The sequence below is a fragment of the Anopheles cruzii genome, chromosome 2 (genome assembly GCF_943734635.1).
Source record: "Anopheles cruzii chromosome 2, idAnoCruzAS_RS32_06, whole genome shotgun sequence".
Classification (NCBI taxonomy): domain Eukaryota; kingdom Metazoa; phylum Arthropoda; class Insecta; order Diptera; family Culicidae; genus Anopheles; species Anopheles cruzii.
Window position 1 is genome coordinate 39,096,417 of NC_069144.1, and position 118,381 is coordinate 39,214,797.

The 118,381-nt window shown below is 48.6% G+C and overlaps 5 protein-coding genes and 1 non-coding gene across 11 annotated transcripts in view; 4 read left to right on the forward strand and 2 right to left on the reverse strand.

The window, feature by feature from the left end:
* Positions 1-13,211: 13,211 nt before the first annotated feature.
* On the forward strand, positions 13,212-52,244 carry LOC128277909 (kazrin). The gene is made up of 14 exons (XM_053016513.1): positions 13,212-13,281; positions 20,481-20,645; positions 25,955-26,435; positions 26,516-26,734; positions 26,836-27,324; positions 27,386-27,526; positions 27,598-27,685; positions 27,748-28,314; positions 28,395-28,558; positions 28,634-28,795; positions 28,883-29,027; positions 40,446-40,566; positions 51,057-51,080; positions 51,816-52,244. Exons 2-14 carry the CDS (start codon positions 20,529-20,531, stop codon positions 52,242-52,244), a joined length of 3,147 nt encoding a protein of 1,048 aa, XP_052872473.1. The 5' UTR covers positions 13,212-13,281; positions 20,481-20,528.
* Positions 52,245-55,340: 3,096 nt separating this feature from the next.
* Positions 55,341-75,221, forward strand: LOC128268365 (protein spinster). 5 transcript variants are annotated; one of them, XM_053005429.1, is made up of 8 exons: positions 55,341-56,415; positions 68,970-69,327; positions 69,393-69,719; positions 69,832-70,093; positions 72,304-72,402; positions 72,469-72,793; positions 72,981-73,415; positions 73,865-75,221. In XM_053005429.1, the coding sequence occupies exons 1-7, from the start codon at positions 56,025-56,027 to the stop codon at positions 73,133-73,135; spliced, it is 1,917 nt and encodes a 638-aa protein (XP_052861389.1). In that variant the 5' UTR covers positions 55,341-56,024; the 3' UTR covers positions 73,136-73,415; positions 73,865-75,221. The 5 variants fall into 5 exon arrangements, with proteins under 5 accessions (XP_052861389.1, XP_052861388.1, XP_052861390.1 ...); XM_053005428.1 differs by lacking the exon at positions 69,832-70,093 and adding an exon at positions 70,422-70,683; XM_053005430.1 differs by lacking the exon at positions 69,832-70,093 and adding an exon at positions 70,422-70,683 and having other exon boundaries at positions 73,868-75,221.
* A 534-nt stretch (positions 75,222-75,755) lies between these two features.
* Positions 75,756-77,520, forward strand: LOC128278134 (sugar transporter SWEET1-like). 2 transcript variants are annotated; one of them, XM_053016801.1, is made up of 4 exons: positions 75,756-75,829; positions 75,906-76,641; positions 76,713-76,832; positions 76,904-77,520. In XM_053016801.1, exons 2-4 carry the CDS (start codon positions 76,186-76,188, stop codon positions 77,012-77,014), a joined length of 687 nt encoding a protein of 228 aa, XP_052872761.1. In that variant the 5' UTR covers positions 75,756-75,829; positions 75,906-76,185; the 3' UTR covers positions 77,015-77,520. The 2 variants fall into 2 exon arrangements, with proteins under 2 accessions (XP_052872761.1, XP_052872762.1); XM_053016802.1 differs by having other exon boundaries at positions 75,756-75,767.
* LOC128279043 (peptidoglycan-recognition protein SC2-like) lies at positions 77,187-78,771 on the forward strand. Its single transcript, XM_053017764.1, is given in 3 exon segments — positions 77,187-77,201; positions 78,227-78,605; positions 78,608-78,771. Coding segments are annotated over 3 exon segments (558 nt in total).
* Positions 78,772-80,897: 2,126 nt separating this feature from the next.
* The window catches only part of LOC128268410 (serine/threonine-protein kinase mig-15), a 39,190-nt gene continuing 1,706 nt past the window's right edge, over positions 80,898-118,381 (reverse strand). Inside the window, exons 2-18 of the mRNA XM_053005488.1 lie at positions 110,780-110,845; positions 99,348-99,792; positions 99,028-99,270; positions 98,835-98,946; positions 98,538-98,754; positions 98,224-98,466; positions 97,165-97,185; positions 95,248-95,654; positions 93,828-94,074; positions 90,549-91,574; positions 88,329-88,457; positions 85,046-85,750; positions 84,819-84,974; positions 84,577-84,747; positions 84,354-84,503; positions 84,064-84,273; positions 80,898-83,982 (exon numbers count right to left, since the gene is read on the reverse strand). Coding sequence (XP_052861448.1) covers positions 83,809-83,982; positions 84,064-84,273; positions 84,354-84,503; positions 84,577-84,747; positions 84,819-84,974; positions 85,046-85,750; positions 88,329-88,457; positions 90,549-91,574; positions 93,828-94,074; positions 95,248-95,654; positions 97,165-97,185; positions 98,224-98,466; positions 98,538-98,754; positions 98,835-98,946; positions 99,028-99,270; positions 99,348-99,792; positions 110,780-110,845 — 4,722 coding nt within the window. The 3' untranslated portion in view covers positions 80,898-83,808. The remainder of the gene's footprint in view (positions 83,983-84,063; positions 84,274-84,353; positions 84,504-84,576; positions 84,748-84,818; positions 84,975-85,045; positions 85,751-88,328; positions 88,458-90,548; positions 91,575-93,827; positions 94,075-95,247; positions 95,655-97,164; positions 97,186-98,223; positions 98,467-98,537; positions 98,755-98,834; positions 98,947-99,027; positions 99,271-99,347; positions 99,793-110,779; positions 110,846-118,381) is intronic.
* Positions 101,549-101,621, reverse strand: Trnav-aac (transfer RNA valine (anticodon AAC)). The gene has a single exon. It is a non-coding gene; the product is annotated as a tRNA-Val (tRNA).

A 118,381-nucleotide genomic window follows, 5' to 3' on the forward strand; every position in this document is an offset into this window, starting at 1 on the left:
CTGCGAAGCTGACTTCATCGCATTCGATGCAGCAGAATTTACGGCTTCCTTCTGGCGAGGTGAATCGAGTTAAAAAACCGGAAGGCAAAAAATACTTCGTTGCGACTCGGACAACTTTTGCAAGTGAGTTTACATGTTTGCATCTGCGAAAATTGGCTTCCAGCAATTACTCAAGCGGGTCGCCTGAGCTCGCATTTACGCAGGAACTTTTTGAGTTCTGTGCACTTTATGACGTCCATCTGTGATGGTCACCGGGAGTCGTTACAACGATGCAAGTAGTGAGTAGCGTTGCGAGTCACTGAAAATTAATACCACGTCTGGCGGACACACATACGCTTCGATCGATAGAGTAGAGCTCTTTCGAAATGACCACCGCCGACGACTGCGGCAACGCGTACGCAGAAGCATAGGTTCCGTTTCAACATATCCATTTCACTGCGTCAACCACACCGACCGTCCGACCAGAGTCTTATCTGAGTGTGCCAGTGTTGCTCGTGTCATATCTGTTCACAGGTGATAATGGAGACCGTTTGCCGAGCAGACAGATAATTTGCTTTGAACCATCCGCACACACCGCAGCTCTCCGGTCACCGGATATTTGTATTCCAATTTCTGGCCCGGATCGCCCGGCCGGGCAGGATTGGCCATTGTGCCTGTCACAATCGCTCTGTGGCCTGGCAACGCTTTCTTTCCGGGGTGTCTTGAGATTCTAGCGGGACACACACGGGAGGATGAAGTGATTTGCCTCCATTGACATCGGCACTCCATTATTGCCCTTCGCATTGGATGTGGCATTTATCCATCAAACAGACGGGCGTCCTGAATTGGGCGGCACCAGTAGCAGCACCAAGCCGGCCGGACCGACATTAAGAGATGGCGCAAAAGTACAACAGTGAGTGACCAGAAGGTGATTAAATGTCGGCTGACTTGCCGCAATGGAATGGAATGTCAACTGGGCCTCCACGTCCGTTTTGAGTCACGTTTCACTCTCCTCCAGCATTACGCCCGCATCATGACGACGATGGCCATGGCGACGACGATGGTGATACTGATGGTGGTCATGGTCCCGATTACGACGTGGTCTCGTAAATCTGCCTTCAATTCGCTCGTTATAGCGGTGACTGTGGCGTAATGCGTCTTACTTCTCTAGCTTTTTTTATTTGCGCTCAAGTCGAAACCTAAAATACACAGGCACAAGTGAAAGAGGATAAAATTTCTGCTCAACACACAGAACACACCGGACGGACGGCGGGGCGTTTTTGCGTGGCGAGTTCTAGACCAAAGCAGGCGAGGCGAGGCGAGTTCTTAGCCGGCAATGCATTTCTTGACTGTGTTGTGAGGCAAACGAAACCCCCAACATAAAGAGTGGTGGGCCCTCAATCAACGGTGGCCGTCGTCTGGCTTTTGAGGGCCAGTTTCGAGGCGTACGTCCACCCGGAATTGGTCCATAAACGAGCAGCTGGGCCTCACGCGTAATCAATCTCGCGGACGTCTCGTCCCAGCAGCCGAGGACTTAGCCGAGCTCCATAATCGCGGATCGCGGTAATTTAATTTGATTACAGTACAATGCGTGGCTGCCACCAGAACATAATGCTGTTTGAGAAAAGAAAAGGAACTGTGGAGACGGTAGCGTCGCCCAATTGAGAGCGACATCGACCTGTTGAGGGCGATGTACCAAGCGGCTCAGCTCAGCGACTTGCCGCAAATTAGTCTGCCCCGAGAGAGTGTGTTTCTTGCACGTCTTCGGTGGCAAATAATTGATTCGTGGTTCGTTCCTGGCACTGGTTGGCACTGATTCAACAGTGGTCTACGACACCTTCGAGAGGTTGAACTTGTTTAAATCGTTTTGGAGCCGTCTGGGGGGCGTTGAAGTTTTCCAAAGTATATACACAGCTTTCTCCTCCGTTTCCGATCATTCCGACCTCGTTTTGACGGCGCTTTTATGCTGATTGGAAATCGAGTACTTCGATTAGTTCTTCCCATTCAGTTCGGCCATCGATCTATTTGCGCTACTTTGCAAGCATAACTTTCGGCCAGCGGGGTGAGATTAATACATTTCCAAACTACTCCAAGACCCCGCTTCGTCTCTGTGCCCAAACCATAGACCGGGATGAAGCCCCGGGCTTCTTACGTAACGCCCGGCTCTGGGATGTTGGAAACCAAGTCACGTTCGCGGTTCGTTAGGTCCGTAGCCAACAGCCAACCACCGGTTCCATTACGAACCGCCGCCTGTCTTCAGGATTCTCGATATCCTTTACGATTGGAAATAGATCCCCCCCTCAAGTACACGTGCGTTATCACAAACGAGCACATTGTTGAGCCGCACGCCGTAAGTTGCCTCACCGTTGTCTCGGTTTAATCAAAAACAGATAAGCCTTCTATTTGCCGTGTGTGTAATCGATGAAAACTATCCAAATGAGCTGCTGGCTGGCAGATTTACAGACATACGCAACCTGTTCCAATTGTATTCCATACAGTACACTCACTGTAGTAACTGAAGCGAATCCTTACCGTGTGCCGATCGCAGTCGCAAGTGTGCACCCTTTTGCCGCAATGCAACCCCCAGACATGGCGCTCTCATATGGCGCTGTGTCTTATCGATTTTCGTGCCAGACCAGACCGACGGCAGTGGACTTGTGGGCAAAGATCAAACGTCCCTAGCAAGTGTGTGTACTTGATATGTCGCCACCAACAACTGCCGCTCGTGCCGTTGCTAATGGCGTTTTATATCGTCAAATCTCTGCCAAGGATCCTCCCCAAGACGTAACACGTCTACGCCCAGCTGCGTAGTTTGTATCCTCTCACCCGTGTCCTGTAGCATTTTTGGCGCAAGGCAAAAAAAACCCTCAATCAAAACCTGAGCAACACTGAGGTGAACTAGAATATTCAATTATCCTTTCCGGGTGGCGAACATCCATCATCCGGTCGCCGTTAGCCGTCGAAAAAATGCGACTCCAGTAACGCCATTACCGGCCGAAGGACGAACAGGTACTCGAAGGCGGCGGCGCGCAGGTAAGCCACAAGCCCAAGCAAATGAAGTGTGCGGGATTCCTTTTTCGTACCGTTTTTGCGCCCGTCTCTACGGTCCGAGATTTCTTAAGCTTCCCCAAAATGGACGATTCGCTTGGGTGGCAGCGAAATTGGGCGAAACGCCCAACGATAGCAGCAGCGGCAAAGAATGTGTTTTATGTTTGCTTTTGGCCCGGCGCTCCAAAAAAACGGAATCATACTTCCAATGCGCATTTGGCAGGCTAATAAATGTCCACTTCGGGATCATTCGTATCGACATTATCGGGAGGTGCAGTCAGCAATGGCTTTCTCTAGTGATTGCTATTCATTTGCCGTATAATTTATTGGATTTTTATTTACTCGAGTTGGGTGCCAAAAGTGCAGTTGTTGCGACTTTGTCACCGCACGGATACAGTGCAAAACTGCCAAAACTGCCATCTCCACCAAAGAGCGCTCACCGAACCTTCTCAATAGCCGTGACGGTATTTAATTTATTTTCATTATTTATGAATTACGAGCGCCCGACTGCCGGACGTGCCGTGCCGTCCGTGCACACTCCGACCGAATAGTGATTAGTTTTCCAATTAAATGAACCAAACGAGCTGCCGCCGGCCCGTTATGCAAACGCAACGAGTGATGTGCTGCCACGGGAACGCACGCGGCCGCCTTTCCCAGACGCCACTCCTGGCGGACGATTATTTACCGACTTTTTCGATTACCGAACCCGGCTACCAACCGGACCGAACGGGAGCGTTTGACAAATAGCGAATGCATAATTTCGTTGACGAACCACGCTGCCGTTCGGTGCCGGTGTGTTTTAGAGGATGCAAAACTTTGACCACACCGTGGACCGTCGCTTTCGGTGCTTCCGAGTCGGGAACCGAGAAGCTTATTGGCCTGTGGAAGTCTCCTCGCTTCGGCGGTAAACGACTCGGAACTGTGAACGTTTTGCACTCCAAAAGGGTACTTCCAAAAGTGGCTAGAAAATGATAGAGCATAGAGCGGGAGCATATTAAGCATGGAAATCTTCTGGCGAAACAAAGTGAACTCTTAATTGAAAATTAAAAACAGGAAATTCAACGCAATGTTTTAGGCATTGCCACAATGCATAAAACAACATCAACATAACTAACGAATTATGATGATTGCGAAAAGATGGTTTCGTGAAAACTCAAACTATTCAACCATCATTCAACCAAATTTATATACTTTCACATACACCAATTTATGGACATCCCTCTGCTGGGCTTTCGAAGGACTTTCGAAACTACCCTCATTGTTATCCTTCACAACAGCAGCAGCAACACACCGTCTTGCACCCGGTGTCCCGGTGGCGTAGACGACGACGATGTTGCAGCTAATGCTCCACATCGCTTCTCGCATGTACGCCGAACACCTTGCGAAATACCTTTCCTGCGTCCGGTGGGCCGTGAGTGGGGGCTTATGTCGACAACCACCGTTGGCAAACCCGTTGGCTAATGGCTTCCACGTGTGCTTCGTAGCTGCGGTCGGTCATTCTTCCCCTCACAGGCAAAGCCACAGCTCTTTAGCAGTGACGAGTTAATGCTGGAAGCATAGAGAAATATAAATTTATGCGCACGACCGCCAAGGTGTGGAATAAGCAGCCATTTCCGGTGCAGTGACCATGCGTGAAGCGTCCAAGCGGGGGGTGGGGCGAGTCACATACGGCACAATTACATTATGATTGTACCGTTAGATAATTGTCCCAAGTTATGGACCGTTCTGGTGGCGTCACATGGTGCACCACCGATCTACACCCCTGGAGGAAGTCGTACCGACAAGCCGGAGAATTATGGACCTCTTGAGGACCTCGTGAGTTGGGGCTAGGGTTTTTGTGAGTATGTGTTAATATTGCGCCAGCTTTACACCGTTTCAGTTCGGCTTCAAAAAACGCGCCGCCGCATGATAAGCTGCATTAAAAAGGGTGCTAAAATATATTCGTTTACAAATGAAACGAGAGCAACAAAGATAGGTTTAAACCTTAACACGCTTTTTCTGCTATGGGAACATCTTGGGCATTCCCAGAATGCCGTTTGGAATCACAAAAAGTGGGTCAAGTGTAAAAGGAACAGTTTATCTCTATTTCATTCTTTCGGTTATTTTTTCGCTCTGGGAATCCTCGCCACAGCGGCCCAAAAGGCCGCTCCGCTGCAGTGGAAGATTAATATCTTTTTTCATTTATGAATAGTTTTATGCTGCAGAATGATTCATTAAAACATTCATTTATAGCTTTTTGGTTCCTGGCAAAAAACCAACTGCATCTTGCTTCCAACGGCCAACGGCAACATTCATTATACGTTTCGAGGGTTTGCAGCAGCAAGAGTAGCGCGAAAATAATCGTAATTGCAGCTTAACTTGCAACAAAAAAAATGTTGACGTTTTGGACACTCGTTCAACCGAATGGCGCTTGCCACTCCGGCTACGGACGAGTGAAAAGCGGAAAGGATAAACTAAATTCGTCCTTTCAATTCATCCGCTCCGGGCCGTCAGACACACAAAATGGATCAACGTCAAGCGGACTCGTATGAAACATTCATTCTTACATCACCGCGAGCGAACGATGCATCAATATGTATAGCCAGCGAGTGTAAAACCGAAAGCAGATCTCCGTGTTGGGTAAGGCAAACGGACGGATTGGACGCCGAGGAAGCTTGGTCGGCCAATGAATTCCATCACTTCGTGACTGACAGCTTCGTGAGATAGAATGTTGGTGAAATCAAAAGGAGCAAAATTCATGATTTTAGCTCGTGGTTCGATTGAGTGCTTCCTGTGCTCGCACTCCTCCTCGTGTGTGAACGGCACACACGAGGAATACATTCGAGCATTTCAGTTAAAATTTGAATAATTTCTTGTTTCATTTCATATTCATTTTATAACTCTTCGGAGGACAAATTTCTCCGACAAGCGGCCTACAACGGAACTCCGATTCCGAATGTCCCAGCTTCCGAGCTTACCAGCAGTAATTAAACCCGGCTTCTTGTTTATGTGCAGCAACGCAGAAGTTTAATTTCATTATACAAATATTGTCTGCACGGCGCGCTGAGTGATGCCCGGTTGGTACCCAGGATTAACGATCCGTTCCGGTGGTGTGCAACAATTTTTGCGGCGTCGCACGGGAAAAGCGGATCCACGCGAACGAGGTGTGGTTCGGTTTCAGGTTTTCCACCTCCACTCCGGGTCTCAGGGTGGCAGGATGATGCCGAAAGGGCACGACCATCCGTGGGTTGTTGGCAGCAATAACCAAGCTTACCGTTTCGCCCCAGGCTCACCTGCCGCACACAGTGGGCCGCTGCCGAAGGCCGTGGAACAACCAGCCAGCTAACGCTAACGAAAGCGGATGAAAAGGATACCAAAAGTAAAGTAATCGTCGGTCGAATTTCGTTGCCTTGTTTTGCACCTGTCCTGTCAGCATCCGATGGAGGCGCCTAGCATTGCACTCCACTTGTTCAGGTTACTGATTTTTACAGAAACTCCACCAAGTTTTAGAAAACATTCAAACTTATCGACAACTTAAAAGTACTAATAATTTTGCCCATTAGATTTTGTCCATTACACATAACGACACAATCTTACCGTGCGGCCAGTTGTCACAGATTTCAACCGATCCGGCTTGGGCCGGGCTTTGCAAATGGACTTTACCGGGAAAACGTACCCGTTCCGGTGCTCCGGAAATGGAAGACAGTCCTTCGCTAACGCCAAAAACGGGAAAAGGCAACACCAGCTCCTAATGGGGAGCCTTTGTGTGCGAATTGAAACTGACAGCAAGCACTCCGGGCAAGACGTTCGGGTTGCGGAGAGTCGAAGGACGTCCGATGTCATTCGATTTCATGTACCACCCACAGAAAGCAAACGCCGTTTTTATACTGTACAAAGCAATGTTCCTTCGGTTGTAATATTTCTTTACTGTTTTCTTTTCCTTCGATATCCTTCCCTTACACAACTTGCGCGCCTCAGCATCGAGTGCTGGCGTTAGGTGGGGCACACATTTTTCACTACGACCTAATTTGCGGCCTTGTTGTTTCGTTCCGTCTTTCGAATCCTCGGCATCGTTTGCTTGTGCGCTGGACGGTGCAAGCATCAGCTGGTAGCGAATCGACCGTAGCGGCCCCTTGGCCACAGCCGCACTGTGAACGAGCTGCAAAGAGAGCCCACGGCGACAGGCGAAACAACCCACCGACGAGATTATTTTTCCATTAATTGAACCCAGGTGTTTTTTATTAGTTATGGATTTTCACCGGCCGCGCCCAGCTCTATCCGAGCGCTGGTTTTCCGGGGGCTCACTCGCAGGAAAACATCCTTGCCAACGGTGCCCCATATATCTGCGGTGCTGGGTGGATGCGATACGGACACCGACCACTAAAGTGTATCGTTGTTCGAGATTTATGTTTGCACCTTCGGGGATTTACATCGATTCTGGTTCGAGAGCGGGAAAGTTTAGTAAAAAAGCGAGCTCAGTAGTGTTATTTCATCCGATTACGTATGGGCCGCTGGACCCGGCAGCTTTTTGATTGGTCGTTTGTGCCAATGCAAAAATAGAGTAATAAATTTCAATTTTTGCTCTTAAAATATTAAAAACACTTTCGGAAGTTTTTATAACCCGTTAGGAACTTATTTCAATGTAAATTTATAGCTATTATAACAATCAAAGACACACGAACTGTCTGCGGTGTTCTTATCATACGGTTACATTCAACGCAATATTGGGACTAATTCGCCGGCTTCTATTGCACGGATGGCTAAATTACTTCGTCGAAATGGTGTTTTACTGAATAGGAGAGCCTTCCAAAATTAACGTTGGTTTCAGGTGAACTGTCGGAACATCGGAAGGAAAGATCTACACTCGTCGACGTTCGGCCTGACAATCGGCTTTAAGTTTCTTTTCGGTTCTTATTTATAGTCGATTCTGCGGCTTAGTGTAGCGCAAAGGACTTCTTATCTTTGCAGGAATTGGAAAGGATCGTCGGGTTGAGATGCATCTTACTTATTCATGCATCATGCACTGATTGTCCGTGTCCGTGTACCGTTCTTATCTTCCGTGTACCTGAAACTTTTTATGATCCATTTCCGGTTGTCAGATGTTTCAACCATCCATCAACCATCTACCAATTGCTTTACTTTTCAAGCTTAAAAATGACGATAAACTGGGCTTCACATATCAAGACACTTCACCTAAATGGATTCTAAATTATGTATTCCAAGCTTAAATGTTTGTTGTCATGAAAGTCTATTAATGGTCTGCTTCGTAGAAAACTAGGTGTCAGTAATTGCTACACCCACCGCCTCGAAATATTGCATCGAAGGCTGTGTTAAAAAATGAACCGTTTTCATTGTCTTGATACAAACAACGTGTACACAAACTTTTCATCTATCTGCGGTCTGTCTTACCCAATCACAACCGCATTGTCTCACACCGCAACAAACCCGAGCGCTAACGGGATACACTTCGAAGCAGCTGGATTTGAAGGGCCCTCAAAGTGTGCTTGAAAAAACTTTGTGCTCTAGCATTACACAAACATTCCTTTCGGAAGGACAAAACGGAAACAGAAGTCTTGCGGTTTTTCTGTAGCTCTACGGAATGCTTTTCGAAGGCTTCTGGTTTTGTCGCGCTTCAAATGTCTCGGGCAATGGAGTAAAAAAGCGTACTTGATGATTGACGTAAAGAGTTTCAATCTTAAAATATCTTCGCCACAGACGGACGAGTTACGGAGTGTCGGAATGCATTTTACTCTCCTTTCTGCTGTTAATTTACTTGGCCCATTGTAAATTGAAGAAAATTGCATTTGAGCTAATTTATTAAACTTTCGAAGAATAACATTATCCCCAGCAATGCCCGAAGCTATTAACGCTTTTGAGGCCATCACGTTGCAAAGATCTGCTAGATATTAGTATGTAGACGAGTAGCAACGCACGCCGACGTACAATGTAAAACACACCTAATTTGGAAACTCAAATGAACGAGCGTCATGGAATAGAAATGTCCCACTGTCTTTGCCAGTGACGCCGTAGATCAGTATCTGGTATTTGACATTCCGTTAGCTCTAGCATTCCAATCACGGACATTTCGTTGTCTTCGGTGGAATAACGACATTTAAGTGGTATTTCAAATTCACCAACGCACCCAGCACACTTCGTGGAAACAAACCGTGACCTTTGCCGATGCTTTCCAAGGCTCATTACCAGGACACTGCCAGCTGCTATGCTCTGGGAGACGATGCCAACGGGTCGGGTCAGGCTGTACTAAAACGACGCACCCGCCAGCTGGTGCGCAAGGGTAATGAACGAACGTGGGCTGTGTCCTTGCGTAAATGGCTCCTTGTGTAAATGGCGTAATGAGATGAACAAATTACGCCAAGATGGGACCGTTGAAACAACACATTTGCGTATCGCGTTACATAAGTGAGACCCGACAACCTCGAAGACCTTGAACTCGCTTTTCTTTTTGCAATGTTTCACTTCGATACCTCCTTTTTATCCTTTAAGTGAATATGCATAGTTCAACGAAGCATTCGAATATATGTATGCACGATAAAAAAGCCAAGAACGAGACACAACGAGAATGGTATTAACGCTGCTCCAAAGAATAGGAGCATATCTTCAAACCATTAAACTTTAAACACCTTCTCGACTGAAAATTAGTGATTCCGCGCGGCCGAACTTACCAAACGAAGAAGTACCGAAAGCCAACACACAAACCAAGTGGCCAGACCAACCGGGTGGGCTGGGCGCTTTATGTATGCCATTTATGGTGAGGCGTACCATTAGCACGTAGCCACAATGCCCCCGGCAACGCAACGGCAAACGGCGTTCGCCCATGGCGGGGGGCCACTTTTCGCCTTTCCAGGAAAGTTTTCCGAAAATAGTCGGTCTAGCTCCGTGCCTTCCGACCAGGCTTACCTCCGTACTTACGAGCGGAATTGCGCGTTCCAATGATGGTAAATTTAAACGTTACACCTTCTACCCGATAGATGCTTTCCGGGCGCGAGTGCAGTTTATGCTGGCGCAACTTTCTGAGGCGAGTTTTCTACGGACCGAAACGTGAAATGGGTCCTCACCCGCGAGGGGTTTGACGCGACCGCGGAAAGCATCGCGGAAGTGGCAACTTATGGTGGCATGGCAATTTTGCGTTGAAACGTCAAAAGTTTGTCACTAGTTTAACAACCGTTGGCCATATTTGTTTCCTTTATAGCTCCGGATCATATCCGCTGATTGGAGGGTTTCCGCGAATGTTGTTCGTTATTGTTTGCAATGGGTTTGAATCGCGTAGCGTCTTGACCTTCATGACGAAACCTCTCTAAAAAATTCAATTGAATGAATAAAAGAGAGTAAACGCAGCATCAGCCAAACACGTCGCAGAACTCGAATATTCCAAAATTAATCAAAACTTGCGCTTGAAGTTACGTGTTCTGCCAAAAATACCCGCTCCCTATCTGGCGCTGAAGGCTTTCATAGTGTGCTAAAACTCGTGTTAATACACATTTTTCCTACGAAGCTCGGCTGCTCGGCGGCAACAAGCTTCTCCCACGTCCCCACTCAACGGTCTCGTTTATGTGCTCTGATTATATCGTAATGGCCGCCCGACAGCTTCCAGGCCGAGGCTCTTCATTTAACGAGCGCTGGTTCCTGTTTTACCACGAATGAACAAGAGAATGTACTTCCATAAGTCCATTTAATATGCGGTAGCACATGTGTGCTGGGCGACTACGAATTCCAGTTCACGTTTACTACTACCACTACTACTACTAACACTGCTGCCACGGCAGAGCCAGTGCCTTAGATTAACATCCGTATTAACATCCTTAATTATCCGTCCCCGTTCGCCTACGCGGGAGGCTGGCTGGTGACGCGGTGTGTTAGTATTAGTACGGGTTGTTGTGGTTTCGACGTAATTCAGAACAATCCGCGATTATGGCTCTACCATCAAAGTTCGATTGGTTCGTTCGTGCTATTTTTAACGTTGTTATCCTCTCTGTAGTAAGGCGGTGAAAGAAACTAGATACAATAATTTAAGTTCTTTTTTCACCAGTTATGACCGTAAATGGTTGGACAATGGTTGGACTTCAAAACTCGAAACTCCCAAAATGGAACGTTTCGAAGTAGAAGACCAAAACCGCAAATGGTTAGAATCAAATAAAATCGCAACACATTTTACTGAAGATTGAATTTGGAAGCACAAACTCTTCAAACCTCTGTTGGTCTCTTGTTATCTGTTATCTTTGCTGAGGAATACCTTTACAAGGAATATATTTTTAATCACCTCGAGAGACATAAAAAAGCGAGTAGCAAGACCGCTTCCGTTCAGTTTCTTCATATTTTTCAAATGAAGTTAAAAACCATAAAATGGAGGCGAATCCAAAATCAACGTCCTTCCGGTCGGTCCACGAACCGTGATGTCCCCAACCAGCTTCGGAAGCGTTCTCGAGAAAGCTCTCCGAACTAAGTGATAACGATTTCGGTTGAACAACATCAACAAAAACCGAACCTAATGCGCCCAAATTGGGTCAAACGTCATTTACCGGGCTGTAGGGAATGGGCGAAAAGCTTTCAGAAAAAGATTTTAAAATCATTTCGCTCCGCTTAACGCTTGCAGATAAATGGACTGCGCTCTGTGGCGCGCAGACCTGTCCGCCTGTCGTCCGAGCCGAGGCATCCGTGTTTTGTTGGGAAAAATAAAACTTTGGATAAGCAGCCGCGAGTTCCTTGTGCAAAAGAAATCCTATCTTACGCGAACCGGATTCCAGTTACCAACGGCCTGGAAATGTTTCCCGTCTCGCTTTCTTCCTCGCTCTCTTCGTATACCCCAAGATGGAATCCACGTGGGGATGCTCGATAAGGAAAAGGAAAATGGGACAGAGGCAATAAAATTCGCTTCCCATTTGCCACGGCCAAACGATTCGAGCCGCTGGGAGTATTGCGTCAGAGCGCTCACCCAGAATGGATCAATAGTGAGCCGATCCACTTCGATCCGTCTAGGGCTGCCTGTGGCTTCCGGGGGCGACCCTGACGAGAGAGAGATAATAAAATAAAATTTATTTGCGCCAGACGTTCGAGGACGTCCGGGGTCGTCCTTGGTAAAGCTCGTCGCAGATCCTCGAGGTTGGCATGGCTTCTTCTTAGCCTGCTTTTAGATGGAGTAGAGGTTTTTTTTTCCATCGCCAACCGGCCTGTTACTGCCATTGAACAACGTCATTTGCGGACAGTTGTAATTATGGCCGGAGCGAATGAAACTATTTTTCTCTCTCTTAAGCGGAGGAGCTCAAAATAAGGATCCTTGTACGGCCTTCGGTTGGCTTCCTTTTTTTACTTGTGCCGAAGGACCCCTTCGTCGATTCACTGTCGCCATGTTGCAGTCGACCTCATTAGATAAAAAAACAAAAGCACTCTCGCAGCAGTCTTTGCCATTTCAGAGATTTATGTCATAGTTTGCCATGCATTGGTTGGAACTTTCTATCGCATCGTATACGTCTATTAGTATGGGATTGTTTCGAACAGTTTCGATTGCTTGGCAGCAACAAATATCGCCCCCGGAGTTCGTTATCTAGATGATGGAAACGGTACCAAACAAATTGGCACAACAATCCTTCCCGGTCCGGGCATCCTGCCGAACGACCAGTGACTTCTTTCGCAGCGGTTGCGCAATTGGCGATAGGACCGCAATTGGCAGTACACGAAGCATAAGTCTTCATCGCTGTGGGGTCCCGCAGTAGGGCACCTCGGAACATATTGCAGCCGTTGGCAGTAATCACGTTTGCATGCTCTCGAGGAAGCTGTCTGGTAGCATCACGTCTATTAATCTAATGTCTTCTCGTACATGCACTGAACCTCTGGTTGTCTAGAGTAATGTCAAAATATCGTTAGAACATTTTTCACCAAGTTTCAATCGATGTTCCAAGTTTTTCCATTCAAATTTCCACACATTTCGGCGTTAATATTTTCTTCAAGAATTCAATCTAACTTTTGGTCTCTCTCTCTCTCTATCTCTCATACGGTATACTTTTTCCAGATAACTTCTGCTCGCGGGCCGCCTGCAGCAAATCGATTCCCGTTTCCTGAGTGACGTCAGTGCAAAGTTCTGCCGTTTGAAAATGATGAAGTGAATCACAGAGAACGGTTCCGGAAGCATAGTTTTATAAAGTGCACAGCAAAGCGAAAGAAGCGAAAGAAGCCGATTTCCAATCATAATCAATAGCTCGTGTTTTCGTAGTACCAAACGAAGTCCATTACTTTGCCTGGTTCTGCTTCGCGAGTTCATAGGTGAGTGTCGACGCTTTGCAGTCGTGTCTTGTCCGTTTCAGCCGTTTCTTCGGTTGGCTCGAAGCTGGAATTGGCAATCGCGTCGAAACGAGGAAACCGGTAGCCCATAATTAGCAACTTCGTGCTCCAGTGGTGCGAATTTTCATCGACCAGTAATTGAAGTGCTTCCCAACAACTTTCTGCTTCTGACCGCGCAAAACACTCGGAAGTTTACGCTGCCCGTAACAACCGACGACGACTGTTCGATTTCCATTTGCACTATTTTACTGCCCAACTGGCCAAAGTTTTCCCGCGGGGATCAGCGGAGTTATCATTCCGGTTGTGGTGAAGATGTGAAGTGAACACAAGTGTTGTTGGTGCTACGTGGTGCAGAGTGCTTCACCGGTCGAACCGACAATAAGCAACGTCAGCGTGAAGCGAAAACTTTTCAGCCATCTATTGGTCTATCTTACCTACGCGTTCCCATTGCTTACGGTGGCACTGGAAACTGTTAAATAGTAACGCCCCACAGTCAAGCGTCAGCAGCAAAGCCAGCCGCGTACGGGGCCGAGGAAGATTGATCGCACCGGAAAAGTTAAACCTTTTAAGCTCATCTCGTAAGTGTCTCCGAATGCCCTCCGGCGGCCAGTACGATTCCATTCCATCCCGGTCGCCCAGCAAACCTGCATAGTACGGTCGAGATTCCTACACGACCTACATTTTCACAATCGTTCGGTGCCAAAGGTGCGGTGAACAAGGATATTTGACGCGTGGACCGTGGAAAAGTCGTAGCGCAGGTTTTAGGATTCTTCTCCCCAGACACACACCACAACCGTTCGATGCTGGGGGAGTTTCACCGGATGTTTGAGAAGGTTTTTAGTTTTTGATCCTACCACCTGCCTGCCTGGCCTAGTCGTTCCGTAACGTTGTTGCTCTCCTCCGTTGCTTTGTCTCGTGTATCTTCCTTTTTCATCTTCCATCTTCTTATCCCCGTGCTCCTCTGGTGCGATCTGGTTTTGCTCTGCCGGTCCACGCTTCTTGGGCAAACTATCGAGTCGACTATCGGGTACGGTAAGGTTCTCTCTTTGACCCGCTCGATAATAGTGCCTAGACGGCCCACGGCCCAAATACTGCTCCGATTGGCGACTTCCATTTCGAATTGCAATTTCGGAAGTCGAAAGAAGTTAAATAAGTGTGACGGTTGCCGGGTAACTCACGTTCCGTCTCGGATCTCGGACCAGTCTTTAATCCTAGTCGTCAGTCTGACCCGTTGGCGCTTGGAATGGAGAACTTTCCGGTGACCCACTTTGGGGGCCCAATTACCTAACCGTCCCGGCAACTGGTTGCTCCGACAGGATGAAGTTTTCATTAATTAGTCGTTTAGTGGAAGAAGTTTGTCTTTCTACTATTCATTTAGAGTCCCCTAACCTGATTTTCCGTTCATTATCTTAATTCAATATTGCTAAATTGTTTCCTTTTTCCGTATGTTTAATGTTTCTTTTTGTATTTTAATCTTTTATTTCAATATCGAACAAAATTGGAACGTAAAACGAGGGAAAAGATGTTGTGATCAAAACGGAAGCTGCACAACATCTGGACCATTTTGGAACAAAAGATCATAAATTTTCGTACCAATCATTCCCCTATCATCTCAATGTTAATTCTATTTGTGATGAACTTACTCTACTGCTCCATATTCTACTCATTTACTTCCGCTCATTGGTAGATGTGTGCAACTCATTTCGATTTTCTAACATTAATCCCATCAATCATCTTCCATTACGCTTCACAATTCGATTTCTAGCTGTTTCGGCCTTTTTTTAGTGATATTTTAGACCGCATTGTGCTTTCGATCCATTCCGATAGACCTGTTACTGCAATGCTCTGCGGAATTAGCTGCACTGTTGCCCGCTGGCCTGCACCGAACGGTGCCCCAGGGGGGAAACAGTGCTTCTAATGTCGTTGTTACTGCTTAATGTTTCGGCTTTGGCTAAATTATCGTACGGTAGAGATTCAGTATCAAAATTTAACTTCCAATTAGCTCTTAATTTTCTAAATTTAAACGCCCCATCCCCGTTCACATTCACCCGATTCCCGGTTCCGTTCACAACTCATTCCGATCCTGTGTTTGCGATCGGGTAACAAACACACATACACAACCATACACGATTCACGATACAACGCGCCAAACACGCAACAACGGTTCGCCATACTGGGAAATGGAAAATCAATAGTCGTACCCAACAGTGGCCTAAGCCGTAACCACTGGCGTCGGCGGCGCCATTTCCCGATGAGTTCTAAAGTGAAACCGTTTCGCCGACCGTTCAGATGAAACACATTCCGTCGTGAAAAAACAACCGTTAATCTGGACCAGAAAGACCTTCCGTGAACTCTCGAAAATGGTGAAAGCTGTCGGGTTGGTTCCGAACTTTCCCCGGCTTCCGGTGGCTTCCGGTCACTCACCAACGGGCGGGATTATTTCGGTGATTTGGTGTGCACGCTAAGCACCCGTGCGGTTCTCGTGCCCGTGGAACGCAACAGATTTATAAGCAAATGTCCGGTTCGGCCACCTGGATCGTCGATTATTAAGATTTATCGGAAAAGTTGCCGTAAGCTGCCTAGGTCGGTTTCATTTTCTTGTAGATTTATTTTTTGTACCTTCTGTTTTTGTATAGCTTTCCGGTTGGGCGAGTTAGAGGTTCGGTGGCCTGGTTGTAACCCCGTGACCGTTCCATAGGTTCCGAAGCAACGTGATTAGAAATTCGTCCCCGTCCGCCTGATTGGCTCGATGGAAGACCACAAAAGGTGAAGATTCCACATCAAATGCGCGTTTGTTCCAACCGCAGGAAGAGAAAAGGGACATTACTTCGATACTTTCGTTGACAGGGGAGAACGGGGAAAACTGTTTGGCTTGGCCGGAAAAGGGCTCACGTGGGACAAACAAACCCACCTGTTGTTGTTTCACCGAAAGTGCGAATTTTCCTGGAAATTTCATTCACTTCTTTCGAAGTTCTTCCGAAGCCTTCGCTCCCCCGAAGAAGTCTGCCTCCAATGCCTTGTGGTCACACGGCGAAAGGCTGCCTTTGGAAGAAAAACCCGTAAGCGTGTCCTCTTCGGTTCACGTCTTGCGACAACATTCGAGTCGGGGCCGTGCGAGATCCGTCTGTGTGCACCCAATGTTTACACTTTCAGTACGCCCTCGGGCGGACCTTGGGTTTGGTTGGGAATTGCGTTAGCGTCAGCGTGCAAACACGAACCTTTTCCATCGCCACCACTCGCCACCGTTTCACGGCGAACCCCCAAACGGCATTGTTTTTCTTCGTGAGACGTGGGGAGGAACGGGCGACTCGCTTGTGTCCGTGGGCCACGGTGGCAGGGTTGCTGAGGGCGAGTTCGAATTGATCAGATTTATATCGATCCCTCGAACCGATACGATACGTCATGCGGATGTGGATGCTTTATGGGAACAAGCTGTAGCCGCCATCCGGGCCGTGTAATGGAAACTGCCATCGGATATCTTTATCATTAGGAAAATAAATCCTAACAAAATGGTGCTACGCTGTGACGCATTTGAACATCAACCAACGTTCCCGAAATTGTCAACGACTTATTATAACTATTTTTTATCATTCCTTCATGAGCTGGTCTTAGCATCTTTACTACAAAGCAGAACTCGACTTCTTGGTACCATAAGCAGCATGAGTAATAGAAGACGAAGCAACGTTGACAGTTTTTAAGCTAGTTCAAGAATAATGTGATCCTTTTGAAAATCATTCCCAATACGCTAAGGGAATAGATGAAAAGAGTTCGAAGTAATTATAGTTATATCAGATTCTTGGATGCGAGATCATTGTGATAAGACTTTCTTCAGCTCAACAATGTTGTAAATAGACGCCAGGACAGCGCAAAGCACTTCACAGTTCAATTCATCTGAACAATCCCAATTTTAACCACTTTTCACCTCATCCATTTTTCACCTTTTCCACAAACCATTATTGTTGCCCTCCCATTCATTGCTGCATTATGTTGCACAGACCCAAATTACTCACCTCTACCGATCCACGGCGACTTCCGACCGCGTCCTGAGGGCCGCTCTGAAGTTGTTCCGTATCAGGATGCCGCTTACGCATTCGGCGCACGAAAGTCCAATAAATGTTCAACCAGCTTGCCATCCCCGGCGGTAGACCCGGAGACACTTGACCCAACACCAAGTCCTGTGGTCGGTTTGATCGACCGCCTGCGTGCCGACGACCCGGAAAGGCACAAATTCCTCTACCGAAAAATCGATTTTGCCTCTGTCAACGCGAACCCAACACGAGTGGTTAATGTAATTATTTTACCATAATATCTTCACTTCACTGCACACCGGGAACCCGCACGGGCCCGCGTTTAAGCTTCGATTGTCCTGCCGCCAGCAGCCGCGCCACCGATCCCGAAGCGATCCTGATTTATGAACCCCATTCTTCAGCCATTATCCTTGCCATTGCTGGACGGGCTCCCCCCACCTCTAGGTGCTGGTGGGTCCTTTGACTAGCGTCTGATTCCTGCCTCGGTAGCCTCCTCGGTATAAATCATTCATGCTGCGCTTCAAGCGGCCCAAAATCGGCGTCCAAGGACCCGCGACCCGGGATTTTCGATGTAAAGTGAGCGAAGATTGCGGGCGCACGGTGCGGCCTTTCGTCCTAGACTTTTACCATCAATCTTCGGTTAGGCTGTGCCCGGTAATGGACGCCAGGCGTTGGGTGATGGGAGGTTGGTTCCTTCAACAGAGATTCAGTGTAAGAGGAAAAAAACATTCCAACGTAACCATCCCAATGAACGTCCGGCCCGATCCCTCCGAAACGTCAAAAACGACGGTTTCCTGCTGCGCTGGGGGAAATGGAGTCCCTTTTTCATTTGTTCCATATTTTTGGTCCTGTTTTTCATCGAATGTTTCACCCACCCCAGTGCAACAAGAAGATGTCCATTGTGCCGTGGCCCACACACACACACACACATATGTGCGCCCACGTGCCCTTACACAGTTTTGAAGAATTTATGCCGTTAAAATCCATCGGTCCTTTGCGGTCGCGTTCGGGCAGCGAGAAAGCCGATTTGTTGCCATGCTCTTGAAGGGTACGCAGGGAATGTTTGCGAAAAGCCAGCCATTCATCATGCCATGGAATGCACCCCATTGTGGGGTTTCTCCTTTCTCGGTGGACCCGGGTGCAATATGCCGCTATCGATCTTAATGTTCGACGTTCCATTCCTTTCGGCTGGGGCAGTGTTGGTAATTTTCATTGCTAAACTAGACCTCTCATAAGGCTCACATATTGTGTTTTCCTTCTTTTAGCATTAGAAGTTGTGTTGTCGTTTACAAGTACGCCGTAAGAAAAGTGTTTTAAAGCTAAAAAAATGTTGACGTTCGGATTGCGTTCGTACTTTGCCAATTTGAACGATTCTTTAAGTAAGGAGTAATCAGCTTAAATTATTAGATTTACTCACTCATTTGCTTATTAAAAACTGTCAAAATTAAAATCAAACCTACACCGGCAATAGAACTGATGAGCCAGGCCCCAAGGCAAATCTTTTCCACCGTAAGATTGAGTTATGAGCCTCATAAAATCGCTCCTCAGCAAACTATGTCCGGCCACAAGCCCGTCTACTTTGTGCGAAAATATTCTCACCGTCGCGCAGGCGACTGCATTTCGATGCAATCGGTTGCCTGCCCCAGGAGCAATAAATTACTTGCCTAGCGAACAAAATTCCGTAAATTAAAACTCCGTGCAGCAGCGGTTCGAGGAAAACGGCGGCCCCGACCGGCACCCGTTCCCATAAATCCGTTCCGATCCAATCTGCGTCGTCTGCGCGCGAAAGGAACGAGTGGAAAACTAATAAAAATTCCCGCCGCATTTTTCACTCGTTCGCCGAACCCGTAGATTATGCTCTCAGCGAACGACCGTCGTCGAGAACACGGCGGACGAACGGACGCTGCATTCGTCCGAAACCTAATTAGAATCGATCCAGCCTAGCCTGGTTCGGGGAAATTCACCAAGCTGGATTCCTTGTGAACGCGATGCACTTGTGTGTGTGTGCCAGTGTGGAATTGTAGGACTTTTGCCCAATCTCCGGGTACCGGAATGTCCGAAACACAGGCTTGTCTTTATTTCCTGCTTCGCCATCAGTCGCGCGCAGGAAGCGATAGGCTGGTTGAAGTTTGAGCAGCGCCCGGAAGTGCCATTTCCAAGGCCCTGATGCGTCGCCCAAAGCGACCCCATTTCGATCATAATGCTTCGCGCAACAGTTTGAAGCAGAGCCTCGGAGTCTCGTTTCCCGCAGGAGGTCCTTATTGAGCTTCTCGTCCTTTTCCGCGCTGGCTCGAATCGATTGTTCGCCGAAAGAAGCAACAATACACAACGACAATGGTTACAACCGGAAGGCTGCGAGTTTGCTTTGCCAACTTTTCCGTTTCCTTTTATGCTCGAGTAAAAGTTATACCGTTTACGAGTCACAGACTCCAATCGCAGCCCTGAGAGATGCGCAACGTAGGATTTTTGCCGTGTGTGTGTGCCTTACCATTCACACAAACAACACACACACGGAGAAGAAGCACGGCTCTTATGAAACCTTTTCAGTTTCGCTTGCCGTGTAACGCTTTTGTTGGGTGGTGGAAACATTTTACGGAAAACCTCTTAAAGCTTACACTTTTTTTAGGTTTCTCCGAACGGAAAACACCATTACGGAACAAATCGGTTCCCATCGGTCTCGCTCGAGCACCTGTCAGCTCCTGTTCACACTCAACTCTCAAACTATACACTCGTCACGCACCCTGATTAAAGTTTTCATGACTTGACTCCCCACCTCGGTTGACCAGATTTCTTTGTGCATTTGCACGGAATTATTGAACTCTTTGAGTTTCCTAATTGTCCAACTATTTATTCGTCTCTTTCTAGTGGAATGACTCATTATGTTCGTCTTATTATTGTTTCTTCTGTCTACTTTCTTTTCGTTTTTGTTGTCTTTCGGTCGATTTTGGCTTTCGGTGGCACGTTCGTGAATGCCGCTTACAGATATAGTGATTTCCATAAATAGTCAAACAAGCTGTCGGCGTTGGCGGCGCTGTTCGGCGATTCACAACCCTCGAGCCCGCTTGATAAGTTCTGACCAACTAATTTCGCTCTTCCTCCCTCCCTTCCTCTCTCTCTCCCTGTCGCTCTTGGTACCCCATTCTCTCAATGTAGACTGCCATCAACGATGACACAGTGAACTCCTTCCTGCGCCTAGTTGGAATGCAGCTGAACGGTACGGCCGGAACCGTCACGATGGCCGCCGCCTCAGAACCGCCCGAGCCGCCACCAAGGAACCCCGATAAAATCAACGCGTCCCTCAAGCAGCTGGCAGAATCGGTAGGTACCACTCGTAAACACACGTGTAATACTATCCCTACCTTATTGGTCCTAAAGGTTCTTTAGTATCGGCCTGCGGTTAAAAGAAGCTCTCATCAAGTTTAAACTGTGTGTAATTACAAACGGTGTATCGCACGCGAAGATGAATTTTGTGGGAAACTTTGCTAGAAAACCCTGGATCTAGCAGGGAATATGAAGCAATGGACAGAAAGTCGAAATTTTCGTTTAGGCAAGTCAAACTCTGATCTGGAAAATGTATATCAGAAAACATTTCTTTTGAGCCTACCATTTTTTTCCATCAAATCTGTCCTGCGATTAAGCTCATTGATGTATTCCAACGCGCCACAGCTTTAACTTCAATGAACTGTCACAACTACTTCGTAACATCACGTCAAAAATGTATGCTCTTTGGTTCACCACATTAAACTAGACACATTTATTGTCCCATCAATCAATTTGCTGATGGTTTTCGATTGAAAAGATCAATTTGATCCCATCCGTAAGCGCTGTGAAGCTCGCAGGATGTTCGTCAGCAAAAACTGTGACATCATCCTCGCGCAATCAATCAGATTAGTTGAGTCCAATATTGGAATCGAATCTGCAACTAACCTCTCACGAAATTATGCTCCGTGCCACGCGAAAGGCGCACTTCAAAAGTCGTTTGCGCATCTTCCGCCTGCAAAGACACCCCTAATCGAATGTGTGTCTCAATCGATTGAAACCCTCACCGTGGGACCAAACCGTGCCAAACTAATTCCCATCGCATTGCTCCTTCCCCGCCCGGTGGTTCATCGAAACCGTGCGCCACCAGGAGGAGCAACGTCATCAACATCATCATTATGATGCCATCGACTAGCATCGTCACTAGATTCCGGGCCGATGCTTGCCATGACGCACGCCTGAATGTGCCTTCGGAAAGGAATCGCTCACCAAGCGTGCGCTGCAATCGTGTGTCCTTGCAGCAGCGCCCGGGCCAGGAGCCAGCGATATGTTCGAATCGCGAGTGCTCCGTTTCTTTTTTCTTCACACAACCGAACTCTGTGCTGTCTGTGCCTCGAACCATAACGCCATGGGCCGTGGCGCTTGCGGGAGAACTGCGGCAAAATGCAATTACATCCATTAGCGACCTTCGAAACGCCAGCGGGTATCTTCCGCTTCGTCAATCCCGAGGCTTGTTCAGTAGATGAGTCAACTTAAGGATTAACGTTCCGCTTCGGTGCATTTGATTTTCATCGATTTCTTCACCCTATTTAACAATAATGGTTCCACGAGGGGGGCACGAGATATTAAGTGGACTTTTTTTTTATACGAAGTGCTCCACTTTAATTCGTGAAGTTTTCGACAACGATATTTTGGAAAATTGGGCATTTAAATTGCCTCACAATTGATAAGTGGATGGAGATTTTGGTGTTATCATCTTATCTAAACGCGCTGCGTACGTTAACAAACTAACTTCCAAAAGTGAGCCTAAAAGAATAATATTCTAATCAACTTCGAAGGCCAAACGCTAATTTCTGTTTCCAAACTTTATTCCAGAAAAGCTTGATGGAAAGTTTACAAATAGAATGAAAATATTTACTTTATATTTCCCGGGCTGGTTTCACGCCGTAAGACCGTACCGTACTTTAGTTCGAACACAAAGCTGTTGAGTGTTCACCGTACACAGTCCATCGGGTAGCTGTTGGCTGCCCAACAACCATGTAAATGACTCAATAAACAACCTTGTTTCCAACGTTCCAACTACTTCAACACCACTTTAACGCGATGAGCAGCAATGAACCTGGACCCGCAAATGGTCTCGTTAGAGCGAACGGTTTCATTTGCAGCCGTTTGATCATTACGCCATCGTCCATTCGTCCTACCACCCCGGTGTCATCTCCTTAACATCGGCCGGAGCCTACACAAACCCGCCAATCGAACACGCAGCCACCGAGCAATTAATGCTAATCAGGAACCGTTATTTGTTGCGCTTATCGTACGGCCGATCGTGGCCGAAAGACCAATAGTTGTGGCTGTGTTTGCTATGTGCTGCCGCAAGTGTCCCCCCATTCGCGTCATAGCACCCACTGTTCTCGCCCAATCGGCGGAACCCATTAACCTGCAAACGGAGCAAACTCAACCGACTTTCAAATCCGCGCCAAAGTCAGCGCCACCGCGCGGAAGCGCACACAAACCACTAGAAACCTGCTGTGGACGGCCTGTTATCCTGGAAAAGCGCTCGGGACGGTATCGGAACGGGTTTTTTTTTTCTCACTCTCACTCATTAAATTTCCATTCGTTCCAATCTCGTCGGGGCAGGTCGAGATTTCGCAACCCATTTCGCTGCGGACTTCCGGCGGGCGCGCGATTCGGGCTTAAATCGGGTTTCGCGTGTTTTCCGAGGAGGAAATTGGTTTGCGAATTACGGTGGACGCCCCCTTGCGCACCCTCAACCCCCGTGTGGCCGCTCACAATCAGCTAACTTCAATTGATAAAATTTACATATAAATTAAACTGCTGTCACAGTCTCTCGACGGACGGACGGGCGGGTTTTTCGCGGCCTGCACCGTCACCGTCAAGCGAGGCGCAAGCAGCTTGTGGCGCAGAACAACGATTGCGTTCTGCACTTCCGCCGAGCATCCGCGACTTTAGAGACGCCGCAGAGAGAGGGCGAATGTTCTGCGCCACCGAAGCGCCAAGCGACCGGAAATGGATCGGCATCGTAAAACGGGCAAACCCCGCCGAACGGGGGGCCACCGATTGATGATAACGATAGAAGTTCGGCCAGGACTCGAAACCCGTAAAGTTCCCGGAGGCTGCGCGAGGCCGTAGAATGGTGCAAATGACAGTGGCCGGGACCGCACTTCGAAGGCCTCTGCCGATTCTGTTAATTGGAACGAAAACTTCACAAACACTGTGAATTAATTCCATTCGACGCACCTCCTGGGGCGTGTGGTTCCTGGGGCGATAGATGCATTGTTTGTTCGGCAAAGCACCTGAAGTGGCTGTAGGCGGCACGGCCGTTAAAACGTTAGCGCCATTGCGGAAACAGGTTCAATTGAGACTGCGGCGATTCACGCACGTTTTGCGCCGAGTGAGCTTTGGAAGCTTTTGAAAACAAACCAAAAGCGTAAGAAGGGATTTATTTTTTTATTTGTTTGTGTATTTTATGTTGGGTTTGGCATTTCCCATTCGAGCCATTTAATTTGTTTACTCCATTATTGTTTACTTTAAACTTAAGTGTGTGTTCCTAATGATTTTAACGTTCATCCTCTATTGGCTTGCCTTTGATAGTGGACTGAGCAATATTTTCATTTTCATGGGTTTTTCTTCTAGTTTAAATACGAATGCGGCCTCAACTGCGCATGAAGTTTTGCTCTTCTAACGTTTCAAGGTTGGGGATAAAGTAATCCATTATTTTTGGGTGAAATTCAAAACATTATTTAAGATACTTCCGATGGTCCGATTTTTGTCAAATATGCACCGTTTTGTTGAAAAATTTGTTGCCTTTTTAAAAGTACCTTCATAATGCCTCTCTTGTAGAAGGTTTATTCGTTGTTTATGAAAAACTGGAGCAATCCATTTTCACAATTCTTTTTTGATCTCAGTTTTTCATCACTCAGGAAATTTTGTAATGCGAGAAAAAGATATCATTCACTTGGTGCAAGGACTATAAGGAAGATGCATTAAAACTTCCCAACCAAGCTCCCGGACTTTCTGGCAAATCACTAAAGACGTTCGTTGTCCTGATGGAACACAACATCTCTTCCGTTGGCCGATTCTAGTCATTTTTGGTCAATTGCTAGCTTCGAACGGTTCAGAAAATGACAGTAGAGATCTGAATTTAGTGTTTGGCTACACGAAAGCGACTCATAATAAACTATTCCTTTCAAGTCCCACCATATACCCAGTAGAACCTTCCTAGCCGTTATTTCTGGTTTGGCCACCGGTTAATCTGCTTCACCACCCTTAGACCACGATTATTTTTACCCAGTATTGTCGTATGTATCCCATTCCTCATCCCCAGTAGCCATCCGATTAAGATTTCGATTTCGAGAATGGATCGATTATGTTTCGTTTGACCAAAACTTCCCAGATGGCAATTTGAGCCATCATGTTTTTTGGTGTAAATAGGGTGGCGCCCAAACATCGAGCTTCTTTGTGAATCCAGCTTTGCGCAAATGGCTTTAATCTGTTCGATGATTGATCTTTAGCTCCTGGCCGAAGCTCTGATTACTAAAATGCCGATCTACTTTTATTATTTCTGTGATTTTATCGACACTTTCGATGACGTGTCTGCCTGGCCAAGGTGCATCTTTAACATAAAAACTAACTAAAACGTGTCAACGAAACCAAAATTTCACCCAGCTAGCTATTAGAGTATCGGCAACATGAACACCATGCGGAATTTCAGCGGCCTAGCTTGAGTTTTAACCTTTATCGGACAAAAACTGTAGAATATACCGAATTTTCTCTGCGTTGACCTCTATTGTTAACACCCTGTAACTCATAAACGAATAGAACAAACAAAAAACAATGAAAGAATTTTTTGAAGTGTAAAGAATCAGCTTTAAAACGAGCCTAAACTTGAAACTGTACGATCGATACTTCACGAGATATCGATCACTAAAGGCATCTATCGTGAAAAACGTCGATTTCTTTGCAGCCAACCTGATATTTTGCCGTCTTACACTGACGTATAATGGCCTTGAACTATCCGTAATGTACTCAATTTCTCAAACTACATTTCACATAGTTTATAAAACAAATGGATGCTAAACTAAGGCCTTGAGGGAATGGCATAGTTTTCAAACAACTTAAAAACCATTCAAGTTAAACCCAATCGTATTATTGAGCTATCAGCTGTTAGACATGTCCGCGTATAGCTTACCTGGTGTAAGTTCAATTGTTAGCTTAAGCCAATTATTGACACTGACGACAAGTAAAAAAACGACACGAAAATGTTTTTAAGTACCGCGTCATTTTGTTTGCCTTCGCTTATTGAACTGTATTTGGTTTTCAACAATTATTTAAGAACTTTCCATATTCAAGTTTTATTAAGTAAACATAATTTCGCTGCAATTTTTCGTAATTCTCAAACATTTCCTTTCGCAACATCTGCTATTTGAAGTACTGTTTATTCAGACAAACCACTTTGGGCAAGGCAAACACACACCGACAGAATGTTTGTGCTGAAACTTCCCGGAAACAAATACCCTAAGGCGTGGGAAAAGATGTCCAAATATATATTTCCTTGATTCGTTGCATCTAAATGTTGCCTGCTGCTGCCGCTGACACCTGAAGTCCATTTTCTTCGCTCTGTTCCCCAGAAAACGCGCTCGCTGGATACGGTTCCGACCGACAAGACGGCTTCGAGTGCGGCCGGCGCCAGCAATGGAAGTCGTCCGTTCCGACCGCTCCTCTCGCTGGACAACGCAAAGCCGACCAAACCGTTCGAGGCGGCCAACGAGCGGGGCACACCGACGTCTGCGCCACCAACCACCAGCTTCGGAACGGACCCGGGAGCCGCGGGTGGTGGTGCCAGTGGATCTTCTGACAGCGCCAGCGGCCAACGACAATCGACCGTGGCCCACTCATCGTCCGCTTCTTCCTCGTCCGGTGAGGTGGCCGCGAACGGTATGACCGGCGAAGGCGTTGGTCCGGTGCCGTCGTCTTCCAGCAGTAGCAGCACACAGGGTCTTGCCAACGCACCATCCGGCGGGCTTCAGCAGCCGGCCAGCAAGCAAATCAGTCCGGTCACCGGTACCGGGGACGGTGATAATCTCTTCAAGAATGGCGTCAGCGATCTCGGTAGGTACTCCGAGTGAGGTCCGAGGTCCGTGCACTTCTCTCACGTCTTGCTCCGTTCGTCCCTCCCCCCCCCCCCTCAGAGTCGCCCCAAACGACCAAAATCCGGCTGGAAAACGAGCGACTCTCGGCGGAGATTATGCGACTGAAAAAGTTGCTCGAAAACTCACCGGACGGTGCCGTGGGAGGAATTGAGCTGCTGTCCGACAGCAACAGCTTCGACGCCCACTCGACCGATGACAGCAGCAGCCGGGTGGAGAAGCTGGAGAACGAGCTGCGAATATCGAAGGAGCTAATTCAAAGTGAGTGAACCGTTCCGTTCCTGGTTCCGGCTTCCGGTGCCGGAGTCATTTGGCAGCTTGCCACTAGCTGTCAATGACTCGGGGGTTGTTTACACTTGCAGGTCTAAAGCTCGAACGCAAGAAGCTTCGCGGGGACAAGAACGATCTGCTGTCGCAGGTGAAGCAACTGTGCGCGTCGCTCCAGGAGAAGGAACAGGAGCTGCGCAACTTCATACGCAACTACGAGCAGCGGATACGCGAGTCGGAATCGAACTCGGTCAAGCAGAGCAGCGACCGGGAACGGGAGCGGTGGTCACTGTTGAAGCACGCCCGCGACGAAGCCGAACGCTCGATTGCGCTGGCGGCCCAGCTGAATGCCCGCGACCTGCAGCTCCAGCGGACCCAGGAGCAGCTGCAGGAAGCGCGCCGCCAACTGTCCGGCTGCCTGTCCGACCAGGAGAGCCTGGTGTCGGCCGCTCCGCTGACACCGCCCTCGGGGTTGATGGCGCACAATCCGGCCCCCAGCAGCAGCACGTCGGGCGCCGGGTACGGGAACATCAGCGGGACTCCCGGGGACCGCGGTTCGTGTAGCGCCGACTCAGGCGTCCGAGGTACGTGTTCGGTTCGGTCTGACACAGGGCATGTCACCACATGTCACCTTATCAAAACCAGACTTTGTTGCAGGGAGTAGCGACCGGGAGAGTGCGGCCGGTGACCTGAATCTCAGCGACGGGCCCTGCGAGAACGGGCCCTGCATACAGGTGGACTCGGACTCGGTGTCGCTGGTGTCCAGCCATCACAACGTCTACCAGTGTAAGTCCGGACTGGGGCTGGGACTGGGTCCATACCCACGTTACAAACCGCTTTGTCACTCCTGTCTCTAGATGGCACACCGAAGGAGCGGAGTCCCACCCTGTCACCCTTGAACGCGGGCGCCTACTCGCGGTCAGTGGATGGTGCGGCTCTATCGAGGTACTTAGCGCCGGATAGGTGAAGCACACCGGGCATTCCTCACTCACTTTCGCATCCCTCAGCTCTTACAGATCTGTCGAACAGCTGGGATCGCCGGTGGATAATGAGAACCAAACGTTCGCCCGAAGATTGCAGCAGCAACAATCGGTGGCAGCGACCGCTTCCGGTACGTCGGCCAAAACGCCAGCTTCCGGACTGGCGGGCCGCACCGGTGGCCGGGGTGGTACCTGGGGCAGCATATCACGCGTGTTCGCACGCAGTCGCAACCGCAACAAGAACGCCCCGATCGACACGGAAGCCACCGACTTCCAGTGGAGCCCGCTGACGGAGGAGGGTTACGCCGAGAAGTTGCGCCTACTGCGGGAGGCCTCGTCGATGCCGATGGAACGCTGGCGGGCGTCGCAGGTGTTGGCTTGGCTGGAGGTGGCACTCGGGATGCCCCAGTACAGTGGGCGCTGCGCGGAGAACGTCAAAAGCGGCAAGGTGCTGCTGGAGCTGAGCGACGCCGAACTGGAGACGGGTCTCGGGACGACACATCCGATGCACCGGAAGAAGCTGCGGCTGGCCATCGAAGAGCAGCGGCGCCCGGAACTGGTGCGCTATCCGACCATCGGGCAGCTGGGTCACACGTAAGCCACCATTCCACCATGGACGCCACCGGACTCACTAACCCCCACGCCCTTCCTTCCCTTCTCGGTCCACCGAACAGCTGGGTAGCGTCGGAATGGCTGCCGGACATTGGACTGCCGCAGTACTCGGAGTCCTTCATGCACTCGCTGGTTGACGCGCGGATGTTGGACACTCTGTCGAAGAAGGAGCTCGAAAAGTACCTGGGCGTCACCAGGAAGTTCCACCAGGCCAGCATAGTGCACGGTAGGATCCGTCCGTCAAGAGGTCCCGTTCGCCAATTCTAATCCGCCCCGATTTTCTGTCCCGCCCTGTACACAGGAATCCACGTGCTGCGCATTATGAAGTACGACCGGCAAGCGATTGCGATGCGACGCCTCCAGTCGGAAAACGTCGATACGGACCCGATCGTGTGGACCAACCAGCGCTTCATCCGCTGGGCACGCTCGATTGACTTGGGCGAGTACGCGGACAATCTGAAAGGTATGTGGACTTGGCTCCAACAATGTCCAGGATCCATGTACCGAAGGCGGCATTAATCTGTACCCCTCAAAAATGGTGACTTCGCAGATAGCGGCGTGCACGGTGGGCTGGTGGTGCTGGAGCCGTCCTTCTCCGGCGATACGATGGCCACGGCCCTTGGGATACCGCCCTCGAAGAACATCATCCGCCGCCACCTGGTGACCGAGTTCGAGGCGCTCATCCTGCCCGCCAGGTAAGTGACAACTGCTGGCCTGACGATGGCCACTTCTTCTCCGTTTTTCATTCCCCACATTACGGGCGACTCCTCGTGAGTCGCGAGACCCGCCAGAAACCATGCCAATTGACACCATCGTCATCCTCGCATCTCGCTGCCTACTTCGACTTCCCCCCTCATCGGGAGACGTATTGAAACTGATCATTTTTATTACATTTCGTCTCTCTCTCTCTCTCTCTTTCTCTTCCACTGCCTCCCCGCAACCCCCCACAATGTCCACCATACCTTTCATCCGGGTCCGGACGATAAAACCACAATTCCTGCTCGCTCCTAAAATATCAAAACAAACGCCAAACGTCAAACTCCAAAACGATCGATCTCTCGGGCGGCCGTTGGTCACGCTAACCCGCAATCTAAATACTGTCTAACTCGATACCAAAACCTGTCACTGTCGCTTGGTCGACGCCCGGTCTTGACGCCCTTTTTTTATCGCACTGGTTTGGCCGCCGCCGCAGGTACGTGATATTCTGCCAAATGGAAGAGTATCCGCTCGGGGATAGCTCGCGAGGCTCGTCCACGCTGCACAAGAGCTCCATTAGATAAATGACGTCAGAGCAGCCGCCCGCCCAGCGGCGTGCGCCAACTAGTGATCCAGGCATCCCCGGCACACACACCAGGAAGACTTCGGTTGGTCCCCCGTGTGGGGTGTCCCGAGCTAAAGCTAGAACAATAACCATTATCACTCGCTGTTTATGCGTCGCCATCTCTTGGTAGGGCCAGCAAGTTGGTGGCGGCGGTTCTCCCCAAGTGACCCAAGTAAGGAGCCTAATGAGTGTGTGTGTGTGTCGATGTTGGCTCGAGGATCGCGCCCTTTTTTGCCCGTTGTTTTTGTTAATGTGTGCGCACAACACTTTGTTTTCCCCGCCCGGACAACGCGCCCGCTTTCGATCCTTCGATAGGCTAGTGAATTGCTACGTCCGGAACATGCCACCAGAAAGACGAAACGCCAAATTTCCCCCCCACAATAGCTTTTCTATGTATAGAGACAGGATCGAGAGAGAGAGAGTCGAAGCAAAAAATTATGTATAGACGCGCCGAGGTAGAGAAGGCCCATAAATACGCCAAACCCTTGCTTCTGCGATTAGCGCATAACCCGCCGAAGCCGAAGAGCTCGATCAAACCAACCAAACGGACAACGCGAATCAAAATGCGAATAAAGCGAAGAATCAAACCGTTCAAACGCGTGCATTCCCTGTTGCTTACCGGAAGCGGAAGTCGGAACGCAAAATTGGATTGGCAGAACCGGGGGACTTCCAATTATCGGGCAAGGTTCGGTCCACCAATTTGGCAGGTTCGTTTCCAAATTGATCCAATTGGTTTTCGTGCATTTTGTTTTGGTATTGTTGCTTTCCGCTCTCGAATCGGTGTCGTGCGTTATGTGCGTTTATGTTTTATGTTTTGTTTTGTCTACTTTTATTTTTGTTTTGGCCTGATGATTGCTTTCGGCAGCTATTTATTTAAGCAAACCGTTCAATAGTTCGGTGGGCTAACCAAACATCTGTTTCACTTTATTTTCTTTGAATTATACAATATTTTAGGCAAATTAAAGAAAATTATGGTGACCAAGGGAAAGTTGAAAATAGAAGCACTGGGCATCCGACGTGGAAAAGAGCTACTTATGGGAGTGTTCCATTACCAGCTTGTTCTTCAAAACTGCCTCCATTCCAATCAACCTTAAAACCATAACGGACCTGGCAATGGCTACGAAACTTTTCACTCACTCTGCCCGGTCCCGGTGGCTCTCAACGTCACTCGTGCGCCCATCATCTCTATCATCATCTGTCACGGTAATTGCTTTAGTAACCGTGACGGTCGCGTCTCGTACCTGCGCGAGAAAAAGGCGAAATGACAGAGTGTTGCAGCATGACACGGTTCCAAGCGTTAGAATTGCTGTTTGTTTTTGTTTCTGATGCTCTGTGCCTAAAACCAAGGTGTCCTCTATGGTGTAATATTAATTTGGAAAAGTTATTTTCACGCGAGCGCGCGCCCGCGCCTCCCAGGGATCATAATCACCTTGAGCCACACGATGCGCCGCCCGGACGGCCAGAGGACCCGCGGCCCTTAAGAGCCTTCAACAGCATAATGGACGTCGGTGAAGCTGGGCTGAGCTACTGTTTGGATTAGTCACGGGGAAGATAAAAAAGAGAACATTGAAAGGAAACGAAAAAGGCCGCTTGATGAAGAGCTCGCGCAGCCGAGCAGCGAGCTCGGGAAAAGCGCCAAACGGAAGTGACACTAGAAACGAAGGTGCTGTCACGACACACCGTGGCACTAACGAGATGATGCGGAACTTTTCCAACATGTGGCACATTGTAACGCATAACGGGTCGGTGCTGGTCCTGGCCCCACTTTGGGTGAAAAAAAAACCGGGTGTTATAGCGCAATTATGTTTGGGGTCCGCCATTGGCCAGCCACCAGCCGGTCAATTAATCGGTTTTGATTGGCAAATTTAATAACTACCGACCGGCGCTGCATTTTTCATGTGTGCCTTTGACACACCAACCCATCGCCATCGCGGTTTTGTGCCGTTGTGGCTTCGAATGGGAATTAATTTGCAAGTGATTTTCCGACAGTTTTCTACTCCACAGCACTCTTCGATGCTCCATTTTCCGGGCACAAAAGCGATTTGGGTTCGGGCGGTACCATTGTGACGTTTTTAATCATTAATTTTGTTGATGAATGACGGCAGTTGCCCCGTGCGCGGACCCAAAGCATTAAATGGACGTGTCAATTGACGCGGAACCAGGGATCAAGATTGTGTACAACACTTTTTCTTTTTTGTCGAGGCCGGCATATTTCTTTTGAGAGGGATATGGTGAAAAACTGATGTTTTCCACGAACCTATTTATCATAAAAGCCATTAATTGGTTCAATTAACAGCACAGCATTCCGTTCTGTTGATTGTTAAATTTTGGGTGGTTTATTTCTTTCCCGAAAAGCATAAGCATTGAAAATGATTTGGTCGTTTATTGATGTAAAATTCAATCATTATCGCCTTATTTGTTATGAACCATTTTTATCTATTAGTTCATATGCTATCTTCATGATATTACTTATACTACTTATAATTTTTTCTTCCATTTCCATTTAATTTAAAACAAAAGGTGTTACCAACACCTTTTTATTCAATTATTTTCCGAATTTTCCACGGATCCGAATTATCCGAACTCGCACAATTTTCATATTACCAAGATAACTCGTTCGAAAGGCACACCGACTCAAGCTCAAGCTTCAATAGGTAAACTTTTACCCCTGAGACCCACAAAAGGGGTCAAGCACCGTTCCATTGAAGTGGAGTTTTCTCCCAAACGTGCATACAAACAGGTTAAAAATTTTCAATTCAGAAATACTCTGCGAAAGCATCTACCGTACCGTGTGTGTCGGTACGTGTTTCGACGATAAGCATCGTGCATCTGCAAATTACTTTGCCTTCCTGCCGTAGCCACGTACGTTAAACCTGAACGGAGCCTGAACCTTGTCACGTGCCCATGTCTGGCTCTGATGAGGACACCTCTCCTCTGCATTATTCACGCTGCTGTTCCGGACAGGACATGGGCATGTTTTGCATGTGATGCAGGTATGCACGGCTGCACGGCAGGTATTGCTGCCGCATAACCGGATTCCAATTGGTGACCGGAGTGAGTGTGTCCAACCCTATTTGAGCACCTCATGCGGCGCCGGATTAGTACCACACTTTTCCCGTCTGTCTGTCCAATACCGACAGATCGCAAAGAACCCCCAAGCGTGGTAGTTTCTGTGGAAAGGTTTTCCTGCATGCGCCAAGTAGTGCCTGGACCGAGCACAAACCCTCGCAGGCACATTTGTGTGATGAACGTAAAAATCAACGAGTTTTGAATGAAATGTCCTTTTCTATTTCCGTTTGAAAAGTGAACTCCGTGAGGTCACGGTTCGATTCGAAACCCTGCGGTACGGGCCAGTACTGGCCGTCGGAGCAATCCACAATTCAGAACCATTCGGAGCTGTATACACATTTTCTGTATCATAATTATGGACACAATCGACGCGAGGATCCCGCATGGGCATGACATAATTAATACAACCGGCCCACCGACACCGTCCGGGACCCCGGAAGAACCGAGCGAAAGGATGTGGTCGAGGCCGAAGTTGATTAGCGCGTTTATTAGCTCATTAAATTCTTTTGGCGCACATGGAGATTTTAGGGGCCCCTTTTCCAATTGTGGGCGTTGATCCGGTGGATTCTGCACGGCCCCGATTCGGAAGCGCAAGTGGTGTTCGGGTTGAACGAGCGGCTAATGAAATTTGCCCACCAGTAGTCCCGGATTTTCTATTTATAGGCTCTCGCATCCTGGCACCGCGCGATGTTGAATGTTCCCAAAAAAACAAGGATTACAAATTTTCTTTCCTGAGTGACGTGGCACCAACGCATGGGCCATCAATCATTGGGCTTTCGGGCTTGCGTCCTGTTTTCGATGGAGCCGATGTTACGTGATTCGTGTACGGTGTTTTTTCAGTAAATTAACGGACAACCCCCTGCTTGATGATTCGCTTCACGTCCTCACTCTCGTCCGCATTGAAGAGGGATAGAGGTTTTGCCACGGTAACGTTGCGAATGCTCGTGTCGGGAAAGGCTAAGCATGTGCATAAAAGAGTCAAACTTAATTGATCAAACAACGGTAAAAATTGAACATGCCTTGCATTATCTCTATGCTGTAGGATGTTCACTGACCCTTGGCCCACAGAATTTTCAAAGTTGGTGCAACTCACTGCAACGAGAGATGAGCATGTGTTGTTACTAGTATACATTCTGCCTGCCTAATTTAAAGAAATACACTTGTCTTCCAAATAAGAGATAATTGTTCGACATTTTGCAAGGCTTATTGCAAACGAACTTTAAGTTATGTTAGAAAAAACATGAAATGTTCAAAACAAAACGTATAAGCATATTCCTTAACATAACGACAAAATCCTTGCTTTGTCAGAAAGTTTTGCCTTTCGTGTCTTTGAGTTTCTGATACACGCGCGAAAGTCTTCTCATTGTCTTCCTGGTGAAACCTTAAAGCATTGAACGTATCTACCACACAATACATTGTTAAACGTACTTTAATTAAACACGCCACAACTGAGTCCTATTTTAAAGTTATGAGCCACGAATATAGAGACTTCAAAAGGCTCCCGCAGTCATAGAATGCTCGTGCAATTGGCTCGTCTATATGCAAAAGTCAAAGTTTTTTTTTAAATACAAGCTCACCAATTAAAAGCTCCAACGCAAATGTAATGTAAAGCAATGTAAATGTAATATTTTTCGCTCGAAAAAATCAATATGGCTCACCACGCCAGAGTGAGATAACCGGTCGAAGGACAGCGATATCGACCGGGCTTCAACCCATTTGCGAGACCCCCCTCTACAGCAACAGCAGTGATACAGACATTCTGAAACACAACGACCACAACGTTGTTTGTTAAACGTTTTTTCGCCATCGCTTTTCGTGCGGTGTACGAGATTAAATTTAATTTTCATCGGCCATTACCATTAAAGCACGTCGAACGTAATGCGTTCCCGGCCACTCGCCGCACGTCTCGCTCGACAGCCGCGGCTTTCACTCGCACCCCCCAATCGCTCGAGGACTCCAAGGACTGCCGTCGCACTTTGACACTCACCCAGACAACATGGCGTCGCCGGGAGGGCGAAAGCATGTTCCATACTCGCGCCCCATTGGCAGAGCTCGGTCGCCTCGTCGAGGGCTTTTGGGCTTTGCTTTGGTTTATTTATTCTCATCCGCGAGTCCGTCGTGTGCGAGTCAAAACGTCGGTTCTGCTCCAAGAACCACCGGCCCACTCCGTTGGTGGCGAAACGTGTTAATGACGTAAGGCGAGGGCAATCAAAAATTTAGGCCCCCTCGATTCCGCCCGTATAAAGCCCCCAGGCCCCAAAGTGACGCCAGTCGCCAGTCTTGAATGGGCATTTTTCGCCAAAACCCACGACTGGCAGCCCGCCCTTTCCTAGATTGGTATGCGGACGGAGATGGAGCCTGCCACTCGAATGCGGCGAATTCTCTGCGTAACGGCGCGCAAGATCAAAGTCTCGCCGAGATTTCGTTCCGCCGGGACGCCAAAGGGTGACCAGCGGTGGCTGCGGGTAGGGCAGCTAGAAACCACAAGCTGCGGGAGCTCCAGGACTTCAGTGAGGGTAATGATTATTCCACCGAAGTGCTGCTGACCCCCCCGGTGGATTATTCAGAATCAGAAACTAATTTATTTCCCGCCGAAAAGCGTTTTTGATAACCCATTTTTTACGCTTTATTACTCTGATGATCGAATAAAATGTGTATAAAGAATGATAGCTTTTTTAATGCGACAGATTCGATGCGATGCGACAGCAAAAAAAAGCCCGATAATGGAACCGTTTTGAAACAAAACCCAGAAACCAGAAAGCAACAGATTAATTCCATTACTTTGCCTGGCCGCGGCGCAACTCCGCCGCTGGCCGGGGAAAATTAATTGCTCTGCCAACGTTGAGGCCACTCTTTAATAAATTATGTCCTTTGCAAAACTTCAAACGATAATCGACGACAAGGAACGGCACGGGCCTCGGCTTCGGCGGCTGTCGAAGGCGCAACCGGACGCCGCCTTTGCGGACGTGAATATTTGATGCGAAGTATCCCCCGCGGGGCGAGTCCTGGCGCGAGTGGACCGAGCCGTAGCAGCCGCTTCCGAGGGGCCAACTGTTGCCAGGACCAAACCTGCCCAGAGGTTGGTCAGAGAAGCAGCAACATGCTACAAATTATTATCGAGTGTACCTGGTCTTTATTTATTACTTTCCCGTTCCGGGCATCGCCCGGAGAGGGTGCTCGTGGGTTTTAACTGCGTTTAATATTTCAACCTCTTCCACCCGGCACCGTTGAATGTCCTTTTTTGTCTGCCCTGCGGTACACAAGAGTTTGTTCACTCCGGGATGGTCCCGTCTTGAATGGTCCCTTCACTTCAAGCGTCAACATCTCATCTCAACGACACCTTCCGGGGCTGACTGGGCTTTCATCACCGGGCGCGGGCCATCCCATAAAAGGGACACCCTCCAAGGCGAAAATCACCATAAACGTTTTGGCACTGTCTTCGGTCGGCCGGCCATCCAAGGACCACTACATTTGATGGCCCGTGGGATAAACAAAACCGGCGCAAAGTGTTCACACAAATTGGATGAAGTTTTAGTTTTCGCTCACGATTCTGTCAGCGAACGGTCGCGCGAAAGAGGTCCTGGCCGTCTCAAGAAAGCCGGCCACCCGGCGGCGCTGCTTTACGATATCAACGTTCGCTTCGCTTCTTCTTATGCAAAGCGACCTACAGGCGTTGACCTACCGGAAAGTCAAACTACTCGGTCGAGGCGAGGTGGCGAGTTTTCCAACCCAAGACACCATTCCAGCATTCTCGGGGCCGATTGGGGGTGGATTGGGCCCCGGTTGAGTTATATGGGTCGCCATCGTGTCGGTCTCCGGGGTCATAAATCGGGCTGTAATAACAGTGCAAACTTTCGTTACGTGCGAAACTTTGCGCGGTCGTCCGTCCTGGTCCTGGGCCCGATCGGATGATGGTGGTAGAGAAATCGTAAATTACGACAAACACTTGTCTTACGGCTAGCCATTTCTAGGACAACTTTTACTGGGTTACATCACTCTCTACCCTCCCCGACCTACGCTGAAGGTGCTATCTTTTTCAATATTTCGCTCGCTCGCAACGGGCGCAAAGTGCTCGGCGGTAGCAGCATTCCGTACAGCTGACGGTGTGAGCTCTGAGCATTAATCGCCTGCACACACGTGGGCTCAGCACCCGAGGGCTTCGGGGTATCGGATCGAGCGGACATAAGTTTCGCCGACATCTATCCCAACACTGACAATCGTAAATCATCGGCCACGGCAAGGCTCAGCCACATGCGCGCCTGTGCAGCTCGAAAGCCCCAGCTCGATGCTAACTCGATAGACACGGAGAAAACGGGGCTATAAAATTACATAAAAAAGGAGCGTCGCCCTGCAAGGACCTCGCGGAGCTCACACGCTCGCCGTTCAGTGGAACAATGTAACACGATAGGTTAGGTAGAACCAAAAGCCATCTCGTGTCGTTGCAGTGCGTTGCCATTTCTGTGGCTTGTCAATCAAGCTCTAAACAAATGAATAAATCGCGACAACTCTAAATATTGAAAACAACACAGACATTTTACATAAATCATGGATTACAAAATCACTGGACGTTCAGATTTGCGAGAGCCAACTAATGACTTACTTTCAATGTACGAGTATACGTCGTCAAGATAAGTCATCTTTGTTGAGAATCAAAAATTTGAACTAAGATTAATTTTCTGGTATTTCTTGGTTGAAAGATCAACAAGAAATCAACAAGAAAAGTTGATCACCAATTTGACGCTAAACAATAGTATACAACTGATTGTTTCTCGACTGATTGATTGTTGTATTTAAAAGCTTCTCGAATGTCTTGAAATCAATATAAACATCACGACAATACTTTCACCTTCGCCTAACAGTTAGCCAGAAAGCTTTGAAGGAACAATTTTCACCCACTCCGTTGCGCGAACCGTAAAACCTTCTGTGAACCGCTCACCGCTTTTCCGGTGGGCGATTCAACAACAAAAAAAAACAAAAGAAACAACAACGATCACCGGCTCTAGTGCTTTCGCTTTCTGACGGTTCTCAAACCCATCGGCGGTGATCCTTGCAGCGCACCGATAGTGGAAACCAACGCGTGCCCTTAAAAGTTGGGCCGACCGAGGCGAATGTTGGTGCATAATTTATGGCACAAGGACAAGGACGCAGACCCGGTCGGTGGGCCAAAACGGGCGAACGGCCGTACGCGGCAGGACTTTGACGGCCGGGCGAACCTTCGGCGAATCGGCGAGCCCAATCCTCGAGCTCGGTGCATGTTTGATGTATGAAATTCATCCTGCACCCGCGCGCGCGGAATAATTCATTCGAGTTTTCCCCCCACTTTAAGGCGAATAATGGAAGGTTTTTGCTGGCAGAGAGTTCGCCTCAAGTTTGCTCCGGCCACACGCCCGACCAGCCAGCCGCCAGGAAGGAAGCATTTTTGGGATCAGACACAAAAAAAACCGCGAAGAGAATGAATGAATATTTTTTGTTTTAATTAAACCATAGGCGCTCCGAGTCGCGCTTTTATGTGCGGCACAAAATCCTCGGCAAATTCTTTGGCTCTTTGAAATGTTCACGCCGCTCGGTGGTGCTTTCGTGGTGCACCTTCCACACCGGGCTCGGGCAAACAATGTTACGACATGGGAAAAAGAGCAAAAAAATAATTTTATACGCAAATTAAACATCAGCCCAAAACGTTCTTTAGACCGGAGAGCACGCGGAATAGCGTAAAGCGCCACACCCGAAAGCGGCGCTAAATTGGCGAGCAGTCCTTCGGAGAAGCGTCAGCGCGGGGCGGATAGGCCCCGAGCAGCAAGGCCCCAGACTGAAGGTAAACATCGGCGTTCCTTTGGCGTTGCATTGCCACCGTTTGCCTAATCGCATAATGGACCGCCATCGGAAACAGGATTCTGGCCCCGTTCGGTGCGTATCGATGAGCTTTTACGAGCGCTCGTTACATGAGTATGAGTTTATTTGGTCTGGTAAGGGTCTGAAGGGCAACTGCATTAACTGCATCTTGACTGTAACACTCTGAAGCCATACGGTTACTGTTCCCCGAGTGAAGTGGGAAAGTGCACTCGAGCTAGGTAGTCGAACATAAAATAACCCTAAAATGTGTAGTCAATTTGAAGTGATTAAACATTAAAATTAATTTCGTAGCTAATCGAAAAGGATAACCAATCGTGCCCTAGGGTTATAATTTGCTATTTTCTTAAACTAATTATTATACGAAAATAACCTTCACAAGACCGATTTACGACTCGCACTAGAAGCGTGACATCAGCCTTCAGCAGCCCATTAAATCCTTGAAATAGTCGCCGAACTTACCTCTCATCAATGTTTCGAGCACGCATGAACGGTCCCCTTCGGCAAAGCGTTAAAAGGCAGACTATGTTCAAGAGTAGACCTACGACTGCACCCATCATCTCATTTAGTGCCGAATGCAGGTCACGTACTGTCAGCCATGCCATGCTTTCATCATTCTCTGATTTGTTGCCAACCCGGTGTAGAATTCACGTTTCGTGCCGATTCGTTCGCTCACCGCAACCACCGTGTGAACCGTGGGGTGGTGGGGTTGTTCATTACTTCATCCTGAATTCTCCATTCGACAGCTCCCTTGCTTGCTGTCCCCTTCTGCGTGGCTTTGTGTGGCTTTGGCATCATGTGCTATTCTTTGTGATTCATGCTCCCTATCATCCTTTGTCGCCAGCCCAATCTGCTGTGCGCCCATTTCGTCCATGCAAAATTTCAATTCACCCGCTCGATGTGTGTTTTTGTGTATGTGTGCGCTTTTCCCGTGATTTCTTTCGAGTGGTTCCCCCATTCAACCCGGCAAACCGGTTTGCCCAAGAGGTGAGATCCTTCGATTTGTTTGCCGCGTTTTTCTTATTTCTTTCCCGCCACGGCAGTTCAAGTATACTTTTCCCCATTCAGGCCATTCGACTTATTGGTTTTTGTCGTTCGCAATCGTCTTTTACGTAATACATGGAAGAGCATTACGCTGGGAGATTATGCTCTGCGAATCTCGTATTTCTTCGACTTCAACCGGCGCATTATAAGTTCTCTGTAATCCTGCTCGCCAGCTCGCGGAACATGATGATTGGTTTAGTCCAATCGGTTTATGGCACACTTTCATCGAACGCATGATGAATCTCTTTACCAATCTCAGCAAACAGTTCCGCGCTCGATCGCGTTTCTATAAATAGTTTACCTCTGATTTTACCTTTACAACATTTTTAACTATATTTTGATTGATGTCATTTTTTCTCCATGTCTGCTTTTTTTCTTTCTCTCTTTTTTCTTCTTTCTCTCTCTCTCTCTCTCTCTCTCTCTCTCTCTCTCTCTCTCTCTCATTCTCTATCTCTCTGTGGCACCATTTGTCGTGTTTATCGAAATAATTTGCCCAAATTATTAAACTCGTTTTGGATTGCATTTGAACAACAAAACTATTGCTATCAATCATTTTCGATTACATCTGCAACACGCAAAAAATGCAAACAATACACAACACAACCGGGGGCCGGTTCCGATGGACACACGAAACAACCAAATACTCGCCACAACCCACAACATACCGACCTCACCTTCGATGGTCCCGAACACCGGATGGCCGCCGTGTCGTCGATGCAACACAACACTACACCACACCACCACCGACACTGCCAAACACCAATTCACACGCCGTCGGTGTCGATGTTTTCCTTGAATCCGGTGGCCGATCCTGCGCGACCCGACACGACAGAGCGACCCTCGGCCAGGGCATACGGACCGGCGGCGGCACGGTGATTCCCATTTCGAGCGGAATCGGCATGATGGCCGCGGCTTCGGTCGGTTCCGATCGGCGCAATGCCGGGAGCCTGCGCGTAAGTACCACTGGAAACCCTCCTCCGAACCCTCTTTCCGCTTCCTGCTCATCATTTGCCGACGGATTCTCGCTTTGCATGTATCGTCAATCTGAGTCAGTGATTGTCTCCCTGGCTTAAGTTTTAACTAATTATCCTGCACTCCTGTTAGATCCTTTGTAGACGCCTTTCATACTTTCGGTGTTTCGGTGTGCTTGTTGTTAGTCTAAATTAGTTTATAATTCAATTTGGTTAAAGTTCCGCATTTTTTCCGCACATTTCTGGCACCGGCCTTCGGTGCTAATAATCGAATGAAATGGGCGCACTGAAAACATTTCACAAACACGAAAAACAGAACAACTAACACTGCTTCACAAACGTGCAACAATACAACCTCTAACAGCACCGCTCAAAACAGCTGTGGCCAGTGCTCGATTAGCTTTCATTTCATCAACAAAACCAATCAATGCATTTAGCATGTAAAATGGAACCACTTAAAACTAAAACAAGCGATGCTGTTCCAATAAATTCTGCAACAAGACAATCCGTTGCTCACATCGATCGGTGTCTAACCTTTGGTTCGCTTTTGTGGTTAAACATTTATGTAAACATTCGCAACATGGCAAAAGTACGGGAACGGAAAACAAAAGGCGCAACCTCCGCGTAAAACAGTCATCTTCCTAACACTAGTAACGGCGTGCCACAAAGGAAAGCAAAAGGCGGTTGTAACCGGATGTTCGGTAAATCTCTGCCCGGCGGCACCGGCTGCCGAGCTACTAAATTCCCACGTTTTACTCCACTCGCCGCAATGTTTTGGGTATGTTTATGCTCTCAGCGGAGTGCCAAGGAAAAAGAATTAAAATCCGATTCCAACGACCCCGCACCGTAAACGCGGCCACCGATCGGTGGCCGATAACCGCGCGACTCCAGTTCTCCAACGATTTGAGGCGAGGCGAGAAAATGTGGCATAAAGAGTGAAAATTTATGAAAATTCACCACCCAACGGGGGGTCCCGCGATGCCGTTGGCTTTATGTGCCTCCGTACAACCTTCACGCGCTGGCCATAAAAAAGTAACACACGAAAACTGCCGTAACTTCCGGTCGGGCGGTCCCGTGCTCCAAGATTTATGGGCGAGAAATTGAATTCACGAACCGGCTGCGGACGAAAATGGCGAAGCAATCACTGTCGTCACTGAGACGATGAGCAGCTGTCCTGTCCGGTGTCTTCGAAAGGAAAAGCTTTGCTCCACCTATGCCGTTGCGCCGTGTGTCGTCACCTTGCAGCCGCAAAATCAGCTTCCCAAAATCCCATGGCTCCGTGGCCTGTGGGGGGTTTTCTTCGTCCTCCAACTGAACTCATTATTAGCCCATCGTGTGCGCCCTTTCATCCATCACGCTAAGCTAATCCTGGGCGGCCGCGACACGCTCCGCCGCCGCCGCAACTAATCTGCCGGTGCGGCTTCCCGCGCGAGACTAACAGATCAGCTGTCGCTGCAGGGGCCGGGCTGTTGACGTTTGTGTTTTTGCATAATCGCCCGTTTCCAGGCTCACTTGCGCACGAAACCGGATGCCAGCTACTGCCGGCTCGACGATCACGACGATGACGACGATGACGACGATGATGCTGAGGCTCAGCAGCAATGAAAACGCGAGGCTGTCGAGGCACAAGCTAAGATTTGGCCGCAACCGTAAGGATGTGATTAATAAATGTAATTCGAAGTCGACGAGTATGCTCTCACCTTAAGGATGTTCGTTTTTTCGCCGCTGCCTGACATAAATAAGGGTTTTTGGGGATTATTGTGGCCTGCAATATTGCCCCCTCGTTTATAGAGTAACGCTCAGTAACGCTCGGTAACGCTCGTCATTGTCACGCAGCGCTGCCGATAGATTCGATTTCCGAAAGGCCCTTTCAACATCCAACTCAATTTGATTAGTGACCACCGTGACAGGCCATTGTGTTGGGGGCACATTGTTACAGAAAGCAGCAGAAGAATAACATTGTCTATGTGGGAGGCCAAAAGAAAAACGAAATAACGTCCAATCCATTTGGAATACCGGACCGGGCATGAAACCACCATCGACCCAGCGAAGCGTGGCCCCAATTTCGCAGCAAAACAGAAAACACCTTAAATACCTGCAAATCGATTCAAAGACTTAGCAAAGCTCCTCGTCCCCAGCCGGTGTCGGTGACACGGTTTTCAGCCCGCCGGTTACGAACCCTGAGATTTAGGCTCCGTCGGCTCCCAAGAACCCAGACCCGGTGGAGGCTACCAGTCTGCGTCCGTTTGCTGATTTTCCCAGGATCTCAGAACGTACACCGACGGATGTGTGTGTGTGTGTGTGTGGTTTGACATTCCGTCAGATAAGACGCTCCTGTCAGCCCTCGTCAGGCGTTGGCCTCGGCCGCTGGATATGCTTCGGCCCACTCGAGTGCTTGGTGTGACCTGCTCCGCCCAGAAACTCGATACGTATGAGCTTCCGGCAAGTGCAAAACATCTTGCCTCGCTTACGTCAGCCCCCGTTGAGGTGGGTTTTGGTTTGCCTCCAGTGTTTCTGTATCCGGTTCGCTGCCTATCCTACCTGGGCCCGCGGGCCCGGGTTCTGTCTGGGTGGGTCCGGCGAGTGCTGAGTTTGTTTTCCGAAGCGTATTTTTACCATCCCGTCCCGTCCCGGGCCGTATTTGTATTTTCGTCACAAACAACACCGCCGTCGCCGCCGAGGCGGAAGAAAAACTCATCCATCCATCCATCCAGAAAGCTTCGCGCCTTCGCCGGGATGAGCTTCGGGAGCGCGAAGTGCTCGTGCGACCGACGTCACCGCGGGTCCGGGGACGCTTCCGGTGTGCCAGTTTTCGCGCCCGCCCCACTCCCGCGCAAGATAACGCGTTCTGCAGCATTTGTATTTATGTGACTTCTTGTTTGCAGTGACATGCTATGTAAATTTTAGATGAGCTACACCTTTCTTAACGTACGCCCGCAACGGCCCTGGGGTTGTGTACCTGGTAGCGGTTGGTGAGCCACGTTGAAAATTCAACACCCGTTGGTTGGTCGATCCCGACGGCGCCGGTAGTTTATGTAAATGCTGACAAACACGCTTTTCGCTTACGTGACACATGCTGAGCCTCTACCGGGAATCGCCGGATTCGCGGCACACGAAACGGCTCAAGAAAATTGAATTTCACCTCAGCACACGACCGGGCGTGTTGTGGGCGAAAGAATCAAAATCCGAGCGGCGCTGAAAAATGAAAAAGGCGAAAAGCGGATTTAATATTTTGCTCTCGGTTATCCTCGCCAATGTTGAGCGGAAAAACAACACAAGCAAGCTCAGCATCCGGGAGCTGCTCAGGGTATGAAAGAACACAGAGCGTAGTCGTAGTTTTGGTCTTCGTAGGACTTTTGGTTCGTCCGAAGCATGGCATAAGCATTTTTCTTTCTAATACTGCGCTCGAGCACATTAACATATTTTAACATTCTTTTAGGCTGATCGAATAGAAGAATATCTTCGCTTCTAGCTCGAATAATGCTAATTGGGATTGGAGCTGTTTTTCGTGAAAAATATGCTTATTAAGTTCGAACCGATATTATTAGTTGGGGTTGAGATTCTTGAGCGTTATACAGCTACTGTTAGCAAAAGTAATATTAGACACAGAAGAGTGGTGGGCTTCGATACTTGGTTAGGATTCTTTTGTTCAAAATTCTTTTTACCCTCACCTAAATCGTCGAACCGTCATACGCCCTCAACAGTTCAATCAGTGCTTTACAGCGGGCTCGGGATACAGTGAGCTACCAGTTTAATCATCTAGCAAAGGACTTCATTCGTGCATCGTAATGACATTAAATGTTTTGCGTTCATCCAAGCTTCATTTCCATGTCCTTGCAATGGTTTCGTTCGAAGAATCGGGGCGCGTCAATCGATCCGTGTCTGCCACTGACACCGCCGTACCGGTATCGATTGAACCTGAAGCTGCCCCAAGCGTTACCCAAGCTGTAAGTTGTCATGCGCTCCTGCAGGACACCGCCGATGCAACGGCACACATGCAGGGTGACGTTCCGGTTGACTTACGCTCCACTTCGGTTCCCCTCGGGCAGCTCGGGCAGAGCTTGCCGGATGCCGGTGCGCCAGGCTCCCCAGGCTCCCGTTTATCACTTGCCATTCGAGATTGTCAATAACACTCCACCGGACTGCGACGGTGGCAGTCCGAGCGAACGCTGCACGATGACAATTTTGCAATATTAATTGCCAGAAGCGAACCGCTCCGATGGGAACTTGGGCCATTGCACTCGAAGGACCTTGCTTCGAGTGGTCGCGGTTGCTGGAACTGAAAACTTTCCATTGGAAGCTTTCCCCCTTAAACTGAACAGCTGCCACAGCTTGGTGCTCGGTTTATGCAACATTCCTTTAATTTGCTTCATTACGACCGACTTTCGTTCGGATGGCGATATTATATTTCCAAATTCTCGTGCAGTTCGAATAACATGAGCGATCCCGCGAAACTTTGAGCGATTTTAATATGAAACACTATTTACTGAGAGCTGTGGTTCGGATGTTTACTGGACCGGCCACGTGAATGGTAATAAATGATCCGTACGGTATGTGCCGGGCACCGTAAGAAGAGACTCGCCGTTTACGGTGACCTGTCCCAACGACAACGAGTTCCAAGTTCTCGAATAAAACGCCCCGGCCGGTCACATGCCATTCGCTTTGATTGTAATTCGCATCGATCGGTGACAGAAAGGATCCGGTAAATTGCGAACATCAAACGAGCTTCCAGCGCCGCGAACGGATCCGGAAGTTCATTCGAAGAAAGCGAAGGAAAAACGTATAAAATGAAGTCCCAAATAAGTTCCGCGGGTGGATGCTGGTGAAGCAGCGTGCCGCGGAGCTCGGGCCCTTTCGCTCGGGACCAAACCGTCGTCCTGTCCCGTGATAAGACTCGTGGCTGCAATGACGCTTGCTGGGCACACGGTGAAACAATTTCCCGATTACGGTGACGATGAAACTTTGGTGTCGTTTCACCGAAACCGACGCTGCCGCCTTCGTTGGTGATACTATCGATATAGAACCACGCATAAAGATGGTGCTTCGAAGGATGGTGTCGCGCACACGGCGGAACTTTCTTCAAAGTGCTTCGCAGAGAGAGTCTTGCTTCGGCGACGATCCTGGATGGGAAGAAAAATTCACATTCCACCGTTCGTTTGAGCTTGCCTCAGTGATGGACGGAAGGTAAGATTCGGAAACCATATCCTCTCCCGGGGGGTAGATTAGCCCAAAACACACGTCACGCATGATGCTTAATAAGCCCGCAAAGGCTTTAAAAGCTCGCTCGATCTTCGTTAATGTGTTGGGTAATTTTATTAAAGTGGCAAGCACTTTACAAACATCAAGCCGGTGCACTGTGCTTTGTGTGATGGCACTTTTCGTTTGTGGGGCAAATATTTTCACCACGACATTCACCTATTAATCAAATTCGCGAACCCGTCGGCGCCCAAGCGTCAAGCATGGCCGAAGGACGAACAGCCGGCGCAAACCCGAAACACCCCGGAAAACCCCTGCAACCAAAGGCCCATTCGGAGCATGCGAGCAAACTATTGCCAAACAAACTTATGGCTGGCCAAACTTTTCCAATTAAGCCGCCGCTTCTGCACGTGATCCCAGCAGAGAGACAGAGCGACAGAGCAGCATTATGCCACTGCACCACGATATGAGGCTTATTTATTTTTTGCTCTTTCCGTTACTCGTTTTAATATGCGACTATGTGCCGGTGCACATGACGAGGGGTACGGTGCTTTATGTTTCACCCGCCATCGGTGGCCAGCTCAAAGGAACGCGCTTTCAACAATAGTTTTCGACGCCCAGCGAGAAAGGCCTTCCGTGCGGGGGGGGCAACATATTCATATTCTCCTTACCAAGGCATGCGAATGAAACCGCCATTCGAAGTCCTGCCGAACTCGTGAGCAGCTAGGAATACTTTCAAAACCCTCTTCCAACTCCTCCGGACTGGAATCAGTCCAGTGGCAGCCTGATCCTGAGATCCTGATTTTATTATGATAACGGCACCTGCGGCATGAAAGCTATCACTACCAACCTGTTAGTCACCATTGTTAATCATTCATGAGCAACATTTTCGGGAAGTTTCAAACCGGTTGACATTCAATTTTTGATCGGTCGATTTTCGGCACAATTTTCGGAACAATCGAAAACATTACCGTTTCGGTCAGTTTTATACAAAAACATTATTTTACTTTTCGATACCCGTCCCAGGTTCCGGTAACGTCTCGATCTCTCATTACATAAAACTCGTACTATATATTCACGCTGAGTTGCCTCCGTTTGATGGGATTATTAAACGCTTATCCGCTGGCCCTGCCATAAAGCAGAGCCTGGCTCGGCGCTGCCAAACAAGTTTTTATTACTGCGCTCAGCGCGCTGTTGGCGCTGATTATCATCGACTTTAGATGTTCCGCAAAACAATGGACCCAACAAGCCATTCCGAGTCGTCCCCTTTGCCGGCCCAACCAGAGGCATAAAACAGAACCGCCGCCCCAAACACCGCCACCGCCAGTAACGGAACGTCCGCCGTTGGCGTCAAATAAATATTTTAACAACCATCACGAACACCACCGCAACTTTGTGTGCACGTTCGGAAAAAGGGCCAGGGAAACTAGCTGTTTTTCGCGATCGCTTCTCGTGCACCCACAGCAAATCCACGGAAAAAAAAGGCCCTTTTTCGACACGCTCACAAAACGGGTGTTTTGGTATCGAGCACAAAAAAGGTGAGCAACATTACTGGGGGGCTCGGTGCAACAAGCATCCGACGCGGGCGTTTATTACGTTTATTTAATTTAGTGCACCGTGTCCCCGGGGGAAAAAGTCCCGCAATCCGTGGCCACTTGGTTGAAGGATTATTTCCTTAGTTTGCTTGGTTTGCACTAGCCTTTTAATGATACTATTTAACGACGTGCGCTTTATTGCGTTTAAGGACTCCACAAAAAAGCCCAATCTAATGCTTACCGATTCCCGTCGATGGTCGTCAAAAGATTTCCATTTCAAAGCCAAACAGTCAGGGTGCGGATCTGGGTCAACTTGCTGCTTAGTCTCCTGGCACTCCAAACACAAAGTAGACTCTCAAACAAGGTCGTTCGTAATGCTGTTCTAGTTTACGGCAGCATTAAGAGCCAGTTGGTCGTCCGATGGTCGTAGAGCGGCGAACCGGAATCAAATATGCTGCTTTGTGCATAACGCAAGGATTTGCAACGAGACACGGCGAATGTCCACCCGCCGGTCAAGAGAAGGATCGGATCACTCCTTAGCCCGGCAGCGGTATGAATAAACCGGCCCGGACTTTACCCGTCACCGGTCTGAATAAATAGCCATCACGGACAGGAAATTGCTAGCCAACGCTGACGTCGACTGCATTTGTCAGCTCTATTACGCTTCCCATTAGCCGTCGAAACAGCTCTCTTCGGGGCCACTCTTGGTGGTACTTTCTGGCGTTCGTCTCGCTGGTGGATGCATCCTTAAATTATTGAACCGGGAAGTGTGCCCATTTTCCGCTAGCTAGCTACCCGAAAGACCCCGAAGAGCCCGAACGTATAATGGAGTGGTTTTTCTACTTGTTAATCTATCATTTACGCCCTACAGTGCAAAGAGAGCATATCATATTTTGGATAATTTATCACAACTCACGGCTTTTAAACCGGTGGCCCTTCACGCAGCCCGCCCCAAACTGAACGATCGCTAAATTCAAATCAACTTCCTTTCTGCCAAAGCTCCATTTCAGCTTTGGGCTCGCAAAAGGACGAATTACCGCCATCAAAGGCCGCCCACGAGTTCAAAGGCTGTCGAATCAATCAACCGAAATGAAATCAAAGATGCAAAGTTGGCGTGCACGGCACGTGTCAGTCTCGCCCGAGCCCCAGGTGAAGAATCCTTACTACAGAGTTCCGTTGGCCAATTTACATACGATTATCACCATCCGGCAGACGTGCAACAAAGAGCTCGAGAGAGAGCCACTTTCAAATGGTGCCTTTGTCCGTTGACGGTTTGATTTGAGTTAATTGCCTCATAGGAAGCATTACATTCTTCCAATACCATACCGGAGATCGAGCACACCGTGGTCGGTCTCCGAGAGCTGCTCAATATTTAAATCAACTTCACTTGTGATTTCCGTTCGAATAATCATCGTGAGAGCAGCGTCAGTCCAGATTAAAGGGCTCTCCAACAACGTGGTGAACGGCTAACGATCTTCGCCCATGTTTTGACCATTATTCACCCCGCTGAACTTGCATTAATAATTAAAAACCATAGCCAAACCCCATCGGCATCGCAAGTCGGTCGACCAGCACAGAACAGCGTGGCCAGGCGTGGAAAATTGTCGGGCTAGCAAATTAAATTTAATATCCACTCCGGGACCCGCGATGGCTCCGATGTGAACCCGGCACATTATCTATCGGGACGGAATATCCTTTCCTCGGCGGCAGCCCTCCAAGCCCGAGCCCAGAGCCCAAGTGCTGCACGTGGCATTTAAATTATGTATCGCTGCGAGTGCTGCATCCCGAAGCAGGGACTTATCTTGGCGACAGGAACCGAGCTCCGAGCAGCGGCGGGCTCCGGGAGGTGCAAGAGCGAGCGATAGTGATGCGGCGACGGCCCTAATGCCAACGGCAAACAATGGAAGAACGTGATTTCGTCCTTTCGGCGCATCTTAACGATGACACGCCCCGGTAGCTTTCGGTTCGCATTTTTCGGCGTGAGTGAGCGTCTTCGCCACACCGAAATTTTCTCGATCAAAATAGCGACCGACTTCGGTATCGATTTGTCAACGGAAAGCGCAGTAAATTTTCCGTTTCCTTTGTCAAGTCTTTCAATTCGCCCTGTGAAACGAATAAAGCTTCCTTCGGGTGGTCGGAACAAGAATGCACCGTTGGAACGGCGGGCAAGGAATCGAAACTCCCGAAGCAACAAACCCCACGGTAGTTAATGAAAATAGATAATAAAACGAGGCCAAGGAAAACGAACGCAAGAAAATTATAATCAAACAGTTTACAACAGAAACCAAAACCCATTTTAAAACGAGTCAAGTCAAACGAGAAAAATCAAATAACGAATAGCTTACAAATAACTTAAAACAACCGTTTGTTACTTTATCGATCAACATTTATCAACTGTGTACGTTCACATCGCAGCTCGTCTTTTAGCACAACACACGCGGATTTACCATAGAGCAAAACGAAACAGAAAGGCCGCGGACATCAAACGCAAAATTAGCGCAAAACAATTAGCAAACTTTACTCTAACCCAAAAACGGCCAGAGAGCGTGCCATTGTGGGGACGCCATTATGTACGAGGCTGCGAAAAAAGGAGGAAAAACCAAAACACGGATATAAACGGATTTCCCGGTAAACGCACGGAGAGAGGGTTTTAGCGAATGCACATAGCGACACCGTAGGTCTATAGAAGTATCTCTACGTATATTTTTTCGTCACTCGTTTTGTACAGAGAATATGAAGAAAAAACAGAAGTCAAACAAAAATAACGTCTATCTATCGGAAGCATCGCGCGGATTGGATCAAAGCGCGCGCACATTTAACTGAAACCACACGAAACCACGCGGTGGTCTCAAGCTTTAAAACGAGACCGAGGCCAACGGATGGAGCGGAAAAACCAAACGCAGGAGAAAAAAAATGGAATCGAAGGACGTGCTAAAAGCATAAATAAAATCTATTAATCATTGAACCACAGGACAGTAACAAAAACAACGAGCTGGAATCGCGAATTTACTCGTTTTTTTACTTGTTGGCTTACCGGATTTCCGGTTCGCTTTTCCGGTTGCTATACATCCCGCCCGTTCCCCGTTTGCCCCATTTCCGTTCCCCGCCTTTAGATCCTTAGCACGGGCCATCACTGCCATTGAGCTGCGGAGTAAGTGGCAGAAGGCTGTGAGTTTTCCGGTGATGGTTTAAGGGCATTACAGTGGTAAGATTTTCCGCATCAGTTCCTTTTATTGGTTAACCAGCCGTGCGTTCCCGCAGAATATGGAGTGTGTGAGTGTGTATGTGTGTGTGTTGAGACATTTCTTTCATTATTATGCTATGCATTCCTTATTAGCATCGCTCCCGGTTCGCCATTAGCATAATCCTTCTTTCATGCACTTTCACCAGTTTTACCTTCCGCTCCGGGTTATGGTCGCTATCTTTTTCATATGCTCGTAGGTCTGGGTGTGTGTGTGAGTGATTTGAAGCTGGCATGTGAACCGTCACTTAGTGGTACCCAATGTGTGTAGCGTAACCTAGAAACCCAACCCTAGCGTTCCCTAGCGTTTCATTTCACTTTCTTTTTATCCTTTTGCCCGTTTTCAATCCACCATGACTCTGCGTCAAACTGTGATGTGTTCCCGCTCCGTGGACTCGGTACGGATACCACCACCCCCAAACCCACCCACCGGCCTACCCACCTGCATGAAACCTTCGCCACGACCCCAATTGTGCAACGTGGCACACTCTCGGGTGCAGTTTGCCGCCTGGAAAGGATCGCAGGTACGGTAAAGCGAAAGATCCTTTCGCTGGGTCCTGGGTTCGGTTGTTGGCCGGCCGGTCGGCTGGCCGGGTTGTGGTGCAAAAGTTTTGCGGAGATTCGAAGGTTTACAGAGTTGCCCGGTGCCGGTGCAGGCCAAAAGTTTCCCAAGGATCGCGCCAGTCGCGCCAGTGTTACGGCCAAGTTCGGGCGGGGGGCAACAGCTGTGTGCGACTCCCGGCGATGGTTTATTTATCCGATTTGGGTTCGGGGCTTCAATCCCATAATGAAGTACCGCAATTGAAACAGGGCTCCAATCTAATTATGATAACGAAATGCCGTCTAAAGTTGGTCCTTTGCCGACCGACGAACGACGGGACACAGGCACACTCTTTAATTGAGTGCTCTTTTACAGGCTTCACACACACAGGCCACACTGCAACGACACCCGAACTTTATTGTGCAGCCCAATTAGTCGCCAAATTTTATATAGTTTGCTTGTGTGTCGGTCACTTTTGGCCGGAATTACTTTTGATTCAATTGGAATTAACATTAAGAAAAGAACTATGAGAAGAAGTTAATAGTAAATTTCTCTGCACATGTCGAGATTCGAGCTAAGGACCCGCTCCGAGCCACTAACATTTAGAGATCTTTTACGAAACTGTGTTGCATTTGTTTTTCTTAGACTTCACCGCAGAACTTCCTTTACAGTGGCAACTAATGGAGTACTAAATAAAACTCGTTCACTCCGTTTGCAGGGCTCGCTGACCAAAGCGTTCCGGATGACTTCCGGGTACAAACCGCGCGGCAGTTCCGGCAACGGGGGCGGAAGTGGCCCCGGGTCGGACAAGAACAGTGTCTACAGTTCGACCTCACCTACACCGTCGTTCAGCAGCAGCGAGGGTGGCATTTACGCGACGGTCGGTTCCCTTCAGAGCCACCCGGCCTTCTTTCACCATCTGCCACCGCCAACATCGGCTCCTCCGCCGGTGCCGGGCGGACGGACCAGCGATCCGCTCGGGGTGTCCTCGCAACACACCGGCGGTGGTCAGGGGGTCGGCACCAACAACCGCGTCAGTGCACCGCCGATGGACAGTGGGCATGCGACGCTCCCCAAGTATGCTCAGCATCGGCGCGTGAAAAGCATCAGTGACATCGAGATCCCTGCGGTCGGTCCGATCGGATAGACCTCGGAAGTGACGAATCCTTGCGCGAGTGCCACTCAGGTGCATTTCGAAGACGACCGGGCAGACACCAAGCTGCAGATGATGTGACGCAGAGCTAATCCCAAATCGCGTGTGTGTGTGTGCGTCAACAATGAGCCGTTGTCCGCACACGGTTTTCACTGCTTGTGGGCGAACTTTAAGTAATTAATCTCACTCCCGCTGGGGCCATTGCCTGTGCAAACCGCCAACGTTCGCCCGCTGCGCGAGAAGAACGAACCGCCTCCCGGTGGGGGTTCCGTTTCCGGATGCAGTGGCGTCGGTTAACCGCCATCACTGTTATTGCGAACTCTGCGGTGGCACCGTAGCGATGCAGAAAATTCCGGTCAGCCATTTTGATTGGCCATTTCCACGACGCTCGACTCGCGAATTTGCAACATTTATTCGAATGCGTTCGGTTTTTCTCCCGCTCTCCCGCTCTCTCTCTCTTCCGGAAAAGGCACTTTTGGTAACGGCCCAGTCCAGCAAGCCCCGTGCCGGTGTTACCAGCGCAACCAGCGATATCGATTGCCGCCTATTTTCGGCCATTTATCCGAGGATTTGGATCTTTTGAGCGCTCCCCGCGCAACGCACTGAATAGCGTCACATTAATAATTGTTCCATTAATTAGACCAACGCTGAGCGGAAGTTGTTTGCCTGAAATCGGTGCTAATTGGCGGGGGGCCATCAGCGGGAATTAGTCACATCGTGCAGGCGTGTTATCGATCCGGCACTAGGAAGGCGATATCGAAACTGCATCGCGTAAGGCTCCAATTTGCAATCGACTTTCTGTTGGCGATTTTATGGCGCACACTATCAATTCCATCGTTTGTTTGTTCATACATGTTTCAATAGCAGGCAATAGGTTCTTCGCGTGATAAACACGACTTCAAATACCATATCACCAGCCAGTGAACAGTAAATACCGCGCTTAAAGACAGGTTTATAAAAACTTATCGCAGGCGCCCACTCAAGAGCGGAAAAGAACTGTTCGTACTAACTGAAACCATTCGGCGAAACATAACAGTGTTCCCCGCGAACGTTCGACAGGATAATCATTGTTGTGCGAGATAGGGTATGATAAGAAACGTTAAGCAAAACTATTTATTCGTCGCATTTTGACATAAACACACGTACACCCAAAAAACACACACACAGCTAGTAACTTATTCTAGAACGTTGGAATCAAAATCATTTTTGCATTAACATATAAACGCTCAAACGGTGTGCGAAACAGCCTGGGAGAGAGGATTGAATTAAGCAAACAACCAAAAATTACGGCAAACCCGACGACCAAAGTCACAGTGTATTTATTGAGAAACTCTATTTTATAGTAATGTATCACCTATCACCGGAAATATTAATGGATAATGGTATTAATGCGAGGTGTTTGAATAAAGTAATAAGCCACTAACTGAATTATTCCGTAAAGCAAAGGGTCTCTCCAAGTGTTTGATTCGAAAGCTCCGAAACTAGTGTTCCAAGAATAAAAGATTGCAATATCCGATGCGCCGTTTTTAGTATTACCGTACTCTATCTTGTATAAGTACTTTTTGTTCGATTCTTTGGGCGTCTGCGACTTATACAGACAAGCTGTTTTTTCTCAAGCTTAATAACTGTTCTAGTTCTTAATCCTACTTTTAATTGTCGATTGGGATTATCTGCCACTCAAAATGAATGCAAAGCGTAAACGCATGTTTTACACAGCTGAATTTGGGCTATTAGTAATTCGATTTGACAAGGAGGAGCTAGTGCCAGTGCCATCAGGCAAGTGTGTGAATGGGTCCTTCATACTTGGGAGAGTATCTACAGGTTTGAAATGTTAAATAACTCCGCTATTTGTCAGTCGATTTTGACAAATGAACAAGACTTATTTAGAGTATAGAATGCCGTTTATTATCAATTTACTCAGAATACACTATCGATTAAACGACCGCTTCCATTAGACACACAAAAAGCGGCCCTTTTTGGGGCATTTCTCATTGTATTTGACAACGTTTCGGTATTAGACAACGTAATAGCAGCAATTTCCGCTGTGATGTTAGCTTTTAGTTCTTCAATGGGCTTCGGTTGGCTAGCATAAACCTTACTCTTTGAATGAAGAAATGAAGAATGATGAAGAAATTGAGAATCCACATGTAAATTAAGTATCTGAGACCTTCGGTAATCTATTGACTGTTGATAGTAATGATTTCTTCAAGATCAGGTTTTTACCAACTCCGGTATAAAAACGTTCAATATTCGAAATTCAAAACGTGAGCTTAAAGCTCGACGTCCACCTAGCGGGCGATAGCTCAATCTGAATGCATCAACCGCAATAATATATTTTCAAGCATTCCAAGCCGATTTCCAATTGTCGGATGAATAGGATATGAACTAATTATCTGTTTATGTGTCTTTGATGCAACGAAAATATGCTGAACTCATTTTGCTAAGCTCGCGAAACGCATAAGCGTGGCAGCGTGAGTGGATGACAATGTTACACCATCGCGATGCAATTCGTGCGGGTTGCTGAGCTCTTCTGACAACCCTCCGCGGGACCCGTTTACATGGACAGGTTGGGCAGGATTTCGACAACAGACTTGGGAAACGTCATTTGTATTACTAAAACACGTAATCCATTTTTGCAATTTAAAGGACGCGCACAATCAACAACGTTAGCCTCCAAAATTAACGGTTTTACTCCACCCGCAATACTAGGTTGTTCAATAAGTTCTTTGCTTCGATAAGAAAAACACAAGTTTATGGTTTGAAATACACTTTTTTATTCAGTATGGCCTTCCGGGACATCAATACACTTGTTTCAACGAGACTCCAATTTATAAATTCCATAAATGTTTGCCATTTTCAAAATGTTCCCTCTGGTATCGAACCGCAAAACTTAACGAACAGCCCAATTTAAACACCCTTGCACGCATACACACGTACGAACCGACGTGTCTCGACGTGTCGCCAGCGTTGTGTTGGTGCAAACCAGGCCAGGGTCAGGTTTTTAATTCAGGTTCGAAAGTTCAAAGTGAGGATCGAGTTAGTTGGTTCTGTCAGAAAATTAAAAAAAATTAAACGTCAAAAATTCAGCGTGCGGTTGGTTGTGTTTCGTCGTTCGGTCCCTAATTTCGCTTTTCGCAGCGGAATAAAAACAACCAGGTGATTCGTGCCACGAAGTGTCTTCGATCTGCTGCTTCCCAACCGACCGAGCGTGCAATTCACGAACCGTGCACCAACCGATCCGCCAAGTCCGCGCCAATCCCGCTCCTGTGCCGGACGGGTGTATTAAAAATAGCTCCACAAAGGCACTCGACGAAGCACCCGCCGGGCCGAGTACGAAATCCGAAAGCGGTTAGCGGATTTAATTTTCCGGCCCGCAAACGCCGCGCTTAGAACCGCACCGCGCGGTGCATACCCGAGTGCGAAGTGTGTGTGTGTGTGCGAAATCATCGGACGATCGACGGACTGACGGAGTGTTGGTGGTTTCGACGTAGGTCGCGTATGTTTACATATTTCGGTGCGTGCTGCTGTGCGCAGAAGAAAGTGGCAACATCGTACGATACACCGCGGCGGCCCGTTACGCGGCCATCTGCCACATAGCCACATTTCACCAGCCGCAAAAAAAACCCACGTCCACGTGCACAAACCGTGGCGCGGCGCCGGAAAGAAAGTGACAGACCGCGAGAGATAGTTACACCCCGTGTGTCTGTGTGTGTGTTTATCGGTTTTTCGATTTGTCTCTCGACCGGAAGCGAGCCTCGTGGGACCGGCGTGTGAATGCCGTCGAGCCAAGGGTACCGGAAAGTTGCATCGGAACCTCCGATCGAAGCGGCAAGTGGCGTTGGCGGCGACCAGGACAGTCCCTCGACCATGGCTACGACTACGGGACCGGCGGCGGCACCCGGGACGGTCGCGGCACCCGGCACGATTCAGTCGAATCCGGCCGGTAAAATACCGGCCACCAACTCACAGCAACGGTTGATGGCGCAAGATTCGGATTCCGCTACGTCGTCGTTGGATGATGCCGACATTGAAGAGTCCCGGCCGGATGATGACGCGACCACGGTCGACACGGTGACGGGGACGGGCAGGGCCAGCGCCTGGTTCACGGTGGGCGTTCTTTGCTTCGTCAATCTCATCAACTACATGGACCGGTTTACCATCGCAGGTTAGTTCGACAGCAAGGGGGAACGCGCAACAGGTTGGGGCGAGAGTGGCCAATCCGTACCATTGTTCCCGGTTTTTGGCACCACAACCCTTTGTTTCTGCTTTCTTCCAAGCGCCTTCGCACGTGCTCCTCGCATCCGACGGGACAAAGGATGGCTTCGAGGATAATGCCCGTCGGCGGTAAAGATCGGGCCAAGGCGTTGTAAACTGCCATTAAAACCCACGGCAAAGTTTTGTCAGCAAATTCGTCCTCCCCAAAAAGGAATCGTTAAAAGAATAATGGAGCCCGAGGTGCTTATTACCGAGTAAGAAATGATGTCACCCCGAAAGGAAGGCACCACCTTGGCGTGCACCTAAGGATGGATGGGTTCCTGAAGTGGGAGTTTCCCAATCCCTGTCACGCCACTTGAAGGCACCAATGATTCGAAGTAAAGTGTCCTGCTATCAGCGCTTTGCGAGGGTGCGCTGAGTTTGTGGCATCGGGCAATCAACCATCCCCAGGCGGATCGAATCGACGACAAAACGAGGCCGTCAACCGTTTTTCACAAACCACACCACGGCCACCGAACCATCCCCGGGCTTATCTGCCCGCCAACAGATTGTCTGGGGTGATCAGCGTGTGAAGCATCCCTTCTAATGGCGATAAGATTCGGTTTTCGTCATGCTAAATTTCCCCTTTGGAATCGGTTGGTGCCTCGGCCCCGCACTTCACTCCTAATCCTGTCCTGCGCTGCGCTGCGTGACATCTTGCAATGAATTCTGGGCTTTGTAACCACCAAAAAAACTGCATTCCCGGTTCTTTTCAGGTCCGGCATGTTTGCTTTTTATTTATTGCATTATTCATTGCCTCTCTGGGGTGCCTGCGGTTCGGTTGGCTATCGGGTTCCCGGGTTGGGAGATTAAAAATCAACAGCCGTTTGATGTAGTTCCGAGGGACCTGGCTGTGGTAACGGGCTGGGAACGGGAGGGAATTTATCATCGGTGACGCGGTGGTATCGCCCAACAAATAACGCCCTTGATTGTGGATTATGCGGTGCGTGTGTGTGTTGTAATAAAATAAATATGTTTCTACCCTTGGCCAAAAAAGATATTGAACAATTGCCGCCCCAGCCGAAAGGTCCTGGCTTTGCGATAACGTCTCCCGCTGCGAGCATTTGAATGATTTGTTGAACTTTTCCGTAAGGTGCCCTAACCAGGGGTTGGTTTATTTTCTTGAACTTTTCGGACGTTCGCAGTGAATACGGTTCGTTTACGGTTATCTTTTGTTTGTTTGGAAGCACCACACCACACGAAGAGAGTCCTTCCCGCACAGAGTGCTCCAGGTTTAACGTAACCCTTGGTTCTTCAGCCCGAGACAAACCCATTTGTCAGTCATAATTTTGTGTAACGGCACCGGCACCACCACCGCCGCTGATTGCCGTTGATTGACGGCTCGAGCGAAGTGGACGCGCCGGAACATCGTCGAAACCATAGACCTTTTTTGGGGACGCACCAAAATTGGACAGGGGCGATGGACAAATGATAACATTATGTTCACGTAAAATGAAACTCAATTACGGCACGGCAATGGGTCACATTCTTCCCGCTGTTTTTTCCTTCTACGTCCAATCATAATGACCGCAAGACCTTCGCAAGACGTGTTGTTGCGTAAATCGTGCTTAGGTTTTGCGGGTCCTTTTGAAGCGTCCGTAACGACGCCGAGCTCGAGCCCCTCTCGAAAGCCACTCTGGCGACCGTTCTAAGTCGGTATTCAGTTCCGCTTTCCTTTGGCGTTTTGTGATGCACTCCGTCGGTGGCCGCACTTTCTCCCGGTACGGTGATAATTAGTGCCGAGTGCAATGCATTCAACCGAAACTTGGCTGCGGTTTACAGCGACCGGCAAAAGAATGTGCTGCAATCGTGTCAAGTGGAGCCTGCTGCACCACGTGAACTCGTAGTGAACCCACTCACCGTCGGCAATTATGATGGTCGTCCGCCATCCGGGGACATTCGGGGAGAAATGCATCTTTCATATGGACGTTACGTCCATAATGGTTAAATATTCGTCGAGACCCGGCACGACATAATGGTGTGCCTTCATTGTAATAACCTTCTCGCCAGTGGGTGACACACGATTGCTTGTCCAATTAAAAAGCTGGTCCCGCCCGTTCTCGGATGGGATAGAGTTTCAAATCCTCACTCAGTTCCTTAAGCTGCCCGGTCGGCAATCAACCGTCGGGATTGTGGAGAAGATTTGCCATCCAGAGATTGTTGCTGATTGAGTCACCACCGAGCGAGAGAGCTCGGTGAGGTCATACTCATCCGCCGTACGGAGCAGCATCACGACGCAGCAGAGGTTCATATTTCGCAGATCTGCTTCCGTTTAGGAGCCCATTTTCTTCATTCATTGGCCACTACTTCTTCTCGACTCGGCGAACCAAATAATTAATTACAGCTGCCTCAGTCGCCTGCCTGCCGGCCAGTGTTCGGAAAGTAAAAGCAATTTCACTTACCGAGCGACAGATTAAAACATTTTGAAACCGAAATTTCCCTTCGCCCAGAGCTAAGCCGGACGGTGCTTTCCGGTTTCAGATTTTCCTTACATTTTAGCTTCCGCCCGAACCGTATCTCCGCCGCTGACCAACCAACCAACCAACCAAGCGAGAGAAGAGCAAAGTAATGTTTGATTAAACCGTCGTATTGAACGGATTTAACGTCACTTTCCTTTCGATTCCTCCGCTTGCCCGGCTGAAGATGACGGTCGTCCGAGCGATGAAAGCCGGATTCCTGCTTCGTGGTGGTTGCTCGTTCGAAAGTTGGTCAAATTCTCATCACGTTTTCGGTGCTTTGATTTCCCAAACATATCGCGAACGCGCCCCCAAATGCTAACCTTTATCTGTGGCGGGGTTTTGGTGACGAAACCCTTGAGCCAAATAAAGTTTTTGGGTGTTTCGCGCCATCAGCGAGTCGGTGTCGGTTTTATCAACCCGTTCGCAATCGCGTGGCACTAAAATTTGCACCCCGCTTGTGGATTCGACCTTGCCCGGGCGCGTCGCGGCGCCTTACGAAACCGCCGACCGGGTGCTGTGTGGTTTGGGAATCATTAGTCGTTCCATTCCAAGACTGGTTAGTCCAACGGTTGGGGCGTCAGAGATCGCCACGTTGAAATCATAATGTTGGAGCTCAATCTCGGTGCTATTTACTTAAATACTCTTATCTTATTTGGAGACACAGGATGCAATATAGGAGAAAATTAATCTTTTTTCGGTGCATTGTTGACGAACCATGTTTGCCAAGGGCCAACTGTGAGCCCTTCTCGCCGGGCCCTAGAAAAGCCTGGCTTCTTTACCATCATTCTGGAAGCCGGAGAAGTCCCTCATGTACTGCTGCCAGTTTCTGTAACATTGCCCAACAGCAACATAAAAGGGGGTCACCCACCAAATAGTAGTGGCCACCGGCGGTGACGGCGATTCCCTGACTCGAGATCGGAGTCGAGTCGGAGAAGGAAAAAGGACAATTAAGTTTGTTTACATTTTCAACGCTTGACCTGCGCAAAAACGCGGTCTTGAAATGAGCGCGTGAGCAGGTGAGGTTATTGAGCGCGAGTTTCGAAACTTAGCTTACCACACTGTGGACTCGGGGACTCGAACTGGAGCTCTCTCTCCTACGTGTTTTGTTTTATTTATTTTTATGTCCATTTTCGAACTGTTTGCTTCGGGTCGGGCGTACGTACAAGAAGCTGTCCAATGGGCTAATGAGATGATGGATGGAAGACCATTAATTGCGTCAAATGCCGGGGGTCACACCAGGGGTTCAATTGTTCACCATCAGCCATCCATAAAGCCATCCGTACACTGCCGAAGTGTCTGCCACCGTGTTCTAATCCTCCAGCTCTGCTCCACGTCGGCAGCCATTGAAGCCACTTGGAACAGGTTTGGAACCACATCTCCCACATGAGCACCCATCCACCTCACACACGGGAACTGGGGGTCCTCCCCGTGGCCAAACCCAACCTACAACTCACCAGGTTGTTGGAACTTCTTCGTTCGTTGCTGGGCATATTTTTGGGAGCCAATAATTCACTGTGTCCCATCCTGTGGCTCCGTGTGGTACATAAAAACGCGTTGGCTTAATTTGATCCCGACCGCCTACCGACCGACCGACCGCCGGATGTTCCCGATTTCGATCGGGAAAACCGCCCCCCACCGGGCGATCGTGGGCTTTCGGTTTCGTTTTTCCTCTTCAATTTTGATTTGTTCCATGCTGTGCCGCCCAGACGCGCGCCTGCCCTGCCTGCTTGGGATATCATCGACACTAACGACACACCCTCCTCCAGCACACCGGGCCACGTGGGCGCACGGGATGCATTTCTCGTCGATGCACCTTCACCTCGACCTCGCTCGCTCGCTCTCTCTGTTTAGTGCCATCGGAAGGGACCATAAATTATCTCGCGTTTAAATTAAATTCTATCCGTAACACGATTCTGGCGGGGCACATGCACAAGGCGATGCATCATCGTGCGCCACCCACACACACCGTCGCTGTTAATGCATTTTGCCCGCCCGCGGGGTGGAACTCGAATTTATCGATCGATTTAAATCCTGCTGCTTTGTTGGGTTCCGTTCGCCTTCGAAGCCGTCTTTCTTTCTCCCCGGCGAGGAGGGGAATCCATCACGCTGAGAAAGGATCTCGGCGGTACGGATTGCATGCTGCCTCGTCGGATGCACATTTCATCCATCAATCTAAAAGCGTCCGTCATCCTGTCAACCGTCTGTCGGTGGGATGCACATGGCAAGCGGCATAGATCATCTTCTAATCGCGTGTCGCAAGATGTGATGTCCCATCTTAAGTCCCCCCCAAAAGAGATGCTTGTTTTTCAATAAGGTCCATTTTTAGAGAATTATTAATATGGACCGTCACTGGCCCATATTTTGGTGGCATTTTTGTTGAGCGCCCGATATTGATCCATGCAAACCGCTACATAACATGCACTCGTGCGGTGCATAACTGTGGTGCCGCCGGTAATTTCGAAGTACGGTCCGGACGCCACCGTGGCGTCAAGAGGGAATGCACATTAGCATTCCACCTTCAGGCAGACCCGCCCAACGCTTGGGTGTCGGGGTGCGGCCCCGAAGGCCCAGCGTAATGTTGTGACGGTTGCAGCCGCGGGCGGCATTATGTTACCGAAAGGCATTCTTCTTCCCCAGTGCATGTGTGTGTGTGTGTGTGTGGGTAATGTGGCTTAAGCCAAACATTTCTTCCGCTGCAACTGGTGGACGTGTGGCAAGTTACGTTGAACGGGTCGGTCGATTGATTGACATATTTATTGGTGGCCGCGATGCGCGTGAGGCCCACCGTGGGCCCAGCATAAACACCTTCCCGTGCTTGTTTATGCGTTTTTTTTTTTGTTATCGAACCTGCCACTACATCCATCGTGATGGAAGAAATAGTGAACTTTATTTACATTCCACTCGAGCGGCGATGTAATTGATACGGGCAGAGGCGGCCCCCCCTAAGCACAGAGAGGGCCATCGCGAGGCACCTTGAAATGGAAGAACAAGCCTTAAGAACCTAATATGGTACACTTCGTTTTATGACAGAAGATTGTAAAAAGGTGGCATTATAAAAAAAATAGGTTAACGATGCTAAACACTCGGAATGTGTTTGAAAAAATGTCTCCTAAAGTAACCACCTGCAGGAGCCGTGCCGGATACCTATTAGGTTGTTCATTAAGTTTTGACGTTCGATAAGAAGAACCCATTTTTATGGTTTGAAATTCACTTTTATTTGATGGAAAAGGCTTTCCGCGCACGATTTTCTGAGGTCTGAAAACAGATGGAAGTTGCTTTGGGGCCAAATCTGGTTGATACGTTGGATACTCCAAAAATTTGACCGTTAATTCATGGATTTTTGCCATTTTCAAAATGCTCTTGTGACACGGTGCATTGCCCTGGTGAAAGCGGATGTTTTTCTTTTTTAAACCAGACCCTTTCCACGAATTTTCACTTTCAGTAGGTACAGAATGCTACAACAATAATCGAAATTTATTGTTTTACCAGTTTGCAAGTAATCCGCTAATGAAATTCCATTCACATCCCTAAAACTGAGGCACCTTTTTGGGTGATTTCTGGACACGATCTCGTTTCGGAGCTGAAGAACCTGGTTCACATCACCCTTTAGTCTGTGTTTTGATTTAGAGTCATGGTGATAGACCCAAGTCTCTTCCACAGTGCTGATTCCATGCACAATATCTGCTTTATCCTTTCGAAAACGTTTTAAATGTTGTCAAGAAAGATGCATTCGAATGCGTTTTTGTTCCCTTTTAAGTGAATTCGGCACCCATTTTGCACAGAGCTTTCTGAAACCCAATACTTCAGTCAAAGTATTGGTAGCTCAATGAGATGACCTTATACTAAATATCTTTAATTGGTTCGATGATTTTCTAATACGATATCGTGTAATTTTTCTACGATTTCGAGTGTTGTGTCTGTTGTTTGACGTTTTTGACATGAATCGTCTTGAAGGCTACTACGACCACGTTTAAACTCAGAAACCCCCCGTTCATATGAAGAGTATACCAACATAACAATAAAAAGCGCCCTCTGGTATCGAACGTCAAAACTTAATGAACCCCCTAGTATCTCAGAATCGACAGCAACAAGTCGCAATCCTTGCGTCACCGTGACCAGCTGATTGCCCGCACAGGTTGCCAACGACCGGACCCCTCCCCCACCGATAAGTGTACACCGCAATCAGCGTCCGCTGCTCAGGCAGGACCCCACAATCGGCTTGCTGCGACACAATGCGCCAACGTGGCCGACGCGAGTGGCCTCGCAATTAGCGGTGCACGATAATTATATCTTCTCACCAGCCGGCGCCAGAATCTTCGTCGTCGAGGGAAGATAATTTCTAGCCGTACACGGGTTTTGCACCTTTCCCAACCGGCCCGGCCGATCGGTACCGTACCGACCGACCGACCGACCGATCATTAGCATCAAACGTTTGTCCGCTGCCTTTTTGCGTCACTTCCTGTTGCCGGCCGGCACGAGATGGCGGCGAAAAGTGAATGTGCTCTTAAGAGCCGTTCCGGCTCCGTGAGAACGAGCGACAGAGTTGAATGGAACACCGGCGTCGTCGTCGTCGTCGTCGTAGATGGGTGTGGCACGCGACAGCCCCACAGACCCAACGACGCGGAGCCACGGCTTTCTTGGAGAGAGCGGCCAATCAAACATCGTACGACATGATGGTGCACTACGCGAAGGCAATCGATGCGGAGGGAAGAAACCGTTAGTTCATCAATCACCAAGATTGCACTTGTTGGGGCTCCGGACTTCGGGTGTTTCGGGCTCTTGATGTTTAGGCGTCTCACGTCAAGAGTCACGACCCAAAAGGATTCCGTTTCATCTACAGAACGCGCGAAGGGTGATGAAGTCATTTTCTATTTTCCCTACACACTCCAGACCGTGTGTTGTTTTCAAATGACCCAAACAACACTGCGTCATCGGGTGATCCGATTGGTCGGATTGCATGGGACGATCCCATCACGTGTTCTCTTCGGCGGCACGCCTGCGCATAAATCGGAGCACCACGAGTCAGGGGGCCAACATTATTACCCCGCAACGCCCCACGACTCCCGGATGTATCAGCGTGGTGTGTGGCTTCTTATCAGTGGACGCTAATTACAACATCAAACAACACGACCGATTCGTAGACTTCTACACGCGCTCCGTGTCCTTGCGCCGTCAGGGTGACGCTCCGCTTTCCGTGTTTTATTTTGAAGGAGGAAATACCAGGAGTAGAGTTGTTTTGGCCACGGGCCACAGACTCTGCGAGAAGCTGATCCTGTCGCGACGGTGGCGACTCTATTTTTAGCCGGTTTGTGGTGTACAGAGACGCAACTCGGAATGCAAAACGTGGTCCAACTTGGTTGCAGTTTTTCTTCGCCTAACGCAAAGAAACGGATGCGCTGCGTCCGCCGATGAAGACTTTCGGATCGCGCGCGCTCCGAAGACAAAAAGAGAACGGATTGCGTCTCTCTCGCGGTCTGCGTGTCGCTCGCGTCGTTTTTCGCGCATTACGCAAACCATCAGCACCAGGGTGGCCTCTCTCTCGCTCTCTCGGGGCCACGGAGTGGCGCGATCCGGAATCGACCAATCGCGCACGATTAACTGTCGATATGACGTCACGCGCACCGTGGCGGGGTGCGTATGCGCGAGACGGTTAACGATGATTACGCGGAGACGCGGCCCGCGGGACGGCACGTGGTGCCAGATAGCGGGGAAGAGGCTAACACAAACTGACCGGCATTCCGCAGTACTGATGCTCTCGCGCGAGTTTCGTTTGTCTTTGGGGGGGGTCTTGTAATTTTTATTTGTTTGTTAAAATTTCTCAGTCCGAATTCCTTCTGGCACCTTGATATCTCGGTTGGTGGAGGAGTGTTGGTGTGACTTTGGTCAGTGGTGGACGGGTCGACTGATAAGCTAGATGCCGGCGGGGTTTCTGGCGGCATTTCGCTGGTAATTCTCGTCCGATCAAACGATTACAAAACGCCTCCTGATAAACGGCCAATAAGTTGATACGAGCCATTTGTGGACTGCGCCAAAGTCGGCTGCAGTTTATTCGATCGGAAGGTTTTAATCACGGCTGAGCCGGTTCCATGTCTATGTGAGGTGGGGATTCGTGTCACATTAGCAACTAGAAATGCTTTCTTTTCGTGGCCCATTTCTCCACTGGGTCACTATGGCGTCTGCGCCAGTGATTTGGAGACTATTTTTGATCGTTTTATAGCTGACTGCGCTGTAAATTCACAATTTGCAGCGAAAGACCAAGTGATGTAACGATTACATGGCGGCCTAAGCAGTGTGCAAGCTGTGCGCATGGCACAGATTCATGGCATGGCAGGGTGGCCCAATGTCTTGATGACATAAACCCTTGCGCTTCAGCCGCTCGGCTTCAGCACTCGGCTGGCTATAAAAATGGATATTATTGTGATGGTGATTCAACAGCGTGAATTTCTGGTTCTCTCCAGCATTAAAGTTTGCCTCCACCAACAGGAAGAGAGTACCTAGCACTTCATTAGCACTCAGATCAACTGGCTCAAGCGCAGGCCGCCAGAGACACGAGCGCAGCGGCGAATGTGTCACGGTCGAATGGGGCGTATCGCGCGTATCTTTTAGGGTCTGCTGACTCAGGTCTCTTCCCAGGTAGCCCCCTCGTCGTTTCCAAGAAGCCCCACGGCATACGAAGGCTGTTGAAAAAGTTCTAAGACATTTGAATTTCCGCGGGCTACGGAGATTCGATTTTCAATTTTTTGCGGCGTTTGGTTGCTAGACAAGTCAGTGACTTATGGTGAAAAATTCGGTTATTTAATAATAATAATAATATTTATTTAGACCTGGTTGCTTAAAGCTATTCAGGTGAGTCTTACAAATCTAAGGAGACGAAAGTGGTGGGGATTTTGAATAATTAGTCCATTTTTGACTGCTGTTTTGCTTGAACAAGATTTGGACAACACACTAATGATGTCAAAGCTACCGTATTCTCCAGATAGGGCCCCTTGTGACTTTTTCCTGTTTTTTCCTGTTTCCAAAACTCAAATTACCACTTCGTGGTCAATTACTTTTGGAGTAGACAAAAATCGACGATGAGCCAAATCTTGTCCAACCTAAACAGCTGTCAAAACTTGAGTGATTACTCAAAATGGCCGAACTTTTCACCATAAGTTACTGACACGTGTAGCAACCGAAAATCGGATATACGTAACCCGCGGAAATTCAAATGTCTTAGAACTTTTTGAACACCCCTCGTATGTGGCAACGTCCTCCTCTCGTCGTGTGATGGTGGAATGAAGTTATCGCATCGCTAGCTTGGTACCGCACCGTGGCCAGCTGTTTGGTGTCTGAGGATCATATCTAGACGCTCTAACACTTCACGGGTGCCAAGAAGTGCCAGTGATACCTCTTCGCCCCGTGGGGAAGGAAAGGTCTTAAGTGTGTGGGGTGTTGATGTTTTTTGATGCATTATGAGTGCCTTCATCAGCCGCCATCCACAAGACTTCTGTCGAGCCCCCCCTGCCTACGGTTCGATCAATCATTCCCAAACGATCGATCTGTTCCAGCTGCACTGCGCGCTTGAGGCGTAGTGCACTTTCTCACTCGAAATGCAACTTCACCCGTTCTAAAAAACGGTGCCACTTTCGTGACTTTATTTTTAGCCCTGTGAGGGACCCGGTGTGAATCGTCGCCGCGTTCTACGTGTTTTGAAACGATGAGAGAAAGATGCGCTCAAACACTTTATGTTTATCGTACTATCCGATCGCTTTTAATGTTCCACCGAGTGGCTTACTGTCAACTGGCAGAGTCGCAGCATAAGAGCTCCTCCGCAGTGCGATGTTTATGTTCTTGGCTGGGTCTCGTTTCAAGCAATCAAATCTCGGGTGGTGTTTGGACAAGGAACAACACTATGTTTAGTTGTTCGAACCACGAGCCCAAACGCCAACTTCTGAAGCCGATTGAGAGTTCCTCTTGCGTTCCGTTTCGATCAGGTGACAATTTGTTAAGTGAAAACAATAAACTTTGCCCGAAAGCATAGCAAAACGATGCTTGCGGCTTGATACAATATGTGAAATAGATCCACAAAGTACCTTTACGATGGAACAACTCCCATCGGCGGCATGCCATCTGAGGAATGGCGTGTACCGAGCGGCACAACACTTCAAAATAAAACACAGACGTTTATTTGTGAGACTTTTCGCGTCCCCAGCTTGTGCCTGTGCTGTGTATTCGTTGCGCATGTGTTCGCACCGCACGCGGTCGAAGCAAAAACTCAACGATTCATCTTCTTCAGCGAGCCTTTTCTTCTGAAACTTGCAATCTGGCAGTCTCGCGATGGAACCCCGTGAACCGTATCCAGTTGCTGCGTTTGCTCATTTTTATTTCCTTGAAATTAATTAGACGATGACTCAAACGATCCATCTCATCAGAGTCTACATCGCTGTGGCGATCGAGGTAAGGAGTTATTTAAAACGTCTACACCTTGGCCTCTGGTTCGAATTGACGAACCACCAACCTGATCATGTGTTGCTCGAGGGTAGCGTCAATCAAGAAGATCATCGTGGAACGTCAATTCGCAACGGGGGCCGGCCATGTGACAAGGTCAATCGATGAAGCGAAGTCAGAAATTGGCAAACAACCCACAAGGAAAGGCGCACGTAATACAATTTTAGCAGTCATTCGCAGGTCTAGAATGGCGCCCAAATGCGGCCCAAAATTGAATTCACTGTTGAATCAATTGACCTCGAGTTTGTTTTCTCCCGAAACCTTCCAGAGTCTTCCCCAGGTCCCCAAGGAATGTGGGTCTCACGATCATTGACTTTCGCCGGCCTTTCGGTGTCAATTCAATGGAATTAAATCTAATTGGCAATCAATCGGTGCTCGAGTGCGGGGCCCGAGTTCCGATTGCCCGAGTTGAGTGGCTAGTTTGTGTAGTTCCTCCAACCGACACCGCCATCCTTCGAGTCGCGCGTTCGTTCTTCCCCTGGCAAAGCAATGTGATGCAATCCCCGCCGCTCGACTTATGCGACGACGGAAGGGAATTGAAAACACACTATTTTTAAACAATGTCCGCCGCCGGTTTCTGATGGCGCCGACAAGCGTCATCCGCATCACCCGACATTTCAAAGTCCGCTTCGACCCTATACCTCCCATATGACGGTTGGGAGGTTCTTTGGGATGAGATGAGTTCAAAGTCACCAGGAGACAGTGCCTTCGTGTGAGCATGTCCTTCGTGTCAGGTTTGCGATCATACGATGGCTGTGTTTAGAGTCTTGTTTTTGAATGGCCGCCAACTTGTTTTGTGGGACAACAAGAATCAAATTGTTTCCAGAGGAAATGAACCTTGCGACACTATTACTTTTTGTACCAAATAAAGTCCACTGAGTTGAGTTGTCCACTAAGTAGGACTGAGGACTAATTGGCAAACCGTGACACAACTAATTAGCTGTCGGCTGAATGCAATGACCCGCTAAAGTAAAGTGGGTGCTACAAATGCAGTTGCCATAAATTATAGCCCTCATTACTATACCAATCCCAGAGCGCCAACCGAGTGACGCTTTTAAAACACTTTAAATATGTATCAACCGTAAGCGTTGCCTCGCGCCTCGTACGCTTCAAATCATTACTTCTACGTTCAAACAACGAAAAAGTTGTCTATAAACTATTCAAATAATTTCTACTTCGTAACAAACCATGAAAACTGGCACTCAGTTGCGAATTTGCGTCATGGGAGCCCCAAAAGATCTTCTTCAGGGCTTCTCGGGGCTTCTTCTGGAGCCGGATCGAATTCGTTACAGAGCTTCCTTACCGCGTGACTGACGTCCGACGTACGAGAGGGACGTCTTATGACCAACGTTTGATTAACGCGCCATTGTGTATTCCAATTAGGTTCGGTTTGGGCGAGTTCGGGCGGCCCACAAAAACATTTTCGCATCCACGCTCTAACGATCCTCGTGCCCCATCCGTCGGTTTAATCGCGTTTGACTTCATTTTGTACAACACTTCTTCTATTTCTTCTTTGTAGGTGTGCTCACGGAAATACAGGATCACTTCCAGATCGGCGACGACGAGGGAGGCCTCCTGCAGACGGCGTTCGTCCTGTCGTACATGATCTGCGCACCCATCTTCGGCTACCTGGGCGATCGGTACTCCCGCAAGTGGATCATGGTCCTCGGAGTGTCGCTCTGGAGCACGACCACCCTGCTCGGATCGTACATGAACCACTTCGGGTGGTTCATCACGTTCCGTGCCCTGGTCGGCATCGGCGAGGCTTCGTACAGCACGATCGCCCCGACCATCATCTCCGATCTGTTCGTCGGCGATATGCGCTCCAAGATGCTGGCCATGTTCTATTTCGCCATTCCGGTGGGATCCGGTTGCGGGTAAATATTTCGGCCCCCTGGCTGCTCCGTCAGCGATGGACTCAATGATTCCTTTTCGCTTTTAGGTACATTATCGGTGCGGAAATGGCCAGCCTGATGAACTCGTGGGTCTGGGCACTGCGCGTGACGCCGGTGCTGGGCGCAATCGCCGTTGCCCTCATCATTATGCTACGGGAACCGGTGCGCGGGCAAAGCGAAGCGTCGCACCACATGCAGGCCACCTCGTACACCAAGGACATCAAGGCGCTGGTTCGAAATCGCTCGTTCATGCTGTCGACCGGTGGGTTCACCTGTGTCGCCTTCGTAGCCGGAGCCCTCGCCTGGTGGGGGCCCAAGTTCATTCACCTCGGGCTAACGTCACAGGCGGGCAACGAACACGTTACGCTCAACGAGTAAGTATCGTGTGGTCGACACGAGATCTTGACGGGCCGGCAGATGCCGGCCCCAAATAATCCCCGTTTTTAGGGTCCTCGAAAGTTTTGCTAATCCATATCCGTTCTGAAGCGTGTCCTACCGGTTCGGGATTGTAGCGATGACGGCCGGTTTGATTGGCGTTCCGCTCGGATCGTTCCTTTCGCGGCGGTGTCGCGAGTTTGCCGAACACTGTGACCCACTCATCTGTGCCGCCGGACTGATCAGCAGCTCGCCGTTCATCTATCTCAGTCTCGTCATGGTCAAGTACAGCGGTGGCTGGTGCTTTACGTTTGTGTTTTTCGGCGAACTACTCCTCAACCTGTCCTGGTCGATCGTCGCCGATATGCTGCTGGTAAGGGTTCTACAGATGGACCTACGAACAGCTCGGCAAGCAGGAACACTACCGCACGGTGGCGCACATCACACTCGCAGATCGGCGGGTTTTTGGGCAGCTCATGATCATTTACTTTCCTGGCCACCGTAACCTTTGTTTGGTGTCAAAATTAATCATCTTTCTCTCTTTCTTTTTCTATTTTTTCTCTTACATCTCGGGCACTGCCGTTCGTTTCGTTTCCGCGCACCTGTGACAATCTATGGACCGATCTTGCGTCGAACGCTCCCATTAACCCGCGGGGCAATGCTCGATCCACTGTTCGATCGAACAAATGTAACGCGCGCAGAGTGTCGTTCGTGTTCGGTGCCATTACGATGACGACCGGTATCATAGGCGTACCGCTCGGGTCGTACCTCTCGCAGCGCTACAGCACAAAGTACCTGCAGGCCGATCCGTACATTTGTGCGTTCGGGCTGATCGTGAGCTCGCCGCTGCTGGTCGGCGCAATGCTCATGGTTCGCGTCAACATTTACGCGACGTATGTTCTAATCTTTTTCGGCGAACTAGCACTGAATCTCAATTGGGCGATCGTAGCGGACATTCTTCTGGTAAGAGCCAAATGCACTTCATGTTTAAAATCTCCTCCTCTTCTTCTCAAAACCACCCTTTTCCTGGCCACTCGTCGTCGTGCACATCCGGTTTAATCGAATAACTGTGCTTGTTGCTACTGTGTTTTGCTGTGTTCCTACTACTACTATCACTACTTACACTTTCTGGGTGTAACTTTCTGCCTGGGGCCGGGTGTCGTCGCTAGTCCTTTCTTCGAAATGCAACACTCTCACACACCGACACACCATCCTTCATTTCCTTCTACTGAAACACGAAAATCCTTTTATTTGTTTTTATACGGTGTTGGGTTCTGGGTTTGGTGGATGTGGGTCCTTTCGTGTGGTCTGTGTTCTATCGCTGACTAACGGCTATGGTTCTTTGGGAAGTCAATTTTTGTCTACATAGATTGTAGTTTTAGTTTAGACTTCATTCTCTTCAGTTCAGATTTCTTATTGAGGTGAGGCGAACTGAGTTCCCCTTCTTCGTCACCTTCCGTGACTGCAGGCAATAAACGCCGCAAGCAATTCAAACAAATCACCTAAACCTATCTTGCCGACGTCTGGTGGCTAGACGCCCGGCTCCAGACAGTATTAGTTTTTGTTTCTGCTGCTTCCAACACTAGAGTGAGACCAAGTTTCATCCTTCTGGCCGTTGGTTTGCTAAAAGAAACCTTTCCGCTGACCCTTTTGTTTTATGAGTTTGCTTGCGGTATCCAATCCACGCGCTACAGTTTGATGCGTTTGAATTCCTTCAAAGAGATCTGATTTCAGTCTCCGCTTTTTTGCATTCCTAAGAATCGTGTTTGTGAATCATGTCCGTGTCCCATCGTGTCTCTGTGAGTCATGTGTGAGCGTGTTGCGTTTCCTGTTTGTGTGTTTTTGATGGCATTAGTTTGCTTTTGTTGGTAGGTTGGTATTTCACACCATCGCTAACGCTTCTTAACCGGCTTCTAATATTCAGCAACGGCTAAGGCCTCCCAGCGGTCTGTGATACGGCGTTAGGCAAAATTCGTAGCACACAAATGTACGCACATCGAAAGAGCGCAAGACAAGGCAGAAAATTATCCCATTTAAACGGTCGCCCATACAAAGCCCCCCCAAGCTCTCAACACAACCGTGGATCGTGAGTGTGCGCTACGATCGTCCGAAATCGATTAGAATATACGCGGTGGGGCGTGCGTAATCTTGGCGGTACCGTAGATTGTCACATAGTGCAAATCGGAACACAGACGTTCGCCTCTTCATGGCGAAGAGCGGTGATTTTTTATCATGTTACAATTAGGCGGACTAATTTTTGCCATTGTGTTTGTTATGATTTATGCTATCACAAACATAAAACGAAAAAAAAGCATTGACACGCATGAAATACGCGTTTAAAAGCCACGCTCGAATCGACCACCTTTGGTTGGAAGTTCCATTCTACGTCGTTTTCTGCATTGTCTCTCGAGTGCGAGTAGCGCCATCTGTGCGGCGGTAGTGAAAATGGGACCGTTGCTGTTCATAGGCCATTAGCCGTTGGTTTCTTAACATGTTTTGCATGAAAAATTAATGCACTTTTTTACCTAAACACCAAACCTATCCTTCGCTAACCGTCGCTATCGTTCTGATTCGTCCTCACAGTACGTGGTGGTGCCAACGAGGCGTTCCACCGCCGAAGCGTTCCAGATCTTGATTTCACACGCGCTCGGTGATGCCGGTAGTCCATACTTTGTTGGCCTGGTAAGTATCGTTTACGGCAATATGCAAACCGTTCTTCAGAGCATAATGAAACCTTCTTCCTTTTAGATGTCCGAAGCCATTAAGCGAGTAATTCGGTTGTCGTCCGATGCCTACTCCGGCATCGAATCGATGCGGCCTTCGATCAGCATGCGCAGCCTGTCGCAGTTGGCCGAAAACGTAACCGCGACGACACTGGACACGCTCAGCACCACCCCGGCGCTGGAACTGTCCGGCGTCGGACCGGAGGACGATACGCCTCTGGTGAAGTTCCGTGCCCTGCAGTACTCCCTCTTCTCGACGTGCTTCGTCGAGATTCTGGGCGGACTGTTCTTCATGGTGACCGCCATCTACATCGTGCGTGACAAAGCACGCGCTTCGGCGGCCGTCCAAAGTAAGTGGGCCATCTAGAGCTATCTGGCGTCCTTTTCGCTTTCCGTTGTCTCGTTTTTCGAATCTTGCTTATGCGCACCGTAATTCCGTAAGCCTCGTTCTCTCGTTCGGCATCATTCGTCGTCATTGGGCTACCTTCATTTACACACGTCATTTATGGGCGCTTTCGTTCTTCATATCCACCGCAGGCTGTCAGCTAGAATTAAGCGAAAGTTCCGGTTCCGCTTCCGATGGTAATGCGACCGACGACGGTCTGCGCCAGGCGATCGGTGGTCCGCTGTGCACCGGTGCACCGTGCGATGGCGGCGTCCACGAACACCGACGGCCGTTCGCGGCGTCCTAACGGCGGCAGCAACCGACTGAAGTTATCTAATTGGTGGTGTCCTTCGGTTCGTAGCTGTCTCTCGGACGGCCACACCTAATGCTTCCTGTTCCATGTGTTCCCCCGGTCTCGTCATCCCCGGTACCCCTGTAACCGTTGCCTATGCCGGTCCCCCTGTTACGAACCGAAGGACACTTGGGTTCCGAAGCGATTCGATTGTGTGCCGTGTATCCAGCACGATCGATATTCCGGAATCCGGAAAATTAGATGAAGCCGCACATGTTAGCGCACTTAATTCTAGGTTAGTTTTGCGACACGGATCAATGTAACTGTGGCTCCTCGGGGCCACTTTGGTGTGATGTTTGGTTTATTATTGTTTTTAAACATGAACTCGACCCCCTTTTTATTAACCGTGGTGTAGTGTGGAATTTTTCTGATTGTCGTCCTTTTGAGTTCCATTGTTCGGAAGAGTTTGTCCCCTGTTTTTTTCACGTAACATCGTCTGTGTATGTTTTGTAGCAAATCACGTTTTGCTGTCGTATTTTCCTAGTAGTTGCAAGTAGCTTGTTACGATGACCTCAAATCCCGTGTTTCGTTTGTTCCGTTCGGTATACTTATTTTTGTTTCTCTCTGTGCCTTGTTCTTTACTTAGCGCCGTTACTTTGTGCCAGTAGTTAACTGTTTTAAGCCCTCAGTTCTCTTTACCTTGATTGTTTCATTTAATTTATGTCCAATTTCTTCCCTCTCCAGTAGCACAGTCGAATTCGGCCTCCGCGCATCGATTGGAAAGCTCGCTTTCCGATGTAGAAGACACGTTACCAAGCACGCGGCCGTGAAATGGATGACCACGGAGCAGTTAGTGGCTCAGAAGGAAACAACCGTGGTCCAAACTCCAAAGTCCTACGCTGGGCACGTAGAGGAGCCCTTCAAGTGGATGGACTGCGATGTAGATTTAGGGCAACACCAATTGGAAGAAAGAAACAAAACAGAACTGAACTGCAACCGCTCGCGGTCCCTCGTGGCCAGGGCTGGTACTAGTGTATGTCGTAGTGTGTAAGGAAGCAAAATACTAGGTTTATTTTCTATTTCGTAATGGATAACCGTATTCGACGGCAAACTCGTTCACGTTTGGCATGTTCGTAGGATCGCGTCGCGCGGCTCATTACGTCACAACACATTAGATGAAGGTCTGAAAGGTCGATACGATAGGGAACGTCCTCCGCCCCAAACAGTAGCAGTAGAGGAAGCGAACCATCCTCCTACGGTGGCATGTACATAGACTCAACACACCACTACCCTCCGTTCGCACACCTACAAGGATTGTTCAAGAAAAGGTGTCGATTGTCGATAGCATTAAAAGTAACTACCACGTGTTCCGCTCGGGCGGGAAACAATGTTTGTATTAGATCAACTTGCTGTTGTTACGTTAGACATACAGAGATAGAGAGACAGAGAGACAGAGAGAAAGAGAGAGAGTGTGTGTCTCAATTGCCTTAAAGCTAACTATTGGCATCACAGCATGAATGGACGAGGAATGGTGTGAAAAGCAATAGATCTTATGGTAAATAGGTGCCGGGGCAAACAGGTGGTGAGAAACGGAGGAGCTTTGGTGATGTTTTCGATAACTGACCTCTGGTTTAGGTAAACAAAAACCAGGCTTAGAAGGAATGGTCCCCGGGACCCGGGATTGACTGAAAAAATACGATTAACGGGAGCTGAATTGAAGTTCTACCATTACCGTAACCGTCGCGAAACAAAGGAAAGAAAGCATTCACTCAACTCCCCGCGTTTAAGCTACGTTGTAGTGTAATTCCTGTGGTTTTTCCTTCCGTTTCTTATCCAGATTGTCCAACACTCCATTCATTCATTTGAGAGACTGTTTTAAGAAGTAAACTTCCGAGATGCGCGTAATGAAATGAAATCATTTAAGCCAAATTGGTTAGAAAATGCGTTTAGTATTTTGCGAACAAAGCAAGGAAATATTTATTTGTCGATTTTTCTGTATTTTCGGTTATTTGTTTTCCCCTTTTCCTTCAGCAAAACAGTGCGGAGAACGGAAAGAACGAAAAGTTAATAAACATAATGTGAAACAAACATGACTGTTTTCCGGCAACCGTGGGATTCCGTGCTTTGTTGGACCTTCTTTGTATTATAGTACCTAAAGTACGTCGAACGGAGCGAATGTAATCCTCGTTTATTCACCGTTTATGGGAAGAGGCCCATCGACTGGAGCCTGTAGTCAAATGTCGTCATACCAGCGGCTGCTCAGCACCGAGCGGGGGGAACCGGTGATGCCGAGCCGTCGGCGCCGATCCTGACGCGCCGCAAGTTCAGCTTCCCCGCCAACTATTTTAATCGTAAAAATCCGTTTTAAAAATTTGTCAAACCTAAATAAATAAAGTACATTCGGGTTGTTTTCGAATAAATTGAACCAATTTCTGCAGGCTGGAGTTTTTGAGAAAGGGAAAATGTTTGTCTTTGGTCAACAACCCTTAGTGCAACCAACGCATTTTCTTTCCAGACATTTCAAAATTCAAAAACAATTCCCCTAACGGCACACAGCGCCCTCTGTTGGATGACAAGAAACGACAAATGCCTCTACTGCTGTCAAACTGCCGTTCTCAGGCGGGTTGTTTCATAACAAAAACAAACGGTAAGCAGATAAACAAATTCTCCCACGGCCGAAAGGCGACATTTTTCGTGTCGCGGCCCGTTGTAAGTGTAACGCAATCGAGTTTATTAGCATACCGGTTACCTGTAGACCTTCGCTTAGAATTCTCCCTTTTTCCAGGACGGCACACCACCACCAAAGCTAACCATCGCACCCGTGGCCAACGCTTCACCGAAGAACGAATCCCGAGTCTACGCGTTAGTGACCGCTCTTTGAAATCGTTATCAGCCAGAAAACAAGGTCACAAAAAAGGGACGCTCAAAGAGGCGATAATTCGAATGACAGCATAGACGCAGTGAGCGTGCCCCGAACGCTGCGGCGACGATCTCTTCAATCAGACATCACAGTAGACATTGTTACGTAAAAGCAATTCTCACAACGTCGGAGCAACGATCGCAGAATGGATTCAATCGGCGTGGCTCTGCAACCGTACAAGGACACGGTGGGCCTGACGGCGGCCATCGTCACGGTGGTGCAGTTCTTCGGTGGAGTGTTGGCCATCAACGAAATCCGGCGCCGTGGCAGTACCGTCGGTTTCTCGGTGGTGCCCTTCCTCTGCGGTACCGCGTTCTGTCTGCTGAACGTCCAATTCGGTCAGATGCTGCGCGACGATGGCATGATCCGGGTTAACCTCATCGGTCTCGCGCTCCACATCGTGTACGTATGTGCTTTCTACCTGTACACCGACGGTCCCCGGAAGGGTGCCGTTTGGGGCCGGATCGGACTGGCGGGCGCTCTGACGGTGGCCGTGCTATCGTACGTGCAGTACGAGGATCCGAAAGTGGTCGAGTTCCGGTTCGGTGTGATTCTGACTGCGCTGCTGTGGACGCTGGTCGGCATGCCGTTGCTTGGGTTGGTGAGTATTTCGAGGACCTTAGCGATCCACGCAGAACCCGTTCACTGAAAACCGTTTAATGGGGTTTATAGGGGAAAATCTTGAAAAACAAAAGCACCGCCGGACTGCCACTGCCCATGATCCTGCTCGGATCGGTCGTTTCCTTTATGTGGCTGCTTTTCGGCATCATTCTTCGGAGTAACTTTTTGGTGGTAAGTTCAACGGTTACTTGATCCTTGATCCGCTTAAACAATCGCTTCCATTTGCTTCCGATTGCCAATAGGTTCAAAATCTCGTTGCACTGGGGCTGTGCGCAGTTCAACTATCATTGTTCATCATATTCCCGGCGGAATCTCTCAAACCTCCGCCGAGTCCGGCGAAAAAATTCAACTAAGCTCCGATCGTTTTGATGATACTGAGAACCGTTAAAGGATTTTGCGCTACTTCGTGAACCATCGATGACGATAGAGAGAAAGGGATAAGAGAATAGAACAGAGATATGAAGAGAGATAAGAGATAAGAGAAAGAGAGATAGAGAGATAGAGAGAAAGAGAGAGTATTCGAAAATGATACGAGGAACGGTAAGGACAATAACAGAACGAACAAAAACATTCTTCCCTAAGTCTTGTTAGTACGTAAGGCTCGCCGTAGCGTATGCTGCGTTGAACGAATTCCGCAGTTTTCTGAAATTCAAAGACAATAAAAACGCAACAATAATGTTTCGTAATTTAGGGATAACGAAAAAGCACAATATACTGTTACAAAGTACGGTAACATTAAGTGATAATTCTTGCGACAAAAAGCGGACATTTACATCATGCTTCAAGAGTAAACGGTACACCACTTGTTAACGTTTTAAAGGTTACTAATAAAATATAAATCTCGTTATGGGCAAATTCAAACCATCAAAAGGACCGATCGGGTTTGTTTTCTCTTTCTCCGAAACTGTCTGTTTCCTGTTGCAACCGGGTTTCGGTAGCGATCAGCGAATCAGTCGAAAGATTGTTCGATTGCTGCACACGATTACAACGCCTGATTAGCTTATTGGTTAATTTTTGGTTATAAACTGGAATCCCATCAGTATTTTGGGATCGTTTTGGTACGACAAACATTGAAGAATCCCTCGAAAACAAAATTTTAAATATGTAGTCTTTTGAGACAGGCACGTTCTGAGAGACGTATTTAAGCATTTCGGTAAATTCTGATTGTTTCCGATTTCTTAAACCTATTTTTGTCAATAGTTATTAGACCCTTTCGTTAATTGGTGAAGGATTTAAGTGTAAGAAAGCCTTAGTAAATTACTTAGCACTTTTCGGCAACGTGTAAGAAGAGGTCTGCAAATTTATGATATATCCCGTAAGCGGACCAATAAATCGGTTCAATCACGCCCTCGCGCTCCGATAACGGAACCTTCCAGCTTGATGGCGGTCATAAAACCATTAGCCTTATCCCAGTGATCGGTTCGATTTCCCAAAGTCATCGTGAACATTCGGAGTCCCAAATTGGCACACGAACCGTGGATTAGAGGAGATAAGATCATAGGCGTAGTTTATTTAGGTCTCAGACGTTCGGGTTGAAGCGCGCCCAGTTGCGGATCTCGTTGAAGGTGGTGGTGGCCAGCGTCTGCTTGGCCGGCGTGTCGGGTCAGTGTCCGCGCATCGTGACCCGTGCCCAGTGGGGAGCTCGGGCGGCCAACACGGCCCAACTTCCGATCCGTCCGGCCCCGTGGGTCGTGATGCACCATACGGCCGGAGCCCACTGCACGACGGATGCGGCCTGCGCCACGCAGATGCGCAACATCCAAAACTTCCACATGAACAGCAACGGGTGGGCCGACATTGGCTACAACTTCCTGGTCGGTGAGAACGGCGCGGCGTACGAGGGCCGCGGCTGGGGACGCCAGGGAGCCCACGCTCCCGGATACAACGATCGTTCGGTCGGCATGGGCGTGATGGGCACCTTCACCAACGGAATCCCGAACGCGGCCGCCGCAACGCCGCCCAGCAGCTCATCAGCTGCGGAGTTTCGCTCGGACACATCGCCTCCAACTACTGGCTCATCGGGCACCGACAGGCCGTGGCCACCGCTTGCCCCGGCAATGCCTTCTTCAACGAGATCCGCAACTGGGCGCGCTTCAACCCGAACGTCTGAGAACCGATGGCGTTGTGAAGCACGTGTAATAAAAAAACACCTCTTTTAAAGCAATCCTAAAACGGGTGTTTCATTTTTCACAAAAACGCTGTCCTTTTTTGTCATTAGGTATGGCTGCATTCCGTATTGTTGATCGTTTGTTGAACAGGAATCGAATTCTGTGACTAAAATTGTAAAAAAATAAACAGATTGAAAAGTCCTCTCATTTGCGGTGCGTTTTAATCGTTTTAAATTTGAAATTGTTCGCAACAATTCGGTAATAAACTAAAATAAAGGTCGTAATTCCGTAATAACGTGCAAAGATGGCCGCCTGGAGCAAAATCCTATTTCATTGGTTGCCAGACAAAGTACAGGGAACTAGGCGGCCATATTGCGTTGCCATGACACAAAACCCATCCACTACAATACGATCGGCTACACGTCGCCCATGATCGCATTAGAAAGAGTGCGTAAAAGCGGGATAAACGAAGCGATCCGTAATCCGTTTCAGTCCGACCGTTCAGCACGCCCTCGTTGCTAGGCAACCGGCGCCGAACTAGTGACGATAACGCTGCCTCCTAGTACTGGATGCTACCCTGTTACTTTTGAAGCATTTTCGGGTTAATCGGAGCGCGATCGAAAAACGGTTTCGAAAGCTTTGCGATCCTCCATTTCAGTTTGTTTTTTGAGCGTTACGGACTAATTTCGCTTAAGGATACGGTGTCGGCATTTTTTCTGAACCGAAATAAAGCGACCAGAATCAGGATTCGTTTTTTGGGGAACGATTGCAACAAACCAGAATAAGATAAACGAATTTTTATTCGATTCGTCCCTTGAAAATGTGCCACCATGGGTTTTCTAGAATTAATTCTTTCACCCTGATCCAGTTTCTTGATACTTAGGATTTTTCTCCTTATTAGATCAGCACGATCTGCGCACGATCAAGCACCGTGAAGTGCAATGTAGTGAACGCAAACACCTCGTGTATAATTACTTACCAAGGATCACTACTTACGCGTACGTTCCCCATTGCGGAGAACTGTGTCAAGGAGGGCGCGCACATTCTCGGTCATCACCTGTCGTTATCGAATGGCACAGAATGCAAAGCAAACACACCGGGCAAACGAAACGCAAACGCAAATTTTTCATTGAACGAATCTATATTTCCGCATGTTTCCGCATCCGTAGCCGAGAATGTGGAGCCTTAACGATCGCGTTAAAGCACTCGGGAATCGACAATACGCCGCCGCGCCGCGCCGCGTCACTTCACGTGTCCTCGATCACTGCGGGTGCCACCGCCGCTAAGACCGCCTTCAAGTGGAAGCTGTTGTTGCTTGGTGCTGCTGCTCCCAGGAGAAACTTTAGAACTCGTCGCAAAGCACTCATCTCTGGTGTGTGTCTCTGTGGTGCCGCCTCTTGCTTACGCCAATATTGGCTGACCGGGGGGGCTTCAGGCACCCTGACCGTGTATCAACACACCCTCTTCTTAGCACTACCAAGTACGACTGGGCGTCAAGTTCAACCGGTAGACGGTTGTCAGTGTCGCGGTCATGGCACGCGAACGCCGAAGGTCACCGTCGCGTACGAACCGAGTTGGAGTTGAAGATCGGCGCTTCCGACGCGTTCGACGGTTCGATTGTGACTGAACGTTGACGAGGCTCCACAGGGTAGGTAGAACGAACGGAGGCTGTTGAACGGGGGACTGTTTCCATTTCCTGTCTCAAGCTTTGATCTGCAGGTTGGAGAAGATGTTGGTGGAGCGGTCGTCCCAAAACTTCAAACGTTAGGACCGAAAGATATAGGGCCACAGGGGCGGATAAAACGGCCGACCCGGCGAATTGGCGAACCGGAACAGTCTCGAAAGTGAAGGTATGCCCCCGTTACACATCAGTTCTGGGTCGCTGGAAAATAGGTCACCAGCAAGAGCATCACAACCGCTTGGCGATCGAACTTCGCCAAAACCACCCGCAAAAACGACTTGGAACCGGTTCTTTTGGCACCGGCTAGTCAACGGCCCCCCAAAACAAGAGTCCGTTGTTGTCACTAACCGGAGCATTGGGTGGTTTTTGGGAGCACCGCCATCCTGAGTTAATCGTCGCAAAAGAAAGCTTTCCGTGGTCCAGTGTGTTGGCGTTTAAGGTGAAATGAAATGGGTTCGGCTTGACCGCAACGTGCAGGTTCTAAGGAAGTAACGAAAAGGATTCTAACAAAAATACACATACGCGATATTCCTGCACGATAATTTTATATTTTTCCACCGCTCACAGCTGTTCTCACTATACACATATTTACTCGTTCGTCGTATCGGCGTGGCGCACTCGCGCTGCTGGCACTGCAGCCCCTTCTTGCGTGTCCCTGTCTTCAGCTCACTGCCCCTGTGTTTCCCGTTTTTCTTTCGTATCCTGTGTTTCCCTGTTTCTTTGCTTCACCACGGGGAGGATCACTGCCGATCGCGTTCGTTTCGAATGCCGCTATACTCTGCTCGCAGTAGAGTTTATATGTTGCTGTTATGTTGCCTGCCTTCTGCTCTAGCTTTACGCATGCGCACCCACGCTCTCCCTCGCTTTGCTGGCTTTGCTCTGGCTTTGCTCTGACGCTTTTCAAATAAGCTTACATACTACGGGTTTGCTAATTCAAAAATATAGAGATAGAGAGAGAGAATGATAGAATGATTCGAGGATGACTGTCACCTACACGTGTGTCTGTGTGTATGAAAATGTACTGCGCGTTTGATTACGAGAGAGAACATGATAACAACGCGGGAATCTCCCCTCTCCCTACACGCCGATTCCATTTTCGCAAACACTTGGGCCCTTCTCTGCGGTGCTATGCGTGTATTCATTTGCGTATGCGCGACTGACAAAAACCACTTAAAAATGGGTAAAACTACGGATCGCGATCATCCCCTACACTAGAGCTAGGCCCACCTACACCTCTCTCTCTCTCTGCCCCAATCGGAACGCGGTGAGGCAGTACAAACAGCACGCTTCGTTGCAGAGCTTAACCTAAAAGACGATGTACGTACTAACTCCTCTTAACTCTCTCTCTCTCTGTGTGCGATCATTTGCGATCGGTTTTACCTTCTCGGTTTGTTTCCCATCCGCCCACCCCCGCCCTGTTACGAGTGGTCATTGCTTCCTTCATTCGTTTTACTCTGTGTTTACTCATTTGCATTATGTTACCTTTCCCACAGCTACGTTTCCACAGTTATATACTTCGAGCTATATGAGTGAGGAAAAAATACTATCTTTTGCATGCCTTTTTTTTCGTTGCAATGCACGTATGCGTATATATATGGGTATATTTTGAAGAACAAAAACGAAAGATAATGGAACGATTAAAAGCGAAAACGATTTTGCATGCGCTCTGCTTCGCTTCGCTTTATTGTGGGACGAATGGTAATGGAAATGGTGCCAGAGCCTTTCTCGAAAGCTCACAACAATTTACAGCCCCCTTCTTTCCTAGAGGCTAGCAAAAGGGCTCCATTTAGAGAGCTATACCATTACTAGGAAGAATAAAGTATTGCAATCCGAAAGGATAATCGGATAAAAGAAGAGGCTACACAGAACTTTGCCGCTCACAATCACAATTCTTCACAAGTCCCAGACCGCTACTAGAGCCCACTGAGCGCTCTCCGCATGCCTAACACGTCGTTTGCCATGTTCTCCTATGGTTCTCGTATGATTTGGTCGTATGGTCAAATGATTTAAATTGTCCGGTTGATGTTCTAGATGCTTTGCTAGCAAACATGTGAGAGACCCCTAAGTGTAAAAAATTGTGTTCCATCTACTGCAAAAGCCAAACAAGTAAAAAAAGTAACCCTTTTGCTTTAATGTGACGAATGGTTTTCGACGAAACACAAACAATGTTTTACTGCAACTCACAATTTTCCTGAGTGATGGATGAAATGTGAAGCATCAATCGGGGATCACTTCGAATAAAAATTGTTTTGTGGTTCTCCTGAATATTATGTATTGTCTTGTAAGAGCGCATGGCTCGCTGGCAGGGAGTCGTCACGGCGTATATACTAACGTTTGGATAAGAATGAAGAAGATACAAGTGCAAACCACAGCGAAGCCTACAACATAACATAGTGTAACGAAACTGAAGGGGAGTATATAAAAATAGAAAATGATATTGTTGCTACTGCTAAACGCTTAAAAAGATCCATTAGATTAGAAATGCTTCACGAACAAATGGCGCCCGGACAGAAGGGGGCAGAGAAAAGAGAGAGTGACAGAGAGACTCCCTGGCCGTTTGCTAGGGGAATAGTTGAAGGATTAAGTAAGAACTGTAAAGCAATTACACCTTCCTGGGTCTCTCTCTCTCTCGCGATCTCTGTCTCACTGGATGACTCTCGCCCCTCTCGTTCGTTGACACACCATTCGTTTGTTTCGTTATCTGCTTTTACATCCCATTTTGATTGAACATTGAAACGAAGATTTGATACATCCCATCCCATTCTGCACGGCTGTATTACTCCTGTGATCCTCTCTACTATGGGGCGCGCAGATGAAGCCTACGGCCCCTATAAGACGATGATTCCCGATTCCCTTTGCTTGCGTCGTAGGCAGAGCCGTATCGTAATATGATTGTTTCAATGTTCCCCCCCACTGAGAGAGGCTGGCGAAAAATGCGTTGGCCGCGCGTGTCCCAAAACCGCACCCGCCCGGAATAATGCCGCAAGACTACAAACGAGCGGCGGCACGAGCCAACAACCTTCCACAAGTCGGCGGTGGCCCCTTACAAGGCGGGTTCGCTCTCAGCACGTCACGATCCGCGTCGTGTTTAATATTTGTAATATCTACTCACGATCACCGTACGTTCGTGCGTGTGTTCTTCATTGATCGATTTCTCCTAACGTACACACCTTAATTTAGAGCACTTTCGAAGCGTTGTTCTGAGGCTGTGCTTTTCCTTTCTTTTGCCCACTTTCGTCTAATAATTAGTTTACATGTTTGCTACTATGTCTAGAGTAAAAAGTTTTGACACCCTCTCTTGCCCTGCCGGAACTGCCTCTGTCGATGGCTGCTGCTGCGGCTGCACCGGTCCCGCGGCTTACCAGTTGGCCATGCCCGGCTTGTTGAGCGTCATGAAGTAGATCTGACAGGAGGAGCCACCTTTGGCACTGCTGAAGAACACCTTGTCGTTCCGCTCGCACAGGAACTTCAAACGTTGCGCTTTCTTGTGCATAAATACCCCGTCCAGGTGGCCGGTTTCGACCGAGCGAATCTAGAGCAGGAAAGGAACGGGACACAACGGGTTAGGGACACTCGAGGGCACACGGCAAAACAGTCGGCCGGCCTGACTCACCTCGATTGCTTTGTTACCCCAGCCCATGATCTGGCCGGTGCCGATGTAGGCGACGGATGTCGGCATCTCGCCCCACTGCAGCACGATGTTCTTCGAGACCCGGCCCATCGTGTTGACGTAGACGCCCTCGTTGTCGTAGCACAGCAGCAGCTGCATGCCGTTCGAGTTCGGCAGCGTTACGATGCAGTGCGGCGAAATTGGACCCTGAGTCTGATTGGGAGACGAGAGCGCAAACAAGCGAATCATTCGACGCCCGAGATAGGACAGGACAGGTCAGTGACAGGACTTACGTGCTTGGGAAGGTAGATGTCGTACACGGTGGCCGAATCGAGATCGACCGCATGGAACCCTTCCGCCGAGCCGTATATGACCTTCAGTCGCGTCTGCTCCTCGACGGTCAGATCGACCAACAGCGGACGATGCATCAGCTCACCGAAGCTCTGCGCGCGGAAAGAGATTATCAAAACTCTGGCCCTGACCCTGGCGGCACACCCCGCTGGGACACCCGCTTACCTTAAATGCCATAAACTTGTGGTACGGTTTCGGAGCCCAAGCGTAGATTTCGATCGAATCCTTCAGGGCGATCACCAGAAACTTGATCCGCTCGTACTTGACAATCTTGAAGTGCACCGCACCCTGCAGATCACCGACGTTGATCCACCCGTTCCGGCGTTCCACTTGTTGCTGGAAGGGATAGAAAACCAAGAGGAGTTACAGCCCGAGAGCCCGGGACACAAGACGACCACGGGACTTACATCCGCCAAACCGTCGGTGCGCAGAATTTTCGACTTCAACCACGACAGATAGTACACGCGGACGCGATTCTTCTTGCCCGATATGGTCACCAGAATGTTTTGCCCCTCGAGCACCTCCATTTGCTGGAACCGCCGACGGGAGATGAGCTGGTAGACCTGTGCGGGAGAGGAGACCGGGCATTAAAACAAATAGACACCGGGCACGAGCAGCACGGGGCGCTACCTACCTTGCCCTGTCCGGACCGATCGAGCAGCATCAGTCCGTTCTCGGTGCCGATCAGCAGATTGACACCCCACAGGGCGGCACACAGGATCTCCGAGTTGAAGCGCTTCTTGTACTTCCGGATCTCCGGCGTGTCGCTGGCGGCGTCGTGCGAAGTCGGCGTGACGTTCACGTTGACATGGCTTTCGCGCCGGGACGCCGCCGAACCGCCCGACTGTGCGCCGAACCCGAACGTCAGGAAGCTGCGCTGCTTCTGTTGCAGTGCCAGCGAGAACGGAGACACCGGAAGTTGCGCAGAACCAACCGGAGTAGTGGCCGCCGACGACGACGGTGGGTGATGAAGGTGGTGCATTTGGTATTGATGGTACGGGGGAGGAGGAGGTAGTAAATGATTGTTATTGACAATTTTATGATTGGCCGCACTGCTACTGCTACTACTATTGTGGCTACTACTGCTTAGGAGTCTAGTGTTAATCGAGTGGTTGGGGCTGTTGTTGCGGGAGGACGACGAGTTCGATGCGGTCGAGTGGGACGGCGAGACGTTGCTCTTGCGCCCGGCCGGGCTACTGCCCCGTACTGCGCCGCCACCGCCTCCAAGGGCGACGGTCCCGTTGGTGCTGTACTGAGCAAGGAATGATTTGTTTGGCATGCTGCTGGGAGGAAGACCGTGGTTCGACTGAACGACGGCGGAACTGACGGCTGCTCGGTACTGTGTGTGTGTGTTTGTGTGTGTTGGGTGTGTGCGATGGCCCAATTATCAGTTCGGTTCGGATCGTTTCGCCCCGTTTCGTCATGTGCGCGAATCATTCATTATTAGTCGGGGTTATTGGTTTTGTTTTCGTTGATTTGGCAAATGTTGCAAGCGCAATTTTAGTGTTGTCGTGATTGCATTCGGAATTCGGAATTTGATGATCGGTGTTGTTGTTGTTGTTGTTGGGGTGGGTGTGGTTGGATTTGGGTCGGGTCGGGTTGGCGTGAGTGGCGGTGTGGTTTTTTTTTGGGTGGTTTTGGTTGTAAAATAAAAGTAAATAAGAAAATAAAATTAGTAAAATCAAATTTGGAAACGGTCTATTCGGTCGGTTCACATAAATCTACAGGATCCGCAGGCGCAGGAACATCAACAAAACAAGCGTGTGTTAGAGAGGAGAGCGCGAAAAACAAAACAAAAAGCGTCGAATGATAGAGAAGCGGTTAAAATGAGGATGAGCACTATAGAAGCAAAACAGGTCGGCAACCGAAACCAAGAAAGAATCAAAGAAAGAAACAGAGACAGGGAGAGATCTATTCCTTGAAAGGTAGCATCGCCGTGTTGAGGGCCTTTGATTGCCACGGATTTTATTAAGAAACACCGTACCATTGGCAACACGATGCGATGCTTCGGGATGCTTGATTCGAGAATTAAGGATGTAGTAGGTTGCTCATTACATTCGGAGCCTCAATAAGAAAAATACATTTCTATGGTTTGAAATACACTTAATTATTCAGTATGGCCTTCCTGGACATCAATAAACTTGTTCCAAGGAGACTCCAATTTATAAATTCCATCTCTGAGGTGAGAAACTGAAAGGACTTCAAAATACGCTTCCACATCTGTTATGACGCCATCATTTGATGAAAAACGCTTTTAACGCTTGATTCTTTTTGGGTCTGAAAGCAGATGGAAGTCCCTAGGGGGCAAATCTGGTAAATACGGTGGATATTCCAACAATTCGAACTTTAATTCATGGATTTTTGCCATTTTCAAAATGCTCTTGTGACAGGCTTCATTGCATTGATGAAAGAGGATGTTTTTCTTCTGCAAACAAGTACTTTTTTCACGAAGTTTCACTTTCAGTTCGTCTTAAAGGTTAAAACAGTAATCAAAATTTATTGTTTTAGCAGTTTGCAAGTAATCCGCTGACAAAATTCCAATTGCATCCCACAAAACTGATGCTAACTTTTTAGGCAACTTCTGGACGAACTAGTTTCGGAACCGAAGAAAAAGGATCACACCACTCCTTAGCGTCTTGTGATTCAGTCTAAATGCTCTAAAAGTTGCCGAGAAAGATGCATTCGAATGCGTTTTCGTTTCATTTTTAGCGAAATCCAATACTTTAGACAAAATATTGGTTATATTTACTGCTCAATGAGATGGCTAGCCCTTATACTAAATCTCTTTAAGTGATTCGACGATTTTCCAATACAATAACCTGTAATTTTCCTACGATTACAGGTTTTGTGTCTGTTTTTGACGTTTTTGCCGTGGATCGTCTTGAAGGCTTGTACGAACATGTTTAAACTCAGAAACCTCCCTTTTTATTTTCTAATTGAAGGGGAAGAGTCGTTATACATTTTCAACATTCGTCCATAAATTTCTTTTGCTTTAAAACCTTTCCAAAAATAAAATTTAAATCACTCCACGATCCTTGATTTTTTCCGTTGTAAAAAATACTGCGACATATCGATACTATCTGGCTTGTAAAAAAAATAAATGATCGATTGAAATGAAAAATCACAAGAGTGTACCAACACAACAAAAAATAATTAGGTTAGTAGCTGCGCCCTCTGTTATCGAGGCTCCGAATTTAATGAGCAACATAGTAAAAACGAAGGACTTCAGGGCGCACCATGCAATTGTGTTTTGATGAAGTCATTGGTTTAAATCCTCATATTCAACGAATCCAGCAGCTCGAAACGTAATCGTTGGCGTGGATAGTTTACGCAGGCATCATGCTTATTAGTGGAGACGGTTTTAGTCGGTGAACGAGGTACTCACAAAACAGACCATGGCCATCAGTTCGCTCTAATCGTTCGCGTTCCCACAACCAGAAAAAGAATATCGTTGGGAACCGAGGGGAAGGCGGTTGGGTAGGCGGGAGGGACTTACTTTAGGAGTACCGAAGCATCGAAACTCACTATTTGGGCACAGCTTTGGAAGAATTGGTTTGATAATATGCCAAATGGGAGCAGGACCAAATGAGCAGTGTTGTAGGAGAGCAAACCCCGTGTGGTGTTGTGAACGTGCCATTGTTTTTACCCATTTTCGAGCCGGCACCGTAAGGATGATAAGCAGCGTGTGTCTGTGTGTGTGTGTATGAAGGAGTTTGCGGGAACCAAGCGGGGTACGTGGCGCAGAACTCTTGCTCACCCGGCGCAAATGTGCTCGACACACTTCGAAAGGTGCAACAGCAAGATACGGGGTGGATTGACGCGAGTGTACGTGTGTGTTTGTGGAGGACGAGGATGAATGTATGGGAGGGTGTTACATCTGGGTGGCGCGAAAGTGTTACACCGCTGCGGTTACCTACCTCTTCGCTGGCCGATTTGTCATGCCGGGGAGGCGTCGCTGGCGATGCCTGACTAAGTAGATCCGGCAGGACACTGCTCGTCCGCTGGCCGGGTGTACCGAGGCTGCTGTTCTCCCCGGAACGGTTCTTCTGTAGCGGAAGTGCGGTGAACGTACGCCGTGGTGTTGGTGGTGGTGTTTTGGAAGATAGACATGAAACAACCGTTAGTGATGCAATGCACGGGAAGAAGGGTCTTTTTGTAGAAAAACAAAGATTTCTTTCGTTGCTTCTGATCGACCAATTACGATAGTAAGGTAAGATAAGAGTTTGAAGAAACAGAACAGAAAGAGTTATCATTAAAACATATCGTACTCAAAATAGGAAACGGAGAACGCAAACGGAAACGAAATGGAACGAATCTGAGAGAGAAAGCTTTGTGTTTGGTTTGGCTCACAGGAACAACCCTAGTGGTTCATGTGTTCGTCTGTTGATAACCAAAGATCGTTAATTGCGAGAGTTAGAGAGTGTGGCTAGTAGAAGCATTAGAGAAGGAACAGAAATAGTTTTGCGGGGGTTGTAAACGCAATGTGAGAAAAACAATACAAAGGGCGGCCTGTTTTAAGAATCGGTTAACAATAAAACGTGATGATTTGAGCGCTTCGATCACCGGAGGCGGGTGCAATCTTCACCGCTATTGTTCCGTGGTGCGCGTTCTTTGGCGCGAATAGGGGGAAAGCGCATTAATGCTGCAGGTGTTAGTAAACACACACACACACACACACACACACACACATTCACACACAAAGGCGCACAAGAAGCACACTTTTGGAACGGTGGACTTAAATATATTGTTTGTGCAGAGCAGTTAAGTTGAAGAGGAATCTGTGGACGCAACGGAACTCGGGGGCCAAACCCGAGGGCCCCCCTCAAAAGTGATCCTTGCGCCGTCGTGATCGTTTGTGTGCGTTCTTAGTGTTGAAACGTGCCCGTGAATACACGAGCAGAGCACGCACGGAAGCAATACAAATGGTGTCGCGGTTTCCGCATCCAACAACAACTAATAGGTTTCGTTTTTCTTTTGCTTTCCTCTGAAGGGTGGGCGAAATGTCCTTACGGTTCGATTCGAGAGGGGTGTGTGCGTGTGCGTGTTGGTATTGGGTGAGTGGGCCAATTTACATCCCCCGACAGTGTGTTTTGTTAGTGGATTGCGCCAGACCGATCATCAACGCATGAGACACCGCGATGTTAGTACAACATACAACAATATACAGAGCAACACAGTACACAAAGTAAATAAGTGGTGGCAGTAAACGCAAACATAAATAAGTTACTTAAACATAAATAGTATGAGAACATAACATAAACACACACAGTGACAAACAGTTCCAGCAGAACGAAACATGCAACTATTTACAGACGTATTAACACACACATGAATGGCCGTTCGGTTCGGACCCCCCGGACCATATGCTTTGTTTGAATTCATTCCCATGACATTTTCTTAACACATTATTTTACTTTTCCAATTCGAATCCGTACGGTAACACAACATTTAAGCGTACAAACATAGACACACACATAGATATATTAGAAACAAGTGAACCTTCTTCGATCAGCGCACATTCAGTTGCTTAACAACGGAGCGAGAGCATAGGTTTAGTGTGGCTAATTTCGATCCGGAAACGTAGAGCGCGAGCTTCTGCATGCGAATGTGGCTGAGAATGGGCGGATTAATAGACTGAGATGCGCGAAAGTTGAAGGACATTGGTTTGGGGGAAGGATTGGGTGGCTTTTAATTGAGAATTTGGGACTTTGTAGGGTTAGTCAACATACACGCCGCCGTTTGGTGGCACAACAACTGCGCACACGCGAGAGAGCAGAAGAAGAAAACAGGAAGGATGCGATGATGTTGCCGCGGGAACGGATGTGGGGATCGAGGATCAGGAATTCGCTCCAATTTGTCGTTTTCGAGAGAGGGGAGAGGAAAACAGACCGGCCGGGGGGTTTTTGGCACACACATCACACGCACGCGACCCCCTTCGGTCTTCGGGTTCTTTCATAAGAATGATCTTCAATACATTTTAAGGACATCAAGAATTGAGTCTTCGAACTTCGGAATTAATACGGTGGGGGTCGTGGTGTACGCTGGCTCGGTCAGTGTGGCCGTGACCCTTCCCCAGATGCGGTTCCGCCGTGTATGGGGTGGTGTCTGTGTGTGTGTGTGTGTAAGTGTGTGTTTACCTGCTGACCCTCGAACAGCAGCTGTGGGTGCTGTCGAAGGTGCGGTGAGTTACGGACGAAGATAACGGATTCGGTTTTTTCGCGACGCGGCCGCAAGAAATCCATGTTGCGCGTGGCGGCGGCGACGGCCCCGACCTGCGCCGCGCCAGCTGGCCGCTGCTGCTGGGCAGGATGCGCGTGGTTCTCTTCCCCGATTGCTCCACCGGCCCCCCGGGGCGAGGAGCGACGGTCGTCGTCGCTTCCGGACGGATTGGTCACTGAGTAGTTGGTCAAAATGGGCTCAAACTTGGTTCGACTGCTGCGCGAAAAGATGGCACTGGAGCGTTGCTGCTGCTGCTGCGGGTGCTGCAGGCCGGAAGACATCGCTCGGTGGCCAGCGAGCTCCGTCAGGCCAAGGCCGCCGACACCGCCGCCACTACCCGTTTCCCCCAGGATGGCCGAATGACGCTTGGCGAGGGGAAAGAAATCGGAATTCTCGCGCCGGAACGCACGGGCAAAGTTGAGTGGCAGCCGCGACGACGATGAGGACGACGGTGCGGGGTCCACCGCTTCCGGTCGCCGGCGATCGTGGGGCGTTTTTTTGTTGTCCGGCGGCGACGGTGCCTTGTGGATTTGGCGCGCAAAGATTTCACTCTTCACGCGCTCCTCCAGCCGGATCCGGTTGTTCATCTCCTCGACCTTGCGCTTCTCGGCGTACGCCAGGCTGGACAAGTGTTTGGCCGACGCGGAGTTGGCGTGCTCCTTGCGGGTCTTCTTGCTCTCGCCCAGCAGCAGACCGGCCGCCACGGCCCGCAGGCGCCCACCCCCATTCGAGTCGGCCGGGGACGGGGAGGAGGACGATTGGTCCGACATCGAGTGGCGCTGGTGAGGCTTCGGTCGCTCGTTGGAGGGGAAAAATCGCTCAAAGTCCCAGTCGCGCAGCAGGACCGCCTCGTCGCTTTCCGAGTGCGTCGTGGAGCCGGTCGACGCGGACGACGAGGTAGTGGCCGTGCCGATGGACGACGACGATGACTTATTGTCGTAGTTCTAGGACGGTTTGTGACGAGTATGAAAGGCGAACGATTGGTGGATTTTTTTGCTGTTCAACATTTTACAAACTAACCTAGAGGATACGATTTAAAAGATTGCGTACGCGCTGCTCCTGTTGGAAAGTAGGGCAGGAATTTCGAGGAATGACCACCGGGAACGGACAATCGATTTCGTAAGGGAATCTCATCGACTAACGTACGCACGCTAATGCCACTTACAATACAGAACAACATACTCAGGGAATATATGGTTCAAAGAGAGATGTGAATTTAAATGCATGGAACCAAACGAATGCCATTACTTCGGTGTCACTGTCGGTGATGTTGATTATCGATGCAATAGAAACAAGTTCAAAGTGCATGAGTTTATGAGGATGATCCAAAGCTAAACGGCATCGAGATACTTAAGGGCTACGGATAACGCAGAGGAACCGCAGAGTCTTACACAGGCACATCAACACACAACGAAACATTCACTTAAAGGGCCGATTAGAATATACGTCGATTTAAATTAACACACGAACGGAAAAGAAACGAAAGGACGAAGCTACAAACCACTACACCATTTGTATCGCACACACTGCGGTGATTTTGGAGAAAGAACTGTTGCAAATAAACACAAACGGCAACAGACGGCAACAAATAGCATAGCACCCGATCCCCGGCCGCAAGACCTGCGCGACCCACGTGTACGTTTGCTTGTGTTTTTGGCGTCAAAACATCGGGTGTCAGTGAAAGCGAGGCGGTTTTGTTGGCATTAAATTCTGTGTCGAACTCAAAGCAGAGGTGCACCATTGGGTGTTTCGGCAAAAGACAACGAGGCAAGGTTTTTGCATCACTATCAGCTTTTCGGACGGGTTCTTCCTCATCATCGTCGAAGCGCACAAATCGTCACAAAGTTGATAAAATAAACCCTGATATATACGAAACAGAAAACTCTGTTGGCCTATGATAGAGAAAATATGGGATAAAAGGGATAAGGACAGCCAAAAACCCACAGCCTTGGAACTAAGTGTGACGTAACACCATAACCAAACAGCCAGCAACTACCATCGTAAACAGAGAGACAGTGTGTGTGTTTGTTGTGTGAGTTTCTAAAATGAAGGCAATCAAATAATGATAAGATGTAGGCCCTCAGTGCACAAAACACAACAAAGGAAAGAGAAACATTGGGAACAACAACGATGCGATGCAGTAAGATAGGAAAGTAGCAACCTAAACACAACACTTTAATATCGGGCGCGTTTTCGTACGGAAAACCTACAACAACGAATGAACAGAAGAACGGTAATATGCAGTCCAAACATCTATGCTCTCTTGCGCATTATCATTATGGATTACTATTGTCAGAAAGGGAAATGATAAAAGTTCAATTTACTAAACAGTTTACGGTTTGCAGTTCGAAATGTTTCCACTTCAGACTCAAAATCTAAACCCCGAGTAGGTAGGTCAGACAGAGAGATGTAAAAAGAGAAAAAGAGAAAGAGAAAGGCAACCATCAACGAACGGGGAAACTTCTCTAAAGTACGATTTGCTTAAACTTTGTCGCCAAATCTTCCAAAATAAAAAAAACGGTAACAAAACCATAATACGGACGCGAAATGTAAACGGGAAAGCGATATTAAACGAAAGGTGAAAGAGGTCAAATGGGTGTTATTTTGGGATATGCTTCGTGTGGCACTTGGCAAACGCTGCCATCTTCCTGGCACAACGAAACACAACATGGCGCAATGACGATGCAAGCACAGAGGAGGAAAGTGGAAACCGAAAGCAACAGAAATTAGTGTGAAACGAAGTGAAAACAAAAGCACCAAATTAAAAATTAGCCAATTGAGCGCGCGCGCTGACAACAAAAAGCTCTTTGGAAAAAATCATTTAAATTATTTGAAAATAAACCCAAATAACGAAATCATGGTAAAACTGCAAAGTGCAAACTTGAAAGTGACATCAAGTCAGAAAGAAACAACAGAACAAAAAACAAACAAGTGAGAAAGTAATCGTTGGCTCGTAAAACAAGCAAAACAAAATGGCGACACAGATGACAGTAAAGGAAGAGTAGTAAACAAATGAGACAACTAAAGATCCGGAGCCACGTCAGGACAGGATCACCAAAAAATAATTCCGAAAGACGCAAACTGTTGCTGACTTTGTTGACCGTTTATGATACACAGAGAGAGAGAGGTAGAGAAAGAGGTAGAGAAAGAGAGAGAGAAAGAAAAAGTGCGCACACTTCGAGAAGCGCAACACTTACCCGTTTGATGAGCGTCCCGTCGCCTTGGGCGTCGTCGTCGTCCGGTGTAGGTGGTAACGGCCGGTTGGGAGGCCCGCCGCCGCCGCCCCCACTGCCGCCACCGGGGGGCGAGAGCACGCTGGCCCCAACGCCACCACCACCACCGCCGCCGCCGCCACCGCCGCCGACACCACTCGACGAGGACTGATTGTTCTGGTCGGACTCGCTGAGCACACCCAAACCGCCCGTCCTATAGGAAAATTCGGGACTGAACATAATGGAACCAAAAACCAAAAAACCAAAAACAAAAAAGGGAGGACAGAGAGGCGAAAAACAAAAATCGGAAAAGAAGGGCGGGTGGAAGAGAGTGTAGGGATAGTAAAATAGACAGAAGGAAAACGGCGCACCGAGCAGGTGATCGGTATCGGAACGGAACAAGGGGGCGGTTGTGCAGTGGAAGCGAAAAGTGGCAAGCGGCAAAAGCCAAAACAAAGGGTTTAACAATGGTGTAAATGATAAACAAAAATCGATCGAATGATAGGAGATGGTGACGTGAATAGTGGAACAGTGAAAAAGGATATGTTTTCATTTTGATGGAAAGTAAAAAAAATGAAACGAAACGAGCAGATTAGGAAAAAGGGAGGAAAGATAGACACAACAATGATACCTGGTTAGTGATGGGCGATGGTTGCGATGGTTTTCTTTTAAGTATCTGAACGTAATCATTATGAAAAGCACATCATAGCCGAGGGCAAATACAGCAAATCATTGCGCTGGATGAGAGAATCAAACCGACGTTGTTGGATTGAAATAAGACTCCAGAAGGAGCTTCGAAGTTACACATAAAAATTAAATCAACGATCGATCAGCGACCATTATGGGCGACAAAATCCTTCAACTAATTGTGTAAACCTTATAAGATTGTTTGTAGTTACAAAAGGATCTTCAATCTTTTGCATGGCGATGGCGTACCAATCGCCGTTTGCTTAACTAAAATAAGAATACGGCATTATTCGACTGAAAACCGATATAAAAAACTCATACCAATACCAATTATTTGTCGTCAAAATGTTTGATCGTTCTCTTGATCGTGATTCTCTTGATCCGTTCATTCGCTTGATGATCGCCGCACGTCATCAGTAGAAGAAAGTGAGTTAGGCACAATGATTTGAACGATATTTGCAGCAGCAGATTGGATGATTGTAGCAATAAAATCCCTTTTTTGATTTTCGCCATCCCTTCTCCTGTCTGCGTGTGTTTGGTGTGTGTGGATGAGTGTGTCTGTGATACTGTGTGTCTTATCACTCAACTTACACGCCACCAACACACAATTCCACAACACAAGGAAGACAGATCCATCGTTCTCCCCTGCAGGGGGCGCGGTCAGTTTCCGTACGGACCCCGCGCTCTTCCGTTGGAAACGGGCGAAGCGAGTACTTACAGTGGCATCGGGGGATCGCTGGCGAGAAGCGTGCCGTCGTTTCGTGTTCGGCCGTTCGGTTCCTCCGGTTCCGAGTCCGAGTCGGAGCTTTCGATCGGATCGAGCGGATTGATCGGTTGCGGATGATGATTATTGTTATTGATGTTACCGACAGCGCCGCTGCTACCTCCGGCGCCGGCGCCATTGCTGTTGCTGCCACCGTTATTGTTGCCGTTCGGGGCGACGGCTGGCGACTTGCCGCCAACGCCGCCACCGACACCGACGCCACCGCCACTACCACTGACCTGAGGTGCCGCTCCCGATGGCTGCTGCTGGGGCCGATTGTTGCGCGGGGGCGCTTCCGGTTGCGCCTGCTGCGGGGAGGAGACGCCCAATTCATTTAGTTGTGCGGCCAACATGTCCAACTCCTTCCGGCGAGTGCGAGTGATTCGGGTGCGGAAGGTAAATGGGGAAGGCGGTTAGGTTGAAGATTGAAGGAGGAACGGAGATCGTCGGGTGGTGTGCAGTGGGGGTTTCCAGGGAAGCATAGGTTGATTGGTGACGTCAAACCCAGCGGACGTGTATCGCGCGCGCGAAATGGGACGAAATGAAAGGAAAGAAAGACAGAGAGTGCCAACGTCATCATTCGTCATTTTTGTCAAGTATGTTGCCCATCATAAGTATGTTCCGTTCGGCACAGAGAGAAACAGAGAGAGAAAGAACACGATGTGACAGTAGGAGACAATTTAGATCGATTGTTCCGTGGGGGGTGTATTGGATCGTCAAAGTCAGTGTGTTGTTGTTGGGTTGGTAAAAGGGATTTTGTTTGAAAGGAGTATCAAAAAGAAGAAAAAAGAAGAAAAAAAAACAAAAAAGATCAATTAATGTGATGATCATAAACAGTACCCGACGGGCCGGTGTGGGCCTCGAACACCAAACATACGGTTTTGGTGGTAATCAACACATTTTTATGTGCCGTGATTAGTGTTTAATGACAGTTTTATCATTGTATATAAATCGGGTGTTATTATTCACAACCAAATAGGAAGCATTAGGTCATATTAAAGCACATTCATAATCAAAACAATAAAACGTTTATTACGCGTGCGTTTTAACGTTTGTTTAATGCGGCTCGCCTTCTCAGGGCGGTCACACGGTTGTCGGTTCGCAGAATCTCGATAACCGCGATAATTTTGACAGCGAAAAAAAGATAACATAACAATTAAGCAAAATGTCAACAAATAGGATTAATTTATATCAACAAGCAATCCGGTCAAAGGTAGCATAGGTGTGTTATCCACGGTACAATTTAAATAAAGTTACAGAAAAGTAGCAACACAAACATCGGAAAAAGTGTACAAAAATAAGTCATTTTATGAATTGTTCCTTGTTGAAGTTGTCAAAATGAAAACAAAAATCGATGAATACCACTTCTTAACAGATCTAGACAAATAATTACTATTAACCTATCATTAGAAAAGCTAGGAATATGCCATGGGACATTCTGTTTTAAGGTTACTTTCTCTCTGGCAGTACGCATTTCGTCCGTCAATGTCATAGTCTGGGGGTCAACGCGAATCTTGAGAATGTTTGTAGATTATGAAAGCAGCTAACAGCTTACGAGGTCGAGATAGTCGATTTAATATAGCAACCCATAAAAACAACAATTACTGCTTAGAACGACGATTGGCAAGAGAAGATCCTATTCTTCTCAAACAGAACAGAGAAGCGTCTTTTGTAAGGATAGCAGTAACAGGAAGCTTTAGTAGTAAACACAGTAATACGGCAACGAACGGACATACAACATAACACAGACCAAATGAGAAACGCGGACAGATAGTGGCTAACGAGCAAGGGAGCAACAAAGAAGGAAAGCAGCACTAGAAGAAAGCAGAAGGTAACACGGATGGTGGTGGTGAAGGACTAGTGAATGCTTACCTCTGGTCTTCTCGGTGGTAGCTGTGGGCGCGGTCCGAAGATACGTGGTGGTGGTTGGTATGTGAGAGCAGCGTCAGCCAGCAGCAGCGGTCAATAGGCGCGATGATGCAGGTGATTCACGCAATGCAACGTGCAGGGAACATAGGCGTTCGACAGCCGACAACGAACCAACGACGACATTGCCATATTTACAGTTTTGGGATTTGGGAGTAGGTGATGCAAATGATCACCAGAAGAGGAACGGGAACAGGAGGCAGAACGTGGCAGAAGTAAACGAGCGAACAAACAATATTTAGCGACATTTAACGGACTAAACGAATATAGTTTATACGATAAGCAGCGTCTGAAATGAGGCCCTTGTGAGCTATCATTGTTTTTGGTCGCGTTTGGTTGGGGAAAGTGTCTAAACCATAAATGTTAGGAACAGTTGTTGTTGACGTTTTATGTTGTCTGTGCAATGTTATTTACAGTGTGTCAGAGTGCAGATAATTGTACAGAATTATATCGTGAATCCATCCATTGACCAGGTTCACACGAAAATAATAATAATGTCAGTTTAAGTCGCCAATTAACTCAGTGGCGGAACCATTCTATCGGTGGCGGTGGAAGTGTAATGTAAATAATTGCAAGAGGTCCAATTTACACCAGCTCATCGCTTTCGCATAGCAAGAAAAAGAAAGAAAACGGTTCTCTACGACACAAGTAGCAACTAAAGTAAGGTAAAGTTACATCAAATTCACACACAAGTAAGCGCAAAGTAGAACAAAGAAACGGTCAACCACAGCTAAGGGAACAATGAAACTAAACTCTAGACATTGACAGAAACAGTGAGAGAAAAGTCGAATCAGGAGAGAATATTCCTCCCGAAAAGCGTCCTCTATCTTTGATTCGTCCGTTTGTTTTTCCGTATGCGTTCGACCATGCACGATCGTAGCGAAGGATCGTTCTCTCGGTGGGGGGAAGTCGTTTCGTCGGTTGGTCACAATCGAGTGCGCGGCTGGCGAAAGCGCGATTCCTTCTGGCCGCAAATCGCGTGCCCGAGCGCGCCCCGCTACTTACCACCGGTTTGAAGAAATTTTGCTGATTGCGTGCAGGTTGCTGAGGCGTCTGAGACGATGGCTGCTGCTGCTGCTGTTGTTGCGCCTGAGATGAGGACGACGAACCACTGCGCGGGGTCGGAGGCAGGGGTCGGTTGGCGTTGCTGTTCGGTGGATCCGGCACCACTATCAGCCGCTGCGGAAGCTGCGGCCGCGACGGTGGGCCCGGTTCCTCCACGGGCGGCACTTTACTTCTGTCATCACGCTAAAAGTGGACGGTACACAGTTTAGCGGAACGCCCAACGCGGACTACCAACGGATGTAACGCAAGCTTACAGGCTGTGGTTTCTGGTTGCGATTCGGTGGCTGCTGCTGTTCGGCGTTTTGCATGCGCCCCTCTTGGATCTGGTGGAACGTGCGGCGCAGCGTGTCGTTGCCCGGTGCTTGAATGATCGACGACGGTTCGCCTGCCGTCTGACCATCGTCGTCGTCGTTCTCCGAACCGGAATAGCGATAGTCATCGCGCTCCTTCTCCTGCTTGCGCTTCTTACACCTGTGTGCGGTGGGACAACGATCCGGTAAATAACGCCGACGGCCACTCATCTCACCATCTCGTCCGATTGCACTACTTACCTATCGATATGGTCTTTCAGTTGTATTCTAACTTGTCTTTCGGTCGGTTGCTCTTTGATGAAAGGATGCTTCAGTAACTGCTCCGTGTAAGGCCGTTGATGGTAATCTTTCACTACAAAACGCGAAAGCAGCGGCAGAGAAATCGGTTAAATAATTCGGCCGAAGAAAGGAGGAACTCTTCTCCGAGACCTACCTAGCACCGTGTCGATGAAACTGTGGAACTTTTTGGACCACTTCTTCGACTTCATGCGCGGCGGAGGGTTGCGCGGAATTAGAAAGAGGGCCCGCATCGGATGCAGATCGCACAGGGGCGGCTGTGATTCGGCCATTTCGAGTGCCGTGATGCCGAGCGACCAGAGATCGGACCGATTGTCGTACGTGGCGTCCCGGTTTTCGTCGCACGCTATGACTTCCGGAGCCATCCAGTACGGTGTGCCTGAAAAACCCGAAAGGGAGAGAGAGTAGAATTAACTTTGTTGTTTGCTGTCCATAACCACACCGCGCGCCACTTACCGATGAATGTGTTGCGCCGGCCAATCGTTTTGTCGAGCTGGGCCGAAACACCGAAATCGACCAGCTTCACCTCGGCATTGTCCGTCAGCAGCACGTTCTGGCCCTTGATGTCGCGGTGTATCACCTTGTTCGTGTGCAGATAGCTCAGCCCGCGCAGGATCTCGCGGCAGATGTACGCGATCCACTCCTCCTTCAGGCTCTGGCCCTTGGTCGACTTCACCAGGTCGGTGACGGAACCGGCCCCACAGTACTCCATCACCAGCCACAGCTGGTCGTCCTTGCCGGCGGGCGTCTTCTTGATAAATGCACCGTAGTATGTGGCAATGTTGCGATGGTTGGAATACTTCTTCAGCACGTTGATCTCGAGCTTGATCTCCTCTTCCTCCTCCTCGGTGACGTCCATCACCTTAATGGCAGCAAGTTGTCCAGTCTTTGTGTGGCGACCCTGCAATGGTGAGAAGAAACGGACACGAGGGACATGAGTTGACAGATCGGTACGCACACGCACGCCGCGGCAGCGTTCGATTATTTTTAACTTTTATCTCGACCTCGCGGAACTCAACGGGGAGGGATCCATCAACGGGTTCGGCGGGTTGGTGGGCAGCAACAATAATTACCACACCATTAATGGACGCTCTCTCGACGCCTACACGCATGCGAAGGACTAGAGTGGTTAGGAAAATTAACACCCACCCGCCTGGGGCGTAGGTGTGACGTACGAAAGCCTCGAGCGGAATCGGCGGGGGACACACACGGGGCGCGTTAATCACATCACAAAGCTTGTGTTCCCGATTTTCGGGGGGTGGCGGTCAATCCCTTGTGCTTATGTCTCTCATTAGTCCCAGTCCCGCCGCTGCCGTTCCTCTATTCGCCCACCTGAAGTTACGATTATCGAGTCGCCAACCCGTGGCCGGCGTGGAGCCATATGGGGCTAAATATACACCAGAGAGGCTGCCGGAGTCAACCATTAACCCCCACGCGGCCACAAGGAGGCTCGCAACAGTCGTTCCGGTGGGCTCCGGAGCCGACAGCTTGTTGAAACAGCTGACGTAGAGGAAGGTGGTCTGACATTGAAATTAGTACAGCGCGCCCTGCTGGGCACATTTTGCTTGCTCTTAATTTTATTGTCAACCCTTATTTTTTTCTGTGCCTAAGTCCCTAAGATTTTCACGCAGCGATTTCCATCATTTGAAGCGATATGAAGCATAGCTTCTAAACAGTAAAAAGGTTCGAGTTCCTTCCGAGTACCGAACAGCAGCACATCCTCCGCTACGGCGCTGACCGTCAAGGGGACTGCAAGTATGCGGGAGTGAAGGCCCCAGGGTGGAGGCACTCGAGTGCCCCCCTCCCGGGAGTGCATACATAGTTACCCCAGATGCACACAGAGCGCACTCCACGGCCATCATTCTGCTTAAAGAGGAAACATTTAATTATGCGCGGCCGAGAAGTGCACGCCATCGCACGGCCGCGTTGTAAGCTCCTTAATTCAATTTACTTCAATATCAATTTTCGCGTTTAGACCAAGCACACACACACACCAAGCGCGGCCTCGGGCTCGCGCCTGGTGAGATGAAGTGGAATCTGAATCTGGTTACGGGCGACTAGAAAGGTGAGAGGACCAATTCATGCGATTGCGTAGCGCGGATTGCGAATGAAATAGGGAAATAGCGGAGGACACAGCGGCATTAGTTGCACCTCAACTGCTTCAACTCTAAACCGGCTATCTGGTGCTGCATTGAACAGAACTAACGTTTCTTTTGATTAGACCATAATCTCGTTTCTCAAGACCGCCGTGTATGGTCATACCGCGCGGGTCGCCCGTAAGGTTGAGACCACTGATGGAAGAACAATAAATCTCTTCTCCTCTAGCCTGAAGGGTTTGTTTCAGCGAGCGGCCTCGGCTCAGCGCAACCCCGTCCGCCCAGACGGTTCAAAGGATTATGGGGACGCACACCGAATGGCGCGTCGGCACAGCCTCAAACCTACGCGTCAACCTGTGATGTGGCATTCCGTGGTCCGTGGGTGTGGGCGATGCAGAAGGCCCACGCAAAGACACCACAGATGGTGATTTGCATCGGCATATGGTCTTAGGAGAAGAAAATGGAGAAATATTCCATTTCAACCAGCGGCCATTCGGTCCGCTCACCTGCTGGTCTCAATTGCTGTGAAGTGCGAGGAATGAAAACAAAAAAAAGTTGGCGTGTTTCCGCCCGGGATCGAACCGGGGGCCTTCCGCGTGTTAGGCGGATGTGATAACCACTACACCACGGAAACCGCTATGCGGACACTACACCAGGACTGCACTAGATGATGCCGACCAAACGAGGTCAACTAGAGCCGTCTCAAGCAGACCCCTACCAATGGCCAGGGTGCTACAAAAAGCCCGAGACACCACAACTGAACTATCCTTTCACTGGGTGGTTCACGCATTCGCGCTCTCATGCATTCATTCATTCATCCTACCAACCGACCGACGACGGCTGCCGAGCATGGGAATGTCTCAAACGAAAGAAAAACGAGGAGTGAAGCCGTAGGGCCAACTGAAAAGAAACCATAACATCTACAAGAGAGTGACGCGCGAGTAGAAACATTATAAAAAGGAACAGAAACAGAACGGATCATAAACTCAAAAAAGGACAAAAAAGAGATGCGCAAAAAAGGGTGTAAGAAACCGGTTAATGTTAGTGTTTCTATTTTTAAACCACCAACCAACTTCCCGGTGGTAAGAAAGAAGGGCGCACGGTTGCATTATGCTTACGTCTGCTCCGGAGGGACACCGGAGTGACACCTCTTAACATTTTCTACCCCAAACCAGAATTTCGAAACTATCTTTCTTTTTAAATTGAATAATTACCAGTTACTTAATGTGTGTTATTTGTTAAGGAACTCTCTCTTTCTTCGACATCCTCTTGTGCGGCTTTCCAAGTGAAATAAAGTTACCACCCGTACTTGTACGTGACTCTCACGCTCCGCTCGGCACACGCTCGGTGGCTTTAAGGTAAACGAAAAGCCGCATTAAGTAATTATACCCATTTGATGGGGGAGAGGTTGAACAACCTCTCCCGAGTCGCCCTTTGACCAACCACCAGAGTGAGTTGAAGACAATTGATTTCTTCAACGCTCAAGAAAATGCCACCACTATCCTCCCACCGGGCAGCATTTTAACGACCACTTGGAGGAAGAGGCTCCGCTCGCGGTGCGGCGAATGCTCTAATCATTTGTTTATTATTTTAATGAAAGTCTAATGTTCCATCCGAACGCCAACTACTGGCTCTGGGGATCCGTTTTATTACCGAACACGCTGGGCGCGCACACGTGTACCACAGAAGTAGAAAAACAAATGCAACATTAAAAATGGCGGGAAAGTGAAATTTTTCAATTGCTTCTTCCCGTGCGTAGCGCGCGAAACAATCGGATTGGTTGGCGAAGAGGCACAAAGATGCATCGAACAGTGGTGTTTGTGCCTTTCTCTCAGACTCAGCCGTCTATTTCGACGCCCATCTTAATCTTCCCACTCTGTGCCGCCGAGTTCCAACTGACATTGAAAAGTAAAAGTCAATGACAGTGAGAGAGCGAGAACGAGATGGAGCGCCGAATCGACGATGCAATAGAATGTGTGTATGAGGAGCAACAGACACAAATGGAAAACATGCTAATTTATTAGCCGCGCCGCGCAAATGAAGTTACGTTGGCGCCAGCGCGCAACAGAAATTAATATTCGACATAAAGTAATGCACGCCCCGCCGCAGGCCATAGGTGCCTCACTCAGAGGTGCCTCACACGTAGCTGTTCGATTGATTGTTGCAATGATTCACGTGTTAATGCTCTCCATTGCCTTAATGCGTGTGCTCAGCTCCCCAAGGGCCTTATGCAAGAAACGAAACATGGGAACAATTATTCATTCGCCACATTTAGTTGATTCAATATTCAACTGTGGCCGGACTGACTGGCCGGTATCGAACGTATTTAAGCTCTAGAGTTGCATCGCTTGCATGGAATTTGCCTGTGGTATCAATATTTGCTTTCCTACAAGTCCATTGTTCATTTGAATAATGAAACAACGATTAACTACACGGAATGGGATTTCCTTTGAGTGCACCAAGAGTGCAGTGTGCACTCAAATTTTCCGGTGACTCATCGATCATGAAGTGTCCGTGAATAAAAGTTTGCCGATCGGCCACTACCTTGAAAAGGATTATTTATACTTCAGAATTTCCTCTCAGCAAAGGTTTCTTTGTCAACTGGAGGTTATTTTTTCCATTGGTTTTTCCCTGGAAACTGCCACTCGCTCATAGAAGCTGTCTGTCGACACACTAAACAGTGCTTGATAGAACAACGATTGAGTCTTAGCTTCCACTGTCATGCAGAAAGAAAGCGGGAAAATCTCCACTGAACTACGACTGCCGAACATTGCCACTTCTCGCGAGGCCCAATTTGCACCCGAATTCTGCCGAATTTTCAGTTTTCACCGAAGTGAAATCAATTTTTCCATGCCACCCCAACACCAATTTTGGGGTTGGCTCGTGTTGTCCTCCCCTGAGGTGTGGCCTGGTAATTGGGAGGCAAAAAACGCACACCCGGATCAACAATATCGCGGCGCAGCTACTGCGAGAGCGACCATTAGAGCATAATGATGGAGCCAGCAAACTGTGTTTGGTGATCGAGCATGGCCCCGATTCCGCTCCGTCGATCTATAGAGGTAGTGGCCGAAAAAAGCGCACTCCGCCATAGTGTGCAAGCGAATCGGTGGAGAAGAAATTAAATTCATTACTGGGTGACCTCCTGGCCATGGTGGTAGCCGGCTTACAAGATTGAGGCTACTGCAAGTAGTAGACACCGTGCAATTTCGATTGGTGTGTTGCAAGATTCAACAGAGGTCACAAGGTGTTTTCATTTCTATTAGCCGCTAATTTATTAACTACGTCTGCAGAAACTTGACTCAGTTTCTAGTGATTCGACGAACATATCGCTTCTAGGGCAATGAGCGATATGAAGGCATCAGCAAACCCTGTCATAATCTATATATATAAAAGAGTACCGCGTTATTGGCTCTTTATTCACAACTCAAGAACGGCTGAACCGATTTGGCTGAAAATTGGTGTGGAGGTAGTTTAGATCAAAGGGGGTACCATAGGATACTTTTTATAATCCGATCGCGTCACAATGAAGCCACAATACGCACAATGTGTTTTTTTACACATACTGCAACGGGACAGACAGAGCGAGCAACAGAAAACAATTGTTGGCTTCTCTTTCTCACTAATGCAGCGTTCACTAGCTCACTAATGACGTATATAATCGAGATGTTTGGCGCATGTTGCGATATGTTTTGGAGGGGCAATGATTTTACTGTCCTGAAATTTCCGCCAAACACTGCCAGTAATTCCAAGATCAGCTGACGAAATGAAGTGCTTCTCTTCTTATTGGACAACGACCGCTGAACGGTTTTAGCCTGCACCAACCAGCGACAATGTTAATCTCTGATACTCTTTCTAAACGTTCGTTTTTACGGGCCGGGTTGTTAGTCCCGCGCCAACCCCCTTGGAACGCCGGAATCGGGAATCGAACCCATGGCCAGCTGCGATACAGGGACGAGCGTTACCGACTGCTCCTATCACCGGGGGCCCATTGCCTCTGGGGCGAAACAGAGTTCGCCGGGCCTGCTAGTCGAGAGTAAATATTGAAACGGCACTGGATGGAGGTTCTCGCCAATTGACCCCAAAGTGACCCACGTTGATTCCCCCATTTTGAACGCCATTACACGTGACACACGGGGACAGCCCTCTGCCATCGCAAGGCCCGTCCGTCAATAAGGCAATAAATATTCAGATAGAATCATTACTTCCTCGTGTCCTCGGTTTGTGTCGTTGCGAAAGAGGTGAATTAAGAAAATTATTATAATCATTTAAAAACTGACAAAAAAATTGAAGCAACACCAGAAACAAGCCACGAAGTAATTTCAAAATGCAACCAACAAAAAAGGATCTCTTCTTGCCTTCCGTGAGGCTGAGGCGCACACACAGCAAAACCGCAGCGCTCCACTCCAAGAGATGGTCACGATTGTCGCCGCGAGATAAATGGCGCGCTCGGTGACAAGAAAGAAGCCACTGCCTGCCTGCCTGCCTTTGCCCTCGCCTGATACACCAACAAATCAGTTGGCAGGTCTGGTGCTCGGCCTCGGCCATCCTCTGTTCCGGCACGCGCTCGGGCGGCGATGCGCAAGCAAAAATGCATTCCGTGCACACGTCGGAAACGCAGCGGCGTTATGCACCGATGAAGTGTACCACCCCCCCGGGGGCACTCTTCCTTCTGCCACCTACTGTCACTCTTTCGCTCTTCGCTCCGGTAAGGTTTACACTTCACAGTTCCTCCGGCACAGTGTGTCTTGTTTGTCTTGGATGGCACTCCTCTCGTTGCATGTAAATCATGTACGACAGCAGGCAGGCAGAGGCCGCGGTTGTCCCGCAACGACATCCTACCTCGATGATGCATGCGCATATGCGGGCTCGTCGGGAAAAGGTTGAGCGCGACGGGGACGCGGCGTCTTCTCCAGCGCCAAAAAGTGTGCTGGAGCAACACGACGACGACCCGCGTGAGGTCATCGATCGTAATAAAAACAACACGAAGCAATACTGCACAGCGATGCACAACGATGCAACGCAAGGGACGAGCAGAAAAAAAAACAACATTTCTAATTTTGTCTCGTCTCTCGACACGCGGCGCGGAACGTTGCCGGAATTCTCAATCGCTGTATGCCGTTTTTGTTAGCGATACTTGACGAAAGTATCCTTTTTTTCATTAAAATAATTGTGGGCTGAATCGGGTCGAGGTGGTAGACAAAATATTGATTTGGGCCCCAACAAGGGGTTTAAAGACGCCGGGAGAACCCCTTTGTTGGTCGGAGCCACACCGAACGCTCCGTCAGCCGTTAGTCCGTGCCGTCGAAGACAGGGAAAAAGGGGTGAATCTGGATCACGGTTACAACGTCGCTGAGCCATTGAATCCGACGGGCGTACTCCCGTCAGTCCCGTCAGACAGACATCCAGACGAGCGCGCCCAAGGTTATCCGGGGGGTACAACCGATAATGGAGTCACCGTTCGGGGCGACGGCAGTTTTTAAAGGAACCTCGGAAACGACCTCCAGACGGATGACGGATCGGGACCGGGGCGACTCGATCGAAAATCAATAAACGCTTTGAATGCTTCTTGAATGAATTCTTTCTTCGTTTGCTAACATTTTGATTGAAGGTTCAGAGTTCGTTTTGTCCCTAAACTGAGCACAAAAAAGTGAGCAAAATCACTTTTGCGAATGAAATATTCACTCCAGTCGATCCGATTCCTCTCCAAGTTCTGGTTCTGGTCAGAGAAGTGCACGTCTATCTATCGAGCAGCGGAGAGCCCAGTGTCTTGAACTTTGGCGACCCACGGTTTGCGCCCCGTTGGCAAGGCGCGATAGGCGCTTTAGACAGACACGACCACGGCTAGGGAGCTTCTGGGCTAGGGAACACATTTCTCATTTCCCTACGGCTGTGCGCGGCAGGACGGGAACTACTGCCAACCACTGCGGACTGCGACTTCCAGCAACAAACAGCAACCGGGCCGCGACCCGACCACGATGCAATTACTATGACTCCGCGCGCCCGTAAACCGGTCTAGACGGGTTCTTGGGGGCAAGTCTTCTTGGCTGCTTCTCTCCGCCGCATAGTGCGCCTCGGCAGCGGCGGACATCCCCGGTTCTTCGGGAACGGAGGAGCCGGACCTGTTCCAAGCCAGGGAGCCAGTTTGCCGCTGCTGCTGGCAGTGAAGTACGTGTATGTGTGTGTCTGTGTGTGTCCAAGCTGGTTGCAGGAACTCTGTAGAAACCGCCTTTCGCGAGTCGCCAGAAGTTCAATTAAGTTTTGCTTACTAGCGCACAGCACAGGGCAGGAATGCGGATTTATCGCTGGACTCATCCGGTGGACCGGCGAGTCAGTCCAGTCCGACCAGCAACAAAACACGGGAAAAGGTTGATAGCACCTGCCACGCGACAAGAGCCATCCTCGGAGTCATCGCAGGTTAGTAAATTTAGAGTACAGCTTTCAAACAGAAACACATCCCGAGGCCGAGGAAGTTCTCCAAAACGAACCCCATTATGGTTCGGTGCGTTGCTAATTATACCGTTTCACGGCCGCGATTGGTGCATTAAAATAGATGACTAGTTAGACTGGACACATCCAAGGCCAACACTCCACGAATAGAGAACCCTAAAGCTAAAGAAGCCAATGGCGGAACGGACATTGGTTTCGCGTGCGCTCCCCTGGATTCCTGGTCTTCGCCGCAAACCTCTAGAAGATCCTCCGGGTAAATCGTCGAAAATCGAACGGTGAAGGTGGGAGACTGTGCCATTAGACGTCGCCCGCCCGCCCGTCCGGGGGCTGTGGGGGTCTCCTAAGGCCGATGCTGAGAGTTCATTGGCCGGCGCGTGAGAACGCAGCACGCGCCGACCGCGCTTATGCGCTGCTCCCGGCACCCGGCGCATAAAAACACACCTTCTTGGCCTGGAGCAGCGTCGCCGTCGGTTTGTTGTGACGAAAATAACAGCACCCAGCATAAAAACCTGCTGCTCCACCGATGATGACGAGAGGCGTTCTCGCTCTCTCTCGAGAGAGAGAAATGATTCTCATTTGCATCCGCGATTATACATTCAGACTAAACTGAACCTCGCCACGCAGCAACAGGCCCGAATGGTAATACGACCACAAAAGACAGGAAAATTTAATCCTTCTCAATGGTAAGTGGCCTCTGTGACCGGAGAGCCCCCGGTAGGGTAATGGTTACTGTGTTTTGTGCACAAAATAACATTGCATCCACTCCCGGCCCGGGCGGGGCGGCAAATGTTTCCAATTCAGTTTATAAATACCGACGCATTTTTTTGTAGTTTAATGTCCAGTGAAGCCTCTCCAAGCTCCTGTTTACTGTTTCCGTTTACAAACATCAACATAACACTTTGCGCCTCCGGTGCGCCCGTCATAAAGCGGCAAACGGGAGAACATGGACCGATGATGCTGCTACACAACTCGTAAACAAACTGTGTCGTGATGGATGCTGATGACGATGAGTCACAGAGACCGCTGACGATGCCCCTATGCCCGACGATGATCAACAGGCTTTCAGCTGTGTAACAACTGTCTGGTGGTGATCGGTTCCTTTTTGGTTCATTGCCACCGAAGCAGTAGCACCGGGGCAAAGAATGCCCAAGTCAGGAAATGCATAACTGAGGGACAGAATAGCATCTAGCCACAGTAAATTGACTCGCAACGAAACCTCATTAGTTGTAAAACTTCACAAAAAATGCGTCCTCTTGATAGTTGCGCATGAATTTGCGAGTCGCGATCGCCAGTATGTGAATAAATCTGTACAAAAAATCTATTGAAAATTCGTTTGACATTGAAAAATCTCAGAGCTTGACTGTAAATTGCATTCTTTAATACATCCTCGATCGTTTGACAGTTGACGGTCCCCCACGATGGGATCGCTTTAAATCGAACGCTCAGAGCGATCAAAGCGAACCATTCGAAATGTCGAGAACAAAGGTGAAAATATACCTTACTTGTCTCTCTTTTGAATAGTTTATGTTTCAAAAGCGTCGGAGAATGTACCGGAAATAAGTCGTAAAAGTAAAGAACGAGATGCAAGATGAAAAGGAAACGTTCTAAAATGTTTGTCAAAATTCAATGATTCGAAAATAAATGATGAAACATCAAGCCTGACATCAATCCGCTTCTGTTGGGTAGGAATTTTACGCTGTTTTACACCGTGGCAGCATTTTAAGGCCAACCCGAGGCTATCGGAGTTTGCTACAAAATACACTCTGTCAACTTCCTATACCCGCACCCAAGTTTTACGCACTTCGCCATGTTTGCAACGTATTTTTTTTAATAATGACAATTTCAGTGTGATTGTTTTGGTAAAAAATCAAGTAATATTGCCTGCTTTTGATATTGTGTGTGCAGCATTTGTCAAAAATAGTATATGTTCGAAATAAATTTCGTGACTGTCAACTTTCTATCGCCGCACTTTGAGTTTTGCTTCCGAGAGTAGTTTTCATAACGAGTTTTGCAAATGAATTACTTAAAAATGCCAAAAGGAAGTGTTCTAAGTCCGGATTTAAATCCAGTTGAAACTGTCTGGGAAATATTGGTTAGACAAATCTATGCGGAAAGGGAGCAATACAGCTCTATTAATGAGCTTAAGGCATCCATTTTGGAAGCTTGGGAACATATGGACCCAAAAATTTTGAAAAATCTCGTTGACAGTATAACAAACAGAATTTTTCAAGTCATTCAGCGATCAGGAAAGCCAACTGATTAGTAAACCTCACAATAAATATAGACACTTGAAAAAAATCCACACATATTGATCATTTTATTAGGTGCGGCTATAGAAAGTTGACAGAGTGTATGAGAATGAACAAAAATTTTACAATTCACAGCTCGAAGAACCGTTCTTCAATAATTCAACCTAATGAAATGATTTAACCACGTGGCAATCACACCAGCCCGAACCAGCGGACTTCGACCGAATTTAAGGTATGGGACTATGTGAAAAAATGAGACATTCTTCCAAGTGACTGTACTGTACCAACACTTTCGAAAGGAATAAAAAGGAATGCTAGAAATTTTGGTTGGCCGAATAGCATAATACGAATATGATGCCAAATTGTACCTTTTTATGATGCACTGCATTATTCCGGGTTGACAATGATTTGAGCTGAATATTTAGTGTGACTGTTTCTTTGTCAAAAGTTTCCCTGTGTCCATCCCTTTTATTATGTGGTTTTATACGGATATACGGGGGTCCCTATTTAGATCTGGGTCCAGCCTTGGCAGCTGTGACGAGTTATAAGAACGTAAATCTGATCTAAACATGGACGACGATGAGGGAATGATAGACAATTTTGAAACCCAGCATGTGCCCATTAAAATGAATGCCCCACAGTCCGCCGTCGTCGGGTGTATCGAATTGCTTTCTCATTTAAAGACCTCATCATCGACGCACTCCGCACTCGTTTGGACAACGAATACACTCGAAGGCTCCGAGGCAGTGTCCATTGTAGGGAGAACATTCCCCGTATTAGTTCCAAGAAACGAGAAGAGCCCCGGATGGAATGACATATTTACTCGGCCTGGTGAAAGAAGACGGCAGCAGTTTTGTCAAAGCCGCACGCATGCCGCGACGGAACGTTTATATTTAACGACTCAGATAATCTCGGGTGGCCGGCGGGCCGCACGTGCAACTTGACTGGAACACTCTGCCGCCTCCAGCCGCCGACATCGAAAAGATGTAACCGTGCCTAAAGAACACTAGCATTGGTAATGCACCGGGGCAAATGCAATGCGAAAATGAGGCATACACTTTCACTGGGTTTTTTGGGGACAAAACCGAATACATACCTTGTACACCTGTCCGTACGTTCCATTTCCGACGACTTCGATCAGCTCGAAGATGCCAGCCGGGTCCTGCGGGGGAAGAGAATGGATAACAAAAAAAAAAACGATTAGCGAAGAAGGATTATTAGACGGGAGTTTGCAATGTGTGGTGGGAAAAGTATTTGCGTCACCGAACCCCGAACCAGATTGCCCAATTACCAACCATAATTTCCTTCCCGCACACCCATTAACCTCTGGGCCTGGAAGGAGGAACTAATCCGCGTAAAGGACCTGCCGCCGCCGTTCCAACCATCACGCATCGCGCACAGCGCAGCAGTTGCATCGGCGGGGTGGCCGGATGTGGTTTTGTGGTGGGATGTAAAATTTGTTTACTTGCCGGCCACACACACACGGCGAGTGCTAGCCGGACCGGAGCGGTCCCATCGGTTGCAGTAACCTAGTTTAAGATTCTATTTACGGGGCCCCGTGCGCTCGTCGTTGATTGAAAAGTCGATACACTGGAAACATTTTGGCCCGAAGCGCGTGGAACGAGCAGGGAAAACTCAATTTTCCAACCGATCCATAACCCGGCGCAACGAACGGTAATGCAATTTTGGGTGTGTGAATTGAAGATAACGTTACGCGCCATCGAAAGTCGGGTCTCTCGGGGTTCGATGAAATTGCATCGGAGAAGAAACGATCCCATCGGAGGCGTAGGCGCATCCGATTGCATCCAGCGCAAAGCGCAACACAATCGTTACATCTCCGGCCGGCCTTCACCCAAAACTGCACTCGTAAACCCCGATTGGGTGTGGGCGTCGTCGTGGGGCATTGCATTGCATAAATTCGGATAAACTTCATCGCCCCCCTAAAGCGAGGGATTGCCTAAAAATAGCATCATTCAACGCCCATAAAAACTTTATGGCATTACAATGCTGCCACCAGCAAGGTTCGATCGTAATTGAATAAGGACTTCAGTCCTTCAACCACCCCCCGCTGGACTTCGCACGTCCAAAATTCACCACGCACAGCAGCAGGTGAAGGCCCCACGCTGGAGTACTCGATCGATCACCGGAAACCAGAGACCAGAGAGTTGCACATGGCAGACCTTAAAAAACGCGGTCACGCGGTTCTTTTTGGAGAGTCCAACATATTTCTCGCTGGTACTGTGTGTCCAACCTACCCACCACCACCAGCCGGGCAAAAACCTGACACGCTGACCATCACAATCGTAGCCATCATTGGGTTGGAGTATTGTCCGAAAAATGCGTTCGATCGCCCACACGCCGCTGTCTCGGGGTCCAAGTGGGCCAAGATCGGCCTCTGCATCCATTCTTTAGGTTCGCCACCGGAAAACGGAAATTGTTGAGCGAAAAAACAATCGGTCCCGGGGATCGGTCATTGGCGCGCCCATCACTCAGAACCACACTTCACTAGGCACTGCGGACGACGGGGGGTGGTTCGCGGCAAGGTCGTGACGGTGGCGTTAAATAAAAGCTGATGGTCTCTGGACCATCCCCCGGTCCAGCACTCCCTCCCCCGGGTGGGGTAGGGTGTGGTGCTGTCAAGCGGCGAAGTGATCCGGGGTCCCAAATTAAGGTTAAGGATGATGATGGTTTAGCCCCACCTTCAGATCGAGAGTAGCTTTTGGCCGCACGGCTTCACAATGTGTTTAGTGTGCAAGTTATTCTGGTTGCCGCGTGAATTATTTATTACGTTTCGTTTACTTTTTGATACAGAACTAGCCGCAAGCTTCGTTCCGCCTAGAGTGGGTTTTGTGAAAAATAACCAAACGTTCATTAGAATCAACATGTTTGAACGAATGAACGAACATCGTCGTCTAAATATAAATTATTTTTCGGTAAATTTTTGTTTAAATATTCGATTTATACATATTACGCCAAATCGTTCATCGATTGAACAATTAAACGTACAATTGTCACTCGGACACAATTGGCGTTTTTTACAGGGTGCATATTCACGGCAGGGAATATTTAAATGTTATTTAAATGTAACATTTAATAGTTAAATGTTTTCTTCTGAATTCTTTCTGTGGCGCTATTCGAAGAGTACGGGTTTTGCCAGCCAAGCAAAGAACATTGGAGAACTGAAAGCTAACATCAGCGCGGAAATTGCTGTTATTAGGCCCAAAATGTTATCAAACACAATGAAAAACGCCCAAAAACAATTAAAAATACCCGCTTTTTGTATGTTTAATGGAGGCGGTCATTTGAACGTTATTGTACTCTGAGTAAATTATCAATAAACAACATCCTATTCCCAAAATAAGTCTTGTTCATTTGCCAAAATCGGCTGAAAAACGACGGAGTTATCCAACATTTTAATATCCCCTGTCCCCTGTGAATACGCACCCTGTATAAGATTCAAACATAATGTTTCAAAGCATCACCAATCCTCGGTCCCATCTTAGAAATCCCAAATTAGAAATCCTGTCGTCAGTAGACAAAAGTTAAAGTGAGCAAACTCTATTCCTTGTTGAACAACATAACCAAACATAAGATATGAAGATGATGGCGAAAGCAAGTGGACAACGAAATGACAGGTCCAATCGGGACGTCGGGATAAATATGCAACACAGATCGAAAGTGTGGATGGATTTGATCGAGAGAGCCAACTAATAATTACGGCAATAAATTAATAAATCAACCAATCAATACCGATCAAGAAATTGTCTATTGGCCCGCATATAATCGGGTGGCCACCTCTTACTTTGCCGAGGAAAAATGGAAATCTTGCTTCCCGTTCCGCCGAAGCGTTAACTCTCGGAAGCGGAGATGTTGAAAGGGTGGTCTCGTCGTTAAGGTTTTTTTTCTTTGACAAAGTGACATCATAATCATAATCGACACACGCTGCTCCTAATAATGCCCCCTTTTCGGGCGACTTTCTCCCTACAGTTTGGCGGCGCCTCTTTCGGTGTTGCCCGATTCAATTAGAACGTCAATCACCACAGCCAGGGAGCTGTGGCTGGATAGACCCCGTCGTCCCGGGCTAGAAAGTAGACTAATTATCGGTTCCGTCGAGCCGAGCGGTGTTTGTTTTGTGCATAGCCAGGCCAACATATGCATCGGTGAACGCACCCGCGTTCGGGTGTTCCTGCGCTACCTGACGCATCCCAAACGAGCATCGGCGCCGATGACTAAACTGAAGAAGAATGGGATTTTTCAAGAAAATAACGAAAACCGAAAATCCCACCACAGAGGACTTGCATTCGCCTGTCGGCCGTCCTCTTTCCACACTGACGGACGGACGCTAAGTGTGTGTGACGCACATATTCGCCAGAGGCATTTCGCCACCGGATGATTCACAGAGAGTTTGAGGGTCGACAATACGATCTTCTTGTTGCATTCCGGTATTCATCATTCCGAGACGCGAGACGCGACACAGTTTAGTGCTGCCTCTGGCAGCTATTACGCAACTAACGCAGATATTCGGGATCCCTTGAATGGGGTACGTACACTCAGCTAAGTTCGACCGAACCATGACCGAGCATGGCTGGTCATGTCGCCGCTGGACCAGGAAAAAAAAATGGGGGATTTATCGTCTGCTGTTACTGGCCGACGTGCCGGTTGACCGTTTTTAGCCGTGCTCACGTTTGGCCAGGGGCAGCACACTCCACACACATCATGCATTCTCCTGCACCAGAGACTAACGGCGTGCGTCTTATCAGTGCGTCGTCTTCGTCCGTGAAGGGTTCTCCGTTCCGTTATCAACCCGCTCTCTCGTGTGGTGGGGTGGCACGAGAAACAATCGACAGCGAGAGTGCGGGGTTCGCCCGGCCAAATGTTTGTTGTTGATTTTTTTTATTTAACATACTTTATCCGCTATCCGCCGGACGAGTGGGGCTAGCGGAAAGCGGGTTAAAACACGCTCCCCGTGTGATGGGGGGCTGTGAAAAAAAACCGGCTCAATGCTGATAAACGAGGAACAGGAACAAAACCCTTCTTCAAGTTAAGGGTTCCGCGCATCGGGAGCGCGTATTGCGCGCATTGTATTTTTAATGGACACTTTGGAACGCAGGAACATTCCAATTCGACCTCAAACATTCGAACAAACACCCGACAGTAACGCATCTTGGTTTCGTTCGGACGCGAGGTTGGGCCACGGGCGACCGACGTCGAATGGGGCGATAAAAAAAAATTTATGAAAGAAACTCATGCTCGTTTCGCTAATATGAAAAGCATCTTTCAGAAGATGCACAATGCCAAAAGTTTATTGGACAAGGACTATAAATTACAAGAGACCAAAGAAAATCTGTCAGGAACAATATTTGCCGGCAATGCAGTGCTCGTTAGACGACCCACATGGAGAAGCAACCCTAGGAAATCCGATCGTCGATCGGTGCAACGACTCGTCCAACGAACACCATCCTCTATTGCATCCATTTTTGGGAAAGTGAACGCGCCGCCCCAGGGTCGAGAGTAACCTTCGGGCGGTTGTGAGGAATGAGATCAAACGTCCGTGCGGAAAAAACGCGCTACATCGGAACACCGGACACAGCAAATCATGGCCACGCGCACGCGGACAAGGCAATCATCTTCCTCCTCGGCGCTCTAAGTTCGGATGGCGTTGGTGGCGCAAAAAAAACACAGGCCGAATGTCATTCCTATAAGCTCGATCTGACCGTGGCACGCGCGCAGTAAAAACGCAGTAGATGAGGCACACAAGTCAGGCAACACAAAACGCTCGTACCCCTCGATTGATAAGTCCGGCCGCTTTCCGGGTTGAGCCGCGTCGACAATAAAGGCGCATTAAATCGCCGACACATCTTGCGCGGAACACGGGTGTACCAAGTAAATATCGCGCAAGTGTAAATATTGACCGAGCTCGATAAGAAGTGATTCTTTCGGCCCCCCCTTGTTTGATGATATCACTCTCGGCAGTGCGCTTGGGTCATCTAGTGAATCATTCTAACCACAACGCACTTCACGAAAGAGATGCTTTTACGTCGTACAAGAAGCCCGTTGTTGGTGGGAAGCATGGTTTGGTTTATATTGGTATTCCTTTTGGGCTTTCTCGCAAGATCTCGCCTAATGCGTGACGTAACAGACCGTGTGTTTGACAATCTCTAGTTCGGTCCGGTTCGAAAGTGCTTCGGGCACTAAAACATCAACGTTGATTTAGCATCCTTTCCGCTCACTGATCCTCCGAGTGCCTCGTTATGCGATCGTGTTACGTGTGTTGGCGATTCCTTCCTTCCGTCCACAAGACGCTGCAATGAAGCCTCTATTATCACACACTGTTTCACAGTTCAATACGCTTGTCTGGTTGGCGAGTCGAGATATGACGGCAAAGATTCGCCAAATGTTTCGCCACCGGACAGGCGAGAGCACTGATAAATCAGACTTTCACTCACTTTTATTGAACCTCTCCGTGACACATCCGTGTCACAGGTATTGCCGTGGAAAATACCGCGCTAAAACGACGCCGAAGAGCCCAAGAATTGAAAAGTAAAGTCTCATTTTTCAACGACAACCCGTTTTTTCATAAGAAGCGAACCCCTTTAACGGATGATCTGTTTCCAGGTTCTTCCCCATCTCGCGCTCCGTCTGTGTGACTCGTGCCAAGGGGGGAGGACGAGTCACACGGGAAGCAAAAAAAATTGCGACACACGCGAGGCAACATCTGTGTCCCGGGGGCTGTCCCGGGCCCCACCAACGCCGGCGGCTGTTGTGTTTATGTCACAGAGCGTTGGTGTCAGCGTTAAAATTAGTCACTTCACACTCCATCAGACCGCGGGGGGCCTGGCCATAGCTAATGGCGGCTCTCAATCCGCCACTCGGTGGTGGTGACTTGTTCTTGGGGCCGTAGAAAAAAGTGCGATATTGTCGGGAAGAATATCTTCGCAAGCGTCTTGAACCTCTGCTCCGGTCCGAGAGAAACTGAAAGCCACCTGAGGGGTCAATCGAAACACTGCGGCACTTCATTGGGACCAATCATCGCCCGTGGTTGGCGTTAATTAACAAAATAAAACAATCGTTCGTCAACCAGGCGCTCACGAGCGCGTGAGTCAAGATTGTCAGTGAGTGTTTCGTTCGCCGGTAAAAGCCAACAAACAGCGTGAATTCGATCAATTAGAGCGGCGCCCATGAGGTGGCGATATTTGCAAGGCAACACAGAAAAAATAAGCTAAACATCATCTCAAAGACGCTTACGAAATGTGAGCGACCGCCAGCCACGAGACCAAGGAAAACTTCTTCCACTTCAAAAGCCACTAACCTTTTGAAAGAAACCTATAAAGACTCCTCCAACTGGGGTTTTTAAAACATTTTAAACGATGGTAAACATCGTGGGGTGCTCTTTGGGTTCACACCGTTCCGGCGCGCACGTTGACAGATTAAAGATTCATTAAAACGCCACGCTGGCCGCTTAATTTGTAAAAATATTTTTCAGTTTAATTGCAAACGGCACTCGGTTACGAGATTGGCTTGAAAGAAATGCTTAAGAATGCTGTTAAAAATCAACACAAGATTGTCTTTCGCGTCCATGATGATAGCCATTTTTCAATGCTAAAGTTTTGCCCGCTTTGAAGCGCTGAACCAACACTCCTTGGGCACTTTTGGCTACGCTTTTCCATCCCCAGAGGCCCGAAGCCCACGATGTTGGTGGGGTTTTTCTCAAAACATTACCACATTTTTCCACGGGCACGACGACGACGGCGACGGCGGGACAAAACTACTAAAACCAATGCTGGGAAAAGTTTGCCTTGGGAATCAAATTGTCCGCTACGGCGCGGCGCGGCGCCCCATCCCGGTGTGCTGGGAAAGTTTTCGGAGAATGTTTTCTTATCTCCGGCCGAGGGCAGCACACCCAGCGCGACACGTAAGCACAAGCACGCCGGGCTTGGGAAAACTATGCTGCCTCTCGCCGGCGAACCGTTTTCCCTTCCCGAACCCCGCGATCCATTTCGGAGCGAATAGTTTCATAATAATTAGTGGATTCAAAACACGCCCGGACCCCAAAACCAGGGCAAACCAGAGTGCGGGAGCGGCGCAGCGCGGTGCAGCGCGTTTGCAAGATGGATGGCTCGTAGGAGAAATGGATGGCTCGTGATCTCATTTCCGGTGCTGGTTTGCTGGAAAGGCTTTCCGCTTTCTACGTCGGGAAGGTGCGTGGTGGGGCACGGTGGCGCACCGCATGGAGCGCACCCCTCTCGGCTAATGATGGAAAACACAACAGTCGCTGAAGTTGCGGCCACGAGGCATTGCGTCTTCTTGCAAGTCTTGTTTGATTTATTTGGCTGAACGCAGCGCCGAAAAAAGTGGGAAATTTTCCCACTTTCCATGTTGGAAAACATGAATAATTGCCGCGGCGTCGAGGTGTCTCTGTATCGGTCTATCGGCCGGTGGCGAGTTGTGGCAAAATCAGAACTCCTTCTAAAAGTGTACCAGCAGAAAGCTCTCTTTTCGGTGGCTTCATATGAATTTTGGAAAAATCGACCGAAAATATAGCATCCGATGAACGCACGGTTGCTGTCCACCTTGAAATGGAAAATGTTTTTCCTTGTGGCACTTGAGAGCGGTAGTTAAGCGAAATTATGGCCAACGAATGGGTTGGTGGTGCACGGGATAAATTATCGGCCGCATCGGTAGCATAAATAAACTCGAG

Coding starts and splice junctions, on each gene's coding strand:
- LOC128277909 (XM_053016513.1), top strand. CDS start 20,529: ATGCAGCTGAACGGTACGGCCGGAACCGTCACGATGGCCGCCGCCTCA. Junction 27,527..27,597: donor CCATCACAACGTCTACCAGT/GTAAGTCCGGAC, acceptor TCCTGTCTCTAG/ATGGCACACCGAAGGAGCGG. Junction 28,559..28,633: donor CCAGGCCAGCATAGTGCACG/GTAGGATCCGTC, acceptor CCCTGTACACAG/GAATCCACGTGCTGCGCATT.
- LOC128268365 (XM_053005429.1), top strand. CDS start 56,025: ATGCCGTCGAGCCAAGGGTACCGGAAAGTTGCATCGGAACCTCCGATC. Junction 70,094..72,303: donor TCGTCGCCGATATGCTGCTG/GTAAGGGTTCTA, acceptor TCGTCCTCACAG/TACGTGGTGGTGCCAACGAG. Junction 72,403..72,468: donor GTCCATACTTTGTTGGCCTG/GTAAGTATCGTT, acceptor TCTTCCTTTTAG/ATGTCCGAAGCCATTAAGCG.
- LOC128278134 (XM_053016801.1), top strand. CDS start 76,186: ATGGATTCAATCGGCGTGGCTCTGCAACCGTACAAGGACACGGTGGGC. Junction 76,642..76,712: donor GCATGCCGTTGCTTGGGTTG/GTGAGTATTTCG, acceptor TGGGGTTTATAG/GGGAAAATCTTGAAAAACAA. Junction 76,833..76,903: donor TTCGGAGTAACTTTTTGGTG/GTAAGTTCAACG, acceptor GATTGCCAATAG/GTTCAAAATCTCGTTGCACT.